Source organism: Lepisma saccharinum, chromosome 13 (assembly GCF_977018435.1).
Source record: "Lepisma saccharinum chromosome 13, izLepSacc3.1, whole genome shotgun sequence".
NCBI lineage: Eukaryota > Metazoa > Arthropoda > Insecta > Zygentoma > Lepismatidae > Lepisma > Lepisma saccharinum.
The window spans coordinates 15880970-15999084 of NC_139241.1; the positions used below are offsets into that span (position 1 = coordinate 15880970).

Below are 118115 nucleotides of genomic sequence, written 5' to 3' on the forward strand. Positions count from 1 at the left end.
TTCAAATACAAATATCAAGGTACATCACCATTCTCATACAGATGGTCGATATAAACAGGTCCTGTGTAATAGCTGTAATATTAAGATCAAGAGACCAAGATTTGTCCCCATATTTTGCCATGGAGCATCCAATTATGATTTCCATCATTTGATCAGGTACGAGGCGTTTGAGAAGCAGAATTTAAATATTTTAGCTGAAAATGATGAGAAATATATATCTATTAGCAAAATAATTAAAGTTAATGGATTTTCTATTCAAATAAGATTTCTTGATTCTTACAGATTTTTACCTGCTAGCCTGGATACACTGGCCACTCAATTACCTGATGGTGAATTCAAAATCACACGTGCAGTGTTTCCAAATCAGGACCCGAAATTAATTAGGCGGAAGGGTGTATATCCATATGATTATGTTACAGATTTTTCTAAATTTGATGAGTGCTCCCTGCCACCGCAACAAGCATTTTACAGCAAAATCAGAGGATCTGGAATCACAGATGAAGATTATCACCATGCCCAATTGACGTGGAACAATTTAAAATGCAAGAGATTTGGTGATTATCACATGGCATATTTGAAACTTGATGTGACCATCTCAGCAGATATAATGCAGGCATTCAGAAAATCTTGTATGCAAAATTATGGACTGGACCCAGTGTATTTTTACAGTGCCCCGGGCCTAGCATGGGCTGCAATGTTTTTCAACACTAAAAAGCAATTGGATTTGATCCAAGATCAAGATATGTATCTGTTTATGGAGGAAAATATAAAAGGAGGTATGGTGCAATGTTCTCAGAGAGATGCCAGAGCAAATAACAAATATATGCCTGATCATGATCCAGCACGGCCATCAAATTATATATTGTATGTAGATGCCAACAGCCTCTATGGTCACGCAATGATGCAAAAATTGCCATATGCAGGGCTTGAATGGGTTGAAGATTTTAATATTGAAGATCTTCAGGATTTTGATGACAGTGACTATGGCCTCTTCTTAGAGGTTGATCTGACAATTCCTGATGATTTACATAACAAATTTTCTGATCTGCCCCCAATTCCTGAGGTTCAGTGCTCACCTGGCTCTAAACAGAAGAAGCTCATGATGACACTGGAGGCAAAACAGGGCTAAGTCACATATTACAAGAACCTCCAGTTCCTGATGCATCATGGTGTTCAAGTGACCAAACTTGGAAAAGTTTTGAGGTTCAGGCACTCAGAATGGTTGAAACCATACATTGATACAAACACGGAGCTTCGAACATCTGCAAAGAGCCAATTTGATAAGGCCTTGTTTAAATTGATGGTTAATTCTGTATATGGCAAAACTATTGAAAATGTCAGAAAACATACCGATGTTAAAATAATTACTGACCCCAGCCTGAGCAAAAAATTGGTTGCAAAGCCTAATTTCAATTACAGAAGAATTTATGATGAAGATATGGCACTTTTCAACATGAAAAAAACAAGAATTAAGTTTGATAAACCTATTTATGTAGGGGCTGCAATATTGGAATTGTCCAAATTACATATGTTAATGTTGTATTATGATGTGTTGAAACCTTTTTATGGTGATAATGTAAAATTGATGTACATGGACACGGATAGTTTTATTCTTGATATTCAAACAGAAGATGTTTATCAAGATATGTCACAGCCTGAATTGTTTAAATATTTTGATACCAGTGAATTGCCAGACCATCTGAATATTCAACACCACAACAAAAAGGTGCCCGGCAAGTTAAAAGATGAGACACTTGGTGATGTTATTGTGGAATTTGCTGGGTTAAGTGCCAAGATGTACAGTTTTAAAACATGTAATACTGTTGTCAAAAAGGCCAAGGGCATTGGCAAAGTAGCTGTGGAAAAAGAGCTCCAATTTGAGGATTATAAAAATTGCCTCAAATCCCAGAGTTCAATCAAAACATCAGAATCCAGAATCCAGAGTGTGGATCACTTATTGACCTCAAATGTTGTAAGAAAAGTGGCTCTGGACCCACATGATGATAAGAGATGCATTTTATCATGTGGCATACATACTTTACCATGGGGGCATTGTGATTTGAAAAATGGGAATCAATGCACAAGCACAGAGCATGATTTGAAATAAATAAACATGCCTATGAACTTATTTGGGTTCAAAAAACAGGCTATTATGGAGCTGCCAACACCGCAACCCTCTTCTGATATAATATCTAAACTAAGTGGCTTGTTAATTATTCATCTGAACAGCATATTTACAGATGATGATGATGAAACAGGCAAAATATTGTACATATTTAACAATAATTTAAATCATTACCAATAACCTGTAGGTGGGCAATTGCAATTTATTACAACCCCTGAGGGTGATGTTAAAATTTCAGTAGGGAGAAATATTTACAGAATTAAGCACTCAAACATGGTTTCTGGCACTGTTTATACTGTTTCTGCTGGTGACTGCTTATATATTGAGGTCCCTGGATCCTATGATAAGCTTATACCCTTTTTTATAGAATTAAGAATCAGATACTCTATAATAAATAACTACTAAACAAAATGCCTAATGATATATTTGGCCATACAAGACATGAAGATCACAGTGATGAGATTCTGATGCTTGATGTCAGAGTCAAGAAATTAAGAAGTGATTTACAAGCTTTACAAACAACACTCAATGCCAGTCTTCAATTAGAAATTACAAATTTACAATCACAATGCATGGACCCTCTTCTTAAAATTGATTCTGAACTCAAATTATTGCTTCAGAAATATACTGATCTGGCGACATTAGATAATTTTCAAAGTTTAGAAGAAGCTGTAGCAGCTCTTCAAGCCAAATTTAAGACCCAGGCTAACAACTCTGAGCAATTGAAACAGCAATTGGAAGAGCAGATAAATAATGTCCAGACACAGCTCCAAACAATTGTAAAAAGCATAAAATCACAAGAAGATTTTGATCTAGTGATTTCCACTCTAAAAGAACAGATTCAGTCACTCCAAATACCTAATCTGGACCCTCTGAACAATGCCATAGCCGAGGTTAAAGAAAAAATTGAGACACTTGAAAATTTTATGAACAATTTGCCATCTTCTGATGCTTTGAATGCAATAACTCGGAGTGTAGCAAATATTAAGCTGCAACTTGAAACATATGAAGATTTTGGAAAAATTCAAAGTTCCATAACCCATCTTGAAGGTACAATAGTAGCAGTGCAAAGTGATTTGGCAAATGTACTAGAATCCAGATTGCCTGGGATTGTAGATACCCTTGTTAGTGTCCAGCAACAAATCACAAAGCTTGAAAACCTCAACACTGAATCTGAACTATCTCATTTTCATCACTTGATAGATGATATCCAAACAAAACTTGAAATTTTACAACAATCCACACCCTCTCAGGCAGATATAGCCCTGCTCCAAAATGCTATGCAAAATGTGGCCGATGCTTCTGAATTACACAATGTAAAATTGGCACTTGAATTTTTGCAAAATACAGTATCAAATCTTCCTACATCACAGGAACTTAAAAATATTAAGAGAGCAGTGAATAGGATATTGAAATCAGAAGATATCAAGAATATCCAAGCAGAGATCAAACATCTCACTCAGACAGTGGCCACTCTTCCAACTAATCAACATATTAATGAACTGCATGCCCTGTTTGAGGATATCAGAAGACAGGTCCATGATCTTACAGCTCAAAATTCAAAATTGGCAGTTGTTGAAAATTTACAGCAAATTGTAGCTAATATCAAGCAACAGCTAGGGACCATGGAATCCAATCAAGCAAATGCTCTGTCTGTTTTTGCCACCCAGCTTCAAGATATTGTGCAACAATACAAAAAACTTGCTGTTGACATAAGAATCAAGCCGGGGCACGATGAGATTGTTAGAACCATCAATGAGCACCTTGAATCTGTAACAAGCAGATTGCTCACAGCAGAAAAAGAAATAACAGGCATAATCGAGAATCCAAAACATTCAGTAATTCTTGAATTGTACAGCATCCCCAACAAAGAATATGATTCTCCATTTACACCAGGTGGCAAAATATATATGCTGTCCCCTGCACAATTTTATTACCAGTTTTTTGTTGGGGGCACACTTAGACCAATCAAGATCAAATATTGGCTTCAGCCACAGGCACACCACTACCCCACCTTATCAATAACAAATGCTAACAACAAAGTGAAAATCACCAGTGTAGAATTGGAGGACTTTACAGACCCCAATACATTGGAAACAGCCTATACTGAAGATGATGGCTCTCTGGAATTTAAAATACAAATTGGAGACAAATTATATTTAGAAAATCCTGCAGTCTCAGCTGCTGAACACCCCATAGTTGCAATATTCTTGTTTACATATTATGTCTAGACAAATTATTGTTGATGAATTACACAGACAGGCCCGACATAATTTTAAGAGACTCCCAGTAGTCACAAAGGGCATAGATGATTTATGGCAAAGCGACTTGATTGAAATGGCAAGTGGACAGTTGAAAAACTTAGACAAAATCAACAAGGGCTACAAGTATCTACTCACTGTAATAGACACATTTTCAAAATTTGCCTGGGCTGTGCCACTCAAATCCAAGACTGGAAAATGTGTTACAGAAGCCCTCAGGACAATCATCAATCAGAGTGGAAGATCCCCGCGCTATTTGCAAACAGATAATGGCAAAGAATTTTATAATTCAGTGTTTCAACAATTTATTAAAAGCCAGGCAATTAAACATTATTCGAGTTACAGTGACCTCAAGGCCTCAATTGTAGAGAGATTCAACAGAACCTTAAAAAATCTTATGTATAAACAATTTACACTGCAGGGTAATTATAAATGGATTAATATTCTTCCAGAACTTCTACATAAATATAACAACTCGGTCCATTCCACAATCAACATGAAACCCTCTGAAGTAACTTCATCTGATGAGCAAAAATTGATCAGCACTGTTTATTATCCTAGATATCAGCCAACAATAAGAAAGGCCAAATACAAGATTGGTGATCAAGTAAGAATAAGCAAATATAAGCACTTATTCAAGAGAGGCTTTACAAGAAACTGGAGCACTGAATTATTTACAGTGGTTCAAGTTAAACCCGGGACCCTTAACACATATATAATAAAGGATCACCGAGGAGAAATTCTCAAAGGCAGGTTCTATGAACAAGAGCTCAGCAAAACTAAACAGCCTGACACATATCTCATAGAAAAAATCATCCGCAGAAAAGGCAACAAGTTACTTGTCAAATGGCTGGGTCATCCGGAAAACAGCTGGATCGATGCAAACAAAGTGATAATATGAACACCTGGGATGTTATAAAAAGGCTGCCAGAACCTGAACAGCAGAATAAGAGAAATGGCAACTTGCTACCTGATAATATTAGGTGTCTTATTGTTGGGCCATCTGCTTGTGGTAAAACTACACTAATGGTTGATAATTTTTTATTGGCACCCAACTGGTTAGACTGGAAAAACAGGCACTTGTATGTTTTTTCTAAGAGCTTGGAACAATTAAAATATCAGCAGCTGATGAAGCTATATGATGGACTGGATATAGCCACTTTTGAACCAGATGTTAAGCCACTTGATGAATGTCTCGATAATTCTGTTGTTGTGTTTGATGACATTATATTGGATAATCAAAACAAGGTTAGAAACTTCTTTACACAGGGCCGGCACAAAAACATTGATTGCTTCTACCTGGCACAGACTTTTTCAAAAATACCCAAGCAGCTGATCCGAGACAACAGCAATTTTATATGTATATTTCATCAAGACCATACCAACCTCAAACACATACATGATGAATATGTAGGTGGGGACTTGAGCTACAATGATTTTTCCAAATTTTGCAGCAAGTGCTGGAACCAGGACAGTTATGGGTTTGTCACAATTGATATGACAAGAACACCCAATAGTGGTAAATACAGAAATAAAATCAACAATTTTCTAGACGTAGAGACGTATATAAATAAACATGAAAAGGCCAATCATTGATGATCTTAAGTTAAGAGATTATCTTGTAAAAAGATTTAAGGGATGGAAATCAGAGAACCGTGGAATTTATGAAAAACACAAACAAACAGAACAGCCTGTAATTGATGCTATTAATAATTTAGGTAAGAATATCAAAACTGTTACAGATCAAAATCAAAATTTGCTCACAGAGCTTGTACCTGTAGCTGCAAGGAACATATTAGATTATCCATTCACCCCACTTTCAAGTATTCATACACCTAGTCCTATTGCTCCTAGAAGAATTGAGGCTAGTCAGGATCCTATTGAATTGGGTCTTCTTGCTCAAAAATATTTAAGCACACCTAAAGACAACAAAGATGAGGTTTTTGGCTTATATGCTGACACAGAGCTTGATGGCAGCATTATTCATAGAATTGGCAATTTCAGAGTAACATTTATGGGAGATGATATAATTGTATATTCAGAATCTCGTCTCGGAGAAAAAGGTGCTTTTGTTAAGTACACCGGAACACCTGGATTATGGGAACTCATGACCAGGAAGAGACCTGGCAGCTATACAGATCAAGATTATGAGGATTACAAAGAAATATTAATAAAATCAGATGCTCTGTACCAGAACAATGATCCCACACAAAAAAGAGTCAAGTCTAGCAGTGGGGCAAAATACAACAATTTAATCAAGCCCATATGGTCACAAATCAAGACTGGCAGTGGAATCAAACAATACAACACCCTGCCCAAAGAATTTGTGTGGGTTGATGATGTCAAGAAACTTGTAGATAGGCTATTGGTAATAGCTGGGGAGGAAAATGCTGGGAACCACAATTTTTACAATGAAAAGGTTGGAATTATGGACATGATAAGCACCAAATTGTCTAATTTTATAGTGAATGACCCTAAGGGGATTGGATATCTCATAAAAATAATTAATACTCTACCACCTAAATTTTGGAATATTTCTGAGGGTCGGGGCCTTGTTAATGACATTATAAACAAGCTGCCATTTGAACTACATATTCCAGGCTATCAGTATTGTGGTCCAGGCACAAAATTGGATCATAGATTAAACAGAGGTGATCCTGGTGTTAATCCCTTAGATGCTGCTTGTAGAGACCATGATATTGCATACAACACACATTCTGATCTTGACAAGAGACATGTTGCAGACAAGAAATTAGAAGAGGCTGCATTTGGTAGATTTGTGAGCAAAGATGCTTCTTTAAGTGAAAAAATAGCAGCATTGGGGACCACCATAGCTATGAGCACCAAACAAAAACTGGGGTGGGGGTTGTAAAAATGTATATAATAAACCTACAATGAAGGCCAAGGGTGTTATGTATCAAATACCTTATGCAGGTCTCAAATCTCTTAAAACTATTGACAGTCTCTTAACCAAAAAGCAGCGCAAGAAAAAAAAATCTTGTATTGCAAAGGGGCATGGTATGAAATTGTTGCTTAGTACCCCCCAATTAAAAAAATTACAGCAATCAAGAAAAAAATCACATGTGGGGGGATTTATATTTACCATCCCTGCCATCTTAGCTGCTCTCGGGGCTGTGGGGAGCTTGGCTGGGGGATCAGCTGCCATAGCAAAAACAGTAATAGATGCCAAGAAAAATAGGGCAGAATTAGATGAGCAGAGGCGCCATAACCTGGCAATGGAGAAAAAAGGCAAAGGTATTAAAAGAGCCATGAATAAGTTTAAAAAAACAAGAGCCGCTTACAAACCAAGATATTGAAGCTTTAATCAAGCCACTGGGCATCAAACATTTTAGAGGTGTGTACATGTCTGATTCTTTACCAGAACAACCACTCAACAAAGAGTGTGGCATTGTTAATTTGGATGAGTACAAAAATCAAGGCACTCACTGGATTTGTTATCTTAAATATGTAAAAAATAAGGCATTTGTGTTTGATTCATTTGGAGGTGTTCCACCTGAAAATTTAGTAAAATATCTAAAATCAGCTAATCTTTATTACAATAATGCCCGTGTTCAAAAACTTCAAAGATGTTAATTGCGGACATTTGTGTTTATCTGTTCTTAGATATATGTCTCAAATAAATAAACCATCAATTGAAGATTTTCAAAAAGCTTTGTGGTATCTGAAACATCATGGGGGTATTCCATCTCACCAGCCAAAATTCAATATTGAAACTTAAATTGCATGATGACATTGTCTATCCCAAAACAATAGCTCTCAGGGCATTTTATGGCATGTACCTGATCCCCAATATTACACACCACAACAATACAATTGCAGTTGGTGATGAAAAAATTGTCATCACTCCAGGGCAATATAATCTATCCACTTTAAATGCTCAATTACCCAGAGGTGTAGTGTTAAGTCAAAATTCTGTCACTCACAGAGTAGAAATTGTATCTGCCGCAGAAACAGTAAATCTGGGTACCATAGGAGAGCTGTTAGGATTTGAGAACAACACAAAACTTGAACCAGGCATCAAACACACTGCTATGAATATACCTAAATTCTTAGCCATAGAGACTCTGAATATTCACTGTAATGTGGCAGAGGGTATGATCACCAAATCAAATGGTATAGGCTCTCACAAACAAACAGGCATTATTGCAACATTCAAACCTAATTCTGAATTCATGGAGCCCATCATCTACAATCCATCCCCAACATTATATTTTCCTGTGTGTCATAATAGAATAGATTACATTGAGTTGATGGTCACTAATGAAAAAGAAGAATTAGTTGATTTTGCTGGAGCCACAACAACTGCTATCATAGAGATTAATATTTAAATAAAAATACATACAATGGAAAATATTGAGAGTTATGAGCTACAATCATTCCCTCCAAACAGGAGGACATTTGCAAATTTAAATCAACCCAACACAGAAATCGAGGTTGATCTTGATGTAGGGGATGGATTTATACACCCCCACAGAGCAGATCTATACATCAAATTTGATGTTGTAAAGCTCGATGGTACAGATTATCCGGCAAATTCAAATATAAGACTTGTAGACAATTTTGTGCCGCATCTGTTCTCTGAAATTGAGATCAGAAAGCATGGCGTTGTTATAAACAGAGTGGATTATCCCGGCATTACCTCCACAGCTTTGGCCACACTGAAATTATCCAAAACCGAGGCTTCATACTACAAAATAGGCGGATTTGAAGCTGGTGATAAGATATTATCTAAGAACCACACTGTGCTGTTCCCCATGCGCCTGTTGCCAGGATTCTTCTCAGATTACAAAGAAATTATGTGGAAGGGTGGGTTAAGAATCACATTTAGAAGAGCTGCAAATGATAACAATGCTTTGATGAGGTACAGTACAATAAACCCCACAGGAGAAGCTCTGCCTAATACCCTACCAGATGCAGGCAAATGCATTATTCAGACCATGGAGCTAAGAATCCCTGTTGTTGAGTATGAAGCCAGTTATGGTCTTAAATACAAAGCTGATATAATAAAAAATCCACAAATTCCTCTACAATTTTATACATATCAATGTGTACAGAAGCCCGCATCTGGTACATATTATGAATTTGATGCTACAAATTCATTCTCCAGTATTCAATATGACATGCCTGATTTTGTGGTAGTACTGTTTCAGACTGGAAGACACAACAATCAGGAAAAAAATTCAAGTAAATTTGATAACTGCAACATCAAGAACATATATCTTAAAAATGGCAGAAATGAGGTCTTTCCTAGAGAAAATTACAATTTAGACATGTCCAAGGATGATTTCCTCAAATTATATGAGGCTTTTACATCCTTCAAAAGGGTCACTACAGGCAATATTGAAATGTACTACACACCAGATGAATTCAAAGCACAGAGACCCATGTTTGTAATCAATGCTTCAAAAAGAAAACAGGTTGTGGTGAATGACAGAACAAATATTAAAATTATCTGTGAATTCCATGAAGCATTACCTAATGACACCATATGTAGTGTTATTCTCATAGGAGAAAAATCATATGTTTATGATGTAAGAAATGAGAGAGTCACGGAGCAATTCTAGAGGGTCTCTGCATATTACATTGTTTTAATATTGGATTGAGGCTGGGGTCCAATTAAACTTAAATTGGAAGTAAATATGTGTAGGTGTGGGTGTGGGTGGGTGTGTTGTGGCCTAGTTTTAAGTGTGGCCAAAAAAAATATCAAGAGGGGCATATTTTTGACAGGATTATGGACAACAATCTCACAGAAGTGCCTTTTTGTAAGTATAGGCACATCAATCTGAGGGGGCTCTTCCTTTCTCATGGAATCCATGAGGGCTTTTTTACAAAAATCTTGGATTAGAGGGGGTGCTACACTTGAGCAAAAAGCTCATATGCTCATGTTGAGCTAGTTTTAAGTATAGCCAAATATGCTTGGGGAGAGCTCTTCCTTTCTTGAGTTTATAATAGCACAAGTACTACTACTACTTTGGTACGACAGCCAGGAGAGCCAATTCAAAAGATCCTCATCAGCAACGTCGTGAAGAAACTGTGCTACACACTGCGGAACTCTGGAAGAAATATCACAACTGACCAATTATTCACAAGTCATGACTTGGCTAACGCTCTCCTGTTACAAAATGTAACCATTGTTGGAACAGTAAAGAAAAACAGACGTGAAATCCCACCTGCAGTTACCAATATCAAGACAAGACAGCCTTGCACATCACAATTCGCCTTCCATGAAAATGAGACCCTGGTAAGCTACGTGCCGGAGAAAAACAAGAGTGTTATTCTACTCAGCACCATGCATCATGACACACACATTGATGATGATTGTAAGAAGAAGTCAGAAATCATAAAGTTTTACAACCAAACAAAGAAGGGAGTGAACGCCATGGACAAACTGGTTCAAACATACACCTGCAGAATACAGACACGTCGATGGCCAATGTCCCTCTTCTATAATGTAATCAATGTAGGCGTTCTAAATGCATACACATGCTACTTGTCACAGCATTCTGATAACCATTCAGGCTTCAGTCACAGACGCCGTACGTTCCTTATCGAGTGTGCGAATGAGTTGATTCTTCCTCACATGCGGGGAAGTGCCAAAGCTTGAACCTGAAGAAACCAGTAACCGAGGCAATGAAACTTTGCGGCGTAGTAAAGTAAGGCAGGCACAGAGACTGTAGGATAGATCTTCAAAGAGAAGAGTAAGATGCCAGGTCTGCACAAGACAAGAGGGCAGGAAGACGACGGAACGTTGCAGAAGATGTGGGAAACCTGTGTGCAAGGTCCACAGCAGTGTGATAGTGATGTGCTCAGAATAAGAGTGAGGTGTATTTGATTGCCATGAGAGGCCGGAAATTTATTTATTTATTTTCTATTATTTTTTTATTTTATTTTTCTTTTAATTTATTTGTTCTAGATAAAATAATATTTAGGGCTGTATTGTGTTATCTTTAAAATACTGTTTCTCATGTCAACTGAAGTTCTGATAATTGCGAGCGAAGTGTAACTACCATTAATATGTAGAACAGTGAATTGTCAATACATTGTTATTTTCTTGGGGGGGCTTAAATAATAATAATAAAATGATAATTGTTTCCTATGTTATATTCAGAGAAATTATTGATCCATAAACCATATTAGCTAAACTATTTACTCTGTCGTACTTATTTCAATGCATAATTGCATTGGGGTCAAAATGACCACACATATGTAAAGTTGTAAAAAAAAGTGACATGCATCCGAGGGTTAAAGAAAACGCGTAGTTACAAAACACACAAATAATCACAAACTATCAAACGTCAAGTATCAAAATGTGTTTTAAACAAATCTGAAAAGAAACATGTTTCAAACGCTTTGTTTAAACATTTGAATTAACAAAGAAATATGTTTTAAATGGAAAAACCATATTGTTCAAAACACTTCGTTTTGATCATGCTAACTCTGTTTCCATACAATCCTCCCAGTGAAGTCATTTCCATGTTCGGCTTCGTTGTGAAATGACAAGAACATTTGGAAATTTAGCAGCAAGCGCCCATACAGATCCTCCTGCCTGCAAATTTCAGAAGGTGAGAGATTATCAAGCTGAGCAAGAGCACACATTTCCACCTACAGTTTTCGTTGTATTTGCTAATCGGGCTCAGTTTGTACCAAGCCTTTATAAAAAATAATATTAGACTCGTTTGTTGTTCCCCTCCACGGAAATCTTTAGTAAAAGGCGAAAGATTTTTGCGTATGAAGGGAAACCAGAGTTGTTTCCAGGCCACCAATTTTTCCTAGCCTATGTTGAAGTTCAATTCACTGCGCATGGGAACGTGTAGGTTTCGTAGGAAATTGCTGTTTTACTTGTTGAAACATAAAACCTCGTTTTGTGTGATTTTCGTTTCTTAAAACGAGAGAATAAAAATATAAATCAGTGCCGATTTCTAATTTGCGTCATGTGCACGGACCAACGTACACAAATGATAAACCGACAGCAAATTCTGCCATCTCTCGGCCACCATTTCAACTAGTGGGAACTTGTACTTTGGCAACAAATTCCATTTCACGAAGAATTTTCAGTTTACCTGTTCTCATATGCAACACGATTACACTTTCGGGTTTCTCCCACAGGCATGCTTAATAATGTTTCGTAAAGAAACCAAACCGAAGCAAGAAAGAAAATTACCGCAGTTATTTCGGTTGTGACGGGTCACTTTAATGTCATGCGATTCTTGCACGTATATATGTAGTGATGGAATCTCGAAATTTAGTATAGATTGGGAAATAACCATGAATATAAAACAAGACAGTTCCGTGGAAATTACTTAACGTAATAATTCTCGGCATCAAAGCAAGTTACATTTCGACAATTGTAAATTAGAGAGAAAGAAATAAGTAAAAGGAATTTTGTGTTCCAAAATTTCCTATCATACGCTAACGACTTCTTTTTCACAATGTTACTTCCATACAGGGTTGGCAAATTTGTGTTCTCTTGTTTGTTTTAACATGCTTTTAATGTTGATTTGTCGAAAAGGATATATTTTTTTTTAAAAAATAAAACTTTTAAACAAAATGCCAAGATGACATTTTTTTTAGAATAATGAAAAATAATGTATTTGTAGAACATCCAAGGATTGATTGTGTTCATATTACAAGCAAACGCTTGACTAACTTCTTAAAATACACATTTATGTTAGTCTTAAATCTCGCCTGTACGCTGTTGGAGAAGCTCCCACTAATCCACAGTTTCCAGGCCCCACTGAGTCCAAGTGGTAGCTTCTGATTAATTATTATCGTGAATGGATCTAAATCTTAAACATCTGCATAAATCATAGCCATGAATTTTAAACGTGGCCCACGGTATTCATCACCATATGTGTGTTATTTGATGTACATTTTGAACCACTGAGCAGATTCTAATGCACAATAAAGAGAATGATACACATTTAACCCTCGGATGCATGTGTGGGGTCATTTTGACCCTACTGTCTGTTTATTTCCTGGTATTATAATAAAATCTAAATAAATAATTCTGATTTTCTCTGACATCTTACCATACTCCTTCAGCTATAGGAACATGTATAAATAAATTGCTTACAATTTATTTTAAATTATATTTTTTACGTTTTTTTAACAATACCCTTCCTTTCCATGTGTGGGGTCATTTTGACCCCAGCCTGAAAACAGCAGGAAAACATTCATAAAGGGAAATTGATCCTACATATTATGTTCAATTATGCCCATACTAAACGCAATCATCTCAAGGTCAACCACATACCCTGCCATGACTCACTGCAAAGTGCGCATGCGCAGATGTATTTGGCGCGGATCGAGGCCAACTGAGAGAAGTTGGGATGTCCCTGTTCCTTAGCTTTTTATCAACAAATTCTTCAACCCGAAATACAAAGCAACCTTTGAAGTAAATCGTTTCGAAGACATCAGAAGACTGCTCTGATCTGATGACAAACATACTGGCGCTGCATGTCTGGAGACTGATCACATGGCTGCATTTCGATATATCTGGACACTTTTTATCAAAAACTGTAGCAGAATCATGGTGCCCGGCGCCTTTCTTACGATTGATGAACAGTTAGTGCCTTTCCGTGGGAGATGCCAGTTCGTGCAATACATAGGAAGCAAGCTAGCCAAATACGACATTAAGATCTTCTGGTTGTGCGATGCTGACAACTTTTACGCCAAAGACGGTCTAACCTATATTTGGTACGACAGCCAGGAGAGCCAATTCAAAAGATCCTCGTCAGCAACGTCGTGAAGAAACTGTGCTACACACTGCGGAACTCTGGAAGAAATATCACAACTGACCAATTATTCACAAGTCATGACTTGGCTAACGCTCTCCTGTTACAAAATGTAACCATTGTTGGAACAGTAAAGAAAAACAGACGTGAAATCCCACCTGCAGTTACCAATATCAAGACAAGACAGCCTTGCACATCACAATTCGCCTTCCATGAAAATGAGACCCTGGTAAGCTACGTGCCGGAGAAAAACAAGAGTGTTATTCTACTCAGCACCATGCATCATGACACACACATTGATGATGATTGTAAGAAGAAGTCAGAAATCATAAAGTTTTACAACCAAACAAAGAAGGGAGTGGACGCCATGGACAAACTGGTTCAAACATACACCTGCAGAATACAGACACGTCGATGGCAAATGTCCCTCTTCTATAATGTAATCAATGTAGGCGTTCTAAATGCATACACATGCTACTTGTCACAGCATTCTGATAACCATTCAGGCTTCAGTCACAGACGCCGTACGTTCCTTATCGAGTGTGCGAATGAGTTGATTCTTCCTCACATGCGGGGAAGTGCCAAAGCTTGAACCTGAAGAAACCAGTAACCGAGGCAATGAAACTTTGCGGCGTAGTAAAGTAAGGCAGGCACAGAGACTGTAGGATAGATCTTCAAAGAGAAGAGTAAGATGCCAGGTCTGCACAAGACAAGAGGGCAGGAAGACGACGGAACGTTGCAGAAGATGTGGGAAACCTGTGTGCAAGGTCCACAGCAGTGTGATAGTGATGTGCTCAGAATAAGAGTGAGGTGTATTTGATTGCCATGAGAGGCCGGAAATTTATTTATTTATTTTCTATTATTTTTTTATTTTATTTTTCTTTTAATTTATTTGTTCTAGATAAAATAATATTTAGGGCTGTATTGTGTTATCTTTAAAATACTGTTTCTCATGTCAACTGAAGTTCTGATAATTGCGAGCGAAGTGTAACTACCATTAATATGTAGAACAGTGAATTGTCAATACATTGTTATTTTCTTGGGGGGGCTTAAATAATAATAATAAAATGATAATTGTTTCCTATGTTATATTCAGAGAAATTATTGATCCATAAACCATATTAGCTAAACTATTTACTCTGTCGTACTTATTTCAATGCATAATTGCATTGGGGTCAAAATGACCACACATATGTAAAGTTGTAAAAAAAAGTGACATGCATCCGAGGGTTAAAGAAAACGCGTAGTTACAAAACACACAAATAATCACAAACTATCAAACGTCAAGTATCAAAATGTGTTTTAAACAAATCTGAAAAGAAACATGTTTCAAACGCTTTGTTTAAACATTTGAATTAACAAAGAAATATGTTTTAAACGGAGAAACCATATTGTTTGAAACACTTTGATTTGATCATGCTAACTCTGTTTCCATACAATCCTCCCAGTGAAGTCATTTCAATGTTCGGCTTCGTTGTGAAATGACAAGAACATTTGGAAATTTAGCAGCAAGCGCCCATACAGATCCTCCTGCCTGCAAATTTCAGAAGGTGAGAGATTATCAAGCTGAGCAAGAGCACACATTTCCACCTACAGTTTTCGTTGTGTTTGCTAATCGGGCTCAGTTTGTACCAAGCTTTTATAAAAAATAATATTAGACTCGTTTGTTGTTCCCCTCCACGGAAATCTTTAGTAAAAGGCGAAAGATTTTTGCGTATGAAGGGAAACCAGAGTTGTTTCCAGGCCACCAATTTTTCCTAGCCTATGTTGAAGTTCAATTCACTGCTCATGGGAACGTGTAGGTTCCGTAGGAAATTGCTGTTTTACTTGTTGAAACATAAAACTTCGTTTTGTGTGATTTTCGTTTCTTAAAACGAGAGAATAAGGATATAAATCCGTGCCGATTTCTAATTTGCGTCATGTGCAGGGACCAACGTACACAAATGATAAACCGACAGCAAATTCTGCCATCTCACGGCCACCATTTCAACTAGTGGGAACTTGTACTTTGGCAACAAATTCCATTTCAAGAAGAATTTTCAGTTTACCTGTTCTCATATGCAAGACTATTACACTTTCGGGTTTCTCCCACAGGCATGCTTAATAATGTTTCGTAAAGAAACCAAACCGAAGCAAGAAAGAAAATTACCGCAGTTATTTCGGTTGTGACGGGTCACTTTCATGTCATGCGATTCTTGCACGTATATATGTAGTGATGGAATCTCGAAATTTACTATAGATTGGGCAATAGCCATGAATATAAAACAAGATAGTTCCGTGGAAATTACTTAACGTAATAATGCTCGGCATCAAAGCAAGTTACATTTCGACAATTGTAAATTAGAGAGAAAGAAATAAGTAAAAGGAATTTTGTGTTCCAAAATTTCCTATCATACGCTAACGACTTCTTTTTCACAATGTTACTTCCATACAGGGTTGGCAAATTTGTGTTCTTTGGTTTGTTTTAACATGTTTTAATGTTGATTTGTCGAAAATGATATATATTTTTTAAAAAAATAAAACTTTTAAACAAAATGCCAAGATGACATTTTTTTAAGAATAATGAAAAATAAAATATTTGTAGAACATCCAAGGATTGATTGTGTTCATATTTCAAGCAAACGCTTGACTAACTTCTAAAAATACACATTTATGTTAGTCTTAAATCTCGCCTGTACGCTGTTCGAGAAGCTCCAACTAATCCACAGTTTCCAGGCCCCACTGAGTCCAAGTGGTAGCTTCTGATTAATTATCATCGTGAATGGATCTAAATCTTAAACATCTGCATAAATCATAGCCATGAATTTTAAACGTGGCCCACGGTATTCATCACCATATGTGTGTTATTTGATGTACATTTTGAACCACTGAGCAGATTCTAATGCACAATAAAAAGAATGATACACATTTAACCCTCGGATGCATGTGTGGGGTCATTTTGAGGCAATGAAACTTTGCGGCGTAGTAAAGTAAGGCAGGCACAGAGACTGTAGGATAGATCTTCAAAGAGAAGAGTAAGATGCCAGGTCTGCACAAGACAAGAGGGCAGGAAGACGACGGAACGTTGCAGAAGATGTGGGAAACCTGTGTGCAAGGTCCACAGCAGTGTGATAGTGATGTGCTCAGAATAAGAGTGAGGTGTATTTGATTGCCATGAGAGGCCGGAAATTTATTTATTTATTTTCTATTATTTTTTTATTTTATTTTTCTTTTAATTTATTTGTTCTAGATAAAATAATATTTAGGGCTGTATTGTGTTATCTTTAAAATACTGTTTCTCATGTCAACTGAAGTTCTGATAATTGCGAGCGAAGTGTAACTACCATTAATATGTAGAACAGTGAATTGTCAATACATTGTTATTTTCTTGGGGGGGCTTAAATAATAATAATAAAATGATAATTGTTTCCTATGTTATATTCAGAGAAATTATTGATCCATAAACCATATTAGCTAAACTATTTACTCTGTCGTACTTATTTCAATGCATAATTGCATTGGGGTCAAAATGACCACACATATGTAAAGTTGTAAAAAAAAGTGACATGCATCCGAGGGTTAAAGAAAACGCGTAGTTACAAAACACACAAATAATCACAAACTATCAAACGTCAAGTATCAAAATGTGTTTTAAACAAATCTGAAAAGAAACATGTTTCAAACGCTTTGTTTAAACATTTGAATTAACAAAGAAATATGTTTTAAACGGAAAAACCATATTGTTCAAAACACTTCGTTTTGATCATGCTAACTCTGTTTCCATACAATCCTCCCAGTGAAGTCATTTCCATGTTCGGCTTCGTTGTGAAATGACAAGAACATTTGGAAATTTAGCAGCAAGCGCCCATACAGATCCTCCTGCCTGCAAATTTCAGAAGGTGAGAGATTATCAAGCTGAGCAAGAGCACACATTTCCACCTACAGTTTTCGTTGTATTTGCTAATCGGGCTCAGTTTGTACCAAGCCTTTATAAAAAATAATATTAGACTCGTTTGTTGTTCCCCTCCACGGAAATCTTTAGTAAAAGGCGAAAGATTTTTGCGTATGAAGGGAAACCAGAGTTGTTTCCAGGCCACCAATTTTTCCTAGCCTATGTTGAAGTTCAATTCACTGCGCATGGGAACGTGTAGGTTTCGTAGGAAATTGCTGTTTTACTTGTTGAAACATAAAACCTCGTTTTGTGTGATTTTCGTTTCTTAAAACGAGAGAATAAAAATATAAATCCGTGCCGATTTCTAATTTGCGTCATGTGCACGGACCAACGTACACAAATGATAAACCGACAGCAAATTCTGCCATCTCTCGGCCACCATTTCAACTAGTGGGAACTTGTACTTTGGCAACAAATTCCATTTCACGAAGAATTTTCAGTTTACCTGTTCTCATATGCAACACGATTACACTTTCGGGTTTCTCCCACAGGCATGCTTAATAATGTTTCGTAAAGAAACCAAACCGAAGCAAGAAAGAAAATTACCGCAGTTATTTCGGTTGTGACGGGTCACTTTAATGTCATGCGATTCTTGCACGTATATATGTAGTGATGGAATCTCGAAATTTAGTATAGATTGGGAAATAACCATGAATATAAAACAAGATAGTTCCGTGGAAATTACTTAACGTAATAATTCTCGGCATCAAAGCAAGTTACATTTCGACAATTGTAAATTAGAGAGAAAGAAATAAGTAAAAGGAATTTTGTGTTCCAAAATTTCCTATCATACGCTAACGACTTCTTTTTCACAATGTTACTTCCATACAGGGTTGGCAAATTTGTGTTCTCTTGTTTGTTTTAACATGCTTTTAATGTTGATTTGTCGAAAAGGATATATTTTTTTTAAAAAAATAAAACTTTTAAACAAAATGCCAAGATGACATTTTTTTAGAATAATGAAAAATAATGTATTTGTAGAACATCCAAGGATTGATTGTGTTCATATTACAAGCAAACGCTTGACTAACTTCTTAAAATACACATTTATGTTAGTCTTAAATCTCGCCTGTACGCTGTTGGAGAAGCTCCCACTAATCCACAGTTTCCAGGCCCCACTGAGTCCAAGTGGTAGCTTCTGATTAATTATTATCGTGAATGGATCTAAATCTTAAACATCTGCATAAATCATAGCCATGAATTTTAAACGTGGCCCACGGTATTCATCACCATATGTGTGTTATTTGATGTACATTTTGAACCACTGAGCAGATTCTAATGCACAATAAAGAGAATGATACACATTTAACCCTCGGATGCATGTGTGGGGTCATTTTGACCCTACTGTCTGTTTATTTCCTGGTATTATAATAAAATCTAAATAAATAATTCTGATTTTCTCTGACATCTTACCATACTCCTTCAGCTATAGGAACATGTATAAATAAATTGCTTACAATTTATTTTAAATTATATTTTTTACGTTTTTTTAACAATACCCTTCCTTTCCATGTGTGGGGTCATTTTGACCCCAGCCTGAAAACAGCAGGAAAACATTCATAAAGGGAAATTGATCCTACATATTATGTTCAATTATGCCCATACTAAACGCAATCATCTCAAGGTCAACCACATACCCTGCCATGACTCACTGCAAAGTGCGCATGCGCAGATGTATTTGGCGCGGATCGAGGCCAACTGAGAGAAGTTGGGATGTCCCTGTTCCTTAGCTTTTTATCAACAAATTCTTCAACCCGAAATACAAAGCAACCTTTGAAGTAAATCGTTTCGAAGACATCAGAAGACTGCTCTGATCTGATGACAAACATACTGGCGCTGCATGTCTGGAGACTGATCACATGGCTGCATTTCGATATATCTGGACACTTTTTATCAAAAACTGTAGCAGAATCATGGTGCCCGGCGCCTTTCTTACGATTGATGAACAGTTAGTGCCTTTCCGTGGGAGATGCCAGTTCGTGCAATACATAGGAAGCAAGCTAGCCAAATACGACATTAAGATCTTCTGGTTGTGCGATGCTGACAACTTTTACGCCAAAGACGGTCTAACCTATATTTGGTACGACAGCCAGGAGAGCCAATTCAAAAGATCCTCGTCAGCAACGTCGTGAAGAAACTGTGCTACACACTGCGGAACTCTGGAAGAAATATCACAACTGACCAATTATTCACAAGTCATGACTTGGCTAACGCTCTCCTGTTACAAAATGTAACCATTGTTGGAACAGTAAAGAAAAACAGACGTGAAATCCCACCTGCAGTTACCAATATCAAGACAAGACAGCCTTGCACATCACAATTCGCCTTCCATGAAAATGAGACCCTGGTAAGCTACGTGCCGGAGAAAAACAAGAGTGTTATTCTACTCAGCACCATGCATCATGACACACACATTGATGATGATTGTAAGAAGAAGTCAGAAATCATAAAGTTTTACAACCAAACAAAGAAGGGAGTGGACGCCATGGACAAACTGGTTCAAACATACACCTGCAGAATACAGACACGTCGATGGCAAATGTCCCTCTTCTATAATGTAATCAATGTAGGCGTTCTAAATGCATACACATGCTACTTGTCACAGCATTCTGATAACCATTCAGGCTTCAGTCACAGACGCCGTACGTTCCTTATCGAGTGTGCGAATGAGTTGATTCTTCCTCACATGCGGGGAAGTGCCAAAGCTTGAACCTGAAGAAACCAGTAACCGAGGCAATGAAACTTTGCGGCGTAGTAAAGTAAGGCAGGCACAGAGACTGTAGGATAGATCTTCAAAGAGAAGAGTAAGATGCCAGGTCTGCACAAGACAAGAGGGCAGGAAGACGACGGAACGTTGCAGAAGATGTGGGAAACCTGTGTGCAAGGTCCACAGCAGTGTGATAGTGATGTGCTCAGAATAAGAGTGAGGTGTATTTGATTGCCATGAGAGGCCGGAAATTTATTTATTTATTTTCTATTATTTTTTTATTTTATTTTTCTTTTAATTTATTTGTTCTAGATAAAATAATATTTAGGGCTGTATTGTGTTATCTTTAAAATACTGTTTCTCATGTCAACTGAAGTTCTGATAATTGCGAGCGAAGTGTAACTACCATTAATATGTAGAACAGTGAATTGTCAATACATTGTTATTTTCTTGGGGGGGCTTAAATAATAATAATAAAATGATAATTGTTTCCTATGTTATATTCAGAGAAATTATTGATCCATAAACCATATTAGCTAAACTATTTACTCTGTCGTACTTATTTCAATGCATAATTGCATTGGGGTCAAAATGACCACACATATGTAAAGTTGTAAAAAAAAGTGACATGCATCCGAGGGTTAAAGAAAACGCGTAGTTACAAAACACACAAATAATCACAAACTATCAAACGTCAAGTATCAAAATGTGTTTTAAACAAATCTGAAAAGAAACATGTTTCAAACGCTTTGTTTAAACATTTGAATTAACAAAGAAATATGTTTTAAACGGAGAAACCATATTGTTTGAAACACTTTGATTTGATCATGCTAACTCTGTTTCCATACAATCCTCCCAGTGAAGTCATTTCAATGTTCGGCTTCGTTGTGAAATGACAAGAACATTTGGAAATTTAGCAGCAAGCGCCCATACAGATCCTCCTGCCTGCAAATTTCAGAAGGTGAGAGATTATCAAGCTGAGCAAGAGCACACATTTCCACCTACAGTTTTCGTTGTGTTTGCTAATCGGGCTCAGTTTGTACCAAGCTTTTATAAAAAATAATATTAGACTCGTTTGTTGTTCCCCTCCACGGAAATCTTTAGTAAAAGGCGAAAGATTTTTGCGTATGAAGGGAAACCAGAGTTGTTTCCAGGCCACCAATTTTTCCTAGCCTATGTTGAAGTTCAATTCACTGCTCATGGGAACGTGTAGGTTCCGTAGGAAATTGCTGTTTTACTTGTTGAAACATAAAACTTCGTTTTGTGTGATTTTCGTTTCTTAAAACGAGAGAATAAGGATATAAATCCGTGCCGATTTCTAATTTGCGTCATGTGCAGGGACCAACGTACACAAATGATAAACCGACAGCAAATTCTGCCATCTCACGGCCACCATTTCAACTAGTGGGAACTTGTACTTTGGCAACAAATTCCATTTCAAGAAGAATTTTCAGTTTACCTGTTCTCATATGCAAGACTATTACACTTTCGGGTTTCTCCCACAGGCATGCTTAATAATGTTTCGTAAAGAAACCAAACCGAAGCAAGAAAGAAAATTACCGCAGTTATTTCGGTTGTGACGGGTCACTTTCATGTCATGCGATTCTTGCACGTATATATGTAGTGATGGAATCTCGAAATTTACTATAGATTGGGCAATAGCCATGAATATAAAACAAGATAGTTCCGTGGAAATTACTTAACGTAATAATGCTCGGCATCAAAGCAAGTTACATTTCGACAATTGTAAATTAGAGAGAAAGAAATAAGTAAAAGGAATTTTGTGTTCCAAAATTTCCTATCATACGCTAACGACTTCTTTTTCACAATGTTACTTCCATACAGGGTTGGCAAATTTGTGTTCTTTTGTTTGTTTTAACATGTTTTAATGTTGATTTGTCGAAAATGATATATATTTTTTAAAAAAATAAAACTTTTAAACAAAATGCCAAGATGACATTTTTTTAAGAATAATGAAAAATAAAATATTTGTAGAACATCCAAGGATTGATTGTGTTCATATTTCAAGCAAACGCTTGACTAACTTCTAAAAATACACATTTATGTTAGTCTTAAATCTCGCCTGTACGCTGTTCGAGAAGCTCCAACTAATCCACAGTTTCCAGGCCCCACTGAGTCCAAGTGGTAGCTTCTGATTAAATATCATCGTGAATGGATCTAAATCTTAAACATCTGCATAAATCATAGCCATGAATTTTAAACGTGGCCCACGGTATTCATCACCATATGTGTATTATTTGATGTACATTTTGAACCACTGAGCAGATTCTAATGCACAATAAAAAGAATGATACACATTTAACCCTCGGATGCATGTGTGGGGTCATTTTGAGGCAATGAAACTTTGCGGCGTAGTAAAGTAAGGCAGGCACAGAGACTGTAGGATAGATCTTCAAAGAGAAGAGTAAGATGCCAGGTCTGCACAAGACAAGAGGGCAGGAAGACGACGGAACGTTGCAGAAGATGTGGGAAACCTGTGTGCAAGGTCCACAGCAGTGTGATAGTGATGTGCTCAGAATAAGAGTGAGGTGTATTTGATTGCCATGAGAGGCCGGAAATTTATTTATTTATTTTCTATTATTTTTTTATTTTATTTTTCTTTTAATTTATTTGTTCTAGATAAAATAATATTTAGGGCTGTATTGTGTTATCTTTAAAATACTGTTTCTCATGTCAACTGAAGTTCTGATAATTGCGAGCGAAGTGTAACTACCATTAATATGTAGAACAGTGAATTGTCAATACATTGTTATTTTCTTGGGGGGGCTTAAATAATAATAATAAAATGATAATTGTTTCCTATGTTATATTCAGAGAAATTATTGATCCATAAACCATATTAGCTAAACTATTTACTCTGTCGTACTTATGTCAATGCATAATTGCATTGGGGTCAAAATGACCACACATATGTAAAGTTGTAAAAAAAAGTGACATGCATCCGAGGGTTAAAGAAAACGCGTAGTTACAAAACACACAAATAATCACAAACTATCAAACGTCAAGTATCAAAATGTGTTTTAAACAAATCTGAAAAGAAACATGTTTCAAACGCTTTGTTTAAACATTTGAATTAACAAAGAAATATGTTTTAAACGGAGAAAACATATTGTTTGAAACACTTTGATTTGATCATGCTAACTCTGTTTCCATACAATCCTCCCAGTGAAGTCATTTCAATGTTCGGCTTCGTTGTGAAATGACAAGAACATTTGGAAATTTAGCAGCAAGCGCCCATACAGATCCTCCTGCCTGCAAATTTCAGAAGGTGAGAGATTATCAAGCTGAGCAAGAGCACACATTTCCACCTACAGTTTTCGTTGTGTTTGCTAATCGGGCTCAGTTTGTACCAAGCCTTTATAAAAAATAATATTAGACTCGTTTGTTGTTCCCCTCCACGGAAATCTTTAGTAAAAGGCGAAAGATTTTTGCGTATGAAGGGAAACCAGAGTTGTTTCCAGGCCACCAATTTTTCCTAGCCTATGTTGAAGTTCAATTCACTGCTCATGGGAACGTGTAGGTTCCGTAGGAAATTGCTGTTTTACTTGTTGAAACATAAAACCTTGTTTTGTGTGATTTTCGTTTCTTAAAACGAGAGAATAAAAATATAAATCCGTGCCGATTTCTAATTTGCGTCATGTGCACGGACCAACGTACACAAATGATAAACCGACAGCAAATTCTGCCATCTCTCGGCCACCATTTCAACTAGTGGGAACTTGTACTTTGGCAACAAATTCCATTTCACGAAGAATTTTCAGTTTACCTGTTCTCATATGCAACACGATTACACTTTCGGGTTTCTCCCACAGGCATGCTTAATAATGTTTCGTAAAGAAACCAAACCGAAGCAAGAAAGAAAATTACCGCAGTTATTTCGGTTGTGACGGGTCACTTTCATGTCATGCGATTCTTGCACGTATATATGTAGTGATGGAATCTCGAAATTTAGTATAGATTGGGCAATAGCCATGAATATAAAACAAGATAGTTCCGTGGAAATTACTTAACGTAATAATTCTCGGCATCAAAGCAAGTTACATTTCGACAATTGTAAATTAGAGAGAAAGAAATAAGTAAAAGGAATTTTGTGTTCCAAAATTTCCTATCATACGCTAACGACTTCTTTTTCACAATGTTACTTCCATACAGGGTTGGCAAATTTGTGTTCTCTTGTTTGTTTTAACATGCTTTTAATGTTGATTTGTCGAAAAGGATATATTTTTTTAAAAAAAATAAAACTTTTAAACAAAATGCCAAGATGACATTTTTTTTAGAATAATGAAAAATAATGTATTTGTAGAACATCCAAGGATTGATTGTGTTCATATTACAAGCAAACGCTTGACTAACTTCTTAAAATACACATTTATGTTAGTCTTAAATCTCGCCTGTACGCTGTTGGAGAAGCTCCAACTAATCCACAGTTTCCAGGCCCCAATGAGTCCAAGTGGTAGCTTCTGATTAATTATTATCGTGAATGGATCTAAATCTTAAACATCTGCATAAATCATAGCCATGAATTTTAAACGTGGCCCACGGTATTCATCACCATATGTGTGTTATTTGATGTACATTTTGAACCACTGAGCAGATTCTAATGCACAATAAAGAGAATGATACACATTTAACCCTCGGATGCATGTGTGGGGTCATTTTGACCCCACTGTCTGTTTATTTCCTGGTATTATAATAAAATCTAAATAAATAATTCTGATTTTCTCTGACATCTTACCATACTCCTTCAGCTATAGGAACATGTATAAATAAATTGCTTACAATTTATTTTAAATTATATTTTTTACGTTTTTTTAACAATACCCTTCCTTTCCATGTGTGGGGTCATTTTGACCCCAGCCTGAAAACAGCAGGAAAACATTCATAAAGGGAAATTGATCCTACATATTATGTTCAATTATGCCCAAACTAAACGCAATCATCTCAAGGTCAACCACATACCCTGCCATGACTCACTGCAAAGTGCGCATGCGCAGATGTATTTGGCGCGGATCGAGGCCAACTGAGAGAAGTTGGGATGTCCCTGTTCCTTAGCTTTTTATCAACAAATTCTTCAACCCGAAATACAAAGCAACCTTTGAAGTAAATCGTTTCGAAGACATCAGAAGACTGCTCTGATCTGATGACAAACATACTGGCGCTGCATGTCTGGAGACTGATCACATGGCTGCATTTCGATATATCTGGACACTTTTTATCAAAAACTGTAGCAGAATCATGGTGCCCGGCGCCTTTCTTACGATTGATGAACAGTTAGTGCCTTTCCGTGGGAGATGCCAGTTCGTGCAATACATAGGAAGCAAGCTAGCCAAATACGACATTAAGATCTTCTGGTTGTGCGATGCTGACAACTTTTACGCCAAAGACGGTCTAACCTATATTTGGTACGACAGCCAGGAGAGCCAATTCAAAAGATCCTCGTCAGCAACGTCGTGAAGAAACTGTGCTACACACTGCGGAACTCTGGAAGAAATATCACAACTGACCAATTATTCACAAGTCATGACTTGGCTAACGCTCTCCTGTTACAAAATGTAACCATTGTTGGAACAGTAAAGAAAAACAGACGTGAAATCCCACCTGCAGTTACCAATATCAAGACAAGACAGCCTTGCACATCACAATTCGCCTTCCATGAAAATGAGACCCTGGTAAGCTACGTGCCGGAGAAAAACAAGAGTGTTATTCTACTCAGCACCATGCATCATGACACACACATTGATGATGATTGTAAGAAGAAGTCAGAAATCATAAAGTTTTACAACCAAACAAAGAAGGGAGTGGACGCCATGGACAAACTGGTTCAAACATACACCTGCAGAATACAGACACGTCGATGGCAAATGTCCCTCTTCTATAATGTAATCAATGTAGGCGTTCTAAATGCATACACATGCTACTTGTCACAGCATTCTGATAACCATTCAGGCTTCAGTCACAGACGCCGTACGTTCCTTATCGAGTGTGCGAATGAGTTGATTCTTCCTCACATGCGGGGAAGTGCCAAAGCTTGAACCTGAAGAAACCAGTAACCGAGGCAATGAAACTTTGCGGCGTAGTAAAGTAAGGCAGGCACAGAGACTGTAGGATAGATCTTCAAAGAGAAGAGTAAGATGCCAGGTCTGCACAAGACAAGAGGGCAGGAAGACGACGGAACGTTGCAGAAGATGTGGGAAACCTGTGTGCAAGGTCCACAGCAGTGTGATAGTGATGTGCTCAGAATAAGAGTGAGGTGTATTTGATTGCCATGAGAGGCCGGAAATTTATTTATTTATTTTCTATTATTTTTTTATTTTATTTTTCTTTTAATTTATTTGTTCTAGATAAAATAATATTTAGGGCTGTATTGTGTTATCTTTAAAATACTGTTTCTCATGTCAACTGAAGTTCTGATAATTGCGAGCGAAGTGTAACTACCATTAATATGTAGAACAGTGAATTGTCAATACATTGTTATTTTCTTGGGGGGGCTTAAATAATAATAATAAAATGATAATTGTTTCCTATGTTATATTCAGAGAAATTATTGATCCATAAACCATATTAGCTAAACTATTTACTCTGTCGTACTTATTTCAATGCATAATTGCATTGGGGTCAAAATGACCACACATATGTAAAGTTGTAAAAAAAAGTGACATGCATCCGAGGGTTAAAGAAAACGCGTAGTTACAAAACACACAAATAATCACAAACTATCAAACGTCAAGTATCAAAATGTGTTTTAAACAAATCTGAAAAGAAACATGTTTCAAACGCTTTGTTTAAACATTTGAATTAACAAAGAAATATGTTTTAAACGGAAAAACCATATTGTTCAAAACACTTCGTTTTGATCATGCTAACTCTGTTTCCATACAATCCTCCCAGTGAAGTCATTTCCATGTTCGGCTTCGTTGTGAAATGACAAGAACATTTGGAAATTTAGCAGCAAGCGCCCATACAGATCCTCCTGCCTGCAAATTTCAGAAGGTGAGAGATTATCAAGCTGAGCAAGAGCACACATTTCCACCTACAGTTTTCGTTGTGTTTGCTAATCGGGCTCAGTTTGTACCAAGCCTTTATAAAAAATAATATTAGACTCGTTTGTTGTTCCCCTCCACGGAAATCTTTAGTAAAAGGCGAAAGATTTTTGCGTATGAAGGGAAACCAGAGTTGTTTCCAGGCCACCAATTTTTCCTAGCCTATGTTGAAGTTCAATTCACTGCGCATGGGAACGTGTAGGTTTCGTAGGAAATTGCTGTTTTACTTGTTGAAACATAAAACCTCGTTTTGTGTGATTTTCGTTTCTTAAAACGAGAGAATAAAAATATAAATCCGTGCCGATTTCTAATTTGCGTCATGTGCACGGACCAACGTACACAAATGATAAACCGACAGCAAATTCTGCCATCTCTCGGCCACCATTTCAACTAGTGGGAACTTGCACTTTGGCAACAAATTCCATTTCACGAAGAATTTTCAGTTTACCTGTTCTCATATGCAACACGATTACACTTTCGGGTTTCTCCCACAGGCATGCTTAATAATGTTTCGTAAAGAAACCAAACCGAAGCAAGAAAGAAAATTACCGCAGTTATTTCGGTTGTGACGGGTCACTTTAATGTCATGCGATTCTTGCACGTATATATGTAGTGATGGAATCTCGAAATTTAGTATAGATTGGGAAATAACCATGAATATAAAACAAGATAGTTCCGTGGAAATTACTTAACGTAATAATTCTCGGCATCAAAGCAAGTTACATTTCGACAATTGTAAATTAGAGAGAAAGAAATAAGTAAAAGGAATTTTGTGTTCCAAAATTTCCTATCATACGCTAACGACTTCTTTTTCACAATGTTACTTCCATACAGGGTTGGCAAATTTGTGTTCTCTTGTTTGTTTTAACATGCTTTTAATGTTGATTTGTCGAAAAGGATATATTTTTTTTTAAAAAATAAAACTTTTAAACAAAATGCCAAGATGACATTTTTTTTAGAATAATGAAAAATAATGTATTTGTAGAACATCCAAGGATTGATTGTGTTCATATTACAAGCAAACGCTTGACTAACTTCTTAAAATACACATTTATGTTAGTCTTAAATCTCGCCTGTACGCTGTTGGAGAAGCTCCCACTAATCCACAGTTTCCAGGCCCCACTGAGTCCAAGTGGTAGCTTCTGATTAATTATTATCGTGAATGGATCTAAATCTTAAACATCTGCATAAATCATAGCCATGAATTTTAAACGTGGCCCACGGTATTCATCACCATATGTGTGTTATTTGATGTACATTTTGAACCACTGAGCAGATTCTAATGCACAATAAAGAGAATGATACACATTTAACCCTCGGATGCATGTGTGGGGTCATTTTGACCCTACTGTCTGTTTATTTCCTGGTATTATAATAAAATCTAAATAAATAATTCTGATTTTCTCTGACATCTTACCATACTCCTTCAGCTATAGGAACATGTATAAATAAATTGCTTACAATTTATTTTAAATTATATTTTTTACGTTTTTTTAACAATACCCTTCCTTTCCATGTGTGGGGTCATTTTGACCCCAGCCTGAAAACAGCAGGAAAACATTCATAAAGGGAAATTGATCCTACATATTATGTTCAATTATGCCCATACTAAACGCAATCATCTCAAGGTCAACCACATACCCTGCCATGACTCACTGCAAAGTGCGCATGCGCAGATGTATTTGGCGCGGATCGAGGCCAACTGAGAGAAGTTGGGATGTCCCTGTTCCTTAGCTTTTTATCAACAAATTCTTCAACCCGAAATACAAAGCAACCTTTGAAGTAAATCGTTTCGAAGACATCAGAAGACTGCTCTGATCTGATGACAAACATACTGGCGCTGCATGTCTGGAGACTGATCACATGGCTGCATTTCGATATATCTGGACACTTTTTATCAAAAACTGTAGCAGAATCATGGTGCCCGGCGCCTTTCTTACGATTGATGAACAGTTAGTGCCTTTCCGTGGGAGATGCCAGTTCGTGCAATACATAGGAAGCAAGCTAGCCAAATACGACATTAAGATCTTCTGGTTGTGCGATGCTGACAACTTTTACGCCAAAGACGGTCTAACCTATATTTGGTACGACAGCCAGGAGAGCCAATTCAAAAGATCCTCGTCAGCAACGTCGTGAAGAAACTGTGCTACACACTGCGGAACTCTGGAAGAAATATCACAACTGACCAATTATTCACAAGTCATGACTTGGCTAACGCTCTCCTGTTACAAAATGTAACCATTGTTGGAACAGTAAAGAAAAACAGACGTGAAATCCCACCTGCAGTTACCAATATCAAGACAAGACAGCCTTGCACATCACAATTCGCCTTCCATGAAAATGAGACCCTGGTAAGCTACGTGCCGGAGAAAAACAAGAGTGTTATTCTACTCAGCACCATGCATCATGACACACACATTGATGATGATTGTAAGAAGAAGTCAGAAATCATAAAGTTTTACAACCAAACAAAGAAGGGAGTGGACGCCATGGACAAACTGGTTCAAACATACACCTGCAGAATACAGACACGTCGATGGCAAATGTCCCTCTTCTATAATGTAATCAATGTAGGCGTTCTAAATGCATACACATGCTACTTGTCACAGCATTCTGATAACCATTCAGGCTTCAGTCACAGACGCCGTACGTTCCTTATCGAGTGTGCGAATGAGTTGATTCTTCCTCACATGCGGGGAAGTGCCAAAGCTTGAACCTGAAGAAACCAGTAACCGAGGCAATGAAACTTTGCGGCGTAGTAAAGTAAGGCAGGCACAGAGACTGTAGGATAGATCTTCAAAGAGAAGAGTAAGATGCCAGGTCTGCACAAGACAAGAGGGCAGGAAGACGACGGAACGTTGCAGAAGATGTGGGAAACCTGTGTGCAAGGTCCACAGCAGTGTGATAGTGATGTGCTCAGAATAAGAGTGAGGTGTATTTGATTGCCATGAGAGGCCGGAAATTTATTTATTTATTTTCTATTATTTTTTTATTTTATTTTTCTTTTAATTTATTTGTTCTAGATAAAATAATATTTAGGGCTGTATTGTGTTATCTTTAAAATACTGTTTCTCATGTCAACTGAAGTTCTGATAATTGCGAGCGAAGTGTAACTACCATTAATATGTAGAACAGTGAATTGTCAATACATTGTTATTTTCTTGGGGGGGCTTAAATAATAATAATAAAATGATAATTGTTTCCTATGTTATATTCAGAGAAATTATTGATCCATAAACCATATTAGCTAAACTATTTACTCTGTCGTACTTATTTCAATGCATAATTGCATTGGGGTCAAAATGACCACACATATGTAAAGTTGTAAAAAAAAGTGACATGCATCCGAGGGTTAAAGAAAACGCGTAGTTACAAAACACACAAATAATCACAAACTATCAAACGTCAAGTATCAAAATGTGTTTTAAACAAATCTGAAAAGAAACATGTTTCAAACGCTTTGTTTAAACATTTGAATTAACAAAGAAATATGTTTTAAACGGAGAAACCATATTGTTTGAAACACTTTGATTTGATCATGCTAACTCTGTTTCCATACAATCCTCCCAGTGAAGTCATTTCAATGTTCGGCTTCGTTGTGAAATGACAAGAACATTTGGAAATTTAGCAGCAAGCGCCCATACAGATCCTCCTGCCTGCAAATTTCAGAAGGTGAGAGATTATCAAGCTGAGCAAGAGCACACATTTCCACCTACAGTTTTCGTTGTGTTTGCTAATCGGGCTCAGTTTGTACCAAGCCTTTATAAAAAATAATATTAGACTCGTTTGTTGTTCCCCTCCACGGAAATCTTTAGTAAAAGGCGAAAGATTTTTGCGTATGAAGGGAAACCAGAGTTGTTTCCAGGCCACCAATTTTTCCTAGCCTATGTTGAAGTTCAATTCACTGCTCATGGGAACGTGTAGGTTCCGTAGGAAATTGCTGTTTTACTTGTTGAAACATAAAACCTCGTTTTCTGTGATTTTCGTTTCTTAAAACGAGAGAATAAAAATATAAATCCGTGCCGGTTTCTAATTTGCGTCATGTGCACGGACCAACGTACACAAATGATACACCGACAGCAAATTCTGCCATCTCTCGGCCACCATTTCAACTAGTGGGAACTTGTACTTTGGCAACAAATTCCATTTCACGAAGAATTTTCAGTTTACCTGTTCTCATATGCAACACGATTACACTTTCGGGTTTCTCCCACAGGCATGCTTAATAATGTTTCGTAAAGAAACCAAACCGAAGCAAGAAAGAAAATTACCGCAGTTATTTCGGTTGTGACGGGTCACTTTCATGTCATGCGATTCTTGCACGTATATATGTAGTGATGGAATCTCGAAATTTACTATAGATTGGGCAATAGCCATGAATATAAAACAAGATAGTTCGGTGGAAATTACTTAACGTAATAATTCTCGGCATCAAAGCAAGTTACATTTCGACAATTGTTAATTAGAGAGAAAGAAATAAGTAAAAGGAATTTTGTGTTCCTAAATTTCCAATCATACGCTAACGACTTCTTTTTCACAATGTTACTTCCATACAGGGTTGGCAAATTTGTGTTCTTTTGTTTGTTTTAACATGCTTTTAATGTTGATTTGTCGAAAAGGATATATTTTTTTTTAAAACATAAAACTTTTAAACAAAATGCCAAGATGACATTTTTTTAAGAATAATGAAAAATAATGTATCTGTAGAACATCCAAGGATTGATTGTGTTCATATTACAAGCAAACGCTTGACTAACTTCTTAAAATACACATTTATGTTAGTCTTAAATCTCGCCTGTACGCTGTTCGAGAAGCTCCCACTAATCCACAGTTTCCAGGCCCCACTGAGTCCAAGTGGTAGCTTCTGATTAATTATCATCGTGAATGGATCTAAATCTTAAACATCTGCATAAATCATAGCCATGAATTTTAAACGTGGCCCACCTTATTCATCACCATATGTGTGATATTTGATGTAAATTTTGAACCACTGAGCAGATTCTAATGCACAATAAAGAGAATGATACTCATTTAAAGAAAACGCGTTTTTACAAAACACACAAATAATCACAAACTATCAAACGTCAAGTATCAAAATGTGTTTTAAACAAATCTGAAAAGAGAAATGTTTCAAACGCCTTGTTTAAACATTTGAAATAAACAAAGAAATATGTTTTAAACGGAGAAAACATATTGTTTAAAACACTTTGTTTTGATCATGCTAACTCTGTTTCCATCCAATCCTCCCTGTGAAGTCATTTCCATGTTCGGCTTCGTTGTGAAATGACAAGAGCATTTGGAAATTTAGCAGCAAGCGCCCATACAGATCCTCCTGCCTGCAAATTTAAGAAGGTGAGAGATTATCATGCTGAGCAAGAGCACACATTTCCACCTACAGTTTTCGTTGTGTTTGCTAATCGGGCTCAGTTTGTACCAAGGCTTTATAAAAAATAATATTAGACTCGTTTGTTGTTCCCCTCCACGGAAATCTTTAGTAAAAGGCGAAAGATTATTGCGTATGAAGGGAAACCAGAGTTGTTTCCAGGCCTTTTTTTTTTTTTTTTTTTTTTTTTTTTTTTTTTTTTTTTTCGTTCATCCGTTTATAGGGTTATGTCCCTCTCTTCGGTACGTGCTGATACTTTTAAATATATAATAATAATAATAGATAGGCTAAGTGCACTTTTTCTATTTTTGGAATTATGAAATGAACACTAACCTGGTCTTGAAATGACCTTGGATTTTCATGCTATATTATATAACACCCTACTTTCATTCTTATGTTAGTAAATAAATACCCTTTCTTGTAGTTTGATTATTAGTTGCAATATGAAGGGTATAAATGTGGTCGTAGTTGTGGTGGATGATGAATGGTGTATAGTACATAATCAGGATGTCTGGGCCCGATGGTCAGAGTATACAGAGTTAAAAGATGTTGTAATGGAGTATACAATCTGTACGGGTAGCAGTCGTGTATTGCATCTTCACGGATTGTGTGAACCAACGGTGGGTGTTCTTTGTTCATCCTGTTATTTATATATTCTTTTCGCAATGCCTCTAGGTGAAGTGTTATATGTGGAAAACGTATTTGTGTATATAAGAGTCGAGTTGGACTTGGTAGTTTGATTCTGTATGCCAGTCGACATGCATGTCTCTCTATGATTTGTAGTCGTTCATAGAACGAGTCCTCTGCTGAGAGCCATGCTGTGTGTCCATACGTAAGTACGGGCCGAAGAAAGGCCAGATAGGTATTTAGGAGGATGTTTGCTCGAAGTCCCCAGTTCGTGCCGACAAGTCTCTTCATCAGCTGTAGTCTGTTTTTGGCTTTCTTTTTGATGTTCTGCAGGTGTGGTGTCCATGTTAGTTTTGTGTCAAATATGACACCAAGGTATTTGACGCTGTTGGTAGGTATTATGCGTGTGCCACGGATCTTAAGATCTAACAGACTTGGATTTCTTTGTATCCGTGAGCGACATCCTGTAGGAAGAAATATTATGGCTTGAGTTTTTGCGCTATTGATGGTGAGTCTCCAAGTGTCGCACCATCGTTGAAATACATTAATAGCTGGTTGCATAATGCGATTTATTGCTTGAATTGTAGAACCACAAGCCAGTAGAGCTGTATCATCAGCGTATTGGTATGTTGACACCTCAGAGAATGTTGGCATATCTGCGACATAAAGTAAGTAGAGCAGTGGAGATAAAACCGATCCTTGCGGTACTCCGGCGTTCAAGAAGATAGGGTGAGACATATTGTTATTTATTGTTACATATGCCATTCGGTTGGTAAGAAAGTTGAAAATTAAACGAATGTAACAGAGAGGAAGGCGAAACTTATGCAGTTTATATATGAGGCCGGTGTGCCACACTTTATCGAATGCCTTTTCAAGATCGAATAGTATTAAACAAGAGGGTTTAGATGTATTGTACTGGTTGTAGATTCGATTTGAGAGTCTTAGTAGGTTATCCAAGACGCTAAAGTGTGGCCTAAATCCGGCTTGGTGTATCGGGAGAAAATTATTTGACCATAAGTGAGAGTGTAATCGGCGGACTAAAATTTTTTCAAGGATTTTGCTGAGTATTGATGTTAGTTGTATAGGTCTATAGCATTTTGGATCTGTACGATCTTTATCAGGTTTCGGAAACATGAGTACTTTCGACACTTTCCATTCGACAGGGTAATATCCAGTGCGAAGGATTAAGTTGTATATCAAGGCGAGAAATGACAACATTGCTAGTGGAGCTTTCTTTATCAAAACATATGTTATGGAATCAAACCCTGGGGCAGTGTTTCTTTTGTTTCGGACTGCGTTTGTTATATCATCTGTGGTAATTAAAGTAGTAAGAGGGTGATTTGCGTTGATAGCATGATGAGGGCTGGGTTGCAGTTGTCTATTTTCAGGATGTACCTTCCTTGTTATTTGAGATTCTAATCTGCTATTAGGAGCAAGCGGAAGCGGAGGAGTAAATGTGTCTTGGAGAATTTGTGCAAATTCATTTGCCTTTTCGTAATCATTTGTAAGAGCTTGTTGTTGTGAGAGAAGAGGATACGTAGTACTTGTATGTTTTCCTGTAAGCATATGAAATCGTTTCCAGAATTTGCTAGGATGGCTTTCAGCATCAAGGTGATTGCAAGTGTTTATCCACTGACGTTGTTTGTGTGCCTTTATGTAGTTATGGACAGTTCTTATCCATTGACGGTGAACTCGCAGACATTCAGGATTCCCTGTTTGTACGTATTCCCGATAGGCACGACGTGATGCAGTCACTAGATGAAGGTATTTAGGTGGTAATTTAGGTTTAAAACTGTTCACAGTTATCTGTGGTATATGTGTACTTGCTGCTTGTTTGACTTCTGACGTGATGTTTTCTACAGCCTTATCTAGTTCGTTAGAGTTCGTTGGAGGGGTGAAATTTTGAAAGACAGTGGAGAGATCTTCTCGATAACCTTCCCAATTTGCTCTGTTATAATCATAGATCCGCTTTGGAGGAACCTGTTTGTGTTGAGTATAGTGGTGCACTGGTAGAGTTATTTTAATTGGTGCATGATCACTTCCTATCGGTGCTAGGACTTCTATGTTAATTTTGTCAGCTAAGGAAGGTGATACAAAAACTACATCGGGGGTTGTGTTACTCTCTGGACGAGTTGCAGATGGTAAATCTTGAAATATACCTGTAGTATTGTTATCGATGGTAGTGTGGAAAGCTGTCCGTTCTGCATTTGTTCGACTATGTATATTAATATCAGCTAGTATGAAGTAGTGACGGTATGTAGAAGCGATATAAAGAAAGAAGTCCGTAGGTAGAGGGCTAGTGGGTCGTATATATACAGTAGCCAATGTCACATTTATACTTTTGAGATAAAGTGTGGCAATAGAATATTCCAAGGTATGGTAATTGAGGTGGTAATATATTTGTTCTATAGGGAAATTTTGGCTTGATCCCTAGGGCTACTCCACCACATAATCGTTGCGCCGTTGTAGGACCAGGTGTATGTAGCAAGGAATACCTGGGTATGTAAAGGGGTGTGGCTTTGGGGATACGGGTTTCATTCAGTGCAAAGAAATGAATGTCTTCTTCCAGGGGAAGTTCCTGGAATATAGCTTTATGTTTCGGTAGAGAACGGATGTTCATAAATAGGAAATTATATTGTATATAGCCCGCCATAATTATATAAATAACAGTTAGGTTTCTAAACTTCAGTTTCCAGTGGTACAATTTGAAAATGTACATGTGGACCAGAATATGTAGCGAACAGGTGGACACGAAAAAGAGTCTTAGCTGTCTGTACTATCTGTTGTAATATATGTTGGCGTAGAAATGGGTGGATATTTTGTAGGGTTAATGTTTGAAATCTAAGTAGATCTTCAACAGTCACTGGTTGTTTCAGAGAGTTCTGTGGTGGAGTTGTAGAGTCCATAGTTCTTAATGGTACAGTTAGGTCAGGGCGTGAGGCTTCGGGGTTTGGGCGTGCAGTACAACGGTAACTATATGAGGGATGAGCCTGTTTGCACGTGTTACATTTGGGTGGTGCATTCAGATTTGTGCACTCTTTAGTCGTGTGTTGGCCAGAACAATAGCCACAGATAGGTGTTTCGGGGCAATTTGCCGTAGTGTGGACGTTGTATTTCTGGCAGCGTTCACATCGTAACGGAAGAGGTGCCCTTGAATGCGATGGTTCAACCCTATGTCGTTGGCGATATATATAAGCCCCTTCATGAAGTAAGCGATCGATTGTGCTGGAACAATCTGTTATTACTCGCATCAGGTAAGTTGGTCCGTTGTTGTTTTGGATTCGAACGCATTTTATAACTTCATGCCCTTCCAAACGTAGTTCTTCTAATACTTCTTGGTCAGCGAGTGCTGGATCTACGCCTTTAATAACGACTGACATATGAGGTGGTTTGTTTGGGGGTGGTGATTGTTTGGCAGTTTTGGGTGTCAGTTGGGATAGAGCAGCCTGTGGTCCAAAAATTTCGAACGAAACTTTGTTTCTCAAAGTGGATAGAAATTGCGGATCTCTGGATTTTATAATGATGCCATTTCTGGTGAATATAATTTGTTCTACTTGTGCTCGGGGGAGGTATTTTTGTAATTGTTGAAGGAGTAACTTAGAAGTTCTGTACTTGGGATCGTAATTTTGTAGTAGGAAGTTGTAGACAGTGGTATTTTCTTCAGTTCGGCCATCAATTTGTGTGGTATCTCTGGGATTTAACTTTGGATTGCGTGTTTGTTCGTGGTATTTTTGCTTCTTTTGTTGTTGGAGAGGGGATCGAGAGCGATCCCTAGCCGTCTTTGAATCAGCTGAGGTGCTTCTTGATTTTCCTCGGTCTTGTTTTTGTATGTTCCTGTCTCGAGCGTGTGCACCCCCAACTTGTTGGGGGAGTCCTTTATGCATGGTGAACACAGGGAGGACACCTACCGATACTTATCTTAAAATCAACAAGGCGGAAACAACAATGAGAAACAGAGTGACAAGTGCTGCAAACGGGAATTGCGTGCACAGTTTGCTCCAGATATAACTGGGTGGCAAACACAGGTTGCTCCTGTACAAGCACGTGTTGCAAGCGTGGGTTGCAAAACACGGTTTGCTTCAAAATAAGCAGTATTGATACCTCTAAGTCCTGTGCCCTGGAGGATTAGTTACTGGTGACCAGAGCTCCACCGTTGAAAGTTTGGGGCTACAACCTAGTTGCGGCCACCTGAAAAGTGTCGTTCGAGCTAGATATCCCTTCGCAGCAAGGCGTTCAACAATGTACCTCGGAAACACCAAACCACTGTATAGACTGCAATTACCTCCAGTCGTCCGTTCCAAACGTACTGAAATTACAGTCACAGCGAATGTTCCAAGGGGGTTTTCTCTCGACGCACTGACGTTTCCAGGCCACCAATTTTTCCTAGCCTATGTTGCAGTTCAATTCACTGCTCATGGGAACGTGTAGGTTCCGTAGGAAATTGCTGTTTTACTTGTTGAAACATAAAACCTCGTTTTGTGTGATTTTCGTTTCTTTAAACGAGAGAATAAGGATATAAATCCGTGCCGATTTCTAATTTGCGTCATGTGCAGGGACCAACGTACACAAATGATAAACCGACAGCAAATTCTGCCATCTCTCGGCCATCATATCAACTAGTGGGAACTTGTACTTTGGCAACAAATTCCATTTCACGAAGAATTTTCAGTTTACCTGTTCTCATATGCAAGACGATTACACTTTCGGGTTTCTCCCACAGGCATGCTTAATAATGTTTCGTAAAGAAACCAAACCGAAGCAAGAAAGAAAATTACCGCAGTTATTTCGGTTGTGACGGGTCACTTTAATGTCATGCGATTCTTGCACGTATATATGTAGTGAAGGAATCTCGAAATTTAGTATAGATTGGGAAATAGCCATGAATATAAAACAAGATAGTTCCGTGGAAATTACTTAATTTAATAATTCTCGGCATCAAAGCAAGTTACATTTCGACAATTGTAAATTAGAGAGAAAAAAATAAGTAAAAGGAATTTTGTGTTCCAAAATTTCCTATCATACGCTAACGACTTCTTTTTCACAATGTTACTTCCATACAGGGTTGGCAAATTTGTGTTCTTTTGTTTGTTTTAACATGCTTTTAATGTTGATTTGTCGAAAAGTATATATTTTTTTTTAAAAAAATAAAACTTTTAAACAAAATGCCAAGATGACATTTTTTTAAGAATAATGAAAAATAATGTATCTGTAGAACATCCAAGGATTGATTGTGTTCATATTACAAGCAAACGCTTGACTAACTTCTTAAAATACACATTTATGTTAGTCTTAAATCTCGCCTGTACGCTGTTCGAGAAGCTCCAACTAATCCACAGTTTCCAGGCCCCACTGAGTCCAAGTGGTAGCTTCTGATTAATTATCATCGTGAATGGATCTAAATCTTAAACATCTGCATAAATCATAGCCATGAATTTTAAACGTGGCCCACGGTATTCATCACCATATGTGTGTTATTTGATGTACATTTTGAACCAATGAGAAGATTCTAATGCACAATAAAGAGAATGATACTCATTTAAAGAAAACGCGTAGTTACAAAACACACAAATAATCACAAACTATCAAACGTCAAGTATCAAAATGTGTTTTAAACAAATCTGAAAAGAAAAATGTTTCAAACGCTTTGTTTAAACATTTGAAATAAACAAAGAAATATGTTTTAAACGGAGAAAACATATTGTTTAAAACACTTTGTTTTGATCATGCTAACTCTATTTCCATACAATCCTCCCTGTGAAGTCATTTCCATGTTCGGCTTCGTTGTGAAATGACAAGAGCATTTGGAAATTTAGCAGCAAGCGCCCATACAGATCCTCCTGCCTGCAAATTTCAGAAGGTGAGACATTATCAAGAGCACACATTTCCACCTACAGTTTTCGTTGTGTTTGCTAATCGGGCTCAGTTTGTACCAAGGCTTTATAAAAAATAATATTAGACTCGTTTGTTGTTCCCCTCCACGGAAATCTTTAGTAAAAGGCGAAAGATTATTGCGTATGAAGGGAAACCAGAGTTGTTTCCAGGCCACCAATTTTTCCTAGCCTATGTTGCAGTTCAATTCACTGCTCATGGGAACGTGTAGGTTCCGTAGGAAATTGCTGTTTTACTTGTTGAAACATAAAACCTCGTTTTGTGTGATTTTCGTTTCTTAAAACGAGAGAATAAGGATATAAATCCGTACCGATTTCTAATTTGCGTCATGTGCACGGACCAACATACACAAATGATAAACCGACAGCAAATTCTGCCATCTCTCGGCCACCATTTCAACTAGTGGGAACTTGCACTTTGGCAACAAATTTCATTTCACGAAGAATTTTCAGTTTACCTGTTCTCATATGCAAGACTATTACACTTTCGGGTTTCTCCCACAGGCATGCTTAATAATGTTTCGTAAAGAAACCAAACCGAAGCAAGAAAGAAAATTACCGCAGTTATTTCGGTTGTGACGGGTCACTTTCATGTCATGCGATTCTTGCACTTATATATGTAGTGATGGAATCTCGAAATTTAGTATAGATTGGGCAATAGCCATGAATATAAAACAAGATAGTTCCGTGGAAATTACTTAACGTAATAATTCTCGGCATCAAAGCAAGTTACATTTCGACAATTGTAAATTAGAGAGAAATAAGTAAGTAAAAGGAATTTTGTGTTCCAAAATTTCCTATCATACGCTAACAACTTCTTTTTCACAATGTTACTTCCATACAGGGTTGGCAAATTTGTGTTCTTTCGTTTGTTTTAACATGCTTTTAATGTTGATTTGTAAAAAAGGATATATTTTTTTTAAAAAAAATAAAACTTTTAAACAAAATGCCAAGATGACATTTTTTTAAGAATAATGAAAAATAATGTATCTGTAGAACATCCAAGGATTGATTGTGTTCATATTACAAGCAAACGCTTGACTAACTTCTTAAAATACACATTTATGTTAGTCTTAAATCTCGCCTGTACGCTGTTCGAGAAGCTCCAACTAATTCACAGTTTCCAGGCCCCACTGAGTCCAAGTGGTAGCTTCTGATTAATTATCATCGTGAATGGATCTAAATCTTAAACATCTGCATAAATCGTAGCCATGAATTTTAAACGTGGCCCACGGTATTCATCACCAGATGTGTGTTATTTGATGTACATTTTGAACCACTGAGCAGATTCTAATGCACAATGAAGAGAATGATACACATTTAAAGAAAACGCGTAGTTACAAAACACACAAATAATCACAAACTATCAAACATCAAGTATCAAAATGTGTTTTAAACAAATCTGAAAAGAAACATGTTTCAAACCTTTGTTTAAACATTTGAAATAAACAAACAAAAATGTTTTAAACGGAGAAAACATATTGTTTAAAACACTTAGTTTTGATCATGCTAACTCTATTTCCATACAATCCTCCCTGTGAAGTCATTTCCATGTTCGGCTTCGTTGTGAAATGACAAGAGCATTTGGAAATTTAGCAGCAAGCGCCCATACAGATTATCCTGCCTGCAAATTTCAGAAGGTGAGAGATTATCAAGCTGAGCAAGAGCACACAATTCCACCTACAGTTTTCGTTGTGTTTGCTAATCGGGCTCAGTTTGTACCAAGCCTTTATAAAAAATAATATTAGACTCGTTTGTTGTTCCCCTCCACGGAAATCTTTAGTAAAAGGCGAAAGATTTTTGCGTATGAAGGGAAACCAGAGTTGTTTCCAGGCCACCAATTTTTCCTAGCCTATGTTGCAGTTCAATTCACTGCTCATGGGAACGTGTAGGTTCCGTAGGAAATTGCTGTTTTACTTGTTGAAACATAAAACCTCGTTTTGTGTGATTTTCGTTTCTTTAAACGAGAGAATAAGGATATAAATCCGTGCCGATTTCTAATTTGCGTCATTTGCAGGGACCAACATACACAAATGATAAACCGACAGCAAATTCTGCCATCTCTCGGCCACCATATCAACTAGTGGGAACTTGTACTTTGGCAACAAATTCCATTTCACGAAGAATTTTCAGTTTACCTGTTCTCATATGCAAGACGATTACACTTTCGGGTTTCTCCCACAGGCATGCTTAATAATGTTTCGTAAAGAAACCAAACCGAAGCAAGAAAGAAAATTACCGCAGTTATTTCGGTTGTGACGGGTCACTTTAATGTCATGCGATTCTTGCACGTATATATGTAGTGATGGAATCTCGAAATTTACTATAGATTGGGCAATAGCCATGAATATAAAACAAGATAGTTCCGTGGAAATTACTTAACGTAATAATTCTCGGCATCAAAGCAAGTTACATTTCGACAATTGTAAATTAGAGAGAAAGAAATAAGTAAAAGGAATTTTGTGTTCCAAAATTTCCTATCATACGCTAACGACTTCTTTTTCACAATGTTACTTCCATACAGGGTTGGCAAATTTGTGTTCTTTTGTTTGTTTTAACATGCTTTTAATGTTGATTTGTCGAAAAGGATATATTTTTTTTAAAAAAATAAAACTTTTAAACAAAATGCCAAGATGACATTTTTTTAAGAATAATGAAAAATAATGTATCTGTAGAACATCCAAGGATTGATTGTGTTCATATTACAAGCAAACGCTTGACTAACTTCGTAAAATACACATTTATGTTAGTCTTAAATCTCGCCTGTACTCTGTTCGAGAAGCTCCAACTAATCAACAGTTTCCAGGCCCCACTGAGTCCAAGTGGTAGCTTCTGATTAATTATCATCGTGAATGGATCTAAATCTTAAACATGTGCATAAACCATAGCCATGAATTTTAAACGTGGCCCACGGTATTCATCACCAGATGTGTGTTATCTGATGTACGTTTTGAACCACTGAGCAGATTCTAATGCACAATGAAGAGAATGATACACATTTAAAGAAAACGCGTAGTTACAAAACACACAAATAATCACAAACTATCAAACGTCAAGTATCAAAATGTGTTTTAAACAAATCTGAAAAGAAAAAATGTTTCAAACGCTTTGTTTAAACATTTGAAATAAACAAAGAAATATGTTTTAAAGGGAGAAAACATATTGTTTAAAACACTTTGTTTTGATCATGCTAACTCTATTTCCATACAATCCTCCCTGTGAAGTCATTTCCATGTTCGGCTTCATTGTGAAATGACAAGAGCATTTGGAAATTTAGCAGCAAGCGCCCATACAGATCCTCCTGCCTGCAAATTTCAGAAGGTGAGAGATTATCAAGAGCACACATTTCCACCTACAGTTTTCGTTGTGTTTGCTAATCGGGCTCAGTTTGTACCAAGGCTTTATAAAAAATAATATTAGACTCGTTTGTTGTTCCCCTCCACGGAAATCTTTAGTAAAAGGCGAAAGATTATTGCGTATGAAGGGAAACCAGAGTTGTTGACAGGCCACCAATTTTTCCTAGCCTATGTTGCAGTTCAATTCACTGCTCATGGGAACGTGTAGGTTCCGTAGGAAATTGCTGTTTTACTTGTTGAAACATAAAACCTCGTTTTGTGTGATTTTCGTTTCTTAAAACGAGAGAATAAGGATATAAATCCGTACCGATTTCTAATTTGCGTCATGTGCACGGACCAACATACACAAATGATAAACCGACAGCAAATTCTGCCATCTCTCGGCCACCATTTCAACTAGTGGGAACTTGCACTTTGGCAACAAATTTCATTTCACGAAGAATTTTCAGTTTACCTGTTCTCATATGCAAGACTATTACACTTTCGGGTTTCTCCCACAGGCATGCTTAATAATGTTTCGTAAAGAAACCAAACCGAAGCAAGAAAGAAAATTACCGCAGTTTTTTCGGTTGTGACGGGTCACTTTCATGTCATGCGATTCTTGCACGTATATATGTAGTGATGGAATCTCGAAATTTAGTATAGATTGGGAAATAGCCATGAATATAAAACAAGATAGTTCCGTGGAAATTACTTAACGTAATAATTCTCGGCATCAAAGCAAGTTACATTTCGACAATTGTAAATTAGAGAGAAAGAAATAAGTAAAAGGAATTTTGTGTTCCAAAATTTCCTATCATACGCTAACGACTTCTTTTTCACAATGTTACTTCCATACAGGGTTGGCAAATTTGTGTTCTTTTGTTTGTTTTAACATGCTTTTAATGTTGATTTGTCGAAAAGGATATATTTTTTTTAAAAAAAATAAAACTTTTAAACAAAATGCCAAGATGACATTTTTTTAAGAATAATGAAAAATAATGTATCTGTAGAACATCCAAGGATTGATTGTGTTCATATTACAAGCAAACGCTTGACTAACTTCTTAAAATACACATTTATGTTAGTCTTAAATCTCGCCTGTACGCTGTTCGAGAAGCTCCAACTAATCCACAGTTTCCAGGCCCCACTGTGTCCAAGTGGTAGCTTCTGATTAATTATCATCGTGAATGGATCTAAATCTTAAACATCTGCATAAATCATAGCCATGAATTTTAAACGTGGCCCACGGTATTCATCACCATATGTGTGTTATTTGATGTACATTTTGAACCACTGAGAAGATTCTAATGCACAATAAAGAGAATGATACTCATTTAAAGAAAACGCGTAGTTACAAAACACACAAATAATCACAAACTATCAAACGTCAAGTATCAAAATGTGTTTTAAACAAATCTGAAAAGAAAAATGTTTCAAACGCTTTGTTTAAACATTTGAAATAAACAAAGAAATATGTTTTAAACGGAGAAAACATATTGTTTAAAACACTTTGTTTTGATCATGCTAACTCTATTTCCATACAATCCTCCCTGTGAAGTCATTTCCATGTTCGGCTTCGTTGTGAAATGACAAGAGCATTTGGAAATTTAGCAGCAAGCGCCCATACAGATCCTCCTGCCTGCAAATTTCAGAAGGTGAGAGATTATCAAGAGCACACATTTCCACCTACAGTTTTCGTTGTGTTTGCTAATCGGGCTCAGTTTGTACCAAGGCTTTATAAAAAATAATATTAGACTCGTTTGTTGTTCCCCTCCACGGAAATCTTTAGTAAAAGGCGAAAGATTATTGCGTATGAAGGGAAACCAGAGTTGTTTCCAGGCCACCAATTTTTCCTAGCCTATGTTGCAGTTCAATTCACTGCTCATGGGAACGTGTAGGTTCCGTAGGAAATTGCTGTTTTACTTGTTGAAACATAAAACCTCGTTTTGTGTGATTTTCGTTTCTTAAAACGAGAGAATAAGGATATAAATCCGTACCGATTTCTAATTTGCGTCATGTGCACGGACCAACATACACAAATGATAAACCGACAGCAAATTCTGCCATCTCTCGGCCACCATTTCAACTAGTGGGAACTTGCACTTTGGCAAGAAATTTCATTTCACGAAGAATTTTCAGTTTACCTGTTCTCATATGCAAGACGATTACACTTTCGGGTTTCTCCCACAGGCATGCTTAATAATGTTTCGTAAAGAAACCAAACCGAAGCAAGAAAGAAAATTACCGCAGTTATTTCGGTTGTGACGGGTCACTTTCATGTCATGCGATTCTTGCACGTATATATGTAGTGATGGAATCTCGAAATTTAGTATAGATTGGGCAATAGCCATGAATATAAAACAAGATAGTTCCGTGGAAATTACTTAACGTAATAATTCTCGGCATCAAAGCAAGTTACATTTCGACAATTGTAAATTAGAGAGAAAGAAATAAGTAAAAGGAATTTTGTGTTCCAAAATTTCCTATCATACGCTAACAACTTCTTTTTCACAATGTTACTTCCATACAGGGTTGGCAAATTTGTGTTCTTTCGTTTGTTTTAACATGCTTTTAATGTTGATTTGTAAAAAAGGATATATTTTTTTTAAAAAAAATAAAACTTTTAAACAAAATGCCAAGATGACATTTTTTTAAGAATAATGAAAAATAATGTATTTGTAGAACATCCAAGGATTGATTGTGTTCATATTACAAGCAAACGCTTGACTAACTTCTTAAAATACACATTTATGTTAGTCTTAAATCTCGCCTGTACGCTGTTCGAGAAGCTCCAACTAATCCACAGTTTCCAGGCCCCACTGAGTCCAAGTGGTAGCTTCTGATTAATTATCATCGTGAATGGATCTAAATCTTAAACATCTGCATAAATCGTAGCCATGAATTTTAAACGTGGCCCACGGTATTCATCACCAGATGTGTGTTATTTGATGTACATTTTGAACCACTGAGCAGATTCTAATGCACAATGAAGAGAATGATACACATTTAAAGAAAACGCGTAGTTACAAAACACACAAATAATCACAAACTATCAAACATCAAGTATCAAAATGTGTTTTAAACAAATCTGAAAAGAAAAATGTTTCAAACGCTTTGTTTAAACATTTGAAATAAACAAAGAAATATGTTTTAAACGGAGAAAACATATTGTTTAAAACACTTTGTTTTGATCATGCTAACTCTATTTCCATACAATCCTCCCTGTGAAGTCATTTCCATGTTCGGCTTCGTTGTGAAATGACAAGAGCATTTGGAAATTTAGCAGCAAGCGCCCATGCAGATTATCCTGCCTGCAAATTTCAGAAGGTGAGAGATTATCAAGCTGAGCAAGAGCACACAATTCCACCTACAGTTTTCGTTGTGTTTGCTAATCGGGCTCAGTTTGTACCAAGCCTTTATAAAAAATAATATTAGACTCGTTTGTTGTTCCCCTCCACGGAAATCTTTAGTAAAAGGCGAAAGATTATTGCGTATGAAGGGAAACCAGAGTTGTTTCCAGGCCACCAATTTTTCCTAGCCTATGTTGCAGTTCAATTCACTGCTCATGGGAACGTGTAGGTTCCGTAGGATATTGCTGTTTTACTTGTTGAAACATAAAACCTCGTTTTGTGTGATTTTCGTTTCTTTAAACGAGAGAATAAGGATATAAATCCGTGCCGATTTCTAATTTGCGTCATGTGCAGGGACCAACATACACAAATGATAAACCGACAGCAAATTCTGCCATCTCTCGGCCACCATATCAACTAGTGGGAACTTGTACTTTGGCAACAAATTCCATTTCACGAAGAATTTTCAGTTTACCTGTTCTCATATGCAAGACGATTACACTTTCGGGTTTCTCCCACAGGCATGCTTAATAATGTTTCGTAAAGAAACCAAACCGAAGCAAGAAAGAAAATTACCGCAGTTATTTCGGTTGTGACAGGTCACTTTAATGTCATGCGATTCTTGCACGTATATATGTAGTGATGGAATCTCGAAATTTACTATAGATTGGGCAATAGCCATGAATATAAAACAAGATAGTTCCGTGGAAATTACTTAACGTAATAATTCTCGGCATCAAAGCAAGTTACATTTCGACAATTGTAAATTAGAGAGAAAGAAATAAGTAAAAGGAATTTTGTGTTCCAAAATTTCCTATCATACGCTAACGACTTCTTTTTCACAATGTTACTTCCATACAGGGTTGGCAAATTTGTGTTCTTTTGTTTGTTTTAACATGCTTTTAATGTTGATTTGTCGAAAAGGATATATTTTTTTTAAAAAAATAAAACTTTTAAACAAAATGCCAAGATGACATTTTTTTAAGAATAATGAAAAATAATGTATCTGTAGAACATCCAAGGATTGATTGTGTTCATATTACAAGCAAACGCTTGACTAACTTCTTAAAATACACATTTATGTTAGTCTTAAATCTCGCCTGTACTCTGTTCGAGAAGCTCCAACTAATCAACAGTTTCCAGGCCCCACTGAGTCCAAGTGGTAGCTTCTGATTAATTGGATTGGATTGAGTTAAAATTTCTGGGTGCGTCGGCACTTAAGGCCATTTCGCACCCTTCTATGTATACGGGGAAATGGCCCCTTATCTAAAATTCTGACTTAATTTTAAAAAAGGGGTGTAGATAGCCCCTTGGGAAAAACTAAAAGTGCAAGGTTGTAAAAAGACCTGCACGAGACAAACACAACACATTAAAAAGTCAGAATAAACTAAAAACCTCCTTACAGACGGTGGAAGAATCCAGCTCTTCGCAAAAAACTAAAAACATGTGATAAAATACTGCTGTCATCACCCAAGAGGGATGACAAACAGCCGGAGAGGTTAAAAGTCTGCCGGAGGTAAGCAAGATCGACACATTCAACGAGAATGTGTCGGATGCTTAAAATAACATTACAAGTACGACACAACGGAGGGTCCAGCCCTTGCAATAGGTGACCATGCGTGAGACGGCTGTGTCCTATACGCAGGCGGGTAAGAATAACGTCTTCTCGCCGAGAGGGACGAGACGAGGAACGCCAAACACCTATGGTGGGCTTAACAGCGTGAAGCTTGTTCCCCGTTTCCGCATCCCACTCGGTCTGCCAAGTGTCAAGAAGGCGAGAACGGAACACATTCTGCAGGTCGCTAGCTGGCAAAAGGTGGACGAGAACGTCGCCATCTGCATCAGCAGACTTGGCGGCAGCATCAGCTGCTTCGTTCCCCTGGATGCCCACGTGGCTAGGGACCCAACAGAAGTGTACATCTGTGCTGGCAGATAAGGACACAAGCCGTCTGAATATGCGTTGCGCTACCGGATGCCGGGAATACGGCGAATCCAGAGACTGCAACACGCTGGTCGAATCACAGCACACAAGGACTTTCTTCAGACCATTGACGTCTGCAAAGTCCAGTGCCTTTAGAATGGCGTACAACTCTGCCGTATAGATGGAACAGGCAGGATGTAGCAAGTAACTGGTACTTTGAGAGTCTAGGACGAAGGCGCAACCAACTGATTCGACTGTCTTGGACCCATCCGTGTAAAACACATTAAAATTGGGGTGCTTCGCACGAAGTTCTAAAAACCGTTGCTGGTATACAACCATTGGTGTCTCTGACTTTGGAAGAGCAGTCAGAGAAAAATCGATAGAAGGTGCAGGAAACTCCCAGGTAGGGAGAGGCGAAATGAGTGGAGAGACGCCAGGAAGATCACTGTCAACACCAAGTGCTGACAGGATCTCGTCTGCACGAACACCAAATGGTCTAGTGACACTAGGGCGTAGCCGATACCTTGCCAGCCTACCCTCGTCTGAGATGGTGGGGAATGAAGGATGTGAAGGCATCGAGCGAAGATGGAGGAAGTAGTTAACTACCAGCCGCTGTCTTCGCAGAGACAGCGACGGCTCAGATGCCTCTACATACAAACTGGCCACTGGACTGGTTCGAAAGGCACCAGTGCACACACGTATACCAGCATGGTGGACAGTGTCTAGGATGCGAAGTCTAGATGGGCGAGCAGAAGAATACACAACACATCCATAATCTAGCTTCGACCTGATGAGTGCACGGTATAGGCGAAGCAATACCGTCCTATCAGCACCCCAAGAAGTATGAGATAAAACGCGTAAAAGGTTGAGAACTCGAAGACAAGAGAACTTTAACTGGCGAAGGTGAGGTAGCCATGTCAATTTCTTATCGAAAATGAGGCCCAGGAAGCGGACCTCATTCACGAAGCACAGGGGAGACTTCCCCATGTACAGGTCAGGATCGAAATGACATGTACGTTGACGACAAAAGTGAACACACACGGATTTCTCGGATGAGAAGGTGAAACCTGTTTGGGAGGACCACTCAACCAAACGGTTTATCGTCAGTTGGAGTTGACGAGAAGCTGACGCGAGATTCCGTGAACGACAAAAGATCGTGAGGTCGTCTACATACAGAAGACCATGTACAGGGGCAACAATGCTTGCCATAACGCTGTTCACTGCTATGGCAAACAGAGTCACACTTAATACGCTGCCCTGCGGGACACCGTTCTCTTGTTCGTGAAGATCCGAAAAGGAGTTCCCAACACGTACGCGGAAAAAACGATCACATAAAAAGTTTTTAATAAAGTACGCCATATGGCCACGCACGCCCCAAGAATGGAGCTGCTGTAGGATGCCAAAACGCCACGTTGTGTCATATGCTTTTTGGAGGTCAAAGAAAACTGCAACTAAATGTTCCTTGTTGAGGAATGCATCCTGAATGTGTGTTTCCAGCTGAACCAGATGGTCCAGTGTGGAACGGTTGGAGCGAAAACCACATTGAAAATTACTTATCAAGCAGTTTTCCTCCAAAAACCAGGTGAGACGCTTGTTGATCATACGTTCCATCAACTTGCACACACAGCTAGTTAAGGCAATTGGCCTGTAACTCGAGGCTGCGGTGCGTTGTTTACCTGGTTTCAGGATGGGAACAATAATAGCTTCTTTCCAGGAAGTGGGGAAAGAGTCCTCCAACCAAAGCCTGTTGAATACCGCCAAAAGGAAATTTCTTGCTCCAATGGGCAGATGACGAAGCATCTCATAGTGGATCTTGTCCACTCCAGGAGCTGTATTCTGAGAATCTCGAAGTGCCTGATCGAACTCCCGTTCAGTGAATGGAGAGTTGTATGGCTCGGTGTTATGACTTCGAAAAACTAGAGGGCGTCGTTCCTGACGGTCCTTCTCACGGCGGAAACGTGGGTCATAATTTACAGAGCTAGACGCACCAGAAAACTGCGTGGCCAAGATATTAGCTATGTCTCCGAAATCTGTGTATAACGTCCCATCGTGCTCAAGAGCGCTCAGAGGAGTAGATGCACCCCCCTGGATGCGACGTACTTTGGTCCAAACGGCTTTCGACGAAGCCTGCTTCGTCAGAGAAGACACGTATTGGACCCAGCACGCCTTCTTACTGGCTCGAATGAGCTGACGGGCACGGGCACGTTTAATGCGGAACTGCTCGAGGTTTGCGGCAGTGTGGTTCCTATTAAATCGATCGAGAGCATGATTGCGGTCCTTGATGGCTGCACCGATCTCCGCAGTCCACCAGGGGACTGGGCGTCGCCTCGCAGGTCCACTGGGATGTGGAATGGAGGTGCGTGCAGCATCATGCACTCCTGACACAAACACATCTAAGGCGTCGATTGGTGGTAAAGTCCACGCAAGATCGACTTCAAGGTCCACTGCACGCTCGAAGGCTTCCCAGTCGGCCCGACTGAGATTCCAGTGAGGGTGTTGTTCACGTGATTGCTGAAGATGTTCGAAGGTAAGAATGAGAGGGAAGTGATCACTCCCACAGAGATCAGGATGAACGCTCCAAGATGTGGTAGGAGCAAGGCTGGGACTGCAGAAGGACAAGTCCAACGCAGAGTATGTGCCAGAGGAAGGACTGAAATATGTGGGAGTCCCATCATTCAGCAACATTAAACCTGATGCCTCACGGAATTGATCTATAATTTGACCCCGGGGCTCTGTACGAACGGAGCCCCACAAACGATGGTAGGAATTAAAATCGCCCAAAAGAACTACAGGAGACGGAAGTTCTTCGAATATACAATGGAGGTCCTCAAGAGAGAATCGCTCCTCCCTTGTGATGTAGACACAGCACACAGATATTGGCTGTGGTAGATGGACCCGCACGGCGACAGCTTGGAGGGGGGTGGTGAGAAAGATTGGTGTTGAGTGGATGGTATCTCGAACACCGATTGCAACACCACCGTGTGCACAACGACCCTCGGGAAGCTTGTCGGTGCGGTAAAGCGTGTATCCGTTTAGAATCACTGATTCATTTGGACGAAAATGTGACTCTTGGAGACATATAATGGCAGGGTCAAATTCAGATATTAAGATTTGCAGTTCCTCGAGATGTGTACGGAAACCGTTAAGGTTCCATTGGAGACAATAAGCCATAGCTGGAGGTATTATAGTTACCTTTTGAGGCGTACTCTATTTCTAGGCCCTGTCACCTTGATAAATTCTTCATCCGCGGCTTCGTCCTGTATCATGTCCTCGGGTAAGGACACAGAGGGCGAAGGGGATGAAGAAGGGGCAGTGGGGGCGGGTGCTTTGAGCGCCCGCCGGGCAGCTTTCAGCTGCGCCTTAAGTTTCAGGGTGGTGGCTGTCACCCTGACTGGAGAGCTACTGGACTTCAGAAAGTATTCTTTGGAATGCACCTGCTTGAACTTTTTCTCTGTGGAGCGAGGTGTGGTTGCTGGTTTCCTCGAAGCAGGACGAGCTACGACGGGAAGCGTTGTTGTTTGGGTTGACACGTCGCTGGTTTGTACACCTACACTGCGACGGGTAAGAGCAGCTGCAGCAACTGTAGCGAATGGCACAGGTAGAGTGGTGCGTATGCTTTCACGGAGACGTTGTTTTGCTTCCCCAGCAGAGATTTTCTCTGTGACGACCAACTCTCGGATTTTCTTCTCTTGTTGGAAAGAGGGGCAGTTGCGATGCCAGACTGGGTGCTCGCCTTGGCAGTTAATGCATTTGGGACCTGAAGAACAAGGTTCGGTCCCATGATCAGGCAGACTACACTTACCACAAAGGGCGGTAGTGGCCTTGCAGGAAGGCTGAGTGTGCCCAAAGTGCTGGCATTTGAAACACCGCATCGGGTTAGGGATGTACGGCCGGACTTTGAGTCTCAAATATCCAGCCCGTACAATATCTGGGAGAGTGGTCGTTTGGAAGGTCAAAATAATGGAAGCAGTTGGAACAAGTTCTCCGGACTTACGTGTCTTGATTCGCTGCACTGCGGTGACATGTTGGTCTGAAAGTGCTTGAAGAATTTCTTCCTCCTCAGCATTTAACAGATCCCAGTGGCGAATCACACCTTTACTACTGTTAAGTTGACGATGTGGTTCAACGTTAACAGGGAAGTCGCCCAAAGATCTTAGCTTTAGAAGATTGTTGGTCTGGCGATCTGTGCTGGTCTGGATAAGTAGACTCCCGTTTCGCAGCTTTTTTATTTCTGGTACATCTGAACCAGCGGCGTAGTCTAGCTGTTTCTTGATAAGAAATGGTGACAAGTCCTTCAATGTAGCAGCTCCATGTTTCTTCGATGTTGTTCCAGATTGATCGTCGGTCTTCTCAACAATACTGATAACAAGGTAACGTGGAACGTTACTTGTCTTTTCCACTAATTGGAGCGGGCTGGAAGGCCGCGCTCGTTTTGGGGGTTTCCCCCCGTTTGAGTTGTTTTTTGTACCCATATACAAAAAGATTTATTGTGGAGGGTCCATAAATTGTCGCCTCGACATGCCCTCTATGCCGAGGAAGGCCTACCCCCAAAAATGGAGGCTACTCGAGGACCAAACCGAAATCCCCGAGGCCACGTTCGCGACTGCACCTACCCCTGCAGCCAACACTGTCCCATCGGCACGTGCAACTCACACCTTGGGATAGGGGTTTTTTATCGAGGTTGTCTCCTCTAGCAGGACCCTTAGTTATAGGGAGGTCAAAGATATGGAGATGAATGACGTGATGGTATGGTGAAAACGTGAGATATGGATGTGAAGAATGAGTGAAATGATGAGATGAAAATGACCTCCCTACCTTACTTAATAGGGAGGTCAAAGATATGGAGATGAATGACGTGATGGAATGGTGAAAAACGTGAGATATGGATATGAAGAATGGGTGAAATGACGAGATGAAAATTGACCTCCCTACTAAGCCCCCTCGCCCCGTCAAGGCAGTCCTACATGGAGGGGGGCTTCTGATTAATTATCATCGTGAATGGATCTAAATCTTAAACATGTGCATAAACCATAGCCATGAATTTTAAACGTGGCCCACGGTATTCATCACCAGATGTGTGTTATCTGATGTACGTTTTGAACCACTGAGCAGATTCTAATGCACAATGAAGAGAATGATACACATTTAAAGAAAACGCGTAGTTACAAAACACACAAATAATCACAAACTATCAAACGTCAAGTATCAAAATGTGTTTTAAACAAATCTGAAAAGAAAAAATGTTTCAAACGCTTTGTTTAAACATTTGAAATAAACAAAGAAATATGTTTTAAAGGGAGAAAACATATTGTTTAAAACACTTTGTTTTGATCATGCTAACTCTATTTCCATACAATCCTCCCTGTGAAGTCATTTCCATGTTCGGCTTCGTTGTGAAATGACAAGAGCATTTGGAAATTTAGCAGCAAGCGCCCATACAGATCCTCCTGCCTGCAAATTTCAGAAGGTGAGAGATTATCAAGAGCACACATTTCCACCTACAGTTTTCGTTGTGTTTGCTAATCGGGCTCAGTTTGTACCAAGGCTTTATAAAAAATAATATTAGACTCGTTTGTTGTTCCCCTCCACGGAAATCTTTAGTAAAAGGCGAAAGATTATTGCGTATGAAGGGAAACCAGAGTTGTTTCCAGGCCACCAATTTTTCCTAGCCTATGTTGCAGTTCAATTCACTGCTCATGGGAACGTGTAGGTTCCGTAGGAAATTGCTGTTTTACTTGTTGAAACATAAAACCTCGTTTTGTGTGATTTTCGTTTCTTAAAACGAGAGAATAAGGATATAAATCCGTACCGATTTCTAATTTGCGTCATGTGCACGGACCAACATACACAAATGATAAACCGACAGCAAATTCTGCCATCTCTCGGCCACCATTTCAACTAGTGGGAACTTGCACTTTGGCAACAAATTTCATTTCACGAAGAATTTTCAGTTTACCTGTTCTCATATGCAAGACGATTACACTTTCGGGTTTCTCCCACAGGCATGCTTAATAATGTTTCGTAAAGAAACCAAACCGAAGCAAGAAAGAAAATTACCGCAGTTATTTCGGTTGTGACGGGTCACTTTCATGTCATGCGATTCTTGCACGTATATATGTAGTGATGGAATCTCGAAATTTAGTATAGATTGGGCAATAGCCATGAATATAAAACAAGATAGTTCCGTGGAAATTACTTAACGTAATAATTCTCGGCATCAAAGCAAGTTACATTTCGACAATTGTAAATTAGAGAGAAAGAAATAAGTAAAAGGAATTTTGTGTTCCAAAATTTCCTATCATACGCTAACAACTTCTTTTTCACAATGTTACTTCCATACAGGGTTGGCAAATTTGTGTTCTTTCGTTTGTTTTAACATGCTTTTAATGTTGATTTGTAAAAAAGGATATATTTTTTTTTAAAAAAATAAAACTTTTAAACAAAATGCCAAGATGACATTTTTTTAAGAATAATGAAAAATAATGTATCTGTAGAACATCCAAGGATTGATTGTGTTCATATTACAAGCAAACGCTTGACTAACTTCTTAAAATACACATTTATGTTAGTCTTAAATCTCGCCTGTACGCTGTTCGAGAAGCTCCAACTAATTCACAGTTTCCAGGCCCCACTGAGTCCAAGTGGTAGCTTCTGATTAATTATCATCGTGAATGGATCTAAATCTTAAACATCTGCATAAATCGTAGCCATGAATTTTAAACGTGGCCCACGGTATTCATCACCAGATGTGTGTTATTTGATGTACATTTTGAACCACTGAGCAGATTCTAATGCACAATGAAGAGAATGATACACATTTAAAGAAAACGCGTAGTTACAAAACACACAAATAATCACAAACTATCAAACATCAAGTATCAAAATGTGTTTTAAACAAATCTGAAAAGAAACATATCTACTTTTTTATACATTACGCTTTGTTTAAACATTTGAAATAAACAAACAAAAATGTTTTAAACGGAGAAAACATATTGTTTAAAACACTTTGTTTTGATCATGCTAACTCTATTTCCATACAATCCTCCCTGTGAAGTCATTTCCATGTTCGGCTTCGTTGTGAAATGACAAGAGCATTTGGAAATTTAGCAGCAAGCGCCCATACAGATTATCCTGCCTGCAAATTTCAGAAGGTGAGAGATTATCAAGCTGAGCAAGAGCACACAATTCCACCTACAGTTTTCGTTGTGTTTGCTAATCGGGCTCAGTTTGTACCAAGCCTTTATAAAAAATAATATTAGACTCGTTTGTTGTTCCCCTCCACGGAAATCTTTAGTAAAAGGCGAAAGATTTTTGCGTATGAAGGGAAACCAGAGTTGTTTCCAGGCCACCAATTTTTCCTAGCCTATGTTGCAGTTCAATTCACTGCTCATGGGAACGTGTAGGTTCCGTAGGAAATTGCTGTTTTACTTGTTGAAACATAAAACCTCGTTTTGTGTGATTTTCGTTTCTTTAAACGAGAGAATAAGGATATAAATCCGTGCCGATTTCTAATTTGCGTCATGTGCAGGGACCAACATACACAAATGATAAACCGACAGCAAATTCTGCCATCTCTCGGCCACCATATCAACTAGTGGGAACTTGTACTTTGGCAACAAATTCCATTTCACGAAGAATTTTCAGTTTACCTGTTCTCATATGCAAGACGATTACACTTTCGGGTTTCTCCCACAGGCATGCTTAATAATGTTTCGTAAAGAAACCAAACCGAAGCAAGAAAGAAAATTACCGCAGTTATTTCGGTTGTGACGGGTCACTTTAATGTCATGCGATTCTTGCACGTATATATGTAGTGATGGAATCTCGAAATTTACTATAGATTGGGCAATAGCCATGAATATAAAACAAGATAGTTCCGTGGAAATTACTTAACGTAATAATTCTCGGCATCAAAGCAAGTTACATTTCGACAATTGTAAATTAGAGAGAAAGAAATAAGTAAAAGGAATTTTGTGTTCCAAAATTTCCTATCATACGCTAACGACTTCTTTTTCACAATGTTACTTCCATACAGGGTTGGCAAATTTGTGTTCTTTTGTTTGTTTTAACATGCTTTTAATGTTGATTTGTCGAAAAGGATATATATTTTTTTAAAAAATAAAACTTTTAAACAAAATGCCAAGATGACATTTTTTTAAGAATAATGAAAAATAATGTATCTGTAGAACATCCAAGGATTGATTGTGTTCATATTACAAGCAAACGCTTGACTAACTTCTTAAAATACACATTTATGTTAGTCTTAAATCTCGCCTGTACTCTGTTCGAGAAGCTCCAACTAATCAACAGTTTCCAGGCCCCACTGAGTCCAAGTGGTAGCTTCTGATTAATTATCATCGTGAATGGATCTAAATCTTAAACATGTGCATAAACCATAGCCATGAATTTTAAACGTGGCCCACGGTATTCATCACCAGATGTGTGTTATCTGATGTACGTTTTGAACCACTGAGCAGATTCTAATGCACAATGAAGAGAATGATACACATTTAAAGAAAACGCGTAGTTACAAAACACACAAATAATCACAAACTATCAAACGTCAAGTATCAAAATGTGTTTTAAACAAATCTGAAAAGAAAAAATGTTTCAAACGCTTTGTTTAAACATTTGAAATAAACAAAGAAATATGTTTTAAAGGGAGAAAACATATTGTTTAAAACACTTTGTTTTGATCATGCTAACTCTATTTCCATACAATCCTCCCTGTGAAGTCATTTCCATGTTCGGCTTCGTTGTGAAATGACAAGAGCATTTGGAAATTTAGCAGCAAGCGCCCATACAGATCCTCCTGCCTGCAAATTTCAGAAGGTGAGAGATTATCAAGAGCACACATTTCCACCTACAGTTTTCGTTGTGTTTGCTAATCGGGCTCAGTTTGTACCAAGCCTTTATAAAAAATAATATTAGACTCGTTTGTTGTTCCCCTCCACGGAAATCTTTAGTAAAAGGCGAAAGATTATTGCGTATGAAGGGAAACCAGAGTTGTTTCCAGGCCACCAATTTTTCCTAGCCTATGTTGCAGTTCAATTCACTGCTCATGGGAACGTGTAGGTTCCGTAGGAAATTGCTGTTTTACTTGTTGAAACATAAAACCTCGTTTTGTGTGATTTTCGTTTCTTAAAACGAGAGAATAAGGATATAAATCCGTACCGATTTCTAATTTGCGTCATGTGCACGGACCAACATACACAAATGATAAACCGACAGCAAATTCTGCCATCTCTCGGCCACCATTTCAACTAGTGGGAACTTGCACTTTGGCAACAAATTTCATTTCACGAAGAATTTTCAGTTTACCTGTTCTCATATGCAAGACGATTACACTTTCGGGTTTCTCCCACAGGCATGCTTAATAATGTTTCGTAAAGAAACCAAACCGAAGCAAGAAAGAAAATTACAGCAGTTATTTCGGTTGTGACGGGTCACTTTCATGTCATGCGATTCTTGCACGTATATATGTAGTGATGGAATCTCGAAATTTAGTATAGATTGGGCAATAGCCATGAATATAAAACAAGATAGTTCCGTGGAAATTACTTAACGTAATAATTCTCGGCATCAAAGCAAGTTACATTTCGACAATTGTAAATTAGAGAGAAATAAATAAGTAAAAGGAATTTTGTGTTCCAAAATTTCCTATCATACGCTAACAACTTCTTTTTCACAATGTTACTTCCATACAGGGTTGGCAAATTTGTGTTCTTTCGTTTGTTTTAACATGCTTTTAATGTTGATTTGTAAAAAAGGATATATTTTTTTTTAAAAAAATAAAACTTTTAAACAAAATGCCAAGATGACATTTTTTTAAGAATAATGAAAAATAATGTATCTGTAGAACATCCAAGGATTGATTGTGTTCATATTACAAGCAAACGCTTGACTAACTTCTTAAAATACACATTTATGTTAGTCTTAAATCTCGCCTGTACGCTGTTCGAGAAGCTCCAACTAATTCACAGTTTCCAGGCCCCACTGAGTCCAAGTGGTAGCTTCTGATTAATTATCATCGTGAATGGATCTAAATCTTAAACATCTGCATAAATCGTAGCCATGAATTTTAAACGTGGCCCACGGTATTCATCACCAGATGTGTGTTATTTGATGTACATTTTGAACCACTGAGCAGATTCTAATGCACAATGAAGAGAATGATACACATTTAAAGAAAACGCGTAGTTACAAAACACACAAATAATCACAAACTATCAAACATCAAGTATCAAAATGTGTTTTAAACAAATCTGAAAAGAAACATATCTACTTTCTTATACATTACGCTTTGCTTAAACATTTGAAATAAACAAACAAAAATGTTTTAAACGGAGAAAACATATTGTTTAAAACACTTTGTTTTGATCATGCTAACTCTATTTCCATACAATCCTCCCTGTGAAGTCATTTCCATGTTCGGCTTCGTTGTGAAATGACAAGAGCATTTGGAAATTTGGCAGCAAGCGCCCATACAGATTATCCTGCCTGCAAATTTCAGAAGGTGAGAGATTATCAAGCTGAGCAAGAGCACACAATTCCACCTACAGTTTTCGTTGTGTTTGCTAATCGGGCTCAGTTTGTACCAAGCCTTTATAAAAAATAATATTAAACTCGTTTGTTGTTCCCCTCCACGGAAATCTTTAGTAAAAGTCGAAAGATTTTTGCGTATGAAGGGAAACCAGAGTTGTTTCCAGGCCACCAATTTTTCCTAGCCTATGTTGCAGTTCAATTCACTGCTCATGGGAACGTGTAGGTTCCGTAGGAAATTGCTGTTTTACTTGTTGAAACATAAAACCTCGTTTTGTGTGATTTTCGTTTCTTTAAACGAGAGAATAAGGATATAAATCCGTGCCGATTTCTAATTTGCGTCATGTGCAGGGACCAACATACACAAATGATAAACCGACAGCAAATTCTGCCATCTCTCGGCCACCATATCAACTAGTGGGAACTTGTACTTTGGCAACAAATTCCATTTCACGAAGAATTTTCAGTTTACCTGTTCTCATATGCAAGACGATTACACTTTCGGGTTTCTCCCACAGGCATGCTTAATAATGTTTCGTAAAGAAACCAAACCGAAGCAAGAAAGAAAATTACCGCAGTTATTTCGGTTGTGACGGGTCACTTTAATGTCATGCGATTCTTGCACGTATATATGTAGTGATGGAATCTCGAAATTTACTATAGATTGGGCAATAGCCATGAATATAAAACAAGATAGTTCCGTGGAAATTACTTAACGTAATAATTCTCGGCATCAAAGCAAGTTACATTTCGACAATTGTAAATTAGAGAGAAAGAAATAAGTAAAAGGAATTTTGTGTTCCAAAATTTCCTATCATACGCTAACGACTTCTTTTTCACAATGTTACTTCCATACAGGGTTGGCAAATTTGTGTTCTTTTGTTTGTTTTAACATGCTTTTAATGTTGATTTGTCGAAAAGGATATATTTTTTTTAAAAAAATAAAACTTTTAAACAAAATGCCAAGATGACATTTTTTTAAGAATAATGAAAAATAATGTATCTGTAGAACATCCAAGGATTGATTGTGTTCATATTACAAGCAAACGCTTGACTAACTTCTTAAAATACACATTTATGTTAGTCTTAAATCTCGCCTGTACTCTGTTCGAGAAGCTCCAACTAATCAACAGTTTCCAGGCCCCACTGAGTCCAAGTGGTAGCTTCTGATTAATTATCATCGTGAATGGATCTAAATCTTAAACATGTGCATAAACCATAACCATGAATTTTAAACGTGGCCCACGGTATTCATCACCAGATGTGTGTTATCTGATGTACGTTTTGAACCACTGAGCAGATTCTAATGCACAATGAAGAGAATGATACCCATTTAAAGAAAACGCGTAGTTACAAAACACACAAATAATCACAAACTATCAAACGTCAAGTATCAAAATGTGTTTTAAACAAATCTGAAAAGAAAAAATGTTTCAAACGCTTTGTTTAAACATTTGAAATAAACAAACAAAAATGTTTTAAACGGAGAAAACATATTGTTTAAAACACTTTGTTTTGATCATGCTAACTCTATTTCCATACAATCCTCCCTGTGAAGTCATTTCCATGTTCGGCTTCGTTGTGAAATGACAAGAGCATTTGGAAATTTAGCAGCAAGCGCCCATACAGATCCTCCTGCCTGCAAATTTCAGAAGGTGAGAGATTATCAAGAGCACACATTTCCACCTACAGTTTTCGTTGTGTTTGCTAATCGGGCTCAGTTTGTACCAAGGCTTTATAAAAAATAATATTAGACTCGTTTGTTGTTTCCCTCCACGGAAATTTTAGTAAAAGGCGAAAGATTTTTGCGTATGAAGGGAAACCAGAGTTGTTTCCAGGCCACCAATTTTCCTAGACTATGTTGCAGTTCAATTCACTGCTCATGGGAACGTGTAGGTTCCGTAGGAAATTGCTGTTTTACTTGTTGAAACATAAAACCTCGTTTTGTGTGATTTTCGTTTCTTTAAACGAGAGAATAAGGATATAAATCCGTGCCGATTTCTAATTTGCGTCATGTGCAGGGACCAACGTACACAAATGATAAACCGACAGCAAATTCTGCCATCTCTCGGCCACCATATCAACTAGTGGGAACTTGTACTTTGGCAACAAATTCCATTTCACGAAGAATTTTCAGTTTACCTGTTCTCATATGCAAGACGATTACACTTTCGGGTTTCTCCCACAGGCATGCTTAATAATGTTTCGTAAAGAAACCAAACCGAAGCAAGAAAGAAAATTACCGCAGTTATTTCGGTTGTGACGGGTCACTTTAATGTCATGCGATTCTTGCACGTATATATGTAGTGATGGAATCTCGAAATTTAGTATAGATTGGGAAATAGCCATGAATATAAAACAAGATAGTTCCGTGGAAATTACTTAACGTAATAATTCTCGGCATCAAAGCAAGTTACATTTCGACAATTGTAAATTAGAGAGAAAGAAATAAGTAAAAGGAATTTTGTGTTCCAAAATTTCCTATCATACGCTAACGACTTCTTTTTCACAATGTTACTTCCATACAGGGTTGGCAAATTTGTGTTCTTTTGTTTGTTTTAACATGCTTTTAATGTTGATTTGTCGAAAAGGATATATTTTTTTTTTAAAAAAATAAAACTTTTAAACAAAATGCCAAGATGACATTTTTTTAAGAATAATGAAAAATAATGTATCTGTAGAACATCCAAGGATTGATTGTGTTCATATTACAAGCAAACGCTTGACTAACTTCTTAAAATACACATTTATGTTAGTCTTAAATCTCGCCTGTACGCTGTTCGAGAAGCTCCAACTAATCCACAGTTTCCAGGCCCCACTGAGTCCAAGTGGTAGCTTCTGATTAATTATCATCGTGAATGGATCTAAATCTTAAACATCTGCATAAATCATAGCCATGAATTTTAAACGTGGCCCAAGGTATTCATCACCATATGTGTGTTATTTGATGTACATTTTGAACCACTGAGAAGATTCTAATGCACAATAAAGAGAATGATACTCATTTAAAGAAAACGCGTAGTTACAAAACACACAAATAATCACAAACTATCAAACGTCAAGTATCAAAATGTGTTTTAAACAAATCTGAAAAGAAAAATGTTTCAAACGCTTTGTTTAAACATTTGAAATAAACAAAGAAATATGTTTTAAACGGAGAAAACATATTGTTTAAAACACTTTGTTTTGATCATGCTAACTCTATTTCCATACAATCCTCCCTGTGAAGTCATTTCCATGTTCGGCTTCGTTGTGAAATGACAAGAGCATTTGGAAATTTAGCAGCAAGCGCCCATACAGATCCTCCTGCCTGCAAATTTCAGAAGGTGAGAGATTATCAAGAGCACACATTTCCACCTACAGTTTTCGTTGTGTTTGCTAATCGGGCTCAGTTTGTACCAAGGCTTTATAAAAAATAATATTAGACTCGTTTGTTGTTCCCCTCCACGGAGATCTTTAGTAAAAGGCGAAAGATTATTGCGTATGAAGGGAAACCAGAGTTGTTTCCAGGCCACCAATTTTTCCTAGCCTATGTTGCAGTTCAATTCACTGCTCATGGGAACGTGTAGGTTCCGTAGGAAATTGCTGTTTTACTTGTTGAAACATAAAACCTCGTTTTGTGTGATTTTCGTTTCTTAAAACGAGAGAATAAGGATATAAATCCGTACCGATTTCTAATTTGCGTCATGTGCACGGACCAACATACACAAATGATAAACCGACAGCAAATTCTGCCATCTCTCGGCCACCATTTCAACTAGTGGGAACTTGCACTTTGGCAACAAATTTCATTTCACGAAGAATTTTCAGTTTACCTGTTCTCATATGCAAGACGATTACACTTTCGGGTTTCTCCCACAGGCATGCTTAATAATGTTTCGTAAAGAAACCAAACCGAAGCAAGAAAGAAAATTACCGCAGTTATTTCGGTTGTGACGGGTCACTTTCATGTCATGCGATTCTTGCACGTATATATGTAGTGATGGAATCTCGAAATTTAGTATAGATTGGGCAATAGCCATGAATATAAAACAAGATAGTTCCGTGGAAATTACTTAACGTAATAATTCTCGGCATCAAAGCAAGTTACATTTCGACAATTGTAAATTAAAGAGAAATAAATAAGTAAAAGGAATTTTGTGTTCCAAAATTTCCTATCATACGCTAACAACTTCTTTTTCACAATGTTACTTCCATACAGGGTTGGCAAATTTGTGTTCTTTCGTTTGTTTTAACATGCTTTTAATGTTGATTTGTAAAAAAGGATATATTTTTTTTAAAAAAAATAAAACTTTTAAACAAAATGCCAAGATGACATTTTTTTAAGAATAATGAAAAATAATGTATCTGTAGAACATCCAAGGATTGATTGTGTTCATATTACAAGCAAACGCTTGACTAACTTCTTAAAATACACATTTATGTTAGTCTTAAATCTCGCCTGTACGCTGTTCGAGAAGCTCCAACTAATCCACAGTTTCCAGGCCCCACTGAGTCCAAGTGGTAGCTTCTGATTAATTATCATCGTGAATGGATCTAAATCTTAAACATCTGCATAAATCATAGCCATGAATTTTAAACGTGGCCCACGGTATTCATCACCATATGTGTGTTATTTGATGTACATTTTGAACCACTGAGCAGATTCTAATGCACAATAAAGATAATGATACACATTTAACCCTCGGATGCATGTGTGGGGTCATTTTGACCCCACTGTCTGTTTATTTCCTGGTATTATAATAAAATCTAAATAAATAATTCTGATTTTCTCTGACATCTTACCATACTCCTTCAGCTATAGGAACATGTATAAATAAATTGCTTACAATTTATTTTAAATTATATTTTTTACGTTTTTTTAACAATACCCTTCCTTTCCATGTGTGGGGTCATTTTGACCCCAGCCTGAAAACAGCAGGAAAACATTCATAAAGGGAAATTGATCCTACATATTATGTTCAATTATGCCCAAACTAAACGCAATCATCTCAAGGTCAACCACATACCCTGCCATGACTCACTGCAAAGTGCGCATGCGCAGATGTATTTGGCGCGGATCGAGGCCAACTGAGAGAAGTTGGGATGTCCCTGTTCCTTAGCTTTTTATCAACAAATTCTTCAACCCGAAATACAAAGCAACCTTTGAAGTAAATCGTTTCGAAGACATCAGAAGACTGCTCTGATCTGATGACAAACATACTGGCGCTGCATGTCTGGAGACTGATCACATGGCTGCATTTCGATATATCTGGACACTTTTTATCAAAAACTGTAGCAGAATCATGGTGCCCGGCGCCTTTCTTACGATTGATGAACAGTTAGTGCCTTTCCGTGGGAGATGCCAGTTCGTGCAATACATAGGAAGCAAGCTAGCCAAATACGACATTAAGATCTTCTGGTTGTGCGATGCTGACAACTTTTACGCCAAAGACGGTCTAACCTATATTTGGTACGACAGCCAGGAGAGCCAATTCAAAAGATCCTCGTCAGCAACGTCGTGAAGAAACTGTGCTACACACTGCGGAACTCTGGAAGAAATATCACAACTGACCAATTATTCACAAGTCATGACTTGGCTAACGCTCTCCTGTTACAAAATGTAACCATTGTTGGAACAGTAAAGAAAAACAGACGTGAAATCCCACCTGCAGTTACCAATATCAAGACAAGACAGCCTTGCACATCACAATTCGCCTTCCATGAAAATGAGACCCTGGTAAGCTACGTGCCGGAGAAAAACAAGAGTGTTATTCTACTCAGCACCATGCATCATGACACACACATTGATGATGATTGTAAGAAGAAGTCAGAAATCATAAAGTTTTACAACCAAACAAAGAAGGGAGTGGACGCCATGGACAAACTGGTTCAAACATACACCTGCAGAATACAGACACGTCGATGGCCAATGTCCCTCTTCTATAATGTAATCAATGTAGGCGTTCTAAATGCATACACATGCTACTTGTCACAGCATTCTGATAACCATTCAGGCTTCAGTCACAGTCGCCGTACGTTCCTTATCGAGTGTGCGAATGAGTTGATTCTTCCTCACATGCGGGGAAGTGCCAAAGCTTGAACCTGAAGAAACCAGTAACCGAGGCAATGAAACTTTGCGGCGTAGTAAAGTAAGGCAGGCACAGAGACTGTAGGATAGATCTTCAAAGAGAAGAGTAAGATGCCAGGTCTGCACAAGACAAGAGGGCAGGAAGACGACGGAACGTTGCAGAAGATGTGGGAAACCTGTGTGCAAGGTCCACAGCAGTGTGATAGTGATGTGCTCAGAATAAGAGTGAGGTGTATTTGATTGCCATGAGAGGCCGGAAATTTATTTATTTATTTTCTATTATTTTTTTATAATATTTTTCTTTTAATTTATTTGTTCTAGATAAAATAATATTTAGGGCTGTATTGTGTTATCTTTAAAATACTGTTTCTCATGTCAACTGAAGTTCTGATAATTGCGAGCGAAGTATAACTACCATTAATATGTAGAACAGTGAATTGTCAATACATTGTTATTTTCTTGGGGGGGCTTAAATAATAATAATAAAATGATAATTGTTTCCTATGTTATATTCAGAGAAATTATTGATCCATAAACCATATTAGCTAAACTATTTACTCTGTCGTACTTATTTCAATGCATAATTGCATTGGGGTCAAAATGACCACACATATGTAAAGTTGTAAAAAAAAGTGACATGCATCCGAGGGTTAAAGAAAACGCGTAGTTACAAAACACACAAATAATCACAAACTATCAAACGTCAAGTATCAAAATGTGTTTTAAACAAATCTGAAAAGAGAAATGTTTCAAACGCTTTGTTTAAACATTTGAAATAAACAAAGAAATATGTTTTAAACGGAGAAAACATATTGTTTAAAACACTTTGTTTTGATCATGCTAACTCTGTTTCCATACAATCCTCCCTGTGAAGTCATTTCCATGTTCGGCTTCGTTGTGAAATGACAAGAGCATTTGGAAATTTAGCAGCAAGCGCCCATACAGATCCTCTTGCCTGCAAATTTCAGAAGGTGAGAGATTATCAAGAGCACACATTTCCACCTACAGTTTTCGTTGTGTTTGCTAATCGGGCTCAGTTTGTACCAAGCCTTTATAAAAAATAATATTAGACTCGTTTGTTGTTCCCCTCCACGGAAATCTTTAGTAAAAGGCGAAAGATTTTTGCTTATGAACGGAAACCAGAGTTGTTTCCAGGCCACCAATTTTTCCTAGCCTATGTTGCAGTTCAATTCACTGCTCATGGGAACGTGTAGGTTCCGTAGGAAATTGCTGTTTTACTTGTTGAAACATAAAACCTCGTTTTGTGTGATTTTCGTTTCTTAAAACGAGAGAATAAGGATATAAATCCGTGCCGATTTCTAATTTGCGTCATGTGCACGGACCAACGTACACAAATGATAAACCGACAGCAAATTCTGCCATCTCTCGGCCACCATATCAACTAGTGGGAACTTGTACTTTGGCAACAAATTCCATTTCACGAAGAATTTTCAGTTTACCTGTTCTCATATGCAACACGATTACACTTTCGGGTTTCTCCCACAGGCATGCTTAATAATGTTTCGTAAAGAAACCAAACCGAAGCAAGAAAGAAAATTACCGCAGTTATTTCGGTTGTGACGGGTCACTTTAATGTCATGCGATTCTTGCACGTATATATGTAGTGATGGAATCTCGAAATTTACTATAGATTGGGCAATAGGCATGAATATAAAACAAGATAGTTCCGTGGAAATTACTTAACGTAATAATTCTCGGCATCAAAGCAAGTTACATTTCGACAATTGTAAATTAGAGAGAAAGAAATAAGTAAAATGAATTTTGTGTTCCTAAATTTCCTATCATACGCTAACGACTTCTTTTTCACCATGTTACTTCCATACAGGGTTGGCAAATTTGTGTTCTTTTGTTTGTGAAAAACTAAATATGCTGACCAAGGCAGTAATTTATTTTATTAAAAAACATAAACTAAACGTAACGTTTCAACCTTCTAGCAAGGTCTTCTTCAGACTCTGTATCAAGTACAAAAGTAACAAGATACAAAAACAGGGCCTTATATATACACAAACATTACTCCCTCCAGACTATTTAGAAAGTTGTTTGGAACTTTCTAGAAGGTGACTTTCACTTTCACCAACTTTACTTTCACCTCAAAGGCTAAACTCAATTACTTCCATATAGAATGTGGTTGGACTTTTAATCTCATGATCTTTTCCCTTCATTTTTCTTCCTTGAAACCGCTTGGCATCAGAAGAAGTGTGCAGCAGGGGTATTCTGCCACAAAAGAAGTGATGTAAGTGAGGTGACAAAAATAAATTTTATAAGGAATATGGAGGACAGAATCAAGAAAATATGCATGAAAGAATGTGAAAAAGAAGGCAAAATAAATAGCCTATGGAAACAGCTGGAAAAGAATGGCTATGAGAAGCAGGATAGACTGGACATAAACAGAAGGAGGAAGAAAACGGGCAGGGAAGAATTGGAAGAGAAAGAAAGAGAGAGAAGGTTTGGAATAAGGAGTATGGGGAAGACCACAGAAAAGATATGCAAAGTGCTTAGGAAAGCGGGAATTAAAACTTACAGGAAGGGAGGGAGAAGCATCTTAGGAATAGCGAGGAATGCTAACAAGAATAAGGAAAACAGAGAAGAGGAAGAGGAAGGGATTATCTACGAAGTGAAATGTAAAGAATGTCAGAGTGTGTACATAGGAGAAACTAAGAAAAGGCTGAAAGACAGGTTAAAACAACATAGGGATGATGTACGACTTAAGAGAGAGAGAAATGCAATATTTAAACACACGAGAGATACAGGACATGACATAGAGTGGGATGAGGCTAAGCAGATAGGAAGGGAGAAGAGAATGCTAGTGAGAAAATGGAAGGAAGCCAAGGAAATAGAGAAGAAAGGTGAAGAAGACACAATGAACTGGAATGGGGGACTGAAGTTAAACAAAGAATGGAAGAAGATGTTAGAAAGAGTGGAAAGGACAAGAGAGAAAGAGGAGAGGAGAAGGAAGAAAAATGAAGGGAAAAGATCATGAGATTAAAAGTCCAACCACATTCTATATGGAAGTAATTGAGTTTAGCCTTTGAGGTGAAAGTAAAGTTGGTGAAAGTGAAAGTCACCTTCTAGAAAGTTCCAAACAACTTTCTAAATAGTCTGGAGGGAGTAATGTTTGTGTATATATAAGGCCCTGTTTTTGTATCTTGTTACTTTTGTACTTGATACAGAGTCTGAAGAAGACCTTGCTAGAAGGTTGAAACGTTACGTTTAGTTTATGTTTTTAATAAAATAAATTACTGCCTTGGTCAGCATATTTAGTTTTTCATAATCATGGAAACAAGGCTTAATGGTGTTATATTCTTTTGTTTGTTTTAACATGCTTTTAATGTTGATTTGTCGAAAAGGATATATTTTTTTTAAAAAAAATAAAACTTTTAAACAAAATGCCAAGATGACATTTTTTTAAGAATAATGAAAAATAATGTATCTGTAGAACATCCAAGGATTGATTGTGTTCATATTACAAGCAATCGCTTGCCTAACTTCTTAAAATACACATTTATGTTAGTCTTAAATCTCGCCTGTACTCTGTTCGAGAAGCTCCAACTAATCCACAGTTTCCAGGCCCCACTGAGTCCAAGTGGTAGCTTCTGATTAATTATCATCGTGAATGGATCTAAATCTTAAACATCTGCATAAATCATAGCCATGAATTTTAAACGTGGCCCACCTTATTCATCACCATATGTGTGTTATTTGATGTACATTTTGAACCACTGAGAAGATTCTAATGCACAATAAAGAGAATGATACTCATTTAAAGAAAACGCGTAGTTACAAAACACACAAATAATCACAAACTATCAAACGTCAAGTATCAAAATGTGTTTTAAACAAATCTGAAAAGAAACCTGTTTCAAACGGTTTGTTTAAACATTTGAAATAAACAAAGAAATATGTTTTAAACGGAGAAAACATATTGGTTAAAACACTTTGTTTTGATCATGCTAACTCTATTTCCATACAATCCTCCCTGTGAAGTCATTTCCATGTTCGGCTTCGTTGTGAAATGACAAGAGCATTTGGAAATTTAGCAGCAAGCGCCCATACAGATCCTCCTGCCTGCAAATTTCAGAAGGTGAGAGATTATCAAGCTGAGCAAGAGCACACATTTCCACCTACAGTTTTCGTTGTGTTTGCTAATCGGGCTCAGTTTGTACCAAGCCTTTATAAAAAATAATATTAGACCCGTTTGTTGTTCCCCTCCACGGAAATCTTTAGTAAAAGGCGAAAGATTTTTGCGCATGAAGGGAAACCAGAGTTGTTTCCAGGTGGTCATGGTCATGGACTGGGCATTATTTTTAAGTAGTTTCCAATTTATTTGACAACAATCTCAATATACAAATACAATGGAAGGGAACATTTAGGTTACCCCTTTCCCCCGCACTAAAATGGCGAAGTCATAAGAAAGGGGGAACCGTTATTTTACATCAATGGCAAACCCCCAGCGAGCCCTCCCGCAACTGTGGCAAGGCTGACTCGTTGAGAGTGTACAGGGTCAGGAAACAGGTATAACATTAAATATGGACGAACACAAAACAACACATGGTACCCTAGGGTACCAGAGAGTCGACGAGTCGGTTAACTTCCCTTCGCCGAGTCGAGCGATCCGGTGCATTCCGGATAGTTTGGAGTCCCTGCACGAGCTGTAGCAGTCCAGGAATGACATCAGGCTGCGCCAATAACCGGAGTAGTTCCAGTAGAGATGCGTGGTCCACCTGGGAATCTGGTGTCGAATTCTCAGCTTGGCTGGTGGTCTGTCTCGCTGCTGGAGGACGTCGGTCTCCCCTGCGTGGGTCTGGCTTCTGATTGGCCGGTCTAGAGGTAGGACGTGGACGATATTCCCGGGCGGGCGTCGTCACAGGAACGTCTTGTCGAATGGGCCTCGCAGGAACTGGACGCTGGCGGTGAGATTGGGTCCGTGCCTCTTCCTTGATCCGTTTGAATAGGGGACAACCCCTATAGCTGGCATAGTGTTGCATGCCACAATTGGCACATTTAGGTGGTGATTCCATTTTCTTTTCGGGACAATCAGCAAACTTGTGCGGCCCCGCACACTTGACGCAGCGGGGTGTAGTAAAGCAGTGCCGCTGCCCGTGCCCGACCCGCTGGCACGCGTGGCACTGTAGGATCTGGTGAGAGCGGTATTTTTCCACTCTGGTCAAATATGGGCCGATTGCGTCGATTTTAAAAATCTGTCGAGATTGCGGAATATTAAGCAAGACGACCATTACTAAGGGTAGTGGACGCCTGGTCGTGCAATGACTCGAACTCTCAGTGGCAGGATTCTGCCGGTTTCGGTCTCTGGTATGAAGTCTGCTAACACTATGGATAGGAACTCCAAGTGTTTGCGTCAAAAATGCTTGAGTTTTCGTGAAATCGATGTCTAGCGGGAGGTCTCGGAGGACAACCTTCAGTTTCTCCGCGGCGGATGATCCATAAGCGAATCCAATATGTTGTTCGCGAAGGAATTCACATACTTGCGTGAATGTCTTCTGGTCGCGGGCGGTGACTCTACAGCTCCCTCGAGTATAGCGGTAGTTACAACCGTTATCGGTGAGCGCACGGAGCATATTAGATATCTCTGCGCTGGTCGTATTAAAGATGGTTATGCAGGGGGGCCTGCGTGTCTTTTTGGGCGGCGAGATAACTGGAGCGTTACCTCTAGTCATGCTGCTAGGCGGACCGCTATGTTGCGACACGGTCTGTCGGTCGCTATCGGGCTCGCTACTGGTAGCTGCATCCCCCTCTGAGGCGTTGTGAAGTCGTTCTTTGCGGGCTCTCTTCGGTCGTTTCCCCTGATCCATGACTGGGGCGTTCGACATCGTATATTCCCTCTTCTACCACGGCGTATGTGAGCGTCCGAGGTCTTTACTCCTCGGCATCTCTGGGGGATGTTTGGCTGTCTGTTTCCAGTCTTTTTTTTTTTTTTTTTTTTTTGCTAGTGTTAACCCGTTGAGAGGGTTATGCCCTCACTTCGGTAAGTGATTTCATTGTGAGTTATGTGTCTTTCATCATTTTGGATGGTCTAAGTGCTTTTTTATATTGCAGAATATTTTTTCTTATTAAGATTGGTGATTCGTATGTGTTATCTTACTTTTGGGCGTGGTTGAGAAGATTGTAAATATGGATTTCGATATTTGGAGTCGGAGTATTGTGGGTACTGCTTAGGCTGTAGTGGTGGGATAAATATGGCATGATAACTGCGATGGATGATATATATCGTATTCGTGTTTCTGTGGGTCTAGATCATCTAGATAACATGAATACATGGTGAGCAGGTGTTGTAATGGCGTATAAATATGTGTAGGTGCTGCATCATGTCGGATATCAAGATGAATGGTATTCCAGAATACTGGGTTTTCGGATATCATGGCTTTGTTTATGTATCGTTGGCGAAGGCTCTCGACGTGATACAGAATAGTCGGGAAGGAAATTCTGTCATACAGTAGTGCTGTGGGATAAGGTAATTTAATCCGGAAAGCCAATCTAAATGCGTGCCGTTCAAAGATTTCCAGTTGGTCGTAGAAGGAGGCAGAAGCGTCAATCCAAGCAATATGCCCGTGAGTGATGGCTGGGCGCAAGAACATTTTGTAGGTGGTTAGGACTGTTGTCGGGTGTAATCCCCAAGATGTACCCACCAGTTTCCATAATAGGTTTAGGCGGTTCTTTACCTTCTTCTTTATCCTTTCTAAGTGTGGGCGCCCGGTCAGTTTTTCATCTATGGTAACCCCAAGGTATGTTACGTGTTTTGAAGGTAAGATGCGTCTCCCCTCTATTTTAATCTCCAAGAGTTTGGGGTTTCGGTGTACTTTGGAGCGACAGTGGGGAGGTAGGAAAACTACTGCCTGAGTTTTTGAAGAGTTTATTGATAGTTTCCATTGGTTGCACCAGCGAATAAAGGAGTCTACGGCCTTTTGGAGTGTTTTATTAATGGATTGAACTGTTTTCCCAAGAGCTAGGAAAGCAGTGTCATCTGCAAATTGGAATACGTGTGTGCTGGTATCCATGGTCGGCATATCTGTTACATACATTAAATATAATAGCGGTGACAAAACAGACCCCTGTGGGACTCCTGTGTGCAAGAAGATGGGATAGGATGTTGCCGAGTTCAGAGAGATGTATGCCATGCGGCCTGCCAGGAACGAATGGATAAGGCGAATGTAGCATTGAGGAGCTGGAATTTGTGGAGTTTATATATTAATCCCGAATGCCATACTTTGTCAAACGCCTTTTCGAGATCGAATAAAAGAAGACACGATGGCAAGGACTTGTTATAGTGGTTTGTTATAGTTGTTATCAATCTCAGAAGTTGGTCGTTGAGGCTGATAGATGGTCGGAAGCCTGCTTGATGTGCGGGTAGGAGCTTCTTGGATGAAAGGTGTTGGTGCAATCTGCGTACAAGTACTTTTTCAAAGATTTTGCTGAGGGTCGATGTGAGCTGTATTGGTCTGTAAGAGGATACTTCGCGAACAGGTTTCCCGGGTTTGGCGAACAGCAGCATTTTGGAAACTTTCCATTCTGTCGGGAAGTAGCCTGTTCGTAGTATATAGGTATATATGGTGGCCAGGATGAGCAGAAAGGTTCTTGGAGCCTCTCTGACGAGTCGGTAGGTTACCGAGTCGAAGCCTGGAGCAGTGTTTCTTTTCCGAGATATGGCGCATTCTATGTCTTCTGGTGTTATAGGTGAGGTTAGAGGTTCATTTTCATCCATACTATGGTCATTGTTAGGTTTGAGAGCTCGGTTATGTGGGTTTGAGACACGTTGTACTGTACGTGATTGGGTTGTTTTGTGTAATGGTTCAGTTTGTGGTGTAAAGATACCTTGAAAGTGGTGTGCAAAGACGTTTGCTTTCTCTTGGTCGTCGTCTACGGATTTCCCATCGACTATAATGGGATATGTAGTTCTTGACCTTTTCCCTGTGAGTTTGTTAAATTGTTGCCAGTATTTGGATGGATGTGATGTATCAGCCAGTGTATTGCACGTTTTTATCCAATTCCTTCTTTTATATGCAATGATATAGTTTTGTACCGTTCGGAGGAGTTGTCTATGATGCCGTAACGCTTCAGGATTTCTTGTTACAGCATACTCTCGGAAGGCACGCCTGGAGGCTGAAATCAGTTTTAGATAGTTCGGCGGTAATTTTGGTTTATATAGATTGATGGTTTGAAGTGGGATGGTATTTTTCGCAGCTTCGGTTAAGGCAGAAGTGAGAAATGGGACTACATCATCCAGATCCCTATCGTTTGTTGGCGTATCTGCGTTTTGCACAGTGTTTTCGATTGCATTACGATATTTTTCCCAGTCTGCTTGATCGTAGGAGTACCTTGTTATGAGAAAGGGTTTGTGAGGAGTTGGTGCAGGTGCGTCAACTGTAAAGATTATAGGTGCGTGATCGCTACCAATGGGTTCAAGTACATCCACTTTGCTATTTGTAAGGAGGGAAGTCGATGTAAGTACAACATCTGGAGAAGTACTGCTGATTGGTCTAGATGGTTTCGGAAGTTGGTGGAAATGGCAATTTTGGCAGCTGTCTATAGTTTGGTGAAATTGTCGCTTTTCTGCTTGTGGTCGACTATGTAGATTTATGTCGGCCATGATTATGTAATGCTTGTAGCTGTTTTCGATATAGTTGATAAAGTTGTATGGTATAGGATGTCCAGGCCAGAGATAGATGGTTGCTAGGGTAATGCTTCTGTGCCTCAGATATATTGTTGCTATGCTGTATTCCGGCAAGTTGAAATGCGGTGGTAATGTGTGTTCTCTGTGCGGATATGATTTTCGAAAGCCAATTGCAGTCCCTCCATTTGCACGTTGAGCTTCCGTTGGCCCATCATGTCGAATCAGAGTATATCCGCTGATCTTGGGTTTGAGTTTTGGCGTTAGGAATGTTTCGTTGAGGGCGAAAGCTGATATATTCTTTTCCTGCAAGACAGTCTCAAATAAGCTTTTGTGTTTTGTTAAAGAGCGAATATTTAAGAAGAGAAAATAATAGCCCATGATTGTTATGAAGAGTCTGAAAACTGTTTTAGGATGTACTTGTGTTTTCAAGAGGGTTGATATTGAAATGGACATGTGGTCCCGTATACGTAGCGTGTAACTGCAGTTTGAAAAGTGTTTTTGCAGCGAGTATGACTTGGTCCAGAATATGTGTGCGTAGAAATGGCTGGATGTTTTGAGTTGTAATAGTAAAGAATCGTAGCAGATCTTCCACAGTGATTGGGTCCATTAGTGAATTTGCCGGTTTGGTTGAGCTATCTATAGTTCGGATGGGAACAACAAGCTCAGGGTGATTTTGGTTCTGGGTTAGGTTTGGCTTGGCATTTATAGCTGTAAGTAGGATGTCCTTCAGAGCATGTGTTGCATTTAGGCGGATTCTGGATGTTTGTACAAGTGTTGGTAGAATGTGGCCCAGAACAGTATCCACAGATTGCTGAATTTGGACAGTTGGTTGTAGTGTGCTGATTGTATGTTTGACAACGTTCACAACGCACGGGCAGTGGTGTTGACGTCCTGGAAGGTTCGACTCTGTGCTTTCGACAATATATATAGGCTCCATTGTGCAATAGTTCGTCCACGGTATCTTTATCTACTGTCAGTATTCGAACCATATAGGTTGGTCCGTTGTCATTTCGGATTCTCATGCACTTGTGGATGGTGTGACCTTCTGCCTGAATTTCTTCAGCGATTTCTGTGTCGGTGTATTCAGGGGGAACACCCCGAATCACCACTGATAGCATTGGTGCTCGTTTAGGCGGAGGAGGTTGCTTTGGACGTGTAGAGGTTAGTGGCTTCATATTGGCATTTGTACCAAAAATTTGGTAGGAGGCCTTGTCTCTGATAATGGTGGAGAAATGTGGGTCAGTAGATTTTATAAGTATTCCGTTCCTGGTGAAGACTATTTCATTAACTGAAGCTCTTGGCACATATTTTAGGATTTGATTTAGGATATGTTTTGGCGTCTTGTATTTGGTGTCGTAGTTCGAAAGAAGGAAATTGTACAACACTGGTGTCTGTGTGTTTACGTCGGTTTTGTTCTGTCTGGAGTCTGTTCTCTCTGGAAGTTTCTGCTTTTTGTTGGCAAGTGGTGACCTAGATCGATCGCGGGAATCCATGGAAGAGCTTCGGGAATTTGGATTTTCTAGCTTGTTCCGGCCTCTGGCTCTGACATCTCGAGGGACAGTACCCCCAACTTGTTGGGGGAGCCCTTTATGCATCGCTTCCCTTGCACTACTTTGCAAATCGGCGAGTGAGTGTGGAAGCTGCACTTTGCACGTGATGGAGAGAGTCAGAGTCAAAGTCTCGGAACAGACACTTACCAAACAAGATTTTAGAACCAAACAGCCAATGAGAAACGAGGACAGAAACCAGAGCCAACGAAAGAAAGAAAGGATTGGTACTGTGACCAGAGCTCCACCGGTGAATGTTTGGGGCTACAACCTAGTTGCGGCCACCTGAAAAGTGTCGTTCGAGCTATATCCCTTCGCAGCAAGGCGTTCAACAATGTACCTCGGAAACACCAAACCACTGTGTAGACTGCAATTACCTCCAGTCGTCCGTTCCAAACGTACTGAAATTACAGTCACAGCGAATGTTCCAAGGGGGTTTTCTCTCGACGCACTGACGTGTGTTTCCAGTCCAAAAATTTTTCCTAGCCTATGTTGCAGTTCAATTCACTGCTCATGGGAACGTGTAGGTTCCGTAAGAAATTGCTGTTTTACTTGTTGAAACATAAAACCTCGTTTTGTGTGATTTTCGTTTCTTAAAAGGAGAGAATAAGGATATAAATCCGTGCCGATTTCTAATTTGCGTCATGTGCACGGACCAACGTACACAAATGATAAACCGACAGCAAATTCTGCCATCTCTCGGCCACCATTTCAACTAGTGGGAACTTGTACTTTGGCAACAAATTCCATTTCACGAAGAATTTTCAGTTTAGATGTTCTCATATGCAACACGATTACACTTTCGGGTTTCTCCCACAGGCATGCTTAATAATGTTTCCTAAAGAAACCAAACCGAAGCAAGAAAGAAAATTACCGCAATTATTTCGGTTGTGACGGGTCACTTTGATGTCGTGCGATTCTTGCACGTATATATGTAGTGATGGAATCTCGAAATTTAGTATAGATTGGGCAATAGCCATGAATATAAAACAAGATAGTTCCGTGGAAATTACTTAACGTAATAATTCTCGGCATCAAAGCAAGTTACATTTCGACAATTGTAAATTAGAGAGAAAGAAATAAGTAAAAGGAATTTTGTGTTCCAAAATTTCCTATCATACGCTAACGACTTCTTTTTCACAATGTTACTTCCATACAGGGTTGGCAAATTTGTGTTCTTTTGTTTGTTTTAACATGCTTTTAATGTTGATTTGTCGAAAAGGATATATTTTTTTTAAAAAAATAAAACTTTTAAACAAAATGCCAAGATGACATTTTTTTAAGAATAATGAAAAATAATGTATCTGAAGAACATCCAAGGATTGATTGTGTTCATATTACAAGCAAACGCTTGACTAACTTCTTAAAATACACATTTATGTTAGTCTTAAATCTCGCCTGTACGCTGTTCGAGAAGCTCCAACTAATCCACAGTTTCCAGGCCCCACTGAGTCCAAGTGGTAGCTTCTGATTAATTATCATCGTGAATGGATCTAAATCTTAAACATCTGCATAAATCATAGCCATGAATTTTAAACGTGGCCCACGGTATTCATCACCATATGTGTGTTATTTGATGTACATTTTGAACCACTGAGAAGATTCTAATGCACAATGAAGAAAATGATACTCATTTAAAGAAAACGCGTAGTTACAAAACACACAAATAATCACAAACTATCAAACGTCAAGTATCAAAATGTGTTTTAAACAAATCTGAAAAGAAACATGTTTCAAACGCTTTGTTTAAACATTTGAAATAAACAAAGAAATATGTTTTAAACGGAGAAAACATATTGTTTAAAACACTTTGTTTTGATCATGCTAACACTGTTTCCATACAATCCTCCCTGTGAAGTCATTTCCATGTTCGGCATCGTTGTGAAATGACAAGAGCATTTGGAAATTTAGCAGCAAGCGCCCATACAGATCCTCCTGCCTGCAAATTTCAGAAGGTGAGTGATTATCAAGCTGAGCAAGAGCACACAATTCCACCTACAGTTTTCGTTGTGTTTGCTAATCGGGCTCAGTTTGTACCAAGCCTTTATAAAAAATAATATTAGACTCGTTTGTTGTTCCCCTCCACGGAAATCTTTAGTAAAAGGCGAAAGATTTTTGCGTATGAAGGGAAACCAGAGTTGTTTCCAGGCCACCAATTTTTCCTAGCCTATGTTGCAGTTCAATTCACTGCTCATGGGAACGTGTAGGTTCCGTAGGAAATTGGTGTTTTACTTGTTGAAACATAAAACCTCGTTTTGTGTGATTTTAGTTTCTTAAAACGAGAGAATAAGGATATAAATCCGTACCGATTTCTAATTTGCGTCATGAGCACGGACCAACGTACACAAATGATAAACCGACAGCAAATTCTGCCATCTCTCGGCCACCATTTCAACTAGTGGGAACTTGTGCTTTGGCAACAAATTTCATTTCACGAAGAATTTTCAGTTTACCTGTTCTCATATGCAACACGATTACACTTTCGGGTTTCTCCCACAGGCATGCTTAATAATGTTTCGTAAGAAAACCAAACCGAAGCAAGAAAGAAAATTACCGCAGTTATTTCAGTTGTGACGGGTCACTTTCATGTCATGCGATTCTTGCACGTATATATGTAGTGATGGAATCTCGAAATTTAGTATAGATTGGGCAATAGGCATGAATATAAAACAAGATAGTTCCGTGGAAATTACTTAACGTAATAATTCTCGGCATCAAAGCAAGTTACATTTCGACAATTGTAAATTAGAGAGAAAGAAATAAGTAAAAGGAATTTTGTGTTCCAAAATTTCCTATCATACGCTAACGACTTCTTTTTCACAATGTTACTTCCATACTGGGTTGGCAAATTTTGTTCTTTCGTTTGTTTTAACATGCTTTTAATGTTGATTTGTAAAAAAGGATATATTTTTTTTTAAAAAAATAAAACTTTTAAACAAAATGCCAAGATGACATTTTTTTAAGAATAATGAAAAATAATGTATCTGTAGAACATCCAAGGATTGATTGTGTTCATATTACAAGCAAACGCTTGACTAACTTCTTAAAATACACATTTATGTTAGTCTTAAATCTCGCCTGTACTCTGTTCGAGAAGCTCCAACTAATCCACAGTTTCCAGGCCCCACTGAGTCCAAGTGGTAGCTTCTGATTAATTATCATCGTGAATGGATCTAAATCTTAAACATCTGCATAAATCATAGCCATGAATTTTAAACGTGGCCCACGGTATTCATCACCATATGTGTGTTATTTGATGTACATTTTGAACCACTGAGAAGATTCTAATGCACAATAAAGAGAATGATACTCATTTAAAGAAAACGCGTAGTTACAAAACACACAAATAATCACAAACTATCAAACGTCAAGTATCAAAATGTGTTTTAAACAAATCTGAAAAGAAACCTGTTTCAAACGGTTTGTTTAAACATTTGAAATAAACAAAGAAATATGTTTTAAACGGAGAAAACATATTGTTTAAAACACTTTGTTTTGATCATGCTAACTCTATTTCCATACAATCCTCCCTGTGAAGTCATTTCCATGTTCGGCTTCGTTGTGAAATGACAAGAGCATTTGGAAATTTAGCAGCAAGCGCCCATACAGATCCTCCTGCCTGCAAATTTCAGAAGGTGAGAGATTATCAAGAGCACATATTTCCACCTACAGTTTTCGTTGTGTTTGCTAATCGGGCTCAGTTTGTACCAAGCCTTTAAAAAAAATAATATTAGACTCGTTTGTTGTTCCCCTCCACGGAAGTCTTTAGTAAAAGGCGAAAGATTTTAGCGTATGAAGGGATACCAGAGTTGTTTCCAGGCCACCAATTTTTCCTAAGTATGTTGCAGTTCAATTCACTGCTCATGGGAACGTGTAGGTTCCGTAGGAAATTGCTGTTTTACTTGTTGAAACATAAAACCATGTTTTGTGTGATTTTCGTTTCTTAAAACGAGAGAATAAGGATATAAATCCGTGCCGATTTCTAATTTGCGTCATGTGCACGGACCAACGTACACAAATGATAAAACGACAGCTAATTCTGCCATCTCTCGGCCGCCATATCAACTAGTGGGAACTTGTACTTTGGCAACAAATTCCATTTCACAAAGAATTTTCAGTTTACCTGTTCTCATATGCAAGACGATTACACTTTCGGGTTTCTCCCACAGGCATGCTTAATAATGTTTCGTAAAGAAACCAAACCGAAGCAAGAAAGAAAATTACCGCAGTTATTTCGGTTGTGACGGGTCACTTTAATGTCATGCGATTCTTGCACGTATATATGTAGTGATGGAATCTCGAAATTTAGTATAGATTGGGCAATAGCCATGAATATAAAACAAGATAGTTCCGTGGAAATTACTTAACGTAATAATTCTCGGCATCAAAGCAAGTTACATTTCGACAATTGTAAATTAGAGAGAAAGAAATAAGTAAAAGGAATTTTGTGTTCCAAAATTTCCTATCATACGCTAACGACTTCTTTTTCACAATGTTACTTCCATACAGGGTTGGCAAATTTGTGTTCTTTTGTTTGTTTTAACATGCTTTTAATGTTGATTTGTCGAAAAGGATATATTTTTTTTTAAAAAAAATAAAACTTTTAAACAAAATGCCAAGATGACATTTTTTTAAGAATAATGAAAAATAATGTATCTGTAGAACATCCAAGGATTGATTGTGTTCATATTACAAGCAAACGCTTGACTAACTTCTTAAAATACACATTTATGTTAGTCTTAAATCTCGCCTGTACGCTGTTCGAGAAGCTCCAACTAATCCACAGTTTCCAGGCCCCACTGAGTCCAAGTGGTAGCTTCTGATTAATTATCATCGTGAATGGATCTAAATCTTAAACATCTGCATAAATCATAGCCATGAATTTTAAACGTGGCCCACGGTATTCATCACCATATGTGTGTTATTTGATGTACATTTTGAACCACTGAGAAGATTCTAATGCACAATAAAGAGAATGATACTCATTTAAAGAAAACGCGTAGTTACAAAACACACAAATAATCACAAACTATCAAACGTCAAGTATCAAAATGTGTTTTAAACAAATCTGAAAAGAAAAATGTTTCAAACGCTTTGTTTAAACATTTGAAATAAACAAAGAAATATGTTTTAAACGGAGAAAACATATTGTTTAAAACACTTTGTTTTGATCATGCTAACTCTATTTCCATACAATCCTCCCTGTGAAGTCATTTCCATGTTCGGCTTCGTTGTGAAATGACAAGAGCATTTGGAAATTTAGCAGCAAGCGCCCATACAGATCCTCCTGCCTGCAAATTTCAGAAGGTGAGAGATTATCAAGAGCACACATTTCCACCTACAGTTTTCGTTGTGTTTGCTAATCGGGCTCAGTTTGTACCAAGCCTTTATAAAAAATAATATTAGACCCGTTTGTTGTTCCCCTCCACGGAAATCTTTAGTAAAAGGCGAAAGATTTTTGCGCATGAAGGGAAACCAGAGTTGTTTCCAGGTGGTCATGGTCATGGACTGGGCATTATTTTTAAGTAGTTTCCAATTTATTTGACAACAATCTCAATATACAAATACAATGGAAGGGAACATTTAGGTTACCCCTTTCCCCCGCACTAAAATGGCGAAGTCATAAGAAAGGGGGAACCGTTATTTTACATCAATGGCAAACCCCCAGCGAGCCCTCCCGCAACTGTGGCAAGGCTGACTCGTTGAGAGTGTACAGGGTCAGGAAACAGGTATAACATTAAATATGGACGAACACAAAACAACACATGGTACCCTAGGGTACCAGAGAGTCGACGAGTCGGTTAACTTCCCTTCGCCGAGTCGAGCGATCCGGTGCATTCCGGATAGTTTGGAGTCCCTGCACGAGCTGTAGCAGTCCAGGAATGACATCAGGCTGCGCCAATAACCGGAGTAGTTCCAGTAGAGATGCGTGGTCCACCTGGGAATCTGGTGTCGAATTCTCAGCTTGGCTGGTGGTCTGTCTCGCTGCTGGAGGACGTCGGTCTCCCCTGCGTGGGTCTGGCTTCTGATTGGCCGGTCTAGAGGTAGGACGTGGACGATATTCCCGGGCGGGCGTCGTCACAGGAACGTCTTGTCGAATGGGCCTCGCAGGAACTGGACGCTGGCGGTGAGATTGGGTCCGTGCCTCTTCCTTGATCCGTTTGAATAGGGGACAACCCCTATAGCTGGCATAGTGTTGCATGCCACAATTGGCACATTTAGGTGGTGATTCCATTTTCTTTTCGGGACAATCAGCAAACTTGTGCGGCCCCGCACACTTGACGCAGCGGGGTGTAGTAAAGCAGTGCCGCTGCCCGTGCCCGACCCGCTGGCACGCGTGGCACTGTAGGATCTGGTGAGAGCGGTATTTTTCCACTCTGGTCAAATATGGGCCGATTGCGTCGATTTTAAAAATCTGTCGAGATTGCGGAATATTAGGCAAGACGACCATTACTAAGGGTAGTGGACGCCTGGTCGTGCTATGACTCGAACTCTCAGTGGCAGGATTCTGCCGGTTTCGAGTAGTATATTTTATGCTATAACCAGGACCGGAAAGGAAGAGCCTCTCCCAAGCAGATTTGTTTACACTTAAAACTAGCTCAACATGAGCATATAAGCTTTTTGCTCAAGTGTGGAACCCCCTCTAATCCAAGATTTTTGTAAAAATGCCCTCGGGAATTTCTCAGAAAGGAAGAGCCTCTCCCAAGCAGATTTGCTTACACTTAAACCTAGCTCAACATGAGCATATAAGCTTTTTGCTCAAGTGTAGTACCCCCTCTAATCCAAGATTTTTGTAAAAATGCCCTCGGGAATTTCTCAGAAAGGAAGAGCCCCCTCAGATTGATTTGCTCATACTTACAAAAATTGCATCAGCCAAATTTTTGTCCATAAACTTGTCAAAATTGGCCACACTTAAAACTAGGCCAAGATGCACACACACACCCATATACACACATATTTACTTCCAGTTTAAGTTTAATTGGATCCCAGGTTCAATCTAATATTAAAACAATGCAATATGCAGAGCTCCTCTAGAATTGCTCCGTGACCCTCTCAGTTCTTATATTATATGTCAAGTAATTCCCCTCTGTGTCAGTGTGTACAATTCCCGAGACGGTAGTATTGATTTTGCATTATTCTCCCCAGCGCCACTATTTACAGAAATTCCCGAGTGTTGCAGCTTTGATGCAATATTGCATCAGCTAATATTGTGAGAGTGGCTGAGGAGAACAGATGTGTTTTTATAGTGCTCCTCATACTTACAGGCTTGTTTGATTTAATTAAATATATATTGTTGCCTGATATTTATTACATTTAGTTTGTTTGCTGTAATCCACTCTTATTTAGGGTCAAGCTTATATTTGCCCCAGCTTGTTATATAAAAATCAATACATAACACTCAGTGCTGGGTCATTGCCATTCAAGATATGCATGTTCGTGCAGGTATTTGCGCTAGGTCAGTGTGAATGAATATTCCACTTGTGGGCTATTGGCTTTACAACTTGTCATAAGATAAGCATAAAGATTTGATTTAAAACCCAGGAAATTTTATATAAATACCAAAGCCAAAAATATTAACACACATACACACATATACATACACACATATACACAGCACAGTGCTGAACCCAACTGATATTTTTATCCAGCATAGAGTTTTGAATTGAAGCCCAGGAAATATATATAATAAACCAACAACAAAAATGCCAAAACAAAAATATTGTAATTAATGCAGTAAGAATATATCTATCCCCAATTGGGTTAAGCACAATTGTAATCCAGACAAAAGCAGAATTATCACAAAAATATGCCCCAAATGCCATAGAGAATATAGCATGAAATACTTCACATATAAACATATAGATACTTCTTCTGTACAGTCATCAACATTTCCAAACAAAATTGATTGGAAATATTTGTGTGATTGCCCTGTATAACTTAGATTGCAAGGCCATATTTTGTAATTTTCTAGACCAGGAACTTGACCCTGTGCACCAGAAACAGGCTCTCCACAAATTATGTGAACATCATGGAGTACACAATATATTTTACAATCTCAATTTAAATTCAGGAACAAGAGATTTGGATTTGATGTATCTGGAAATATTTTTGCATCTTGAATCAACCTACAAACAACATTACATGTTAGGCTGGGCTATTTCAACAGCAGAAAATATTTACCAAATGTTTCAATGTTAAAAAACAATCAGAATAATATCTTCCAGGAAATATAGATACCTGAACATGCAAACATATTTTGAAAGAAGAAACATTGCAAGATATATAAAATCAGACCACCTGTTGGATTGTTTTAGGGAAAAATTTGAAAATCTATCAGAGTATGATTTTTTTAAAGTGCAAAATGAAACAGAGGCAAGATGGGTACTTGACAGTGATGTTGGGTTTGGGTATGTGAGCATAGAATTAGGTTCTGAATATGATGATTTTGAATCCAATACATACTGGCATAGAATTGATGCATACCTGTTGCATTGTTGTTGGGGAAAATATGTTGCTTTTTTTACAAAAAGTACTTCAAGTTTAGAAAAATTTAGGTTTTACAAATTTTTCCATGATCATAGAATTTATACAAACAGCAGGGGGCCTGTTGATGACATAACATGGGACACAACAATTTCCATACTTGATGAGGCAGGAAAATTGGATGTAAATTCTGGTTTATATTTTAATGAGTTGATTATGTACCTGCTTAAAAACAATATCAATTCTGGCTCATTCAATACAAGATGGACTTAAATAATTAGAGTTTTTACACAAAATATTTTTTTTGTAGATGGAACCTCCACCAGATTATAAGTTAATTCCATGGATTCTGTCACACCTATTCTAATACAATTAATATCACAAGTACCATTACAAGGCATGCATCGCATAAAATCATAATTCCAAGCGATGGCATGGAGTAATTATTTTTCTACGATTCCATATCATACATACTGCAATTGGAGCTTCAGCAGTTCGGGACTATGCAATATATTGTCTATAAATGTAGGAAAAATAATATTGCTATTGGGAACAAGATTCAAATCCCACACAGAAACAGATTTTTGCTGGGCTTAGAACTATTATGGATAGGTAATTGCCATGAAATAATATCCCTATACCTGACAGAACTGTGTAATGATGCTGTTATTGGGAACAATTTTAACAGAGCTGTGGTTTCCATAAATCTATACTCAATATCCCTATACCTGACAGAGCTGTGCAGTGATGCTGTTATTGGGAACAATTTTAACAGAGCTGTTGTTTCCATAAATCTATACTCAATACCTGACAGAGCTGTGCAGTGATGCTGTTATTGGAACAGGATTCAAATATACATATTCTTGCTAAACTTAGAACTATGACATGAACAAAACTGTGCGGTGATATAATTATTGGGAACAAGCTTCAAATCTTTGCACAATGCTGAGCTTAGAGTGAAGATACCAGTGATATAATTATTGAGAACAGGATTCAAATTATGGATAGGTGATTACCATGAAGATACTCAATATTTTTGTTATTAGGTATAAATATTATTTCATTCAATTCTTCACCTCCATATCTATAACATCTCTGTGTAATTCCATAACAGTTCCATGATCAGCTTACAAACAAATCTCATCTAACAGTTCCATGCTCAGCTCTGTGTCTGTGTGAGGCAAGCACAGCTCTGTTAGAGATAGGGATTAAAAATTATTTCATTCTTCACAACTAACAGTTCCATGCTCAGCTCTGTCTGTGTGGGGATTTGTGCCTAATAACATCAAAAACAACACAGCTCTGTTAGTTCAATTCTTCGCATCCATATCCATAACATCTCTGTGTAATTCCATAACAGTTCCATGCTCAGCTCTGTGTCTATTTAGAGCAGATAGGGTTATTATATAAATTTAAAAATTATTTTATTCTTCACAAACAAATCTCTTCTAACAATTCCATAGCAGTTCCATGCTCAGCTTGTATCTGTGTGGGATTTGTACAGCAACATTAGAGACAGAGTAGATGGGTATTATTCAATTCTTCACCTCCATATTCATAACAGCTCTGTGTTTATAATAGATCTTCACATCTAACAATTCCCATAACAGTTTCATGCTCAGCAAGGCTCTGTGTCTGTGTAGTTTCATAACAGTTCCTGTGTGGGATTTGTACAGAGCACAGCTCTGAGATAGGGACTAACTGTTAGGGTATAATTAATTCTTCACATCTAACAACTATAACAATTCCTCCTATCTATTGAGTGTCTAGATGTTATTTCATCCCTATGCCATGACAGTTTCAACTCTGTATTTGTGTGGGATTTAAAGCTTGTCCAATTCTTCACATCTCCCAATGTGTGGCATGAAATTGTGTTTTTTGCAAAAAAATCTCAGCATGGCCCTGTGTCTGTGTGAGATTTGAGGCCTGTTCCCGGTATAGGTAGATTTGAAATAGGATCTGTGCCTCCCGGCTTGAGAAGAAAGGGACTATGCATATTGTTTTGAGGTGGGATCTGAATCTCAGCAAAAGCCCTAATCACAGCGGAGCTGTGTCAGGGATCATAATTGATAGGATATAATTGTATTCAGAACAAACCCCCCTATAAGATATGATGACTTTCAAGCTCTGCTGCTACAAACACTTCCCTGTATACATACTGGGCTATCACTATAATAATATTTGCCACATGTTCTGTGATCTTGTAATAATTATTCCTGTCGGTGATAAAAATATTGTTCAATTCTAACTAGTTCAATTCTTCACAATTCCATAACAGTTCCATGCTCAGCTAGCAGATAGGGATATTATATAAATTTAAAAATTATTTTATTCTTCACAAACAAATCTCATCTAACAATTCCATAACAGTTCCATGCTCAGCTCTGTGTCTGTGTGAGGCAAGCACAGCTCTGTTAATAAATTTCATTCTTTCCAATTGTATAATTGAGCATAGCAAAAAATCTCAGCATGGCCCTGTGTCTGTGTTTGAGGCCTGTTCCCGGTATAGGTAGGTACAAATCTGGCAATCACATAGGATCTGTGCCTCCCGGCTTGAGATATGCACATTGTTTTGAAACCTTACTGGGTGGGATCAGAATCTCAGCAAAAGCCCTAATAAAATATAATTTGGATGTGTTTCTGTATTTTTCAAGCTCTGCTGTTACAAACACTTCCCTGTATACATACTCTGCAACATATGGGCCATCACTATAATAATATTTGCCACATGTTCTGTGATCTGTAATCTTGTAATAATTATTCCTGTCGGTGATACAAACATTGTCACAAATTTCCTGTATTGAGGAAATATCAACAAGGCTTATTCTTCACAAACAAATCTCATCTAACAATTCCATGCTCAGCTCTGTGTCTGAGCGAGGAGGATTTGTACCTAATAACATCAGTACAGCACAGCAGCTCTGTTAGAGATAGGGATGATTTAATTATATTATTATTGAAACATCTAGAAATTATTCTTCACAAACAAATCTCATCTAACAATTCCATGCTCAGCTCTGTGTCTGTGCAAGGATTTGTACCTAATAACATCAGTACAGCACAGCTGCTCTGTTAGAGACAGAGCAAATAGGTACAAATATTATTTCATTTATTTCTTCATAACAGCTCTGTGTCTGTGTGAGGCAAGCACAGCTCTGTTAGAGATAGGGATATTGAGTATTGAAACATCTAGAAATTATTTTATTCTTCACAAACAAATCTCATCTAACAATTCCATGCCCAGCTCTGTGTCTGTGTGGGGATTTGTACCTAATAACATCAAAACAACACAGCTCTGTTAGTTCAATTCTTCACAATTCCATAACAGTTCCATGCTCAGCTCTGTGTCAACATATGTTGAAACGTTTATATAGAAACAATAGGCATTGATTGCCACTTTTCAGACAAGTTTTAAATTCCCGGGAATCTCAGAAACTAATCCATAAGGCAATAAAACTGCTAATAAAACTGCAGGAGCTGCTAATAAGAATTGCTCGAGGCAATAGAACTGCCCCAAGTGTTGATTCCTACCTGCTCACAGCTCTACGCCTCGGGAATTTGAGGAACTGCCCCAAATATTGATCCCGCCTCGGTGCTGATCCATCCCATAGCTCCACGCTTTGTTCCAAAGCTCATATTAATACAAGAGTTCTCAACTTTCCCTAGTGTCGGGGGAATCAATATATTGATTCTCAACTGACTCAGTTCTGTAAGATCAATACTCGAGTTGTTCTATTGCCTTCAGCAATTCTTATTAGCAGCTCCTGCAGTTTTATTAGCAGTTTTATTGCCTGATGGATTAGTTTCTGAGATTCCCGGGAATTTAAAACTTGTCTGAAAAGTGGCAATCAATGCCTATTGTTTCTATATAAACGTTTCAACATATGTTGACACAGAGCTGAGCATGGAACTGTTATGGAATTGTTAGATGAGATTTGTTTGTGAAGAATGAAATAATTATTAAATTTATACTTAATATCCCTATCTCTAACAGTTTTGCTCTACATAGACACAGAGCTGAGCATGGAACTGTTATGGAATTGTGAAGAATTGAACTAACAGAGCTGTGTTGTTTTGATGTTACTAGGTACAAATCCCCACACAGACACAGAGCTGAGCATGGAATTGTTAGATGAGATTTGTTTGTGAAGAATAAAATAATTTCTAGATGTTTCAATACTCAATATCCCTATCTCTAACAGAGCTGTGCTTGCCTCACACAGACACAGAGCTGTTATGAAGAAATAAATGAAATAATATTTGTACCTATTTGCTCTGTCTCTAACAGAGCAGCTGTGCTGTACTGATGTTATTAGGTACAAATCCTTGCACAGACACAGAGCTGAGCATGGAATTGTTAGATGAGATTTGTTTGTGAAGAATAATTTCTAGATGTTTCAATAATAATATAATTAAATCATCCCTATCTCTAACAGAGCTGCTGTGCTGTACTGATGTTATTAGGTACAAATCCTCCTCGCTCAGACACAGAGCTGAGCATGGAATTGTTAGATGAGATTTGTTTGTGAAGAATAAGCCTTGTTGATATTTCCTCAATACAGGAAATTTGTGACAATGTTTGTATCACCGACAGGAATAATTATTACAAGATTACAGATCACAGAACATGTGGCAAATATTATTATAGTGATGGCCCATATGTTGCAGAGTATGTATACAGGGAAGTGTTTGTAACAGCAGAGCTTGAAAAATACAGAAACACATCCAAATTATATTTTATTAGGGCTTTTGCTGAGATTCTGATCCCACCCAGTAAGGTTTCAAAACAATGTGCATATCTCAAGCCGGGAGGCACAGATCCTATGTGATTGCCAGATTTGTACCTACCTATACCGGGAACAGGCCTCAAACACAGACACAGGGCCATGCTGAGATTTTTTGCTATGCTCAATTATACAATTGGAAAGAATGAAATTTATTAACAGAGCTGTGCTTGCCTCACACAGACACAGAGCTGAGCATGGAACTGTTATGGAATTGTTAGATGAGATTTGTTTGTGAAGAATAAAATAATTTTTAAATTTATATAATATCCCTATCTGCTAGCTGAGCATGGAACTGTTATGGAATTGTGAAGAATTGAACTAGTTAGAATTGAACAATATTTTTATCACCGACAGGAATAATTATTACAAGATCACAGAACATGTGGCAAATATTATTATAGTGATAGCCCAGTATGTATACAGGGAAGTGTTTGTAGCAGCAGAGCTTGAAAGTCATCATATCTTATAGGGGGGTTTGTTCTGAATACAATTATATCCTATCAATTATGATCCCTGACACAGCTCCGCTGTGATTAGGGCTTTTGCTGAGATTCAGATCCCACCTCAAAACAATATGCATAGTCCCTTTCTTCTCAAGCCGGGAGGCACAGATCCTATTTCAAATCTACCTATACCGGGAACAGGCCTCAAATCTCACACAGACACAGGGCCATGCTGAGATTTTTTTGCAAAAAACACAATTTCATGCCACACATTGGGAGATGTGAAGAATTGGACAAGCTTTAAATCCCACACAAATACAGAGTTGAAACTGTCATGGCATAGGGATGAAATAACATCTAGACACTCAATAGATAGGAGGAATTGTTATAGTTGTTAGATGTGAAGAATTAATTATACCCTAACAGTTAGTCCCTATCTCAGAGCTGTGCTCTGTACAAATCCCACACAGGAACTGTTATGAAACTACACAGACACAGAGCCTTGCTGAGCATGAAACTGTTATGGGAATTGTTAGATGTGAAGATCTATTATAAACACAGAGCTGTTATGAATATGGAGGTGAAGAATTGAATAATACCCATCTACTCTGTCTCTAATGTTGCTGTACAAATCCCACACAGATACAAGCTGAGCATGGAACTGCTATGGAATTGTTAGAAGAGATTTGTTTGTGAAGAATAAAATAATTTTTAAATTTATATAATAACCCTATCTGCTCTAAATAGACACAGAGCTGAGCATGGAACTGTTATGGAATTACACAGAGATGTTATGGATATGGATGCGAAGAATTGAACTAACAGAGCTGTGTTGTTTTTGATGTTATTAGGCACAAATCCCCACACAGACAGAGCTGAGCATGGAACTGTTAGTTGTGAAGAATGAAATAATTTTTAATCCCTATCTCTAACAGAGCTGTGCTTGCCTCACACAGACACAGAGCTGAGCATGGAACTGTTAGATGAGATTTGTTTGTAAGCTGATCATGGAACTGTTATGGAATTACACAGAGATGTTATAGATATGGAGGTGAAGAATTGAATGAAATAATATTTATACCTAATAACAAAAATATTGAGTATCTTCATGGTAATCACCTATCCATAATTTGAATCCTGTTCTCAATAATTATATCACTGGTATCTTCACTCTAAGCTCAGCATTGTGCAAAGATTTGAAGCTTGTTCCCAATAATTATATCACCGCACAGTTTTGTTCATGTCATAGTTCTAAGTTTAGCAAGAATATGTATATTTGAATCCTGTTCCAATAACAGCATCACTGCACAGCTCTGTCAGGTATTGAGTATAGATTTATGGAAACAACAGCTCTGTTAAAATTGTTCCCAATAACAGCATCACTGCACAGCTCTGTCAGGTATAGGGATATTGAGTATAGATTTATGGAAACCACAGCTCTGTTAAAATTGTTCCCAATAACAGCATCATTACACAGTTCTGTCAGGTATAGGGATATTATTTCATGGCAATTACCTATCCATAATAGTTCTAAGCCCAGCAAAAATCTGTTTCTGTGTGGGATTTGAATCTTGTTCCCAATAGCAATATTATTTTTCCTACATTTATAGACAATATATTGCATAGTCCCGAACTGCTGAAGCTCCAATTGCAGTATGTATGATATGGAATCGTAGAAAAATAATTACTCCATGCCATCGCTTGGAATTATGATTTTATGCGATGCATGCCTTGTAATGGTACTTGTGATATTAATTGTATTAGAATAGGTGTGACAGAATCCATGGAATTAACTTATAATCTGGTGGAGGTTCCATCTACAAAAAAAATATTTTGTGTAAAAACTCTAATTATTTAAGTCCATCTTGTATTGAATGAGCCAGAATTGATATTGTTTTTAAGCAGGTACATAATCAACTCATTAAAATATAAACCAGAATTTACATCCAATTTTCCTGCCTCATCAAGTATGGAAATTGTTGTGTCCCATGTTATGTCATCAACAGGCCCCCTGCTGTTTGTATAAATTCTATGATCATGGAAAAATTTGTAAAACCTAAATTTTTCTAAACTTGAAGTACTTTTTGTAAAAAAAGCAACATATTTTCCCCAACAACAATGCAACAGGTATGCATCAATTCTATGCCAGTATGTATTGGATTCAAAATCATCATATTCAGAACCTAATTCTATGCTCACATACCCAAACCCAACATCACTGTCAAGTACCCATCTTGCCTCTGTTTCATTTTGCACTTTAAAAAAATCATACTCTGATAGATTTTCAAATTTTTCCCTAAAACAATCCAACAGGTGGTCTGATTTTATATATCTTGCAATGTTTCTTCTTTCAAAATATGTTTGCATGTTCAGGTATCTATATTTCCTGGAAGATATTATTCTGATTGTTTTTTAACATTGAAACATTTGGTAAATATTTTCTGCTGTTGAAATAGCCCAGCCTAACATGTAATGTTGTTTGTAGGTTGATTCAAGATGCAAAAATATTTCCAGATACATCAAATCCAAATCTCTTGTTCCTGAATTTAAATTGAGATTGTAAAATATATTGTGTACTCCATGATGTTCACATAATTTGTGGAGAGCCTGTTTCTGGTGCACAGGGTCAAGTTCCTGGTCTAGAAAATTACAAAATATGGCCTTGCAATCTAAGTTATACAGGGCAATCACACAAATATTTCCAATCAATTTTGTTTGGAAATGTTGATGACTGTACAGAAGAAGTATCTATATGTTTATATGTGAAGTATTTCATGCTATATTCTCTATGGCATTTGGGGCATATTTTTGTGATAATTCTGCTTTTGTCTGGATTACAATTGTGCTTAACCCAATTGGGGATAGATATATTCTTACTGCATTAATTACAATATTTTTGTTTTGGCATTTTTGTTGTTGGTTTATTATATATATTTCCTGGGCTTCAATTCAAAACTCTATGCTGGATAAAAATATCAGTTGGGTTCAGCACTGTGCTGTGTATATGTGTGTATGTATATGTGTGTATGTGTGTTAATATTTTTGGCTTTGGTATTTATATAAAATTTCCTGGGTTTTAAATCAAATCTTTATGCTTATCTTATGACAAGTTGTAAAGCCAATAGCCCACAAGTGGAATATTCATTCACACTGACCTAGCGCAAATACCTGCACGAACATGCATATCTTGAATGGCAATGACCCAGCACTGAGTGTTATGTATTGATTTTTATATAACAAGCTGGGGCAAATATAAGCTTGACCCTAAATAAGAGTGGATTACAGCAAACAAACTAAATGTAATAAATATCAGGCAACAATATATATTTAATTAAATCAAACAAGCCTGTAAGTATGAGGAGCACTATAAAAACACATCTGTTCTCCTCAGCCACTCTCACAATATTAGCTGATGCAATATTGCATCAAAGCTGCAACACTCGGGAATTTCTGTAAATAGTGGCGCTGGGGAGAATAATGCAAAATCAATACTACCGTCTCGGGAATTGTACACACTGACACAGAGGGGAATTACTTGACATATAATATAAGAACTGAGAGGGTCACGGAGCAATTCTAGAGGAGCTCTGCATATTGCATTGTTTTAATATTAGATTGAACCTGGGATCCAATTAAACTTAAACTGGAAGTAAATATGTGTGTATATGGGTGTGTGTGTGCATCTTGGCCTAGTTTTAAGTGTGGCCAATTTTGACAAGTTTATGGACAAAAATTTGGCTGATGCAATTTTTGTAAGTATGAGCAAATCAATCTGAGGGGGCTCTTCCTTTCTGAGAAATTCCCGAGGGCATTTTTACAAAAATCTTGGATTAGAGGGGGTTCCACACTTGAGCAAAAAGCTTATATGGGCATGTTGAGCTAGGTTTAAGTGTAAGCAAATCTGCTTGGGAGAGGCTCTTCCTTTCTGAGAAATTCCCGAGGGCATTTTTACAAAAATCTTGGATTAGAGGGGGTTCCACACTTGAGCAAAAAGCTTATATGCTCATGTTGAGCTAGTTTTAAGTGTAAACAAATCTGCTTGGGAGAGGCTCTTCCTTTCCGGTCCTGGTTATAGCATAAAATATACTACTGTTTCGGTCTCTGGTATGAAGTCTGCTAACACTATGGATAGGAACTCCAAGTGTTTGCGTCAAAAATGCTTGAGTTTTCGTGAAATCGATGTCTAGCGGGAGGTCTCGGAGGACAACCTTCAGTTTCTCCGCGGCGGATGATCCATAAGCGAATCCAATATGTTGTTCGCGAAGGAATTCACATACTTGCGTGAATGTCTTCTGGTCGCGGGCGGTGACTCTACAGCTCCCTCGAGTATAGCGGTAGTTACAACCGTTATCGGTGAGCGCACGGAGCATATTAGATATCTCTGCGCTGGTCGTATTAAAGATGGTTATGCAGGGGGGCCTGCGTGTCTTTTTGGGCGGCGAGATAACTGGAGCGTTACCTCTAGTCATGCTGCTAGGCGGACCGCTATGCTGCGACACGGTCTGTCGGTCGCTATCGGTCTCGCTACTGGTAGTTGCATCCCCCTCTGAGGCGTTGTGAAGTCGTTCTTTGCGGGCTCTCTTCGGTCGTTTCCCCTGATCCATGACTGGGGCGTTCGACATCGTATATTCCCTCTTCTACCACGGCGTATGTGAGCGTCCGAGGTCTTTACTCCTCGGCATCTCTAAGGGATGTTTGGCTGTCTGTTTCCAGTCCACCAATTTTTCCTAGCCTATGTTGCAGTTCAATTCACTGCTCATGGGAACGTGTAGGTTCCGTAGGAAATTGCTGTTTTACTTGTTGAAACATAAAACCTCGTTTTGTGTGATTTTCGTTTCTTAAAAGGAGAGAATAAGGATATATATCCGTGCCGATTTCTAATTTGCGTCATGTGCACGGACCAACGTACACAAATGATAAACCGACAGCAAATTCTGCCATCTCTCGGCCACCATTTCAACTAGTGGGAACTTGTACTTTGGCAACAAATTCCATTTCACGAAGAATTTTCAGTTTAGATGTTCTCATATGCAAGACGATTACACTTTCGGGTTTCTCCCACAGGCATGCTTAATAATGTTTCGTAAAGAAACCAAACCGAAGCAAGAAAGAAAATTACCGCAATTATTTCGGTTGTGACGGGTCACTTTGATGTCATGCGATTCTTGCACGTATATATGTAGTGATGGAATCTCGAAATTTAGTATAGATTGGGCAATAGCCATGAATATAAAACAAGATAGTTCCGTGGAAATTACTTAACGTAATAATTCTCGGCATTAAAGCAAGTTACATTTCGACAATTGTAAATTAGAGAGAAAGAAATAAGTAAAAGGAATTTTGTGTTCCAAAATTTCCTATCATACGCTAACGACTTCTTTTTCACAATGTTACTTCCATACAGGGTTGGCAAATTTGTGTTCTTTTGTTTGTTTTAACATGCTTTTAATGTTGATTTGTCGAAAAGGATATATTTTTTTAAAAAAATAAAACTTTTAAACAAAATGCCAAGATGACATTTTTTTAAGAATAATGAAAAATAATGTATCTGTAGAACATCCAAGGATTGATTGTGTTCATGTTACAAGCAATCGCTTGACTATCTTCTTAAAATACACATTTATGTTAGTCTTAAATCTCGCCTGTACGCTGTTCGAGAAGCTTCAACTAATCCAAAGTTTCCAGGCCCCACTGAGTCCAAGTGGTAGCTTCTGATTAATTAACATGAATGGATCTAAATCTTAAACATCTGCATAAATCATAGCCATGAATTTTAAACGTGGCCCACGGTATTCATCACCGTATATGTGTTATTTGATGTAGATTTTGAACCACTGAGCAGATTCTAATGCACAATGAAGAGAATGATACTCATTTAAAGAAAACGCGTAGTTACAAAACACACAAATAATCACAAACTATCAAACGTCAAGTATCAAAATGTGTTTTAAACAAATCTGAAAAGAAACATGTTTCAAACGCTTTGTTTAAACATTTGAAATAAACAAAGAAATATGTTTTAAACGGAGAATTCATATTGTTTAAAACACTTTGTTTTGATCATGCTAACTCTGTTTCCATACAATCCTCCCTGCGAAGTCATTTCCATGTTCGGCTTCGTTGTGAAATGACAAGAACATTTGGAAATTTAGCAGCAAGTGCCCATACAGATCCTCCTGCCTGCAAATTTCAGAAGGTGAGAGATTATCAAGCTGAGCAAGATCACACATTTCCACCTACAGTTTTCGTTGTGTTTGCTAATCGGGCTAAGTTTGTACCAAGCCTTTATAAAAAATAATATTAGACTCGTTTGTTGTTCCTCTCCACGGAAATCTTTAGTAAAAGGCGAAAGATTTTTGCATATGAAGGGAAACCAGAGTTGTTTCCAGGCTTTTTTTTTTTTTTTTTTTTTTTTTTCCGTTCATCCGTTTAGAGGGTTATGTCCCTCTCTTCGGTACGTGCTGATACTTTTAAATATATAATAATAATAATAGATAGGCTAAGTGCACTTTTTCTATTTTTGGGATTATGAAATGAACACTAACCTGGTCTTGAAATGACCTTGGATTTTCATTGCTATATTATATAACACCCTACTTTCATTCTTATGTTAGTAAATAAATACCCTTTCTTGTAGTTTGATTATTAGTTGCAATATGAAGGGTATAAATGTGGTCGTAATTGTGGTGGATGATGAATGGTGTATAGTTCATAATCAGGATGTCTGGGCCCGATGGTCAGAGTATACAGAGTTAAAAGATGTTGTAATGGAGTATACAATCTGTACGGGTAGCAGTCGTGTATTGCATCTTCACGGATTGTGTGAACCAACGGTGGGTGTTCTTTGTTCATCCTGTTATTTATATATTCTTTTCGCAATGCCTCTAGGTGAAGTGTTATATGTGGAAAACTTATTCGTGTATATAAGAGTCGAGTTGGGCTTGGTAGTTTGATTCTGTATGCCAGTCGACATGCATGTCTCTCTATGATTTGTAGTCGTTCATAGAACGAGTCCTCTGCTGAGAGCCATGCTGTGTGTCCATACGTAAGTACGGGCCGAAGAAAGGCCAGATAGGTATTTAGGAGGATGTTTGCTCGAAGTCCCCAATTCGTGCCGACAAGTCTCTTCATCAGCTGTAGTCTGTTTTTGGCTTTCTTTTTGATGTTCTGCAGGTGTGGTGTCCATGTTAGTTTTGTGTCAAATATGACACCAAGGTATTTGACGCTGTTGGTAGGTATTATGCGTGTGCCACGGATCTTAAGATCTAACAGACTTGGATTTCTTTGTATCCGTGAGCGACATCCTGTAGGAAGAAATATTATGGCTTGAGTTTTTGCGCTATTGATGGTGAGTCTCCAAGTGTCGCACCATCGTTGAAATACATTAATAGCTGGTTGCATAATGCGATTTATTGCTTGAATTGTAGAACCACAAGCCAGTAGAGCTGTATCATCAGCGTATTGGTATGTTGACACCTGAGAGAATGTTGGCATATCTGCGACATAAAGTAAGTAGAGCAGTGGAGATAAAACCGATCCTTGCGGTACTCCGGCGTTCAAGAAGATAGGGTGAGACATGTTGTTATTTATTGTTACATATGCCATTCGGTTGGTAAGAAAGTTGAAAATTAAACGAATGTAACAGAGAGGAAGGCGAAACTTATGCAGTTTATATATGAGGCCGGTGTGCCACACTTTATCGAATGCCTTTTCAAGATCGAATAGTATTAAACAAGAGGGTTTAGATGTATTGTACTGGTTGTAGATTCGATTTGAGAGTCTTAGTAGGTTATCCAAGACGCTAAAGTGTGGCCTAAATCCGGCTTGGTGTATCGGGAGAAAATTATTTGACGATAAGTGAGAGTGTAATCGGCGGACTAAAATTTTTTCAAGGATTTTGCTGAGTATTGATGTTAGTTGTATAGGTCTATAGCATTTTGGATCTGTACGATCTTTATCAGGTTTCGGAAACATGAGTACTTTCGACACTTTCCATTCGACAGGGTAATATCCAGTGCGAAGGATTAAGTTGTATATCAAGGCGAGAAATGACAACATTGCTAGTGGAGCTTTCTTTATCAAAACATATGTTATGGAATCAAACCCTGGGGCAGTGTTTCTTTTGTTTCGGACTGCGTTTGTTATATCATCTGTGGTAATTAAAGTAGTAAGAGGGTGATTTGCGTTGGTAGCATGATGAGGGCTGGGTTGCAGTTGTCTATTTTCAGGATGTACCTTCCTTGTTATTTGAGATTCTAATCTGCTATTAGGAGCAAGTGGAAGCGGAGGAGTAAATGTGTCTTGGAGAATTTGTGCAAATTCATTTGCCTTTTCGTAATCATTTGTAAGAGCTTGTTGTTGTGAGAGAAGAGGATACGTAGTACTTGTATGTTTTCCTGTAAGCATATGAAATCGTTTTCAGAATTTGCTAGGATGGCTTTCAGCATCAAGGTGATTGCAAGTGTCGATCCACTGACGTTGTTTGTGTGCCTTTATGTAGTTATGGACAGTTCTTATCCATTGACGGTGAACTCGCAGACATTCAGGATTCCTTGTTTGTACGTATTCCCGATAGGCACGACGTGATGCAGTCACTAGATGAAGGTATTTAGGTGGTAGTTTAGGTTTAAAACTGTTCACAGTTATCTGTGGTATATGTGTACTTGCTGCTTGTTTGACTTCTGTCGTGATGTTTTCTACAGCCTTATCTAGCTCGTTAGAGTTCGTTGGAGGGGTGAAATTTTGAAAGACAGTGGAGAGATCTTCTCGATAACCTTCCCAATTTGCTCTGTTATAATCATAGATCCGCTTTGGAGGAACCTGTTTGTGTTGAGTATAGTGGTGCACTGGTAGAGTTATTTTAATTGGTGCATGATCACTTCCTATCGGTGCTAGGACTTCTATGTTAATTTTGTCAGCTAAGGAAGGTGATACAAAAACTACATCGGGGGTTGTGTTACTCTCTGGACGAGTTGCAGATGGTAAATCTTGAAATATACCTGTAGTATTGTTATCGATGGTAGTGTGGAAAGCTGTTCGTTCTGCATTTGTTCGGCTATGTATATTAATATCAGCTAGTATGAAGTAGTGACGGTATGTAGAAGCGATATAAAGAAAGAAGTCCGTAGGTAGAGGGCTAGTGGGTCGTATATATACAGTAGCCAATGTCACATTTATACTTTTGAGATAAAGTGTAGCAATTGAATATTCTTGGTATGGAAATTGAGGTGGTAATATATTTGTTCTATAGGGAAATTTTGGCTTGATCCCCAGGGCTACTCCACCACATAATCGTTGCGCCGTTGTAGGACCAGGTGTATGTAGCAAGGAATACCTGGGTATGTAAAGGGGTGTGGCTTTGGGGATACGGGTTTCATTCAGTGCAAAGAAATGAATGTCTTCTTCCAGGAGAAGTTCCTGGAATATAGCTTTATGTTTCGGTAGAGAACGGATGTTCATAAATAGGAAATTATAATGTATATATCCCGCCATAATTGTATGAATAACAGTTAGGTTTCTAAACTTCAGTTTCCAGTGGTACAATTTGAAAATGTACATGTGGACCAGAATATGTAGCGAACAGGTGGACTCGAAAAAGAGTCTTAGCTGTCTGTATTATCTGTTGTAATATATGTTGGCGTAGAAATGGGTGGATATTTTGGAGGGTTAATGTTTGAAATCTAAGTAGATCTTCAACAGTCACTGGTTGTTTCAGAGAGTTCTGTGGTGGAGTTGTAGTATCCATAGTTCTTAATGGTACAGTTAGGTCAGGGCGTGAGGCTTCGGGGTTTGGGCGTGCCGCACAACGGTAACTATATGAGGGATGATCCTGTTTGCACGTGTTACATTTGGGTGGTGCATTCAGATTTGTGCACTCTTTAGTCGTGTGTTGGCCAGAACAATAGCCACAGATAGGTGTTTCGGGGCAATTTGCCGTAGTGTGGACGTTGTATTTCTGGCAGCGTTCACATCGTAACGGAAGAGGTGCCCTTGAATGCGATGGTTCAACCCTGTGTCGTTGGCGATATATATAAGCCCCTTCATGAAGTAAGCGATCGATTGTGCTGGAACAGTCTGTTATTACTCGCATCAGGTAAGTTGGTCCGTTGTTGTTTTGGATTCGAACGCATTTTATAACTTCATGCCCTTCCAAACGTAGTTCTTCTAATACTTCTTGGTCAGCGAGTTCTGGATCTACGCCTTTAATAACGACTGACATATGAGGTGGTTTGTTTGGGGGTGGTGATTGTTTGGCAGTTTTGGGTGTCAGTTGGGATAGAGCAGCCTGTGGTCCAAAAATTTCGAACGAAACTTTGTTTCTCAAGGTGGATAGAAATTGCGGATCTCTGGATTTGATAATGATGCCATTTCTGGTGAATATAATTTGTTCTACTTGTGCTCGGGGGAGGTATTTTTGTAACTGTTGAAGGAGCAACTTAGGAGTTCTGTACTTGGGGTCGTAATTTTGTAGTAGGAAGTTGTAGACAGTGGGATTTTCTTCAGTTCGGTCATCAATTTGTGTGGTATCTCTGGGATTTAACTTTGGATTGCGTGTTTGTTCTTGATATTTTTGTTTCTTTTGTAGTTGAAGAGGAGATCGAGAGCGATCCCTTGGTGTTTTTGAATCGGCTGAAGTGCTTCTTGAGTTGCCTCGGTCTTGTTTTTGGATTATCCTGCCTCGAGAGTTTGCACCCCCAACTTGTTGGGGGAGCCCTTTATGCATGGTGAGCGAAGGGAGGCAACCTAGTAATCCTTTTCGAAGACGAAACAATTAGGAGACAGAGTTATTTCAGGTGTTACAAAAATAAGCAAAGTACAAGGTGCTGCAAACGTGGATTGTAGCACAGTTCGCTTCTAGTTAAGCAGAGTACAAAGTGCTGCAAACGTGGATTGTAGCACAGTTCGCTTCCAGTTAAGCAGAGTACAAAGTGCTGCAAACGTGGATTGTAGCACAGTTCGCTTCCAGTTAAGCAGAATACAAAGTGCTGTAAACGTGGATTGCAGCACAGTTCGCGATGCACAATCAAGGCTTCAGTTGTCACCGTTAGGTTTCCGCCTTGATTCTCGGGGATTGGGCCTCCCCGGATGCCATGATGTTTCCAGGCCACCAATTTTTCCTAGCCTATGTTGGAGTTCTATTTACTGCTCATGGGAACGTGTAGGTTCCGTAGGAAATTGCTGTTTTACTTGTTGAAACATAAAACCTCGTTTTGTGTGATTTTCGTTTCTTAAAACGAGAGAATAAGGATAAGAATCCGTGCCGATTTCTAATTTGCGTCATGTGCACGGACAAACGTACACAAATGATAAACCGACAGCAAATTCTACCATCTCTCGGCCACCATTTCAACTAGTGGGAACTTGTGCTTTGGCAACAAATTCCATTTCACGAAGAATTTTCAGTTTACCTGTTCTCATATACAAGACGATTACACTTTTGCGTTTCTCCCACAGGCATGCTTAATAATGTTTCGTAAAGAAACCAAACCGAAGCAAGAAAGATAATTACCGCCGTTATTTCGGTTGTGACGGGTCACTCTCATGTCAGGCGATTCTTGCACGTATATATGTAGTGATGGAATCTCGAAATTTACTATAGATTGGGCAATAGCCATGAATATAAAACAAGATAGTTCCGTGGAAATTACTTAACGTAATAATTCTCGGCATCAAAGCAAGTTACATTTCGACAATTGTAAATAAGAGAGAAATAAATAAATAAAAGAAATTTTGTTTTCCAAAATTTCCTATCATACGCTAACGACTTCTTTTTCACAATGTTACTTCCATACAGGGTTGGCAAATTTGTGTTCTTTTGTTTGTTTTAACATGCTTTTAATGTTGATTTGTCGAAAAGGATATATTTTTTTTTTAAAAAAATAAAACTTTTAAACAAAATGCCAAGATGACATTTTTTTAAGAATAATGAAAAATAATGTATCTGTAGAACATCCAAGGATTGATTGTGTTCATGTTACAAGCAATCGCTTTACTATCTTCTTAAAATACACATTTATGTTAGTCTTAAATCTCGCCTGTACGCTGTTCGAGAAGCTCCAACTAATCCAAAGTTTCCAGGCCCCACTGAGTCCAAGTGGTAGCTTCTGATTAGTTAACATGAATGGATCTAAATCTTAAACATCTGCATAAATCATAGCCATGAATTTTAAACGTGGCCCACGGTATTCATCACCGTATGTGTGTTATTTGATGTACATTTTGAACCACTGAGCAGATTCTAATGCACAATGAAGAGAATGATACTCATTTAAAGAAAACGCGTAGTTACAAAACACACAAATAATCACAAACTATCAAACGTCAAGTATCAAAATGTGTTTTAAACAAATCTGAAAAGAAACATGTTTCAAACGCTTTGTTTAAACATTTGAAATAAACAAAGAAATATGTTTTAAACGGAGAATTCATATTGTTTAAAACACTTTGTTTTGATCATGCTAACTCTGTTTCCATACAATCCTCCCTGTGAAGTCATTTCCATGTTCGGCTTCGTTGTGAAATGACAAGAACATTTGGAAATTTAGCAGCAAGCGCCCATACAGATCCTCCTGCCTGCAAATTTCAGAAGGTGAGAGATTATCAAGCTGAGCAAGAGCACACATTTCCACCTACAGTTTTCGTTGTGTTTGCTAATCGGGCTCAGTTTGTACCAAGCCTTTATAAAAAATAATATTAGACTCGTTTGTTGTTCCCCTCCACGGAAATCTTTAGTAAAAGGCGAAAGATTTTTGCGTATGAAGGGAAACCAGAGTTGTTTCCAGGCCACCAATTTTTCCTAGCCTATGTTGCAGTTCTATTCACTGCTCATGGGAACGTGTAGGTTCCGTAGGAAATATATGTTTTACTTGTTGAAAAAAAAACTCTTTTTGTGTGATTTTCGTTTCTAAAAACGAGAGAATAAGGATATAAATCCGTGCCGATTTCTAATTTGCGTCATGTGCAAGGACCAACGTACAGAAATGATAAACCGACAGCAAATTCTACCATCTCTCGGACACCATTTCAACTAGTAGTTACTTGGCAACAAATTCCATTTCACGTAGAATTTTCAGTTTACCTGTTCTCATATGTAACACGATTACACTTTCGGGTTTCTCCCACAGGCATGCTTAATAATGTTTCGTAAAGAAACCAAACCGAAGCAAGAAAGAAAATTACCGCAGTTATTTCGGTTGTGACGGGTCACTCTCATGTCATGCGATTCTTGCACGTATATATGTAGTGATGGAATCTCGAAATTTACTATAGATTGTGCAATAGCCATGAATATAAAACAAAATAGTTCGGTGGAATTTTCTTAACGTAATAATTCTCGGCATCAAAGCAAGTTACATTTCGACAATTGTAAATTAGAGAGAAAGAAATAAGTAAAAGGAATTTTGTGTTCCAAAATTTCCTATCATACGCTAACGACTTCTTTTTCACAATGTTACTTCCATACAGGTTTGGCAAATTTGTGTTCTTTTGTTTGTTTTAACATGCTTTTAATGTTGATTTGTCGAAAAGGATATATTTTTTTTTAAAAAATAAAACTTTTAAACAAAATACCAAGATGACATTTTTTTAAGAATAATGAAAAATAATGTATCTGTAGAACATCCAAGGATTGATTGTGTTCATATTACAAGCAATCGCTTGCCTAACTTCTTAAAATACACATTTATGTTAGTCTTAAATCTCGCCTGTTCGCTGTTCGAGAAGCTCCAACTAATCCGCAGTTTCCAGGCCCCACTGAGTCCAAGTGGTAGCTTCTGATTAATTATCATCGTGAATGGATCTAAATCTTAAACATCTGCATAAATCATAGCCATGAATTTTAAACGTGGCCCACGGTATTCATCACCATATGTGTGTTATTTGATGTACATTTTGAACCACTGAGCAGATTCTAATGCACAATGAAGAGAATGATAATCATTTAAAGAAAACGCGTAGTTACAAAACACACAAATAATCACAAACTATCAAACGTCAAGTATCAAAATGTGTTTTAAACAAATCTGAAAAGAAACATGTTTCAAACGCTTTGTTTAAACATTTGAAATAAACAAAGAAATATGTTTTAAACGGAGAATTCATATTGTTTAAAACACATTGTTTTCATCATGCTAACTCTGTTTCCATACAATCCTCCGTGTGAAGTCATTTCCATGTTCGGCTTCGTTGTGAAATGACAAGAGCATTTGGAAATTTAGCAGCAAGCGCCCATACAGATCCTCCTGCCTGCAAATTTCAGAAGGTGAGAGATTATCAAGCTGAGCAAGAGCACACATTTCCACCTACAGTTTTCGTTGTGTTTGCTAATCGGGCTAAGTTTGTACCAAGCCTTTATAAAAAATAATATTAGACTCGTTTGTTGTTCCTCTCCACGGAAATCTTTAGTAAAAGGCGAAAGATTTTTGCATATGAAGGGAAACCAGAGTTGTTTCCAGGCCACCAATTTTTGCTAGCCTATGTTGCAGTTCTATTCACTGCTCATGGGAACGTGTAGGTTCAGTAGGAAATTGCTGTTTTACTTGTTGAAACATAAAACCTCGTTTTGTGTGATTTTCGTTTCTTAAAACGAGAGAATAAGGATATAAATCCGTGCCGATTTCTAATTTGCGTCATGTGCACGGACCAACGTACACAAATGATAAACCGACAGCAAATTCTGCCATCTCTCGGCCACCATTTCTACTAGTGGGAACTTGTACTTTGGCAACAAATTCCATTTCACGAAGAATTTTCAGTTTACCTGTTCTCATATACAAGACGATTACACTTTCGGGTTTCTCCCACAGGCATTCTTAATAATGTTTCGTAAAGAAACCAAACCGAAGCAAGAAAGACAATTACCGCAGTTATTTCGGTTGTGACGGGTCACTTTCATGTCATGCGATTCTTGCACGTAAATATGTAGTGATGAAATCTCGAAATTTACTATAGATTGGGCAATAGCCATGAATATAAAACAAGATAGTTCCGTGAAAATTACTTAACGTAATAATTCTCGGCATCAAAGCAAGTTACATTTCGACAATTGTAAATAAGAGAGAAAGAAATAAATAAAAGGAATTTTGTGTTCCAAAATTTCCTATCATACGCTAACGACTTCTTTTTCACAATGTTACTTCCATACAGGGTTGGCAAATTTGTGTTCTTTTGTTTGTTTTAACATGCTTTTAATGTTGATTTGTCGAAAAGGATATATTTTTTTTTATATATATAAAACTTTTAAACAAAATGCCAAGATGACATTTTTTTAAGAATAATGAAAAATAATGTATCTGTAGAACATCCAAGGATTGATTGTGTTCATTTACAAGCAATCGCTTGCCTAACTTCTTAAAATACACATTTATGTTAGTCTTAAATCTCGCCTGTACGCTGTTCGAGAAGCTCCAACTAATCCACAGTTTCCAGGCCCCACTGAGTCCAAGTGGTAGCTTCTGATTAATTATCATCGTGAATGGATCTAAATCTTAAACATCTGCATAAATCATAGCCATGAATTTTAAACGTGGCCCACGGTATTCATCACCATATGTGTGTTATTTGATGTACATTTTGAACCACTGAGCAGATTCTAATGCAAAATGAAGAGAATGATACTCATTTAAAGAAAACGCGTAGTTACAAAACACACAAATAATCACAAACTATCAAACATCAAGTATCAAAATGTGTTTTAAACAAATCTGAAAAGAAACATGTTTCAAACGCTTTGTTTAAACATTTGAAATAAACAAAGAAATATGTTTTAAACGGAGAATTCATATTGTTTAAAACACATTGTTTTGATCATGCTAACTCTGTTTCCATACAATCCTCCCTGTGAAGTTATTTCCATGTTCGGCTTCGTTGTGAAATGACAAGAGCATTTGGAAATTTAGCAGCAAGCGCCCATACAGATCCTCCTGCCTGCAAATTTCAGAAGGTGAGAGATTATCAAGCTGAGCAAGAGCACACATTTCCACCTACAGTTTTCGTTGTGTTTGCTAATCGGGCTAAGTTTGTACTAAGCCTTTATAAAAAATAATATTAGACTCGTTTGTTGTTCCTCTCCACGGAAATCTTTAGTAAAAGGCGAAAGATTTTTGCGTATGAAGGGAAACCAGAGTTGTTGACAGGCCACCAATTTTTCCTAGCCTATGTTGCAGTTCTATTCACTGCTCATGGGAACGTGTAGGTTCCGTAGGAAATTGCTGTTTTACTTGTTGAAACATAAAACCTCGTTTTGTGTGATTTTCGTTTCTTAAAACGAGAGAATAAGGATAAGATCCCGTGCCGATTTCTAATTTGCGTCATGTGCACGGACAAACGTACACAAATGATAAACCGACAGCAAATTCTACCATCTCTCGGCCACCATTTCAACTAGTGGGAACTTGTGCTTTGGCAACAAATTCCATTTCACGAAGAATTTTCAGTTTACCTGTTCTCATATACAAGACGATTACACTTTCGGGTTTCTCCCACAGAGAGAGAAAGAAATAAGTAAAAGGAATTTTGTGTTCCAAAATTTCCTATCATACGCTAACGACTTCTTTTTCACAATGTTACTTCCATACAGGGTTGGCAAATTTGTGTTCTTTTGTTTGTTTTAACATGCTTTTAATGTTGATGTGTCGAAAAGGATATATTTTTTTTAAAAAAATAAAACTTTTAAACAAAATACCAAGATGACATTTTTTTAAGAATAATGAAAAATAATGTATCTGTAGAACATCCAAGGATTGATTGTGTTCATATTACAAGCAAACGCTTGACTAACTTCTTAAAATACACATTTATGTTAGTCTTTAATCTCGCCTGTACGCTGTTCGAGAAGCTCCAACTAATCCACAGTTTCCAGGCCCCACTGAGTCCAAGTGGTAGCTTCTGATTAATTATCATCGTGAATGGATCTAAATCTTAAACATCTGCATAAATCATAGCCATGAATTTTAAACGTGGCCCACGGTATTCATCACCATATGTGTGTTATTTGATGTACATTTTGAACCATGTAACGCTTGAGTTGGGGAGGACGCTGACTTGCCCGAATTGATGGTAAAACTATACTGGAAGCGCGCGGTAAACTACAATTGTCAACGCCTACGCCCACACAAGGGTCACAAACACAATCTGACGCGACGTTTCTGTTGGGCCTGTATTCTCGAACACGAGGCAAGTCACAGAAAGGTCACGTCAGGTTCCAGTATACTTTGGAATCCAATGGAACGGTCGAAATCTAATGATTCCGTTCACTTTATTTTGTCAATAATGCTGCAAGAAATGAGAATATTATTGCTTGCATCAAAAAAAAAATACACATATATATATATAGGGACAATGATATGCTAAAATTCAAGACCCAGAACACTCTAACGTAAGCAATTGGACAACACTCCGCAATACAATAGTTGCGTATCAGTTTAATAACTTACACCTTTCTCACACGTCGCTAATAAAGGTAAATGCGGCGTTTCTAAGATTTAGTCCTGTTAAAGGAAAAACAAAGAAAGGAGGTTACCAGGAGCAAGACATATCCTGGCTTATTATGCGATATTCTAGTCAACCAGAGCAAAAGATTGTTCAGAGATAACTGGGGTAAAAACTTCTAATCAAATAAGTACAATTCAACTTCCTCTTAACAATCTGTTTAATTTCTGTTCTCAATAACTATTATAAAAAGGTCCATCAGGACTCTGGTTAACAATTCAGTCTCCCAAGGAGTAATTACGATCGTAACAAGTTCATTATAAATATACAAAATATCAACAGCATTAAGAGTGGTAACCTATCTTATCAGTAATAGACTACAATTATTTTCCTTTTCTTCTTTTTTTTTTGTAATACAATTTTTATTGCATGGCCGTTGATGCTACCATGTTGGTTATTTGGTGGTACTGGATTGAAACCGGAAAAAGGCGGGGTGTGTTGTACGAGTTACCAACAAAAGGGAAGTAGTTAAAGCATTTCAGGATAAACTCCCAGTAGTTCTTCAACAACACTATTAACTGTCCAAATGGTTCCTCTGCCACTTAACACGCGCTCAACCAAAAAAAAATAAAAAATAAAAAGGTAAGTGGTTGCATCTAAGTAAGCCCCTTTTTACTACTACCGTCGTTTGGTACGGGCAGCGTGCTCAAAACGAACACTTCACGCTAGAACGCATTTTGTAAGTTTTCGTCGCGGCGACAATTAGGAGTAATAATCGTGCAGTCACTCAAATTCACAGTACTTGTTATTGCAACAACAGGACAAGTCTAAAAACTGAAAGGAGGGATAACATACGTCGATCGCGTGTGCAAAAATTCAAAAAAAAAGAAACAGTTCCACAAGCCAGCAGACAACGGGAATATTTAATAGAAGTCCAATTTACCTTATATGTATTCCTTCGGTGCTCTAGTCGTAAACCAAGTACACTCAACTGTTCTGGTACCAAAATCTACAGTTAAGTATTTCCACTTGAGACCATATATGCAGCTGCTACTAAACGTGTTCCATTTTTGCGGTCCCAATAGGTTTCCGAAGGAAGTAAAAGTTCAAGGCGAGCTTTCCCGTGTCACTGCTGCTGGGCTGATAAGGCACAACGCGGAGTCTGAATGCGAACTGCGAACTGCCGTGTTCCCGATCGGAATCGACGGGGAAGAAAAAAAAGGGGGAGGGGGAGAAAAGGAGAGAGTAGTTTTTTGTTATAGCCAATAGACGGAGACAGGAAGCAGACGACGATTAGCTACCGTCTATTGGGTTGGAGAGTTTATTTAACAAATGAACTCTATAATCGTACTCAATGGTACTTGTAATATTCACGGATGAAATCTCGAGTACGTGAATATTACAAATTCCCGGGTCTTGGGGAAAAGAAAATCCACCCCTCAAAACAAAAAAAATAGGAAAAAGGCCTAAACGGCTAAGTAGCATCAATAGGCTTGACAACCTAAAACCTGAAACCTGTAAATTAACAACCCAAAAAAATTTAAATAGAACAATTATATGAAGAATACCAAAATACAAGGAGTATGATTAGTGTACGGTACTCCAAGAAAGATAAGTACTCAAAAAAAATCTCATGAAAAATCACACAGAAATCGCTCAGAATTGCACCCCAAACTTGACAGATTAAACAAAATATAAGATACGCAGAAAAAATACCCACAAAAATACAAGGGCAGTTCATGAAAGTTGTATGCAAAGAATTATCCCAAAGCATATGTCCACTATACCATCACAAGGCAAAAAATCAAGCACATGAAATGAGTAAACTAATACTAATGATATATATATATATATCCCTTGTAAGGAAAGATGAGCAAGGTATAACATCACACCATACATATATGCATTCTTACTTGCAATCAGATAAAAAATTTAGAACCTTAAAGGTTCAAGACAAACATGCATACCAAATGACACACAACTCCATGTTGGCCATCCCGGCTCCAACATCTGAGGAGAGCAATTATAAACACAAAAGTCATCATATGCGCACAACACACAAAACATGGTACGATGCCAAACATATAAGCAATATATAGTCAACTTATGTAGCACCATAAGCGTGCAATCTGACGAATGCGAAGCAGAAAGGGGGGGAATATATGCGTAGTGATGCACAGTAGATCCAATTTGTCGTAGGCGTTTAATGACATGCTCAATACCATGGTCCAAAAGGCAATGATGATGTAAAGTCTTCCTATGGCGTAACAGGAGCGCAGTAGTCTCGAGAAATATGAAACAAAAAAAAGGAAAGGAATCAACAAAAGAATAAGAAAGTAGGAAATTAGAAAGAGAAATAGAAAAGTGAAGACTATGAACTACAAAAGGAAGGAAGAGAAGGAAAGTAGCATCATTACAAGGCCGCATGCATCACAAATATGTTATTGATCAATAAATATAGGTATATATATACCCGCACCACATACAAAAAACAATAGAAAAAGGACAGATTATATGACAATGAACTTACGTATTGAATAAAAAAAACACTTACATATTGATATACCAATAATATGCCTGTTTTAAGTAAAAAATAACAGGAATATAACAATTACACTTATTCCTAGGCACCTTCATATCTCTATAATATAACAATGTTACAATCAAAAAAAAATTTCAGCCAAAAAGGTTAGAGAAAAAGGGTCTAGGTATCAGCGTTTGGATTCTGTAAAGTATGCCCAACCTGGGTAGATCCCAAGTCCACAGGTGACACCGGAGGGTCTAAATTGCGAATGGTATATGGTTTAAGGTGGGTCACGTGAGCTTTTCGGAGCAACTGTTGGGTATCAAGAGTTTCCGACGGTTTCTGAACACGGTGGAGGATAGATAGTCGAAAAATTTGTAATTCGGAAGGAGGTATGAGTCTGAGCCAGACCATTGATAGAAACAAATGCCATGGTAACTTCTGGCGTAAGCCCTCCATCCAAATATCACGGAGAGGATTTAAGGTAAATGGTAACGCCATTAATAAAATGGATTCCATATCCAATAGTTCCAAGGCAACAATCTTATGGATGAGACATAGAAATTTAAATAAAGATAAAGGATCCCCACCCGTAGCGGGTAACATGTCTTTCAAAAGAATGGATACCGTCTGAAAACGTATAGTCTCCCTTATCGGTGACGCATTTTGAGGGAGAATTACCCCTTGAAGAAAATCCAAAACGGAAGGGGAAGGGGGTGGTAGTGGTGATTGTCCGTAGGGCGGTTGAACATCAAAAGTCATTTTCAGGAATCGTGGACCCACACGGGTCAATCACAATCACTCCTTCCAAAAGAGGGGGAAAAAAAGGGGGGGAGGTTTTCCAGGTACGTCAATGGTAATATAATGTAGGTGGAAAAAATTTAACCTGCTCTGCTTCCAAAACTTTGTAACGCTTGAGTTGGGGAGGACGCTGACTTGCCCGAATTGATGGTAAAACTATACTGGAAGCGCGCGGTAAATTACAATTGTCAACGCCTACGCCCACACAAGGGTCACAAACACAATCTGACGCGACGTTTCTGTTGGGCCTGTATTCTCGAACACGAGGCAAGTCACAGAAAGGTCACGTCAGGTTCCAGTATACTTTGGAATCCAATGGAACGGTCGAAATCGAATGATTCCGTTCACTTTATTTTGTCAATAATGCTGCAAGAAATGAGAATATTATTGCTTGCATAAAAAAAATACATACATATATATATATATATATATATATATATATATATATATATATATATATATATAGATAGGGACAATGATATGCCAAAATTCAAGACCCAGAACACTCTAACGTAAGCAATTGGACAACACTCCGCAACACAAGAGTTGCGTATCAGTTTAATAACTTACACCTTTCTCACACGTCGCTAATAAAGTTAAATGCGGCGTTTCTAAGATTTAGTCCTGTTAAAGGAAAAACAAAGAAAGGAGGTTACCAGGAGCAAGACATATCCTGGCTTATTATGCGATAATCTAGTCAACCAGAGCAAAAAATTGTTCAGAGATAACTGGGGTAAAAACTTCTAATCAAATAAGTACAATTCAACTTCCTCTTAACAATCTGTTTAATTTCTGTTCTCAATAACTATTATAAAAAGGTCCATCAGGACTCTGGTTAACAATTCAGTCTCCCAAGGAGTAATTACGATCGTAACAAGTGCATTATAAATATACAAAATATCAACAGCATTAAGAGTGGTAACCTATCTTATCAGTAATAGACTACAATTATTTTCCTTTTCTCCTTTTTTTTTTGTAATACAATTTTTATTGCATGGCCGTTGATGCTACCATGTTGGTTATTTGGTGGTACTGGATTGAAACCGGAAAAAGGCGGGGTGTGTTGTACGAGTTACCAAAAAAAGGGAAGTAGTTAAAGCAATTCAGGATAAACTACCAGTAGTTCTTCAACAACACAATTAACTGTCCAAATGGTTCCTCTGCCACTTAACACGCGCTCAACCAAAAAAAAAAAAAAAAAGGTAAGTGGTTGCATCTAAGTAAGCCCCTTTTTACTACTACCGTCGTTTGGTACGGGCAGCGTGCTCAAAACGAACACTTCACGCTAGAAGGCATTTTGTAAGTTTTCGTCGCGGCGACAATTAGGAGTAATAATCGTGCAGTCACTCAAATTCACAGTACTTGTTATTGCAACAACAGGACAAGTCTAAAAACTGAAAGGAGGGATAACATACGTCGATCGCGTGTGCAAAAATTCAAAAAAAAAAAAAAAAAGAAACAGTTCCACAAGCCAGCAGACAACGGGAATATTTGATAGAAGTCCCATTTACCTTATATGTATTCCTTCGGTGCTCTAGTCGTAAACCAAGTACACTCAACTGTTCTGGTACCAAAAACTACAGTTAAGTATTTCCACTTGAGACCATATATGCAGCTGCTACTAAACGTGTTCCATTTTTGCGGTCCCAATAGGTTTCCGAAGGAAGTAAAAGTTCAAGGCGAGCTTTCCCGTGTCACTGCTGCTGGGCTGATAAGGCACAACGCGGAGTCTGAATGCGAACTGCGAACTGCCGTGTTCCCGATCGGAATCGACGGGGAAGAAAAAAAAAGGGTGAGGGGGAGAAAAGGAGAGAGTAGTTTTTTGTTATAGCCAATAGACGGAGACAGGAAGCAGACGACGAGGAGCTACCGTCTATTGGGTTGGAGAGTTTATTTAACAAATGAACTCTATAATCGTACTCAATGGTACTTGTAATATTCACGGATGAAATCTCGAGTACGTGAATATTACAAATTCCTGGGTCTTGGGGAAAAGAAAATCCACCCCTCAAAACAAAAAAAATAGGAAAAAGGCCTAAACGGCTAAGTAGCATCAATAGGCTTGACAACCTAAAACCTGAAACCTGTAAATTAACAACCCAAAAAAATTTAAATAGAACAATTATATGAAGAATACCAAAATACAAGGAGTATGATTAGTGTACGGTACTCCAAGAAAGATAAGTACTCAAAAAAAATCTCATGAAAAATCACACAGAAATCGCTCAGAATTGCACCCCAAACTTGACAGATTAAACAAAATATAAGATACGCAGAAAAAATACCCACAAAAATACAAGGGCAGTTCATGAAAGTTGTATGCAAAGAATTATCCCAAAGCATATGTCCACTATACCATCACAAGGCAAAAAATCAAGCACATGAAATGAGTAAACTAATACTAATGATATATATATATATATCCCTTGTAAGGAAAGATGAGCAAGGTATAACATCACACCATACATATATGCATTCTTACTTGCAATCAGATAAAAAATTTAGAACCTTAAAGGTTCAAGACAAACATGCATACCAAATGACACACAACTCCATGTTGGCCATCCCGGCTCCAACATCTGAGGAGAGCAATTATAAACACAAAAGTCATTATATGCGCACAACACACAAAACATGGTACGATGCCAAACATATAAGCAATATATAGTCAACTTATGTAGCACCATAAGCGTGCAATCTGACGAATGCGAAGCAGAAAGGGGGGGAATATATGCGTAGTGATGCACAGTAGATCCAATTTGTCGTAGGCGTTTAATGACATGCTCAATACCATGGTCCAAAAGGCAATGATGATGTAAAGTCTTCCTATGGCGTAACAGGAGCGCAGTAGTCTCGAGAAATATGAAACAAAAAAAAGGAAAGGAATCAACAAAAGAATAAGAAAGTAGGAAATTAGAAAGAGAAATAGAAAAGTGAAGACTATGAACTACAAAAGGAAGGAAGAGAAGGAAAGTAGCATCATTACAAGGCCGCATGCATCACAAATATGTTATTGATCAATAAATATAGGTATATATATATACCCGCACCACATACAAAAAACAATAGAAAAAGGACAGATTATATGACAATGAACTTACGTATTGAATAAAAAAAAACACTTACATATTGATATACCAATAATATGCCTGTTTTAAGTAAAAAATAACAGGAATATAACAATTACACTTATTCCTAGGCACCTTCATATCTCTATAATATAACAATGTTACAATCAAAAAAAAATTTCAGCCAAAAAGGTTAGAGAAAAAGGGTCTAGGTATCAGCGTTTGGATTCTGTAAAGTATGCCCAACCTGGGTAGATCCCAAGTCCACAGGTGACACCGGAGGGTCTAAATTGCGAATGGTATATGGTTTAAGGTGGGTCACGTGAGCTTTTCGGAGCAACTGTTGGGTATCAAGAGTTTCCGACGGTTTCTGAACACGGTGGAGGATAGATAGTCGAAAAATTTGTAATTCGGAAGGAGGTATGAGTCTGAGCCAGACCATTGATAGAAACAAATGCCATGGTAACTTCTGGCGTAAGCCCTCCATCCAAATATCACGGAGAGGATTTAAGGTAAATGGTAACGCCATTAATAAAATGGATTCCATATCCAATAGTTCCAAGGCAACAATCTTATGGATGAGACATAGAAATTTAAATAAAGATAAAGGATCCCCACCCGTAGCGGGTAACATGTCTTTCAAAAGAATGGATACCGTCTGAAAACGTATAGTCTCCCTTATCGGTGACGCATTTTGAGGGAGAATTACCCCTTGAAGAAAATCCAAAACGGAAGGGGAAGGGGGTGGTAGTGGTGATTGTCCGTAGGGCGGTTGAACATCAAAAGTCATTTTCAGGAATCGTGGACCCACACGGGTCAATCACAATCACTCCTTCCAAAAGAGGGGGAAAAAAAGGGGGGGAGGTTTTCCAGGTACGTCAATGGTAATATAATGTAGGTGGAAAAAATTTAACCTGCTCTGCTTCCAAAACTTTGTAACGCTTGAGTTGGGGAGGACGCTGACTTGCCCGAATTGATGGTAAAACTATACTGGAAGCGCGCGGTAAATTACAATTGTCAACGCCTACGCCCACACAAGGGTCACAAACACAATCTGACGCGACGTTTCTGTTGGGCCTGTATTCTCGAACACGAGGCAAGTCACAGAAAGGTCACGTCAGGTTCCAGTATACTTTGGAATCCAATGGAACGGTCGAAATCGAATGATTCCGTTCACTTTATTTTGTCAATAATGCTGCAAGAAATGAGAATATTATTGCTTGCATAAAAAAAATACATACATATATATATATATATATATATATATATATATATATATATATATAGATAGGGACAATGATATGCCAAAATTCAAGACCCAGAACACTCTAACGTAAGCAATTGGACAACACTCCGCAACACAAGAGTTGCGTATCAGTTTAATAACTTACACCTTTCTCACACGTCGCTAATAAAGTTAAATGCGGCGTTTCTAAGATTTAGTCCTGTTAAAGGAAAAACAAAGAAAGGAGGTTACCAGGAGCAAGACATATCCTGGCTTATTATGCGATAATCTAGTCAACCAGAGCAAAAAATTGTTCAGAGATAACTGGGGTAAAAACTTCTAATCAAATAAGTACAATTCAACTTCCTCTTAACAATCTGTTTAATTTCTGTTCTCAATAACTATTATAAAAAGGTCCATCAGGACTCTGGTTAACAATTCAGTCTCCCAAGGAGTAATTACGATCGTAACAAGTGCATTATAAATATACAAAATATCAACAGCATTAAGAGTGGTAACCTATCTTATCAGTAATAGACTACAATTATTTTCCTTTTCTCCTTTTTTTTTGTAATACAATTTTTATTGCATGGCCGTTGATGTTACCATGTTGGTTATTTGGTGGTACTGGATTGAAACCGGAAAAAGGCGGGGTGTGTTGTACGAGTTACCAAAAAAAGGGAAGTAGTTAAAGCAATTCAGGATAAACTACCAGTAGTTCTTCAACAACACAATTAACTGTCCAAATGGTTCCTCTGCCACTTAACACGCGCTCAACCAAAAAAAAAAAAAAAAAAGGTAAGTGGTTGCATCTAAGTAAGCCCCTTTTTACTACTACCGTCGTTTGGTACGGGCAGCGTGCTCAAAACGAACACTTCACGCTAGAAGGCATTTTGTAAGTTTTCGTCGCGGCGACAATTAGGAGTAATAATCGTGCAGTCACTCAAATTCACAGTACTTGTTATTGCAACAACAGGACAAGTCTAAAAACTGAAAGGAGGGATAACATACGTCGATCGCGTGTGCAAAAATTCAAAAAAAAAAAAAAAAACAAACAGTTCCACAAGCCAGCAGACAACGGGAATATTTGATAGAAGTCCCATTTACCTTATATGTATTCCTTCGGTGCTCTAGTCGTAAACCAAGTACACTCAACTGTTCTGGTACCAAAAACTACAGTTAAGTATTTCCACTTGAGACCATATATGCAGCTGCTACTAAACGTGTTCCATTTTTGCGGTCCCAATAGGTTTCCGAAGGAAGTAAAAGTTCAAGGCGAGCTTTCCCGTGTCACTGCTGCTGGGCTGATAAGGCACAACGCGGAGTCTGAATGCGAACTGCGAACTGCCGTGTTCCCGATCGGAATCGACGGGGAAGAAAAAAAAAGGGTGAGGGGGAGAAAAGGAGAGAGTAGTTTTTTGTTATAGCCAATAGACGGAGACAGGAAGCAGACGACGAGGAGCTACCGTCTATTGGGTTGGAGAGTTTATTTAACAAATGAACTCTATAATCGTACTCAATGGTACTTGTAATATTCACGGATGAAATCTCGAGTACGTGAATATTACAAATTCCTGGGTCTTGGGGAAAAGAAAATCCACCCCTCAAAACAAAAAAAATAGGAAAAAGGCCTAAACGGCTAAGTAGCATCAATAGGCTTGACAACCTAAAACCTGAAACCTGTAAATTAACAACCCAAAAAAATTTAAATAGAACAATTATATGAAGAATACCAAAATACAAGGAGTATGATTAGTGTACGGTACTCCAAGAAAGATAAGTACTCAAAAAAAATCTCATGAAAAATCACACAGAAATCGCTCAGAATTGCACCCCAAACTTGACAGATTAAACAAAATATAAGATACGCAGAAAAAATACCCACAAAAATACAAGGGCAGTTCATGAAAGTTGTATGCAAAGAATTATCCCAAAGCATATGTCCACTATACCATCACAAGGCAAAAAATCAAGCACATGAAATGAGTAAACTAATACTAATGATATATATATATATATCCCTTGTAAGGAAAGATGAGCAAGGTATAACATCACACCATACATATATGCATTCTTACTTGCAATCAGATAAAAAATTTAGAACCTTAAAGGTTCAAGACAAACATGCATACCAAATGACACACAACTCCATGTTGGCCATCCCGGCTCCAACATCTGAGGAGAGCAATTATAAACACAAAAGTCATTATATGCGCACAACACACAAAACATGGTACGATGCCAAACATATAAGCAATATATAGTCAACTTATGTAGCACCATAAGCGTGCAATCTGACGAATGCGAAGCAGAAAGGGGGGGAATATATGCGTAGTGATGCACAGTAGATCCAATTTGTCGTAGGCGTTTAATGACATGCTCAATACCATGGTCCAAAAGGCAATGATGATGTAAAGTCTTCCTATGGCGTAACAGGAGCGCAGTAGTCTCGAGAAATATGAAACAAAAAAAAGGAAAGGAATCAACAAAAGAATAAGAAAGTAGGAAATTAGAAAGAGAAATAGAAAAGTGAAGACTATGAACTACAAAAGGAAGGAAGAGAAGGAAAGTAGCATCATTACAAGGCCGCATGCATCACAAATATGTTATTGATCAATAAATATAGGTATATATATATACCCGCACCACATACAAAAAACAATAGAAAACGGACAGATTATATGACAATGATCTTACGTATTGAATAAAAAAAAACACTTACATATTGATATACCAATAATATGCCTGTTTTAAGTAAAAAATAACAGGAATATAACAATTACACTTATTCCTAGGCACCTTCATATCTCTATAATATAACAATGTTACAATCAAAAAAAAATTTCAGCCAAAAAGGTTAGAGAAAAAGGGTCTAGGTATCAGCGTTTGGATTCTGTAAAGTATGCCCAACCTGGGTAGATCCCAAGTCCACAGGTGACACCGGAGGGTCTAAATTGCGAATGGTATATGGTTTAAGGTGGGTCACGTGAGCTTTTCGGAGCAACTGTTGGGTATCAAGAGTTTCCGACGGTTTCTGAACACGGTGGAGGATAGATAGTCGAAAAATTTGTAATTCGGAAGGAGGTATGAGTCTGAGCCAGACCATTGATAGAAACAAATGCCATGGTAACTTCTGGCGTAAGCCCTCCATCCAAATATCACGGAGAGGATTTAAGGTAAATGGTAACGCCATTAATAAAATGGATTCCATATCCAATAGTTCCAAGGCAACAATCTTATGGATGAGACATAGAAATTTAAATAAAGATAAAGGATCCCCACCCGTAGCGGGTAACATGTCTTTCAAAAGAATGGATACCGTCTGAAAACGTATAGTCTCCCTTATCGGTGACGCATTTTGAGGGAGATTTACCCCTTGAAGAAAATCCAAAACGGAAGGGGAAGGGGGTGGTAGTGGTGATTGTCCGTAGGGCGGTTGAACATCAAAAGTCATTTTCAGGAATCGTGGACCCACACGGGTCAATCACAATCACTCCTTCCAAAAGAGGGGGAAAAAAAGGGGGGGAGGTTTTCCAGGTACGTCAATGGTAATATAATGTAGGTGGAAAAAATTTAACCTGCTCTGCTTCCAAAACTTTGTAACGCTTGAGTTGGGGAGGACGCTGACTTGCCCGAATTGATGATAAAACTATACTGGAAGCGCGCGGTAAATTACAATTGTCAACGCCTACGCCCACACAAGGGTCACAAACACAATCTGACGCGACGTTTCTGTTGGGCCTGTATTCTCGAACACGAGGCAAGTCACAGAAAGGTCACGTCAGGTTCCAGTATACTTTGGAATCCAATGGAACGGTCGAAATCGAATGATTCCGTTCACTTTATTTTGTCAATAATGCTGCAAGAAATGAGAATATTATTGCTTGCATAAAAAAAATACATACATATATATATATATATATATATATATAGATAGGGACAATGATATGCCAAAATTCAAGACCCAGAACACTCTAACGTAAGCAATTGGACAACACTCCGCAACACAAGAGTTGCGTATCAGTTTAATAACTTACACCTTTCTCACACGTCGCTAATAAAGTTAAATGCGGCGTTTCTAAGATTTAGTCCTGTTAAAGGAAAAACAAAGAAAGGAGGTTACCAGGAGCAAGACATATCCTGGCTTATTATGCGATAATCTAGTCAACCAGAGCAAAAAATTGTTCAGAGATAACTGGGGTA

At 38.0% G+C, this 118115-nt stretch overlaps 28 non-coding genes across 28 annotated transcripts; all 28 read right to left on the bottom strand.

Moving 5' to 3' along the window:
• Positions 1 to 12037: 12037 nt before the first annotated feature.
• Positions 12038 to 12155, bottom strand: LOC145997584 (U5 spliceosomal RNA). The gene has a single exon (XR_014442985.1). It is a non-coding gene; the product is annotated as a U5 spliceosomal RNA (small nuclear RNA).
• Positions 12156 to 15759: 3604 nt separating this feature from the next.
• Positions 15760 to 15877, bottom strand: LOC145997610 (U5 spliceosomal RNA). Its single transcript, XR_014443011.1, has one exon. It is a non-coding gene; the product is annotated as a U5 spliceosomal RNA (small nuclear RNA).
• Positions 15878 to 18087: 2210 nt separating this feature from the next.
• LOC145997585 (U5 spliceosomal RNA) lies at positions 18088 to 18205 on the bottom strand. The gene has a single exon (XR_014442986.1). It is a non-coding gene; the product is annotated as a U5 spliceosomal RNA (small nuclear RNA).
• Positions 18206 to 21808: 3603 nt separating this feature from the next.
• LOC145997624 (U5 spliceosomal RNA) lies at positions 21809 to 21926 on the bottom strand. The gene has a single exon (XR_014443023.1). It is a non-coding gene; the product is annotated as a U5 spliceosomal RNA (small nuclear RNA).
• A 2210-nt stretch (positions 21927 to 24136) lies between these two features.
• LOC145997586 (U5 spliceosomal RNA) lies at positions 24137 to 24254 on the bottom strand. The gene has a single exon (XR_014442987.1). It is a non-coding gene; the product is annotated as a U5 spliceosomal RNA (small nuclear RNA).
• Positions 24255 to 27858: 3604 nt separating this feature from the next.
• Positions 27859 to 27976, bottom strand: LOC145997588 (U5 spliceosomal RNA). Its single transcript, XR_014442989.1, has one exon. It is a non-coding gene; the product is annotated as a U5 spliceosomal RNA (small nuclear RNA).
• Positions 27977 to 31580: 3604 nt separating this feature from the next.
• LOC145997589 (U5 spliceosomal RNA) lies at positions 31581 to 31698 on the bottom strand. The gene has a single exon (XR_014442990.1). It is a non-coding gene; the product is annotated as a U5 spliceosomal RNA (small nuclear RNA).
• Positions 31699 to 33261: 1563 nt separating this feature from the next.
• On the bottom strand, positions 33262 to 33378 carry LOC145997760 (U5 spliceosomal RNA). Its single transcript, XR_014443154.1, has one exon. It is a non-coding gene; the product is annotated as a U5 spliceosomal RNA (small nuclear RNA).
• Positions 33379 to 39767: 6389 nt separating this feature from the next.
• LOC145997761 (U5 spliceosomal RNA) lies at positions 39768 to 39884 on the bottom strand. Its single transcript, XR_014443155.1, has one exon. It is a non-coding gene; the product is annotated as a U5 spliceosomal RNA (small nuclear RNA).
• Positions 39885 to 41446: 1562 nt separating this feature from the next.
• LOC145997590 (U5 spliceosomal RNA) lies at positions 41447 to 41564 on the bottom strand. Its single transcript, XR_014442991.1, has one exon. It is a non-coding gene; the product is annotated as a U5 spliceosomal RNA (small nuclear RNA).
• Positions 41565 to 43119: 1555 nt separating this feature from the next.
• On the bottom strand, positions 43120 to 43236 carry LOC145997764 (U5 spliceosomal RNA). Its single transcript, XR_014443157.1, has one exon. It is a non-coding gene; the product is annotated as a U5 spliceosomal RNA (small nuclear RNA).
• A 1555-nt stretch (positions 43237 to 44791) lies between these two features.
• LOC145997765 (U5 spliceosomal RNA) lies at positions 44792 to 44908 on the bottom strand. The gene has a single exon (XR_014443158.1). It is a non-coding gene; the product is annotated as a U5 spliceosomal RNA (small nuclear RNA).
• A 1563-nt stretch (positions 44909 to 46471) lies between these two features.
• Positions 46472 to 46589, bottom strand: LOC145997706 (U5 spliceosomal RNA). The gene has a single exon (XR_014443102.1). It is a non-coding gene; the product is annotated as a U5 spliceosomal RNA (small nuclear RNA).
• A 7285-nt stretch (positions 46590 to 53874) lies between these two features.
• Positions 53875 to 53991, bottom strand: LOC145997766 (U5 spliceosomal RNA). The gene has a single exon (XR_014443159.1). It is a non-coding gene; the product is annotated as a U5 spliceosomal RNA (small nuclear RNA).
• Positions 53992 to 55566: 1575 nt separating this feature from the next.
• Positions 55567 to 55684, bottom strand: LOC145997591 (U5 spliceosomal RNA). The gene has a single exon (XR_014442992.1). It is a non-coding gene; the product is annotated as a U5 spliceosomal RNA (small nuclear RNA).
• Positions 55685 to 57238: 1554 nt separating this feature from the next.
• LOC145997707 (U5 spliceosomal RNA) lies at positions 57239 to 57356 on the bottom strand. Its single transcript, XR_014443103.1, has one exon. It is a non-coding gene; the product is annotated as a U5 spliceosomal RNA (small nuclear RNA).
• Positions 57357 to 58931: 1575 nt separating this feature from the next.
• Positions 58932 to 59049, bottom strand: LOC145997737 (U5 spliceosomal RNA). The gene has a single exon (XR_014443132.1). It is a non-coding gene; the product is annotated as a U5 spliceosomal RNA (small nuclear RNA).
• Positions 59050 to 60604: 1555 nt separating this feature from the next.
• LOC145997837 (U5 spliceosomal RNA) lies at positions 60605 to 60720 on the bottom strand. Its single transcript, XR_014443226.1, has one exon. It is a non-coding gene; the product is annotated as a U5 spliceosomal RNA (small nuclear RNA).
• A 1555-nt stretch (positions 60721 to 62275) lies between these two features.
• LOC145997825 (U5 spliceosomal RNA) lies at positions 62276 to 62392 on the bottom strand. The gene has a single exon (XR_014443214.1). It is a non-coding gene; the product is annotated as a U5 spliceosomal RNA (small nuclear RNA).
• A 3597-nt stretch (positions 62393 to 65989) lies between these two features.
• Positions 65990 to 66107, bottom strand: LOC145997774 (U5 spliceosomal RNA). Its single transcript, XR_014443166.1, has one exon. It is a non-coding gene; the product is annotated as a U5 spliceosomal RNA (small nuclear RNA).
• Positions 66108 to 69129: 3022 nt separating this feature from the next.
• On the bottom strand, positions 69130 to 69247 carry LOC145997692 (U5 spliceosomal RNA). Its single transcript, XR_014443088.1, has one exon. It is a non-coding gene; the product is annotated as a U5 spliceosomal RNA (small nuclear RNA).
• Positions 69248 to 77176: 7929 nt separating this feature from the next.
• LOC145997592 (U5 spliceosomal RNA) lies at positions 77177 to 77294 on the bottom strand. Its single transcript, XR_014442993.1, has one exon. It is a non-coding gene; the product is annotated as a U5 spliceosomal RNA (small nuclear RNA).
• Positions 77295 to 78847: 1553 nt separating this feature from the next.
• Positions 78848 to 78965, bottom strand: LOC145997824 (U5 spliceosomal RNA). Its single transcript, XR_014443213.1, has one exon. It is a non-coding gene; the product is annotated as a U5 spliceosomal RNA (small nuclear RNA).
• A 1554-nt stretch (positions 78966 to 80519) lies between these two features.
• Positions 80520 to 80637, bottom strand: LOC145997694 (U5 spliceosomal RNA). Its single transcript, XR_014443090.1, has one exon. It is a non-coding gene; the product is annotated as a U5 spliceosomal RNA (small nuclear RNA).
• A 14498-nt stretch (positions 80638 to 95135) lies between these two features.
• Positions 95136 to 95249, bottom strand: LOC145997734 (U5 spliceosomal RNA). The gene has a single exon (XR_014443129.1). It is a non-coding gene; the product is annotated as a U5 spliceosomal RNA (small nuclear RNA).
• A 6275-nt stretch (positions 95250 to 101524) lies between these two features.
• On the bottom strand, positions 101525 to 101642 carry LOC145997593 (U5 spliceosomal RNA). The gene has a single exon (XR_014442994.1). It is a non-coding gene; the product is annotated as a U5 spliceosomal RNA (small nuclear RNA).
• Positions 101643 to 103199: 1557 nt separating this feature from the next.
• LOC145997735 (U5 spliceosomal RNA) lies at positions 103200 to 103313 on the bottom strand. Its single transcript, XR_014443130.1, has one exon. It is a non-coding gene; the product is annotated as a U5 spliceosomal RNA (small nuclear RNA).
• Positions 103314 to 104879: 1566 nt separating this feature from the next.
• Positions 104880 to 104993, bottom strand: LOC145997663 (U5 spliceosomal RNA). The gene has a single exon (XR_014443060.1). It is a non-coding gene; the product is annotated as a U5 spliceosomal RNA (small nuclear RNA).
• Positions 104994 to 118115: the final 13122 nt, after the last annotated feature.